The sequence below is a fragment of the Poromitra crassiceps genome (genome assembly GCF_964638095.1).
Source record: "Poromitra crassiceps genome assembly, chromosome: 1".
Lineage (NCBI taxonomy): Eukaryota > Metazoa > Chordata > Actinopteri > Beryciformes > Melamphaidae > Poromitra > Poromitra crassiceps.
In genome coordinates, this window is record NC_139623.1 from 95,465,126 (window position 1) to 95,596,267 (window position 131,142).

At 43.6% G+C, this 131,142-nt stretch overlaps 4 protein-coding genes across 4 annotated transcripts; 3 read left to right on the forward strand and 1 right to left on the reverse strand.

Annotated features, from left to right (window-relative positions):
* Positions 1-4,385: 4,385 nt before the first annotated feature.
* LOC310777675 (dixin-A-like) lies at positions 4,386-17,295 on the forward strand. Its single transcript, XM_083638054.1, has 16 exons — positions 4,386-4,479; positions 4,635-4,735; positions 6,465-6,548; positions 7,008-7,061; positions 7,251-7,301; positions 7,470-7,574; positions 10,631-10,684; positions 10,809-10,880; positions 11,594-11,665; positions 11,927-11,992; positions 13,739-13,885; positions 14,777-14,840; positions 14,964-15,060; positions 15,241-15,349; positions 15,487-15,566; positions 15,711-17,295. Exons 2-16 carry the CDS (start codon positions 4,700-4,702, stop codon positions 15,718-15,720), a joined length of 1,101 nt encoding a protein of 366 aa, XP_083494180.1. The 5' UTR covers positions 4,386-4,479; positions 4,635-4,699; the 3' UTR covers positions 15,721-17,295.
* Positions 17,296-19,256: 1,961 nt separating this feature from the next.
* Positions 19,257-37,763, forward strand: LOC310773805 (dihydrolipoyllysine-residue acetyltransferase component of pyruvate dehydrogenase complex, mitochondrial-like). The gene is made up of 14 exons (XM_083633756.1): positions 19,257-19,693; positions 20,418-20,519; positions 20,627-20,751; positions 21,802-21,937; positions 27,130-27,256; positions 31,081-31,262; positions 31,385-31,532; positions 32,811-32,878; positions 33,224-33,331; positions 33,696-33,803; positions 34,320-34,438; positions 36,173-36,335; positions 36,492-36,628; positions 36,747-37,763. The coding sequence occupies exons 1-14, from the start codon at positions 19,424-19,426 to the stop codon at positions 36,874-36,876; spliced, it is 1,923 nt and encodes a 640-aa protein (XP_083489882.1). The 5' UTR covers positions 19,257-19,423; the 3' UTR covers positions 36,877-37,763.
* Positions 37,764-44,861: 7,098 nt separating this feature from the next.
* Positions 44,862-51,519, forward strand: LOC310774984 (immunoglobulin superfamily member 11; the record flags this gene model as incomplete). Its single annotated transcript, XM_083635068.1, has 7 exons — positions 44,862-44,963; positions 46,119-46,273; positions 46,694-46,760; positions 47,381-47,512; positions 47,881-48,030; positions 51,069-51,191; positions 51,311-51,519. Exons 1-7 carry the CDS (start codon positions 44,897-44,899, stop codon positions 51,517-51,519), a joined length of 903 nt encoding a protein of 300 aa, XP_083491194.1. The 5' UTR covers positions 44,862-44,896.
* Positions 51,520-55,647: 4,128 nt separating this feature from the next.
* Positions 55,648-108,690, reverse strand: LOC310782040 (pecanex-like protein 3; the record flags this gene model as incomplete). Its single annotated transcript, XM_083642689.1, has 35 exons — positions 55,648-56,851; positions 56,987-57,369; positions 69,105-69,274; positions 69,400-69,674; positions 69,887-70,117; positions 70,898-71,045; positions 72,458-72,561; positions 73,298-73,528; positions 75,527-75,780; positions 76,722-76,937; positions 77,445-77,503; positions 77,600-77,729; positions 78,493-78,601; positions 78,812-78,989; positions 81,122-81,266; positions 81,604-81,754; positions 81,868-81,960; positions 82,092-82,197; positions 82,448-82,557; positions 82,654-82,745; positions 82,880-82,990; positions 86,491-86,662; positions 88,253-88,285; positions 90,936-91,089; positions 91,708-91,865; positions 92,024-92,165; positions 92,260-92,317; positions 92,544-92,713; positions 96,385-96,514; positions 98,245-99,987; positions 100,319-100,426; positions 100,648-100,687; positions 102,459-102,564; positions 102,671-102,879; positions 108,538-108,690. The coding sequence occupies 35 exons, from the start codon at positions 108,688-108,690 to the stop codon at positions 56,702-56,704; spliced, it is 6,822 nt and encodes a 2,273-aa protein (XP_083498815.1). The 3' UTR covers positions 55,648-56,701.
* Between the last annotated feature and the right edge of the window lie 22,452 nt (positions 108,691-131,142).

Here is a 131,142-nt window from a genome sequence, read left to right on the forward strand (position 1 = left end):
AACCAATGCACTGAAATCTGCTTCACTCTGTGCAGAAACAAAACAGTTCCTGGAAACAGCGTGTTGGACTTTTTTTTTATGATGCACATTGCACATACATAGGGTGCAACTTAGCCCTGAAACATATCATTTGTTTTACCCACGTTACTTTCTGTGCATTTGAAATGGAAGCTCACATTTGCACAGGTTTCATATGTACATGGTCGTATGCCAGGCTCATGGATGAACTGCGTGTACTGTAGCACTGTGCACCCTAACATTTACAAATTGCAACCTGAAGGACAATGATAGGTACAAGCCCCCCTTCAGTTTCAGAACCCCCAAGTGGTTGTAAAATCTGTTGCGCAAGAGTGGATGTATGTGGTTCTCTCACTGCCTGACAAAGCATGTGATTCAGGCTTTTCAGTACCCCAACGTATAATACCCCACTGTGTGTGTGTGTGTGTGGGTGTGTGTGTGTGTGTGTGTGTGTGTGTGTGTGTGTGTGGGGGGGGGGGGGGTGTAGTTGAAATACTTCAGGGCAATAGAGAAAACATCATAGCAGAGAGAAATAATCACACCATTGTTGCTCCAATTATATCTCTTCCAATCACATGTTTGGTTTGAGGTCTGTTCTGTTCTTGACCGTGACGTGTGTGTGTGTGTGTGTGTGTGTGTGTGTGTGTGTGTGTGTGTGTGTGTGTGTGTGCGTGTGTGTGTGTGTGTGTGAGAGAGAGAATGAGCAGCGTGACGATATATCTTAGTTTGGAGAAAAGGGATAGTAGGATAGGTTTAGTTGAGATGTACCATTGGAAACTTGGACACACTGTGAAGCAACAGTGAGATGAGATAGCAACATGATGTGAGAGATGCTAAGCGATGTGCAGTGCTGTGCTGTGTAGTTGTCATGGTAACAGTCTGTAGCTTAAGGGGGGGACTGGGTGTGTCACTCAGTTTGTTGAGATGCTGATACCAAAGATCCACATGCAGGGAGGAACTTAGACTCCAGTCCTGGGAAGCCGTATGCACAGGTTAAGCCAACTGTAACTCACTATGGGGGGAACGCAGATTAAATGGTAAGACCAGACAATTTTAGTGAGTGAGTGAGTGAGTGAGTGAGTGAGTGAGTGAGTGTTATGCTGCTTTTACTGTAACTGTATTCCACATTGCTAAGTGGAAATTAGATGGGAAATGAGAGGAAAATCAGGTGTAGCGCTTGTGCACAATTTGTAAATGCTTAGATTTGCAATGGCAGGCGAGGATTTGGGGGAAGAGCTTTTCACGGCAAATTAGGATTTGAGAAAGTATGTTTTTGTCTTTCTTTTCCTCTCTCACAAGACGTCCTCTCTGTTGTTGAAATTCAAATTGGAATTTAAACAAAAGAAACGGTCACGTCTCAAGCCCTCTGCCCAAATAGGACACTGTACAGTATGTTTAGAACAGTTTCAATTTGTACACAGTTTCTGAAAACAAGGTCACTTTGACTTTCACAGATGTCCGATTGTCCGTGCTCTCTGTCACAATGGAGACCACAAAGAGAGCTCCAAAGGGAAATACATTCAGAGCGATTCAGAGTTCAATGTTTACTACCTACTACACATGTTTACCTCTATACATTTATGTACTACCTGTAAATTAATGTCAGGTTTATCACCCTGTCTATAGCGTTTCAAGTAGTTATTATATATGCTGAGCATGTAGCACTGTGTGCAGTGTTGTGCAAGCTCACACTTCACAAGAGCTAGCTCAAGGTTCAGCTCATGCAGATTAAAATGAACTAGTTCACGTTCATAGCTCATATTTTGAACTTTGAGCTATAGCTCACAGTCCCAAAAAATGAGCAGCTCAGTTCATTTCAAGCTCTCTTCTTGTTTACCCAGAGAAAAGGCACAGCACTGAAAACGTAACACACACTAGCTTTTAACACGCAATAGCTTTTTAAACACATCTTTATTTTAAAAGATGAATGTAAAATTCAGGGTATTTTAGCCCAAGCTTCAACAAGAGCAGACATATTTTATCTAGCTCTAAAGTAAAAAAAATATACAATTAAAAATACAATACAGTAGCCTACATAGCTATTCATCCCCCCCAGTCCAGTTATTCACAGGCAGCTGTTCTATAAATTATAGATCCTATAGAGCAGGGGTGTCCAAACTTTTTGGAATGGTGGCCAGATTAGATAATGTGAAATTACCGGGGGGCCGGCCAGCTGCTTCTCGTATCATATGGGTTATAAAAAATAAAAATAATAATCACATACAATACAATTGTACTTTTGTTTACCATCTGAAAACACTAGTTCTGCCTGTGTTGTTCCTACTTGGTGCTTGTCTACAAACTGTATGATAGTGCTGTCATCATTAGGTGAATGGAAAAAATGCTAAATGAACTTGCTTGATTAACCAATACTGTGTGGAGGGCCACATATAGTCTATTTATACTGTGTGGAGGGCCACATATAGTCTATTTATACTGTGTGGAGGGCCACATATAGTCTATTTATACTGTGTGGAGGGCCACATATAGTCTATTTATACTGTGTGGAGGGCCACATATAGTCTATTTTGAGAGACAAGCCGAGGGCCACTCAAGATTGGTCAAAGGGCCGCATCTGGCCCCCGGGCCGGACTTTGGACATGCCTGCTATAGATCTATGATTCTTGTATTGTATCTTATATGGTATTGATTTGGTACTTATGGTACGCTATATCTTGTATTGTATCTTGTAATGAATTATATTATTATTCTATATTATACATCTATATATCATTATAGTATACTCATCACTATAAGCGGATTCCACTGTATAAACATGCAACTGTTGGAATCAAGTGAATCGGTTGGGTGCTCAGTGGTTGGGAGGGTGTACTGCACTGTTTACAATTTTGAGTTTCGGCTCTGGCATGTGGCTCTTGTAAACCACGCAATATTTGGGAATACCATGGGACCCAAATCTTGGATAACAACATTGTGTCGGAGGTGGGTACAGTTTTATTGTGATTGATAACGTGTATGTCGCTTGCAGCCATTTTAGCCAAGCCTGCAGTGGAATGAGGGGTTGCTAAGTCGAGACTCAGAATGAAGACTGAAGGCGGAGTCTTGCGTCGAGGCTACTGTACAACTCAACCGATCGCCTCACTCGCTATATACTCCAGAATGAAACACCCTCCTCTTTTATGTATAAGACGCAGAGAATCAGTTGATTGATTGAGAGAGAGCGATACAGGTTAGAACTAGCTATGTGCAGCCTGAATTTGTAGGTGGGAGGGAAGAGAGCAGCAGAGGGAAGCAGCCTGGAGAAATGAAAACGGGTTTTATAACTATGGAAATTACCACACGCATGTACACAATGGGCAGTTATCGAGGTAAGAGAGTGAGAAAAAGAAGGATAGTAATATCTAGGGCTGTGGCGATTCACTTATCTCCCGATTCGATACTATCACGATTCTTGGGTGCCGATTCGATTTATATTGCGATTCTTAAGTATTGCGATTCTACGATTATTGCGATTCGATATTACGATTTATTGCGATTTTTGATTATTTTTTTATTTTATTTTTTCAGTTTGTTTGCTTTTTTACACTAGATTAGAACATGGGAAAAGTTGAATCATACACTAGAGACTGTATATTATATATCATGAGTAGGGCTGGGCGATATAGTTAAAAACAGGGGCGGACTGGGATCATAATTCAGGCCGGGCATTAGATACCAAGCAGGCCAGGCCGATATGGGCCAACGCGCGTGAAATTTGGGCCGTTTGAAGCCAGATTTGGGCCGTTTGAAGTCCAATTTTACAATGAGATGCACCCACTTTAACCCTGAAGTGTAATTATTACTTCAGACTAACTAATAAAGTAATAAAACCACTAGTAAACCAGTAGGCGGCGCCTGGCCTGCTGTTCAGTGAGTGGCCTGACTGCAAGCACAATTTTTTTTTTTTTTTTTTTTTTTTTTTTTTTTTTTTGCGATTATCGATTCTGGAATAAAAGATCGATCCAAAAAATCGTGACATTAAAAATCGCGATACTTAGGTGAATCGATTTTTCCCCCCACCCCTAGTAATATCCTATATATAATAATATAGGTATATATAATATATATATAATAATTGGCCCAGGTTGCAAAAAGGTGCTCAGCTCACCGCTCATGAGAATAATGAGCTTACTCAGTGAGCGGCGCTCTATTAGCGAGCTCATGCACAACACTGACTGTGTGTGTGTGTGTGTTGATCTGAAAATAGGTGAGTGTACACTTGCACAAAGTGCCTAATTTCAAAGAGGTGGGTAAACTGTGTTTGCTTGCGTTTACCCTCCACTACGCCCCTGGTGTGTGTGTGTATGTGTGTCCCATGCTTCTCCGGGATAATGTCATTAACCAGTGTTTTGTCCCGCCAAAGCCTCAGCTCCATCAGCCCTCTTTCATCCCCAAGAGCACCCCCTAGCAGCCACTCAGGGGAGAGACAGCAGGAAGAAGACCAGCAACAGCAGAGCAATGGTTAGTTCAGTCCACTCACAAACCAACATCAGGTTTGATTGGAGAAAAACTACACGTTTAATGATTGACATGTATAAGATTAAAAGTGTGTGTGTGTGTGTGTGTGTGTGTGTGTGTGTGTGTGTGTGTGTGTGTGTGTGTGTGTGTGTGTGTAGAGTCATCTCATGTTGTAGTGAAGACCGTGTGGGAGGATTCTCTCAGTGAAGATTTGCAGCAGGAGATGCAGGAAACACGTAAAATGGTGTCTGCTTTACAGGTACACGCTGCACGCAGCTTGACACGCTGTATGAGATAATACAGACTGTAAACCTCCAGGCTTTCCCACCGAGCAAAATGACTTCCCATTGACTTCTAGATTAAAATTAGCCCAACCAGTGAGTGCATCTGTATTTTCTCATAAAGTTGCATGGAATTAGAAATTAGAAGTCCTTTATTATCATTGTACATGTCATTGTCCCGATCGCGACTCTTCTCGTAGACTCGTACCTGGTGCCACAATGGTCGAACAAACCCCCCCCTTCAGTCACGATGGCCGAATCACTGCTCATCTTTCAGCGGAGACTAATAACTCACCTTTTCAGGCTCCACCTGGGCCCCTCTTGATCTAACATCTTTCCATTAAAAAAAATAAAAAAAACACGTTCAGTACAAACTACTTCCCACATGGTGCTACTCTAGTCCATCAAAATGTCTTGGCTGTCATTGATTGTGTTGCATAGTTGTTTTCTGTACTGTTGACAAAATGTGATATTGTAAAGTGTTATGTAATGTAATGTACATGATGCAACGGTAGGGGTGTCACGATACACTCAGTTCACGATACGATACGTATCACGATACTGGGTTCACGATAACGATACGATACGATACGATTTTAACAATATTTTTTTAAACTTGAATAATGACAATATATGACTGGAAAAGTAGTATTTTATTTGAAATGCACAAATACAAAACATGCTGTTGTGGGAAATTGTTATTACAATAACAACTAGAAAAAACATGAGATTGGAGATAAGGCTTATCTTGAAATAGAATGAGTTACACCGTCACTTAGATTTACTTTGAACTAAAAGGTTTCTCAGCAGTATAAATTCTCATTATGCATCTTCAGTTTTTCTTCAAACTCAAACAACAAGACTTTTCTTAGTCTATTTTTTATGCATCTTCAGTTTTTCCTGTCAAGTAAACAGTTTTGCCAGAAACTCAATTGAATGGTTTCTCTCCTGTATAACTTCTCATGTGTCTCTTCAGAGACTTGTTCAACTGAACTACTTTCCACACATTGAACTTCAACAAACAAAGACGTTTCTTTGTCTATTTTTGGAAAAAAAAAAAAAAAAAATTGCGATATGAGATTTCATCTCAACGATACATATCGTGACGTTTTACTATCGCAAAATTTCGTGGGACGATATATTGTGACACCCCTATGCAACGGTGATGCAAATTCGGAGTGCTACTCCTCATCAGTGCAGCAAAGACAAGATCAAACATAGCAGCAATATCACAGACAAAAGTTTAAAAAAAAGTAAATAGAGAGTAAGTAGAATAGAACAAATATATAGAAATAGATACAGTGGAGGTTTGTACCAGTATAAGTGTGCTATATTTACACTAGTAGAGATTTATTTTTTCCTTTGTGACTTGAGGAAAACTTGTGAGCAGTTCTCAATAGCATGCAATGAAAAGAAAAAAAGAAAAAGATTAGCCCAAATGTAGCCCGAAATAAAATAAGGGGACTGAATACATGAGACTTTTGTCATTATTAAAGTATAAACGATAAACTATAAAATAGACAAAAAGAGATGGTAGAATACACAAATGCCATGCTCATTAAACGTGACGCACACCCACAGTACATAGCCTAGATCAGATAAGGCTACAGACGTCTGTTTAGAGCAGAGAACAGAGCTTTCTGAACAGAACTTCTTCACTCCAAATGACAAACTCCTGTCACATGTTCTGCCCTGTGTGTTCTCAAGGCTCTGCTGCTGCACGGCTCGCTGCCTGAGGACGAGCAGGACCCCACTCTGAGTCTGGAGGAGGGCAATGCTGAGCAGCAACTGGTACTCCTATTCTCTCCTTTCTATTTTATCTTTCTTTCAGTTTTTCCCTCAATCCATGTGTCATTTCCTGTCTTTCTCTGCCTGCTCTCTCTCTCTCTCTCTCTCTCTCTCCATCACTCTGTTTCACCAGCTCTTTGTCTTCGGTGGCAGATCACATTTCTTTTTCTCAGCTCCGTGTGTGTATGTGTGTGTGTGTGTGTGTGTGTGTGTGTGTGTGTGTGTGTGTGTGTGTGTGTGTGTGTGCACATGTGTGCGTGTGCGTGTGTGTGTGTGTGTGTGTGTGTGTGTGTGTGTGTGTGTGTGTGTGTGTGTGTGTGTGTGTGTGTGTGTGTGTGTGATCACATGCTTATGTGTGTAGCAGAGGGCGACACGGATATCAGTTTCTCTTCTTTTATTCTGTCAGTCTACTGTGTTTCTCACACACATCCCTCGTTTCTCTCGTTGTTTTCCTTCTTCCAGATAGTCATTCGCAGTCGGTTAGACCAGAGTATGGAGGAGGCTCAGGAGCTGAGGGTAAATATGTGTGTGGCTTATTGTTTCAAATGATCAGTATCTCTTGTGTTACGCTTCATTTGGTGGTATAAAGGACACTACTACAATTTCATGTGGTGTACAGAGGGTGCATGTTGCTGAGAGAGTAAGCTTTTGGGATATGCTCTGTGATTAATATTGAATTTGTGTATTGTCTGCTGGTTGCTTTAGAGGGAACTGTTGCGCTGTAAGCAGGAGATGAGAAACCTGCAGGGAGTCAAGGTAAGATGCACAAACAGATTCAGACAATTCATATTTTTACATACAAACCTATTTTATTATTCAGTTGAATAGAAAACAGCTTCTTGGCTAAAATATGAACAAGCAGAATATTAAAGGTCTGTCTGCCTGCATGTCTGCCTGTCTGTGTGTCTGTCTGTGTATGTGCAGGAGGCCCAGCAGCAGAGGCTTTGTACCCAGGAGACCTCCATACTGCAGATTAAGCAAGAGCTGCTCAGAGCCGGCATGACCAAGGATGAACTCAACAACCAGAACGTATGAAACAAACTGTACCGCGGCCACTAACAAACTCAACAACCAGAACGTATGAAACAAACTGTACCGCGGCCACTAACAAACTCAACAACCAGAACGTATGAAACAAACTGTACCGCGGCCACTAACAAACTCAACAACCAGAACGTATGAAACAAACTGTACCGCGGCCACTAACAAACTCAACAACCAGAACGTATGAAACAAACTGTACCGCGGCCACTAACAAACTCAACAACCAGAACGTATGAAACAAACTGTACCGCGGCCACTAACAAACTCAACAACCAGAACGTATGAAACAAACTGTACAGCGGACACTAACAAACTCAACAACCAGAACGTATGAAACAAACTGTACCGCGGCCACTAACAAACTCAACAACCAGAACGTATGAAACAAACTGTACAGCGGACACTAACAAACTCAACAACCAGAACGTATGAAACAAACTGTACCGCGGCCACTAACAAACTCAACAACCAGAACGTATGAAACAAACTGTACAGCGGACACTAACAAACTCAACAACCAGAACATATGAAACAAACTGTACAGCGGCCACTAACAAACTCAACAACCAGAACGTATGAAACAAACTGTACAGTAGACACTAACAAACTCAACAACCAGAACGTATGAAACAAACTGTACAGTAGACACTAACAAACTCAACAACCAGAACGTATGAAACAAACTGTACAGTAGACACTAACAAACTCAACAACCAGAACGTATGAAACAAACTGTACCGGGGACACTAACAAACTCAACAACCAGAACGTATGAACCAAACTGTACAGTAGACACTAACAAACTCAACAACCAGAACGTATGAAACAAACTGTACCGCGGCCACTAACAAACTCAACAACCAGAACGTATGAAACAAACTGTACAGCGGACACTAACAAACTCAACAACCAGAACGTATGAAACAAACTGTACCGGGGACACTAACAAACTCAACAACCAGAATGTATGAAACAAACTGTACAGCGGACACTAACAAACTCAACAACCAGAACGTATGAAACAAACTGTACCGGGGACACTAACAAACTCAACAATCAGAACGTATGAAACAAACTGTACAGCGGACACTAACAAACTCAACAACCAGAACGTATGAAACAAACTGTACCGCGGACACTAACAAACTCAACAACCAGAACGTATTAAACAAACTGTAGAGCAGACACTAACAAATTCAACAACCAGAACGTATGAAAAAAAGTGGACAGTGGACAGTAACAACCAGAACGTACATGTATGAAACAAAGTGTACAGCGGACAGTAACAACCAGAACGTATGAAACAAAGTGTACAACGAACAGTAACAATCAGAACGTATGAAACAAAGTGTACAGCGGACAGTAACAACCAGAACGTATGAAACAAAGTGTACAGTGGACAGTAACAACCAGAACGTATGAAACAAAGTGTACAGTGGACAGTAACAACCAGAACGTATGAAACAAAGTGTACAGTGAACAGTAACAACCAGAACGTATGAAACAAAGTGTACAGTGAACAGTAACAACCAGAACGTATGAAACAAAGTGTACAGTGGACAGTAACAACCAGAATGTATGAAACAAAGTGTACAGTGAACAGTAACAACCAGAACGTATGAAACAAAGTGTACAGTGAACAGTAACAACCAGAACGTATGAAACAAAGTGTACAGTGAACAGTAACAACCAGAACGTACATGTATGAAACAAAGTGTACAGCGGACAGTAACAACCAGAACGTATGAAACAAAGTGTACAGTGAACAGTAACAACCAGAACGTATGAAACAAAGTGTACAGTGAACAGTAACAACCAGAACGTACATGTATGAAACAAAGTGTACAGCGGACAGTAACAACCAGAACGTACATGTATGAAACAAAGTGTACAGCGGACAGTAACAACCAGAACGTATGAAACAAAGTGTACAGTGGACAGTAACAACCAGAACGTATGAAACAAAGTGTACAGTGAACAGTAACAAGCAGAACGTATGAAACAAAGTGTACAGTGAACAGTAACAACCAGAACTTATGAAACAAAGTGTACAGTGAACAGTAACAATCAGAACGTATGAAACAAAGTGTACAGCGGACAGTAACAACCAGAACGTATGAAACAAAGTGTACAGTGAACAGTAACAATCAGAACTTATGAAACAAAGTGTACAGTGAACAGTAACAACCAGAACATATGAAACAAAGTGTACAGCGGACAGTAACAACCAGAACGTATGAAACAAAGTGTACAGTGGACAGTAACAACCAGAATGTATGAAACAAAGTGTACAGTGAACAGTAACAACCAGAACGTATGAAACTAAGTGTACAGTGGACAGTAACAACCAGAACTTATGAAACAAAGTGTACAGCGGACAGTAACAACCAGAACGTATGAAACAAAGTGTACAGTGGACAGTAACAACCAGAATGTATGAAACAAAGTGTACAGTGAACAGTAACAACCAGAACGTATGAAACTAAGTGTACAGTGGACAGTAACAACCAGAATGTATGAAACAAAGTGTACAGTGAACAGTAACAACCAGAACGTATGAAACTAAGTGTACAGTGAACAGTAACAACCAGAACTTATGAAACAAAGTGTACAGCGGACAGTAACTACCAGAACATATGAAACAAAGTGTACAGCGGACAGTAACAACCAGAACATATGAAACAAAGTGTACAGTGGACAGTAACACTACAAATAGATGCAGAGTCTAGTCTGTTTCTAATAACGTGAAAGCAAACATGTCATATTTCAGTGAATAAGTGCTGGTCTCTAATAATAATAAATAATAATAATACATTTTATTTATAGAGCGCTTTTAAAGGTACTCAAAGACGCTTTACATGGGGGCTAAAAAAAGTTTGAGAAAGCAACACAATACACAATAAAAACACAATACATAATACAAAATAATACACACAAAAAAGGTTTCAACAGTACATGCAGAAACTTGATTATATTTTGTTTCACACATATTTTGAATGGAGTCAATGAAAGTCTTGAAATATGATTTTTCTTTATTGCAGGCAGAGCTGCAGTGGAAGCTGGAGGAATGCAATAGGCTGTGGGGCGAATGCAAGGTGAGACACTTTAATGAGGTGTTTACAGTATGTTAAATAGCAGCTTGAAATCAGCAAATAGATTTGGTACTAAATCATACGACCTCATTGACTTCATCCTCTACCTTTCCCCTTTCGGTTGCAGAAGGAGATGGGACAGAAGGAGCGACTACTGCAGCAACACAAACACAAACTTGAAGACAGCCAAAGGCAGCAGGTACTATATGTCAGTTAAGCGCCCAGCATGGTTTTGCGCAGCCACGACTTGGAGCCTTGCCGCCGACGAGCGGCGACAGCGAGACTGTGCATACTCGAACGTAACTTGTCCAAAACGTTATCGTGTCGTTTACCAATAACTTGCAATCATGTCGGTGGGGGAACATTTTATTGTCCCTCCATTTCAAAACTCATTCCGGTGAGCCTGCAGAAGGCTTTGCTAGATGAGGGACAAGCATGTTAAATGAGGAAATGGCATTTCCTCATTCCTCACAACAATGAATTGACGGCGCAGAGTCACATTTTCGACGTGCTGCACGCCCCCTACGCCGAGCTGCGCCGAGAGGACGCCCAGCCGCCTCGATCCCCTCGGCGCAGTCAGCGCCGTCGATTTCGCTCGAGCATAATTTGCGCTTAAGTTTTATGATTTTTATGAACAAGTTAAACATACGCACACATCTGAAATGCCCTTTACAGATTATTTGTGGTATTGATACTTCTGCTTGTGTCAACACAGCCACTCTCATTCAGTAGAACATTTTAGCATAGCTGCAAGTCCTGCTCTTTATCCCCTTCGCTCATTCCATACCATAGCAAACAGTTAAAAGGTCTGAACACTGCATAAGCCATGTTGTAATATCCTGTAAAGCATGTCTTTGGATCTAGGGAGCTGATCACTGTGTATTTTGATGGCTGTTTGTGTCTCTGTGTCAGGCTGAATTGAAAAGACAGTTAGAGCATAAGAACAGCATGCTACAGGAGCTGATGGCTCAGGATCTGCAGCAGGTAATGTGGCACTTCTCTACCGACTCTCCTCTGCTCTACATTCCTGTCTGCAACAGGCAGTCATGAATGCAAAACAACATTATACAATACGTTAACAAAGTGACATGCCTCATGCTGTGTGTGTGTGTGTGTGTGTGTGTGTGTGTGTGTGTGTGTGTGTGTGTGTGTGTGTGTGTGTGTGTGTGTGTGTGTGTGTGTGTGTGTGTGTGTGTGTGTGTGTGTGTGTGTGTGTGTGTGTGTGTGTGTGTGTGTGTTTTCCAGATTCCTACCAACACTGAAAACAATGGATATTCTCACTCTGGACATGCAGCTCCCTCAGTATCAGGGGTAAGTGCTGTCTGTGCTGAACTCATTGGGCCTGGCTCTAGCAGGAACACAATGCTGTGTTTGTGTATGTATTAGTGTACTCACTCAAAGCATCACACATTTTTTCTCTTGCACGCCATAATATAGCATGTAAGTGCTCATTGAAATCAGGAAAATAACAGATTAAATATGGTAAGCTTGTTGAAGGTGCAGAGATGATAATACACTTTTAACTATATTTTAAACAATGAAATCAAGTCACATTAGCCATTACACTAATACATCTGTAGATTAACTGTTCTTAAGATCGGACAAGTGCAACATACTTCTTCATCCTTATTCATACTTCATCTGTGGGATTTAGGGCATTCACCACTACTGCATTTTAGTAGTCATCCACTACTCCCAAAAAGTAGTTGACTAGTCACGGGAGGTATATCAGATTTTTTTTCACCCACTACAAATGATCATATCCACACACACAAAAAAGTCTCAAAAACAGCCAGTAATGTGTTAACTATATGTGAAATAGTAGATCTATAGCTCGATTGGCTGGCTGCTTACAAATGAGCCTCTAAACTCCAGCAGCTTGTCTGAGCTGGAGATAGCCACTGTTTGACTGCAGTAACAACATAGACAGAGGCCTTTCCATCTCTAAATACCTTAAATTCTGTTTCTTTAACATGGCATGATGTAGACAATTATTGTTCAAATTATGTTCTATTTATTTATTTATTTATTTATTTATTTATTTATTTATTTATTTATTTATTTATTTATTTATTTATTTATTTATATTGTTTATTCCGAAAACCACAGATGAATGATTAGTCGACAGATGCAGTGTCTACTAGTGGTTTTGATACTCGACTAGTCTGTGAAAACCCTAGTGTGGGATATATGCTTACTCATCCTTAACATACACACAACATACAAGAAAACGCTGTTAAGGGTTTTGGCAAGAACACTGGTCCTGTTTGATTTTGTTTGCTTTGTGTGTTTTCTATGCTCTGTTAGCAGGCAGAGGATGTGCAGCTGCTCAGAGATTCACTCAGGAGTTTTATATGCTCTGTTAGCAAGTAGAGGAGTGGCAGCTGCTCAGAGATTCACTCAGGAGTTTTATATGCTCTGTTAGCAAGTAGAGGAGTGGCAGCTGCTCAGAGATTCACTCAGGAGTTTTCTATGCTCTGTTAGCAAGTAGAGGAGTGGCAGCTGCTCAGAGATTCACTCTGGTGTTTTCTATGCAATGTTAGCAAGTAGAGGAGGTGCATCTGCTTAGAGATTCACTCAGTAGTTTTCTATGCTCTATTAGCAGGTAGAGGAGGTGCATCTGCTCAGAGATTCACTCAGGTGTTGTCTATGCTCTGTTAAGATTTTTATTGTCACTCCGTAGTACAAGTATCACGTGTGAAATTCTTGTGCTGTAGACTCTGTTACAACATAGTGCAAAAATAAAATAAAAAATAATTAAAAACAAGAGGCAACAAGCAATAAAGCAGTAAGACACGCCACAGACAGTGGCACATATGTCCAAATAGCATGAACATACTTTAAACATAATTAAACATAATTAAACATAATTAAACATAGTAACATTCTGTTAGGTGCAAATAGCATATGCCTAATTAACATACTATTGAACATTAGCAGCAGTGCGGTACAGTACGGCTACTACACTATTTGTATATGTTAGCAGGTATGTTAGCAGGTAGAGGTGGTGCAGCTGCTCAGAGATTCACTCAGGTGTTGTCTATGCTCTGTTAGCAGGCAGAGGAGGTGCAGCTGCTCAGAGATTCACTCAGGAGTTTGAGGAACAACTTCAGAGAGCACGACCCTCAGCACCACACGGTGGACACCCTGGAGCAGGGCATAGCCTCGCTCATAGACCGGCTGCATGTTCTCCATACACACCGGGTACACACACAAGAATTCACACACCTCACTCAAACCAGACAGTTGTTTCTCCATTGTAAAGTGGAGATCAGCATATACCAGTGTCTCTGGTTCAAACTGAAACAAGCTGTGTAAAAGATAGGAACTCTCTGTGGGTCAGCGTTCTGGGGCCAAAACTACATGGGCTTACAAGTCCTACCCTCCCCATTGCTCTATATTACTGGCTAATAAAGAGAAAATACCCCAAATATTCCCAAAGTGGAGTCAGGGAACTTCCAGCACGTGTTGAGGGTGTTTCAGGTCGTCCCTGGCAAAATGAGGAATAGTTAATTTCACGTTACATTGATTAAGACAATGGGCACAGTGAGAGAATGCATAAGGATAATTGTTTTGGTCACATAGACATAATTACATAATACTACATTAAATCATAACTCCTACAAAATTACTCTCTCAAGCCAGTCTATCTCTAACTCAATCTTTGAATGCACCAGAGACAGTCTGTACTGTACTTCCGCCCATCAAAGTTTGGACAGAGGAAGTTATCATCTTCCAAAGAAAAAAACACTTCCAGAAGGAAGATTGATGGTATTCGACCAATCACAAGTGGGGAAATGAGCGGATACCTACCTTCAATGGTATTCGACCAATCACAAGTGGGGAAATGAGCAGATATCCTGCCTTATTTTGACTGGATATCTTGCCTTATTTTCTTTTACAAACTTTGAGAACCCCGAAGTACAGATGGGTAGGCGGGAGTCAACGTGTCCGTCATGAGAGACGTGGCGTTCCTTAAGGACACTTTATCAAATGAGGGGCCGTGGTCTAATTCATACCTTCCTTGACATGAAAAAGTTTGGGAACCTCAACCTAACATAAAGATCAAACTAACCATTTATTCAAATACTGCAGGGACGGGGGAAGTCGCCAAGACGCAAAGCCACACACACAGACCCCGACTCCTGGCCTCGCACAAGTAAGATTTTCCTGTCTCTCACACACACACACACACACACACACACACACACACACACACACACACTGTACACAATGTACACACTTTGTGGTTTTACTGACCCTTTCCTGTTGTTTATTACAGAGGTTTCTCATTCCCATAGCAGTCCTTCTGCCGCTACTAAAATCCTTTATTTCACCGGCCAATCCCCAATGCCTTCCATGGTCAACATACCAAAGAGGTGCGTGGGTGTCTGTGTGTGCAAGTATGCGTGTGTGTGTCTTTGTTCTTTCCGAAATGTACATTATGTTTCTGTTTATTCTTAGGGTAGTTGAAGACCAAATGTTGAAATGTTGAAAGAAAGAAAAAAAATACCAGAATTCCAAATCTCAAAGTATCTGTTTGACGTGATGTTGCACAGGCTGGGTGAGGTGACTCTGAAGGATGTTAAGGCAGCTGTTGATCGAGATGGAAACTACAGGTACCACTTCAAGGCCCTGGACCCTGAGTTTGGCACTGTGAAAGAAGAGGTAAGAGGAGGCTGTGAAAAAAACACCAAATCAAACTTGAATTCTGGCCTTTTTTTAGAGTGCATTTTAATTGCCTTGCATCCAGTGTGACAGAATAGACCTGTCATGCCAGTGTGTGACTTTATGCCTGTGAGCAGGTGTTCTTGGACGGGGCAATCGTTCCTGGTTGGGAAGGAAAGATTGTGGCCTGGGTGGAAGAGGACCATGGTGAGGAAAGGTAACAACAAATACAATATCTCTCTCTCTCTCTCTCTCTCTCTCTCTCTCTCTCTCTCTCTCTTCTATCTCTCTCTTTCTTCTCTTTCTCTTTTACTGTCCCTTTCACTCTGTGTTCAGCAACTCATGATCCTTTTTGTCCCAGACCATTGTAGGTTCAAGCTGAGGAGCCTTGACAGCCTTGTTTATTTTGTCCCTGGTTACTCCGAGCCCAGAGGGACACCGGGCCCAACTACTGAGAAAGAGTGATGTGGACAGAAGGAAAAGTGGACGCTTTTTGAGATTTGACTTCTTAGCAAGATAAGACTTGTCAGCAATAGATTTGGGGTTGATCGGCTGGTACTACACCCTGCAGTTAGCCCTACTCACTGTGAAGACAGTGTTGATCTATGCCTGATGTCTAGAATATCTCAGTGCCTTACTAAGGAAATTATCTTTCCATGCGTGTAGAGTCCTTGTACCCTAAAACCAGGATTACAATCAGTGACTGCATGTATATGCAGGCTATAACTTGATGATCAAAAGCTGGACTGAGAGGTAGCTAGAACTGTTACTTTTGATTAACTGTTTAGAAAACCACCACAGGTTTGTAGTTTCAGTCAGACTGGGGCAAATTGGGCTACTCTAGTGGTCCAGGCCAAAGGTTTTTATGAGCCACTGGAAGTTAATAAGTCTTATTGATGGTTTATTAGTCAGCTTTCAACATTCAGTGTGAATATTCACTGTCCATGCAGCAATCCTGCTCCTATTTCATTGTATTTTTAAAGAGAAAAGAATACTACTGAATTTCAACATTGAAATTGTGTTATTTTGCCCTGGTACATGTTTATACATCTGTATTACAGTAGTATCTCCAATAGAAAGGAAAGATAAAAGGAAGGAAAGTTTACTATAGGCACAAAGCCATATACGGTAGTCACATTGATTAATTAATAGGACACCCCCACACACAAACACTAATTCATTTCCCCCTCAAAGGCACACAAGACCATGCATTTGAATTAAAAGTGTTACAAACTGCTGAACAAGTTCAGTAGTTGATGTAATTATTTTTGAATGATATCCTACAGAAAAGTATTTCACAAAACAGAGCTTGTCGCATTTATGCAAAAAGAGTCAGACTCCGGCACTGACAGCTATATTCTAACACAGATACTGCCCTGAAAAACTAGTGTCACCGCAGGCCAGCTGAACAGTGACACGGTCTGTTTGTACTGCATATTTGTATTTTTAGAGTGTCTGTGCCACAGCATTCAAGAAATGCTCCCAAACCATTGCAAGTAAGTGGACTGGCAGAGCTGTATGTCTGTAAGTGTATCAGTTGTAAACGAATACAGCTAAATAAATGTTAGGCAAAATGGAGGCTGTAAATTCCAGCAAGGTGGAGCACAGCTGGCCACTTGTCTGTCATGAGGGATGTAATGTATGCAACACAGTCTAATAATATAATAATAAAATTGATAGTCTTTATTTATTTAGCTCTTTTCAAAGGAAAGTTAGAAAGTGTGCAATGACAAAATAAAAATAAAAGAACAATGATGTAAAAACATGAAAACTAACTAACTAAATAAATAAGCCATAAATAACAGATACGGTAATGGTAAGGATAGAATGAAAGGCCTTGCTGTGTGTCTCGTCTCCACACTTTGTTTTGGTTTTTACCACATTCCTGACAAATAATTTATATTGACAAAATCCAGCTGTCTTGGTATGTATGATAGAGATTTTTTTTTAAGGGGGGGGGGGGGTTAAGATTTATAGGATTTATTGGTTAAGATTTGTTTGACTGAAAAACAATGTTCTTCACCTCTGCCTAAGTAGCACACTAGTACTGTGTCAACTGTGCTCCTTATGGCTAGCTACTGAAGAAAGTCAAATGTCAACAGAAAAACAAAAGAAAAAACTGAATGTATATCAAACTGAGCAATTTAATCCAATTCAACTATATGCATCATATTTGGTTGTTAATGTCAAGCTGTAGCGCGCACGCACATACACACACACACACACACACACACACACAATCCACTGACTGAACTGCTGTCATTGCATATATTTGATGCTAAAATGTTGTGGTTAATGTAGAGATAGATGTGGATTATCAGTACTGTTCTTTTGTTTTCTTCATTAAATTGTTTTGTACATACGATACCTGTTAAATAGTTTCACAATGTGCTGTAAGATGTAAGAGAGAAGTTTGATAAAGACAGATTTGTTTTAATATGAAGTATGCTATAGATATGAATTTGGCACCAGAGATTTAAAAGATGACAGTAAGGATGTGAGACTCCTGGAATTACAGGGCACTCCCAATGTTCATGGATATTTTAGTTTGGAAGTCAGGTAGGCTATATAAGGCAGATGTGTCATTTAAGATGGACGTTTCTCAAACGCCAGGAGAACAGAACTATTACTGTTATTATTAAAGCTGATCTACTTAATGCAGTAAACAGCTGTCAGTATTAATTCTACAGACCCCTGATATTTGTACAGAAGAGAGAGACTCAAAGTGATGGTCACACTGTGGAGTCTAACCCAAAATGTTTGCCTTCACTCACACAAGCCAACAGAAAAATGTGCTTTACATCAACACACATAAAATGCCATAATGTATGTATAGAATTTACCATTTGCTTGTGAGATGGTTATTTACATTTGTTTTGTTCACTGAAATTTCTACAAAAATGTAGCCTACTGTTTAGTGGGTGGCTCAAATCTAAAGACGTGATTGAATGTCTATTGAATGTTGGAAATACTTTGATATTGTGAAATAAAAACTTGACTTGTTTATATATAAATAGCCTACCGTATGTATAAAATGTCAATGTCAAATTTGTATGGTGGTTTGTTAGGAGCAGTGGAATTATAGTAGAGCCAGCCTGCCATTGCAGACCAATTATTGCACTGCATTGCATTTGCAAGCGGCACAGCAATTGAAAATGAGCTAGCTTGTAGCTAGCGTCAGGCAGCTTCCCAGGCTAAGTGACAGCTGTTGTGAAGAAGCTTAAGAGGGTTTCAGGTTAACTGAGTATCCTTTAATTAATCATAAATGACGATGAATAATAAGACGATTTATCTCAATTTAACACTTCAAATTGTCTTTGAATGTCTTTTACAATTCACATGCATTTTAATCTAGATTTTTCTCAAATGGTATTTACACTCATAGATTGGACCTTCAATGTGTGTGTGTGTGTGTGTGTGTGTGTGTGTGTGTGTGAGAGAGAGAGAGAGAGAAATACAGGGAATATTCTAGGCTGGTGTACTATGTTCATTGTTCTCACACACATTTCGTCCATGACAATCATTAGGCCAAGACCCTTGCACCTCATATGGGGTGGTGTGTGTTCATGAACACTATTTAAATTGCTCTAGCGTCCGGTAATCAATAATGCTAATAGCAAGTATTTTACTGCCCCCATGTGGTTGTTTATATATTTGCATTCAAACCGACATTTACGACATTTGCCAGTTTGTAGAGCTTTAACCGGCTTTAACGATGGTGCTCTAAAATAAATATATCAATAATTTGATATGTTTAATTTCCTGGTGGACATTTCATTGATTAGAATTGTAGCCTACTCCTTAGATTGGTACAATTCTAGAGCTAAATATATGACTTCCTTGATTGTAGACGAGCGCCTCATTTGCGACACTCACTGACAAGCGACGGCAGGACTTGGAGGAGAGCCGCAAAGCGTTGTGTTTTGGACTGGGGGAGGTCATTAGAAAGTGAGCAGCACGGGTCCGTTTGGTTCTGGTGACAGTGACTCACGGTACCAGCAGAGCTGTCTGATGCCGTCCGGTGTGACTCATACATAATTCAATAGATTTGTGTAGTGTTTCAATTGCTGCGAAATGCTTCGTCTGCTCCTGCGGCTCAGGCCGAGCGCCGCGGCCGGGTTCCCTGCCTGTCCCCGTGTCCTCTCCGGGCCTGCTGCGCTCAGACCCGGGACAACTGGCCGTTTGAGGCGGCTTCACTCCGGAGCAGCGTCCCGGGGCAGGGCTGCATGCGGAGGGGTTAACGGCGTCGTCTTCACGGGCCACAGGATAGGTTTCCCGCGGTGTCCTCAGCCTGCCAGCAGCTGTCAGACGAAGCGCTTCTACAGCCTGCCCCCTCACCAGAAGGTAGGTTAACTTACCCTGCCTGCCTACCCGTTTAGGTTGCTAATGGCAACGTTAGCTAGCATTGTTTGGCTATTGATAGCTGTGGCTAGACGAGTGAGGTTCCATTTTGAGAGTTTGATGGTTTCCTAGCACAGCTAGGTCCAGGGAGGTCCAAGGGGTCCCCAGCAAAAGGACAAACAGACCACGACCTTAGAAAATCTATACGAATGAATGTTCTGCAGTGGTGGAAGAAGTATTCAGATGTTTGACTTGATCTAAGTAAAAGTAGAAATACCACTGTAAAAAATACTTTGTTACAAGTTGAACTTGAAAGTTTGGGGACCCCATGTATCTGGCTGGTACCTGTAGCACTTAGCTAAATGTTACCAGATGTTTATCTGACCTTGAAGCCAAAACGACACAAAAACATGGAGAAACTCATGGTTGATGATCCACTTGTCCCCCCAAAGGGATCAGGTAATGGTGATGGAGCAACTGTTGTTACAAAACTGACCCTTCCTAACATTTACATTGCCCTTATATGAAGCTCCAGTCAGGATGCTGTAAACTGACAGAGTGCCACCCAGGGTTATTTTTTAATTGAATAGGAGGAAAAGCTTGCCGATGGTGCCAGAGAGTGAGGGACTGTCTGTGATTGCTTTGATATTTGGCTCTCCACTTGGCTATGTGATGATTTTTCTCACTTGTCACTAACTGTCGTCCTGCCGTTGCTTGTGTGTGACAGGTCGAGCTGCCTGCACTCTCTCCCACCATGCAGACAGGAACTATCGCTCGCTGGGAGAAGAAGGAGGGAGAAAAGATCAACGAGGGCGAACTTATAGCAGAGGTTAGGAGCCGTGTGTGTGTGTGTGTGTGTGTGTGTGTGTGTGTGTGTGTCTATAGAGTATCATCAACACTACGCATTATTTATTTTCAATGTTTCTGTCTGTGTAGGTGGAGACTGACAAGGCCACAGTGGGGTTTGAGATGATGGAGGAATGCTATCTGGCCAAGATCCTGGTTCCTGAAGGGACCCAGAACGTCGCTATAGGAGCAGTGATCTGCATCACAGTTGACAGGTAAGTGTCTGTATATATCGGTCCCTGTAGGATGTGAACTAAGGATGTGAACTAACCACTTTACTAGTGGTTTTGGAGTTAAACAGCTGACTGACTCAACTGAAAGACTTCCAACGGGCTCTGCTGAAAGGTCTAGCTGTAAATGCTCTCTAAAATTGAAACCTGTTACGAGAGACCTGTATGCACTTGGGGCAATTGTATATATTTTTCATGCTTCTCCTTTTCTTCATAATGAGTAATTTCCAACTGCGTTTAAAATCATCTTGATGAGACAAGAATGTGCTATAGGCTCTCCATGGCTTGATATAAATATACTGTATATCATGTTCTCAAATTATTTTCATTCATTAGCATCATACGTGGGACACCTCCACTCTTGTCTTCACACCGCTTTTGTAGTTGGTTCACATGTCTTTGCTCATTAGCTGAAAATCCTTCAAAAGTCTCTTTTCAAATTAATGGTAAACTTCATTTGTGTTTTAACCCATTGATACCTGATGCAGCATTTGTGTGTGTATCCCTTTAAGACCGCAAACCGCGAATACACGCAAATGCTGCATCAGGTATCAATGGGTTAACGGTTCATGGATTGAATCATTGGGATGTTTTCCTTTTTTAAAGTGAAAATAACTGCATGCACTGGTCAAGAATGGTGCAGTGGCTCTAGGTGTTTGTCACAATGGTGACACCACTCAATCAGGATATTGCTTAATAAGACTTTGCTATGCTACATTAGGGTTATGGCATAGAAGGTAGATTCTCCCATGTTAAAGCTGATAAATTGCCATTCAGAGTCACATGTGTGTCATACTATGGTGTATCCATTTTGTGTCCCACTTAACTGTAATGACTGTACATTACATACATCTGTATGGCTGCTTCTTTGTCAAATTAACAAGTTGTTTGGACAGAATTCTGACAGTAAGTTGTTTTCATTATATTTTCATTCCATATCAAAACTCAAGTAGTTTTCATTCAGCATGTCTCTACTTGATGTGTTAATCGTTTGATTGTGTTTATGTCTAATATCTGTATATATTTCTCTGGTAGTCCTGACCTCATCCCAGCCTTTAAGGATGTCACATTGGACTCACTAAAAGCAGCTGGTGCCACGCCTTCATCAGCAGCCGCTCCTCCTCCTCCTCCTCCTGCAGCCCCAGGCAGCTCTTACCCCACACACTTGAAGGTAGATATGCCCTCATATTAACAAAGTAGTCCGTTACCAATACCAACGTGATTACTGATCAATAGAATTGGGGTGCAGTGGCAATGTCTTCAAATTTGAATCATAACTTTTCATGAGGAAAAACAAAATGCTAAATCTATATTTCTTGTTTATTGGGATTCAAGAGATTGCTGAAGAAGCTTTGCATCCTTCGATTTACAAAAACAGATTTTTAAACCACACTATGAAGCCAAAAAAATAATGAAGAAACTGGAGTTGTCATTATTAATTTCACAATTGAAATTGTATCCCTAACATAAACTTAAAACCACGTAAAACCCCCCTTAACTGTTGTAAAATTACTTATTGCTTTTATAGAACGGTTACTCTTAGGGATGCACACAATTAATCGAATTCGATTAATTGCTTGTTAAGGATTTACTCGAGCAAAGAAAAATTACTCGATCAAAACAAAACATAAAAGCAACGCATTAAATTGTGTTTTCAAATCATTTTTCAATGATCTCCAGAGGGCGCAATTATATCACTGTAACAGACTGTGTTCAGCGTGTATGCGAGGCTCTGTGTTTGTCCCCTCAAGAGTTGCCGTACAATAGGAAGTGAGGGACTTTGTTGTTGACCAGAGAGCTGGTGTGTGCTAACGCTAGGAGCTAACTGAGAATGAATGTGGGAAACGTGTTATAACGTTACAGCCTGACTCTCATTTATTGTTTTAACAAAGTGTAAGTAATAGGCGGACCCGGACACTCGGCTACATCACTATAGCCCTTTTCAGACAAGTCATAAGATGCTGTTCAAGTAGAACAGTGTTCATTCGGATAAATTGGCTCACCTGGAGTAACCCCGCGTCACAATCTGCGTGGGTAAGTGAGCCCCTGCGGCCGTGACGGGGATTCTGGGCAAATGTTGACATGTCTAAAAAGTTATGCCTCCACGTTTTTATGTGTTTCATAGCGTAGGCTATGCTATGCAATGCTGTGAGAAATATACAATATGTTGCTGCTGCATAAATAAAAGTTTTATTGACGAAAAAACGCATTTGGTATGGTTTGGAAAGTTTTGTATTTTTAATTACAATTACCGGTAATCGATTGATTGATTGATTGTTAACGTTAGCAATGATCGAGTTTGGAATTTGCGGAAAATGTGCATCCCTAGTTACTCTATATACGTAGCCTACCTGATGGCAATTGGCAAGGTTTCATAAAATAAACACACAGACAAACAAAAAAAAGCAATATTGATAATAAATACCGTTCTTCCGCCAGGCAATGTAGTCATTCAGCAGCGATTTTAGCAGAATGGTTGTCAAGCAACACCGCAGACTGATGCAGTGATACTGTGATGCAGATGAGACGCAGCAACACAGACTGACACAGTAATACTGTGATGCAGATGAGACGCAGCAACATAGACTGACACAGTAATACTGTGATGCAGATGAGACGCAGCAACACAGACTGACACAGTAATACTGTGATGCAGATGAGACGCAGCAACACAGACTGACACAGTAATACTGTGATGCAGATGAGACGCAGCAACACAGACTGACACAGTAATACTGTGATGCAGATGAGATGCAGCAACACAGACTGACACAGTAATACTGTGATGCAGATGAGATGCAGCAACACAGACTGACACAGTAATACTGTGATGCAGATGAGACGCAGCAACACAGAATGACACAGTAATACTGTGATGCAGATGAGACGCAGCAACACAGACTGACGCAGTAATACTGTGATGCAGATGAGACGCAGCAACACAGACTGACACAGTAATACTGTGATGCAGATGAGACGCAGCAACACAGACTGACGCAGTAATACTGTGATGCAGATGAGACGCAGCAACACAGACTGACGCAGTAATACTGTGATGCAGATGAGACGCAGCAACACAGACTGACACAGTAATACTGTGATGCAGATGAGATGCAGCAACACAGACTGACACAGTAATACTGTGATGCAGATGAGATGCAGCAACACAGACTGACACAGTAATACTGTGATGCAGATGAGATGCAGCAACACAGACTGACACAGTAATACTGTGATGCAGATGAGATGCAGCAACACAGACTGACACAGTAATACTGTGATGCAGATGAGATGCAGCAACACAGACTGACACAGTAATACTGTGATGCAGATGAGACGCAGCAACACAGACTGACGCAGTAATACTGTGATGCAGATGAGATGCAGCAACACAGACTGACACAGTAATACTGTGATGCAGATGAGACGCAGCAACACAGACTGACACAGTAATACTGTGATGCAGATGAGACGCAGCAACACAGACTGACGCAGTAATACTGTGATGCAGATGAGACGCAGCAACACAGACTGACACAGTAATACTGTGATGCAGATGAGACGCAGCAACATAGACTGACACAGTAATACTGTGATGCAGATGAGACGCAGCAACACAGACTGACACAGTAATACTGTGATGCAGATGAGACGCAGCAACATAGACTGACACAGTAATACTGTGATGCAGATGAGACGCAGCAACACAGACTGACACAGTAATACTGTGATGCAGATGAGACGCAGCAACACAGACTGACACAGTAATACTGTGATGCAGATGAGACGCAGCAACACAGACTGACACAGTAATACTGTGATGCAGATGAGACGCAGCAACACAGACTGACACAGTAATACTGTGATGCAGATGAGACGCAGCAACACAGACTGACACAGTAATACTGTGATGCAGATGAGACGCAGCAACACAGACTGACACAGTAATACTGTGATGCAGATGAGACGCAGCAACACAGACTGACACAGTAATACTGTGATGCAGATGAGACGCAGCAACACAGACTGACACAGTAATACTGTGATGCAGATGAGACGCAGCAACACAGACTGACGCAGTAATACTGTGATGCAGGTGAGACGCAGCAACATAGACTGACACAGTAATACTGTGATGCAGATGAGACGCAGCAACATAGACTGACACAGTAATACTGTGATGCAGATGAGACGCAGCAACACAGACTGACACAGTAATACTGTGATGCAGATGAGACGCAGCAACATAGACTGACACAGTAATACTGTGATGCAGATGAGATGCAGCAACACAGACTGACACAGTAATACTGTGATGCAGATGAGACGCAGCAACACAGACTGACACAGTAATACTGTGATGCAGATGAGACGCAGCAACACAGACTGACACAGTAATACTGTGATGCAGATGAGACGCAGCAACACAGACTGACACAGTAATACTGTGATGCAGATGAGACGCAGCAACACAGACTGACACAGTAATACTGTGATGCAGATGAGATGCAGCAACACAGACTGATGCAGTAATACTGTGATGCAGATGAGACGCAGCAACACAGACTGACACAGTAATACTGTGATGCAGATGAGACGCAGCAACACAGACTGACACAGTAATACTGTGATGCAGATGAGACGCAGCAACATAGACTGACACAGTAATACTGTGATGCAGATGAGATGCAGCAACACAGACTGACACAGTAATACTGTGATGCAGATGAGATGCAGCAACACAGACTGACACAGTAATACTGTGATGCAGATGAGACGCAGCAACACAGACTGACACAGTAATACTGTGATGCAGATGAGACGCAGCAACACAGACTGACACAGTAATACTGTGATGCAGATGAGATGCAGCAACACAGACTGATGCAGTAATACTGTGATGCAGATGAGACGCAGCAACACAGACTGACACAGTAATACTGTGATGCAGATGAGACGCAGCAACACAGACTGACACAGTAATACTGTGATGCAGATGAGACGCAGCAACATAGACTGACACAGTAATACTGTGATGCAGATGAGATGCAGCAACACAGACTGACACAGTAATACTGTGATGCAGATGAGACGCAGCAACACAGACTGACACAGTAATACTGTGATGCAGATGAGACGCAGCAACACAGACTGTTTGATGCAGTAATACTGTGATGCAGATACAACATACTGTAGAGACGCAGCAACACACTGTTTGACGCAGTAATACTGTGGTCCCAGGTGTGTGTTTTGCAATGGCTTGGAATACAGCTCAGCCAATCACAATCAAGGAGCGGAACTATCCGTTTTATAAATGTTTGTATTGTATGTATGGTAAGTGTTGCATTGGCACATGATAGGTAAATATTTAGAAACTCTCAACAACATGGTACCTAACCCTCACTGTTGTATCTTTAACAAAAGGATAACTATTCATTGGGGGGGAAGTTACAAAAAAACATACAGTTGTAAATATGGCACACTGTAGATATTTACTAACCATGAAGCGTATAGACCTTATTCGATAACCCCGGACGGCACCATATTGTTGACAAACCGCAGCCGTAACGTAGTCCGGCAGAGTGTATAACAACAGTTATGGCTTCGTCAAAGAGTTTAATAATAAGTTTGGTCGGAGGTGCGGACACCTATAAAAAAACTGACTTAGAGTACCGGTAAATATAACTCATTATATTGCCAGGTATAACGTACCGGACATTGTGAATACAGTATTGGCATAGGCTACACGTCTCAGGAGCTGAAGGCTTTCAAATCCCTTGAGTCCTACGTTATAACTATTTCATCTGTGGCAATTGGTCTGACATTTTTACTTTTGTGCCACCAACGACATCATCATCATCATCATCAAACATTGTCGTGACAGCAAAGGTAAATAACCGTAACGTTCAATGTTTGTTTGATATGACGCTTGCTTGGATGAGCCCAATGTTTGCTACAAAAGTTAGCCTCTAGTCTCTTTCCCTTCCCGTTTGTGGACAGTAGCTAGTAGCTAACACCTGGGCTTTTATTGCTGCTATTACTACAGCCATGTATTATTACACAGCACACTATCGCTGTTGTGAAATAGCTCCTGACACAGTAAAAACGGCATTAAATAGGCTAGTAAGTAACGTTGGCTAGCGTCCTAAGCTATGACAGCTGTCAGTCACTTTTAAACAGCGCGCTGCGGAATGTCAACAAAATGGCGGCGGTGGGCGTGTCTGTACCTGAGTTACTTCATTTGAATAAGGTCTATTGTCTGTAATAGAAATGTATGTGTGTGTGTGTGTGTGTGTGTGTGTGTGTGTGTGTGTGTGTGTGTGTGTGTGTGTGTGCCTGCCTGTGCGTGCGCGTGCGTTACAGATTCTGCTTCCTGCCCTCTCTCCCACCATGACGATGGGTACAGTGCAGCGCTGGGAGAAGAAGGTTGGAGAGAAGCTGAGTGAAGGAGATCTGCTGGCTGAGATCGAGACTGACAAGGCAACCATTGGTAAAGCCACTAATGCTAATGTATAGCACAACTCTATCCACCAATACCTCTTTTTCACACACAATACTGATTCAGAGTATTAAACTGTTGGTATAATTCGTTACTTATTACTAGGGATGGGCAGTTTAAGTAATTAAAATATTTTAGTATTCTCATTAAATAATGAACTGTAATAGCAAAAAAAAGCGCGACAGCCCTAGATATCGCCCTTGATGGACTCTATGCCTTTTACATCACATCGCTTATATTTTGACATTCTGAGTGAGAGCAGAATTAGCTCAAGAGTTTGATGTATAATATCGTCGCTGTCGTTCCAGGACCTCGAATCTCCAAAACAGCAACTTTTCAGGAAGTTAAAAAAACCTGTTTGCTCTTGACATACTGAACCAAACGTCGTCAAAGTTGGCACATGTCTTAATTATAGTTAGTTTCCCGCTGAATGTGTCATTACTTTATTATCTTACCTGGATAAGCTCAAATGATGTTGTTTATATTATCAGTCCGAGTTGGAAGCACTCTGTCCCGGCCAGTCAGGCGGGAGAGAGTCGTATGCTCATGCACGAGCCCCAAGCTCCGGGCCGCGGGGGCGTGCGCAGCAGCCCTCCTCGGCTCTCATGCCGGGGGCTTGGGCATGGGGTGAGAACAGTCTGACATAACGTAGCGTTAACGTTACTTTATTCTCCTCAGAAAACACTCCAATTTGCATGTTAAAACAAGTTTGCAGCCTAGGAATAACTGGAAAACATTTGATTGATCTATTAACGTCAGAGGAAGCCAGGATTAGTCAAAACGATATCAGAAATCCATGGCACGTCTGCCGTGTGACTTTTCCGGGTTTAGTGTCCTGCGTCGGGGGGTACAGACGGAGGTAGGGGAGGAATTTCGAGGTTTGACTGACAGATTGAGGGCGAATGGCGTTACGAGATTTACTCACAAGCTCGTTTTAATGCTTTTCCATTGGTTGCATTTGGTAAAAACCACACCGAGACGTGAAGGGTGACCAATGGCACTGATTTATGTAAAGTAAAAAAGTGAAAAAAGGGACATTCGAGGTCCTGGCACAACAGCGACGATATATGCATGTCGTGTTAAAGTTGTGTGAACTGTTGCAGTTTTTAAAATGTAAACGGAGTCAGTCGGCTAGAGTCAGACACTCAAGCCTCCCAAAGCTCACGCTCCATAGGGTTCCATTGCCGTTGCCACCCAGTGACGCAGTTTGTTTACAAAATGCTGCTCGGCTGATCCCTCATATACTAGGCATGAGTCGATTTCTGGTTTTGCCGGTCCGGTCCGGTGTACGAGCTTAAACCAGTTTGATTTCCTGGTAACCATCAACTGACATGTTTCATTATGCCAGGAACTGGTCAATTAAAACGCAAATTAAAAGGCAGCCTCAGCAGTCTATGATACAGGGTTAAATCCAACTTGTATTGCATTAGTAATGAGCAACATGACAACTTGATTCATCTAATGTTTATTAGTTATAGTTACTTTGTTTATAAACTGACATACACAGACACAATCCGACGCTCGCATTGGCCCCCCGCGGTACGTGGGTATTAATGTTACTAACAACAGGTAACGTAACGTTACGTGTTATTACTCACCGGCTGTGTTGTGTTTACTAACGTGAAGTCAGACTTGCTGCTCGGTCAAGCCAGCCTGACAGAATGAAACGAAGGCTCATAAGGGAGTCTCTAGCTGTGTTTCCATTACAGTTTTTCGCAAAATAATTGCGATATTTCTACAACTTCGACAATGTACAATTGCGACTTGTAGGCGTTTCCATTGAAGTTGAGTTTGGTCTGACGGCGCGCACACCTGAACGCAATTCCCGTTACCAGCAGCTGCCACAGTGATTATGCACGGGGATCTGCCCCATATCCCGTCCCCTGCATGCATGCTCAAATCCAACCAATGGTCAATTCAAATCACAACATGAATTTACAACGCATATAAACAGCCTGATTATCAATTCAAAAGAAAATGAGTCGCAAAATGTTGCTGGCTGCGGTGAATGGAGTGAGCGCGACAGGCAGAGGAAAAAAGGTAGCCTAATAGCCTACAACTGGTCCGATTTAGAGATGGAGGGGAAAAGGCTGATTTGGTGCAATAATCGGAATGTCGTGTATTATAATTATAACATTGCACCTGAAACGTGTGTAATGTATTACTCCGTCTATTCACTTTAGTCACCGCACCGGTGTGTGCTTTTCATCCCCTCATCTCGGCGCTGTGCTTAATGCGCGCACACAGGCAGCCTGTCACCGTCACACGTCTTTCTGCTAGGTAGCGTTGCTTCAAAGTTTTCCACTTGCTGCGGAGGTTTTGCCACAGCTTATAGAAACCCTTTCTCCCTCATTTTCCAAAGGAGAAGATGGGTCACATGACGTGCAAATGCGGAAAAAGTGTTCCACTTTTGCGATAAACTGCTATATCGACACGTCTGAAAAACCACCTCATGAGAGCGCAAAAACTTTTTGCGATATTTGGGAGGTTTTTCGAAATTTACGTGTTTCCATTACCCAATTTCTATTGCGATATTTAGATTTTGCGCATTTCTGAGGGTAATGGAAACACGACTACTGAGAGCCGTACTGCTTAGGCGATCGCAGCAACATCAACGTAGATGAGATCAAATTTCACACAGAGCACCGTTTGATTGATTGATTGATATCTTTATTGATTCAATAAATGCAGAATTGTGCAAGACAATACAACAAAACAATATTGATCAAAAGGAGTAAAACACAATAAAGCCAGAGGGCTTGTTTCCATTGTGGTCCTTTCACCGTGAGTTTTCTGGTGAAGATGCAAATATAACGCTAAACGGGACAGTGCTACAGTGTAGGAAGTCGTGCAGCAATCACCACTCACCTGGTTAAAGATATGGTGCTCTTCAAAACTGTGAAAAAGGAGTCTTAAATCCATGCTTCTGATGATCGACCAATAATCCACCACGTTAAAAGTATTTCTCTAAAGTTGGCATCATCCAACAAGCTAGGTTAAAATTTTGATCTCAGAGGGCCATAACTTCACGCTGACAGACATGTGGTCAAATATGATCATTCATTCATTACACTATATCTCGCAGAGGGTCATTTAATAATTCGGTATACTGGTTAGATTCGGTATAAAGAGCAATATCGAACCGGTTTTAAAAGTTTCACACCGACCCATGCCTACTCTATACACTATCCCTAAGGTTTTAGGAGGCTGTTTGAAATTATACTTATACACTATCCCTAAGGTTTTAGTAGGCTGTTTGAAATGATACTTTATACACTATCCCTAAGGTTTTAGGAGGCTGTTTGAAATGCGCCTTAGCTTTTAGAATGCTTTTCTAGAGGGCGCCATAGGTCTTAATGGGATAAATACTAACTTCTATCCCTTTATATGCAACGCAGAAACACACACACACACACACACACACACACACACACACACACACACACACACACACACACACACACACACACACACACACACACACACATTTTAATACCCTTATTTGTGTTCACATTTAGACAAAAAATCCTTGAACACAAACATTAATAGATGCACAATCAATGGGAAAGCTTATAGTGACAGATGTATCTAGTCTGAATCTATGGATAAAGGAAACAGCGCCTCCTCCAAATGTGGCGACTGCCAATTATTGCAGAAATAGAACAGACACACACACACACACACACACACACACACACACACACACACACACACACACACACACACACACACACACACACACACACACAATTGTCTTACATCCTTAATGAAATGGCCTGAAAGTAAAAGGTAATTTGGTTATTGTTTGTATCTAGGGTTTGAGGTGCAGGAGGAGGGGTATTTGGCAAAAATCATGGTGCCAGAGGGCACTCGGGACGTCCCGCTGGGGATGCCACTCTGCATTATTGTAGAGAAGGAGAGTGATATCGCTGCCTTCAACAATTATGTAGAGACTGGCGTGGCAGAGGTCGCCACACCTCCTCCAGCCCCAGCACCGGTGAGACACACACACACACGCACACACACATACACATTCTTACTTTCAAATAAAAGTAAACATACACATACAATCCTCGAGATTGAACGCCTGATTTGTGAATGTTTGTGTTTACATTCTAGGCTGCAGCACCAGCTGTTGCAGCACCCACCCCTGCTCCTGTGGCTGCGGCCGCTGCCCCAGCGGCAGCCAGGAAAGGACGTGTGTTCGCCAGCCCCCTCGCCAAGAAACTGGCAGCTGAGAAAGGAATCGACCTGGCACAGGTCAGCGGTGAGTACGGCCTGACACAAGTCGTCACCAAGGCATATTTTGTGAGAATACTAGGGCCCCCAAAAAAATCTTAAATTAGTAGGGATGTCACGATATTTCGTCCCACGAAATTTCGCGATATCAAAACGTGATGATATCGTGGAGATGAAAAACTATATCCTGAGAAAAAGAACCTCTGAACATTGCTTTGCTTGAAATGGGGACTAAACCGACGCTCATTAAATAACCGACAAGATTAAATGCGCTATTTATAGATTAATGCATTGCTGGTGAAGTTTGCGCAACACTTATTCACGTTTCCCCGTGCAGTTATCCTCATGCGGACCCCGTGTTTCAGTGGATGACCGCAGCGCACTGACTGTGTGTGTCTGCCTCTGCCTGCACTGGCAGAGGCACGGACGGACACTCTGACAGGGAGACCCCGCCGGTCCAAGTGGCAGGCGAGATGTCTCCCCTTATCTCTAAAGACTAGACCTACAGTAGTCTGAAATTAACTAGTTCGTGCCATTGTTTCCACGGGAACAACATGTTGGGTAAGCAGTTAATAGTATAGCCTACAAATGAATCTCGCTCTGAATGCGTCTAATGTGCGCATAATAGGCTATCTGTCATTAGGCGATCATGCAGCTCTGTACTCCCGAAACAATTTCTAATTGCACGTTACGATTACCATGTCTAATTGTACGAGTAACTTTAACTTGATATGTTTCAATCGCCAATTAACGCTGCGCAATGCTCAACATACAGTGCAGTCAGAGAATTCATTGAAGAGGAATCATCCTCTTAAGAGGATGACAATTAAATATAAAGATAGTACTAGCCTACAATACACAGCTCGTTGCCTGCATAAGTTATTTGAGATATAGATTGTATAGTTTATTTTTCTTTTAGGCCTACCATGCAACAAACGTTTAGTTTGTGACAGTGTGACACATTATATTGCAAGATAAGCCTTATCTTCCATGTTGTTTTCTAATTTCCAACAACAGCATTTGTTTTGCATTTTGTGTATTTCAAATAAGACTATTTTTCCAGTCATATATTTTCATTATTCAAGTTTTGTAAAAAAAATAATAATATATATTGTATCGTATCGTTATCGTGAACCCTGTATCGTATCGTATCGTGAACTGAGGGTATCGTGACACCCCTATAAATTAGTGATCAATCTATTTGTATGGCTTTTTGTAGGTACAGGCAACAAGTAGAGTGAACGTAGTATAGGGAGACCTAAAATGAGCTATGATCAGGTTTTTTTACACGCATTTTGCTGTGTAGGTTCTGGCCCTGATGGACGCGTCACCAGGAAAGACATTGAGAGCTTTGTGCCACCCAAGGCTGCCCCTGTAAGTGAAGCACCTGCCATCTTCTGCATCCCTGTCTCTGTTAGGTTTCATTCTGTGTAATTATAAGTAACGATTCCAATTTCCACAATAAATAATCACAGAAATGCTGGCAATATAGAAATTTTTTATTTCATCTAGTATGTATGCAGTAGTTGAAAATAGGCAAAATGTTGATAGAATTTGTTCAAACTAAAATAGTAATCGTGATCACAACAACTGGCAAAATAATTAGGATTATTATTTTAGCCATAATCATGCAGTACTGTTAGAAAAACACAAACAATTTGGATGTTTGGATGCCTTACACACTGAAAGTAATCTTTGATGTATAATTTGCATTGGCAGGCTGTAGCTGCTACTACAGCTGCAGCTCCAGCTGCTCCTGCACCTGTTGTACCTATAGCTGCACCTACTGGCACCTTCACAGATATCCCTATCAGCAATATCCGCAAGGTGAGGACACAAATACACACACATACACATACAGAGGATTTATGGTCGTCCATTGTATTCGATAATGACTTCTTCTGCTCTAACTCCTTTGACAGTAGTCAGCTCCAAGTGGTTTGTACTGGGTTTGGTGTTGGATTGAGCACTGCAAAACAAACTCCCTGGGGTTTACACAGTGTAGCTCCGTTATCTTTGTCCTGCATTTCCACATTTCGCAGTAGCCTCTTTCCATAGTTTTGCCCTCCAGATAGGCACACAACAATTTCACTCACACTCAATTTATCAAAACAGACTCGACTAACACATCTCGTTCCTCTCCATGATGAATTCTGTACCAAAGCTGAAGTCTGAACTCTCTCTCCTCCAGGTTATTGCTCAGAGGTTGATGCAGTCTAAACAAACCATCCCCCACTACTATCTGTCTGTAGACATCAACATGGACCAAGTGCTGGAGCTTAGGAAGGATCTCAATGCTGTGAGTCTGTGGTTGGGAATAGAGTACCGCAGGGATGACATCTTTTTTTAGGCCAACCCGGAAGTTAGCATCACACTGGGATTTTGGTTAGATCCCTGAAATAAGGTCTGTGGTTTATGAGAAATGTATGAAACGGCGACCTTTGTATTCAGCACGATAATCTTCACAACTGAACACCATTCTTATGATTTTTGAAGCATAAATGCGATCGCGAAAAATCGCGATTTTCAGAAAATGTTTCAAAAATCACACATCATTTGTGAAGATGATCTTGCTGAGCACAAAGGTCTCAGTTTCATAAACCTTTGTTAACCACAGACCTTATTTCAGGCATTGAACCAAAAATCCCATTGACTTCCAGAAGAGGGAAGCAGGCGATGCCAACTTGCGGGTTTTAGGACTCATTCCTCTATCGGAGTGTGCAGACAGAATCAGGACAGAGGGGGAAATAGTTGTGTCATACCATACAACCATAGCTGACATAAGTCATTTCCTGTGTTTGTTCAACCCTTTCAGGAGGTTAAAGCCCAGAATATCAAACTCAGTGTGAATGACTTCATCATCAAAGCCAGTGCTCTGGCCTGTCTCAAGGTTCCTGAGGCCAACTCCTCCTGGATGGACACAGTCATTCGGGAGTGAGTAAACACACACACACACACACACCTCACTTTTTCTTCACCATTCTTACAGTTTGGAAAATATCAAAATATACAGCAAATTAATTAAATCCTTTCGAGGTTCCTAGTTTTGAGTTCCATTGCGCATAGGAATACATGTTTTCTTTGTATTAATTTGGATGATATTGACCAACCATCTTCACCTACCAAAATCTTAAAATCTAGTCAAGAAATGGAAAAGTCTGGGTTTTGGATGTTTTCTTTTTTTACACTGCAGGGGTCACCTTCTTGTTGTAAATGGTCTCTGTCACCACCAGACCACCTGTAAAACCTGTGTAGCTTGAACTGTTTCTTTGTTTGGACACATGGGTCAAATGTAGCAACAGCAGTTTAAACGAGGATTAATAGCCATATGCTATTCACCTTATGTTCAGACCTTACAGTGGGCCAAATTCTTCCGGGTCCTGTTAACACTTCCGGCGGTCATGGCGCAAAATAAGAGAGTTGTTTTTGGAGTGGACAGTGCAGGGGGTAAAATAAAGAATGTAGCCTACTACTTTGAGCTCGGTACACAGCAAGCAAGCGAGTATCCACTGTTAGCCAGGTCAGATAACGTTATCGTCGACAATGATGAGCACTTTCTTGTAAAACATACCTGGACTCCAACAAAGAAAGCTTCAGATAGTTTTCTCTCCTCCGAGCGCTCGAGCCACTTACGTCAATAAGACCCGCAGACGTTAACGTAATTCCCTGGAATGCAAGACTTAATGAGCCAGTTACATGGCGTTGCATTCTTAGACATTGCCGTTTGCTTTTATTTGGTATGTTACATACAATTGGCCAGATTATTAGTTAATTCAGAGTTAGATGATATTGGAGCAGCCAGCCATTTTCTTTTCTTTTCTTTTTTTAGCCGGAAGTCGTGACACGACCACACAACCGGGTCAAATGGGCGTGGCTACATAAGGTGAATAGGCTGGGGCTATACTGAATTGATATGAGCCCCTATAAAGAGTTATGAAGCAAGGATTATCAGCCATATGCTATAGGCTGGGGGGGGGGCTATACTGATATGAGCCCCTATAAAGAGTTATGAAGCGAGGATTATCAGCTATCAACCTTATTTCTAGCGGCCATGATGCCTATGCGTTTTTCTTCCGGTGTGATCCTCCCAGCCTTGTTGCTGACAGCTTGACACCCATCTGGGCGAACGGAGCAAATCACTAATCAGGTCCAGCTTGGCAAAAATCTCGTCGATAAATATCCCTTTAAGAGCGCAGTGTGCAGCCTACTGTGGCTAATGTTAGCGGCTAGCTAGCTATGTTACATGGCAGTAAACCACCACTAAATGACCAAATTGATTTCACTTTTAACCATTTCGAGTAACACTGTTTCCATACGGACCCCCAGCGTGGGTTAGTTGTTTATAACGTGACTATATTTATAACTTTTATAACATACTCCAGTTTCCGGTTTATAATTCGGGTCTGCAGCCAAAGAGTATAACAAAGAAAATGGCAAGCTGCAACAATAAGTCACATTAAACTGGAACTTGTACCCACAATTATTTGTACAGTGGGGCATTCAAAAATAAGGTGGATAGGCTGGGGCTATACTGATATGAGCTATAGGCTGGGGCTATACTGATATGAGCCATATGCTATAGGCTGTGGCTATACTGATATGAGCCCCTATAAAGAGTTATGGTTGCATTTGTGTGTGTCTGTCTGTTTTGTTTTTTGTTTTGTGCAGAAATCATGTTGTGGATGTGAGTGTAGCAGTGAGCACAGCCAATGGTCTGATCACACCCATAGTGTTCAACGCCCACACCAAAGGTTTGGCTGCCATCAGCTCTGATGTGTCTGCTCTCGCTGCCAAGGCAAGAGACGGCAAACTGCAGCCGCATGAGTTCCAGGTACAACATGCGGAATCCCACACACATGAACATTATCTGTCTACGGGTATTTGCAATTTGACTGCCTCTTCTAAAAAATAATAAACAGGGGTCCTCACTTGTCAACCAGCAAATCATTGTAACTTTGTTCTTCAATGTTTGTGTTTTCCCCCCCAGGGAGGTACATTCACTATCTCTAATTTAGGGATGTTTGGCATCAAGAACTTCTCAGCGATCATCAACCCTCCTCAGGCCTGTATCCTGGCTGTCGGAGGCTCAGAGAAACGGCTGCTGCCTGCCGATAATGAAAAAGGGTTGGTGTCGTGACTAGTAATGCTATGCATGCACTATACTAGCACAAGTAGAAGAGATGTCAGAACTTGAAGATTTGGCTTGTGCAGCACAGTGATGCATCAATTTAATCTTTTGCAGGTTCGATGTAGCCAGTGTGATGTCGGTGACGTTGAGCTGCGACCACCGGGTTGTGGACGGGGCGGTCGGCGCCCAGTGGCTCGCGGAGTTCCGCAAGTTCCTGGAGAAACCTGTCACCATGCTGCTGTGATTGGACAATTACGGTCACGAAACTGCTGTGACAGGTTGAGACCTCTCACCGAAGTGATCTGATTGGTGTAAACTGGTCTCGATCCTCCTGTGATTGGCAAGCCTACCACCCAGGTCACTTCCAGTCTCCCTGAAAGGGAAGAGGCAGAACTCACTCCACTTCTGTCTTGCTGTATCTCTCATCTCTCTCTCTCTCCCTCTCTCTCTCTCTCTCTCTCTCTCATATTCTATTTATTGAGGCCCAATTTCTCATGTGAGACCAGAATTAGGTAAAATTTTGCCTTTGTGTAGAGACTGGCTATATGTCCCTGAAACATTGCAAATGTTTTATGAAGGGAAGGTGTTACAGGTCCAACCAGTGGGCGTATTTATCCAGAAGTCTATATGTGTGTGTGTCTCTACACAGTTTATCTGTGATGTTATGTGAATGTGATAAAGATCACAGGAACAGCAGCTATATCTTGGTTCCACTGTCTTTTGAGTGGAGGGTACTGGCTCGTCTTGTCTGCAGAGGGCGCTGCAAGCAAGAAGCTGGGGAGAAATGTAAGTTAACATTGCTGAACATAGAGCTCAGAACTAAAGAGACACACACTCAAGCCTGTCCCCATTCACTGCTCATCAATACACATTTGTGCTGCCTAAATTCGTTCTATGTAACATTTTGTGTGTTTTCTCATCTGTGGGTGTGGACTGAATGCAGTGCTGTATATATGGCGGTGAGCTTTGTAGCTGCATGGGACAATCAGGGAGGTTGTCATAAGCAGCTATAGTGTATTGTAGCTGTTTGGTTGAATTAACCTAGCTTTCATGAGGCTTCACCATATTATTTCATATATGTTCAGTCTTTAATGATTTCAGACAACATTCTTAAAGGAAGCACTTAACGGTTTTGCCAACTCGCTCTCTCTTCAGTGTGAATGTTTATTTTCTAAACCTGGGATAACTTTGACACTTACCTTTTGAAACTGTATCTGAGAATGGAAATGCACAAAGCTGGTGCTGGATGTATTCCTGTTATTTGAATAAATGGGGGAGAAGTCAACCTTCTGACATAGGCTCTTTGGTTTGGGTTTTTATACCTACACTTTGAATAAAAACCCAAATTAAAGCCTTTATGAACACTTCAACAATGTGATCACAAAATCATAAGACTAATATTTCTATTAAATTAAAGAAATATAAATATTTAACATTAAACTTGGAACCAGAAGTTGGAGTCCTGGGTAAATTCCTACTGCATCAGCTAATGGGTTTGATAAAAACGAAATGACTAAATAATAGAAATATTAATACTAGAAAAAATTATTTATAGTAATTTGTGTTTGTGACCCAAAGCTGTTAACAGTGGTTCTCTTGACTTTCTGGCCCTGAAAACGGGTCAGCTACAGTAGTTGCGTCTACTCTTCAGTGTGTGAAGTGTAGCACCCACAATGCCAGAGTTAGGGCTTTGTTTCCCACTATGGTACCCATGCTAATGTTAATGTATGCACTCTGTAGTACAAGGCTGTGTAAAGGTTTACACCAAATGGTGTCTGTAAAGCTCTAGGCTAATGTCCATCTCTCTTTAATTTTCCAACACAGTTGTTTGTCTAAGGAACATCCTTGAATGCCCAAGAACAATAAAAGATCCACAACACCCCAGCTAGCAGATCATGGGCAAGCCGGAAACCAATTCGGCGGGCCCCCGTCGGCAGCCGCAGCGGCCCCACTGCGTTCTTGCTCATCGGTTATACAGCGGGCCGCCGGGTGGCATGCCGCTGGTATTGCAACTCCCAGCCCCACTATACATTGTTATGCTAATATCCCAGTGGTTCTCAACCTGTGGTAGGGGTACCGGGTACCACTGATGGTACATGAGGCCCCCTATGGTGGTAATTTCTGCAGTGGTACTTGATGTAAAAAGGTTGAGAAGCACCAATGCATGCAATAATGCATAATAATTGAAAGAACAAATGCAATTAATTGAAACCTTTTATTTATGGCCATAAGAAATGTATCAAGTACAAATAGCAAGACTTGACATTTGTGCAAAAAAATATCAACCCAAAAATAAAAAGTGTAAACATTAAATCACATCTAATGGTGCAATATTCAAAACAAATACAAAATACTATAAAAAAACAGCAGCACAAAAATAACCAAATCCAAATAGTATATTTTCTTAAAAAGGGATACACCAACTTTTTGGGAGTTTCTCCATTTGCCATATCGCCCACACAACAAATCGCCCAATAAGATACACAATAGGACGAATCAGCGTGACGTCACTTGTCACCCAGAAATGCAGAACCCCATGGCAGTTAACTAGTATGAGTTGTGCCAAACAAACATTAATATCTCAAAAACTATACATCACATCGCTTATATGTTGACATTCTGAGTGAGCAGAATTAGCTCAGGAGTTTGATGTATATGTGACCAGGTCAATATACTTGACAACGCCACCTGGGGAGTTGCACCCCAGGAATACCACTGACTTAAAACCAAATAGCACAGATTCAGTTACCAGGGAAGACAGACGTGTTTCTCCATAAAACCAAGAATTTATTTGATCAGAAATAAAAGGAGCTGCGGAAAAAGAGTTATGCATGTAATAACAGTCATAAACTGATTATAGAACGTTATATTTATTACAGCACAAACTCTTTTTAATCATTTCCCAACGTGGGATTAACAATGGACAATGCATAAATAAAATAGTGTAACGTTGCAGTGGGTGAGGGCCAATGTAGTTAAGAGGTAGATAAATAGGCAGAGCCCAGGGGGTGCAATTCTCACACTAGGGAACACAGCAAACACAGCAACCCACGGCAAACTTACTTCAACCACGGCAGAGAAAACTAGGGTGTTCAGCATGCAGTGAGGGGAAAGCTAACCCCTAACTTGTTGGCACTCACTCCACACTGTAGGTCACTAGAGGAAGAGCTCCTAAAAGACAAACACCAGTTGGTTTACAACAAGGCCACAACAAGGAAATGCAATGATATAGTAACCATGATAATTTCTAATATAGGCAAAACAGCAGCATGGCAGAACCTACAAAGTATAAGAGGACGATGTTAAGTTCCATGTTTGATCGAAAGTAGGAAACTTACTTCGAGATACTTAATCACCCTGCTTACCAGATATAACTGAGCTGACCACAGTCATACGCACAGGGAGTGGCAACCGCCAAACGAGCAGAGGGCCACCGGCCAAGGACTACAACAAATTAACAAAATACAAGCATTGTAGCATGACTAAGTCACAGTTGCACTTGCATTACAGATTGATATTGAGATTAAATAGTACCTCACTGCAACGGATGTACTACCAACGAGGCAGGAGCATGGGCATAATCAGCAGGAGGCTGCAGAAACAACAAGCATTAAAACACCAATAAAACACATCAAACATGAACTGTCAGTTGTAGCAGTCTACATACCAAGGGTAACGACCAAGTGCAGCCAGGAGAATGGGGGTTCTGTGAGAACTCCTATTTATAGCACCTGGTGCCCATCAAATTGGATGGTTGGTGTTACATGATTGGTGTTGCCATATAAGGGCTTTCCTATTACCATATATGGCACGCAGTGCAGAGAAGTGGAGGCTGCCATATAAGGGCTTTCCTGTTACCATATATGGCACGCAGTGCAGAGAAGTGGAGGCTGCCTCTCCCTGTCACATATAATATATGCATGTCGTGTTAAAGTTGTGTGAACTGTCGGTTTTTAAAATGTAAACAGGGTCAGCCGGCTAGACTCAGACACTGAAGCCTCCCAAAGCTCACGCTCCATATGGTTCCTTTGCCACCCAGTGATGTTCACAGCCACCAAAGAAGAAAAAAATAAGCAACTCAAAACCAGCAGGGGAGCCACTAATATAAAAATTGTCTGTCCAATCAGTGGCCATTGTACATCTCTGGCTGCAACCTAGGCCAGCCTGTGCATCGATGCAGCAAAAAAAAAAAAACGGGAGGGGGGCAGACTTCTTCAGGACACATCACTGTTTGTCCTTCGAACGTTGTTTACGTCCCCCGTCGCGATCTGAAGCCCCTTTCAGGTAGGATCGGACTTGTGCCTCCACCTGCTTGTCAGTCACATCCTTCAAGTTGGCTGTTCTTCAAATGGCTCCTAGAATGATAATTAAAACAATGTCAGTAATACAATAAAATAAGATACAATTCAACATTGTGTAAGTATTAGTAGTCATCATCATCATCATCACTTTATTGTCAGACACAAGGTCCATTAAAAAACACACACAATACATATAAAACAGGTAACAACACAATAAGAGCACTTAACATTTCTACAGTAAGGCACTGTATCAGTGTTTCCAGATGGAAGACTTGTATCTAGTGTCACTGAGATTGGGTTGAGAGAGCAACATAATGAGCATATTCTGAGACATATTCAGATGACAGATAAACCTATACATCAGGTTTCTCAACAGGGCATGAAAGGTGCTCACTCCTGCTCCACAAAACATTTCACTGGCGCTGCTACACCTTGGCTTCCTAAGAAGGATCCTCAGGCAGTCATTATAAGCAACCTGGAGCTTTTGAATGCTAGCCTGCTTAAACTTGACCCACAGGGGGGCAGTATACAGAGGAGTACAGTTTACATCATCTGAGCAAAAATAACACTTCTTCCTCAGCATGTTAGCTTGAGCATACAGTACACGCCTCTGTCTGCACATGTCATCATCATCACTCATTTGATCAGTTATAATATGACCCAAATATTTAGTTCGACAGCAAACTGCCAGCACCTGCCCAGACAAATAAAAAGAAGGAAAGGAGAGATCCTTATCATCTCTTGTTCTGCAGATCATAGTGACACTCTTTTTAGCATTATATTTCACATCAAAACGACCTCCATAGTCAGAACAGATATTCAGCAACTGTTGGAAACCAGTACTGCTTGGAGACAGGATAAACAAATCATCGGCATACATAAAGTCCTCATCATGAGTACTTACTCTGCAAAATGTCCCTGAGTTTGAGGGTTTTGAATGCCGTTTTTGCCATCGTTCCAGTCCAGTTCACCTCTTTGGCCAGAATGTTTGTCATTAGGGACGCCATCATCCGCCATACAGCATCTTTAACATTTCTGCCGCCCTTAGCAGATAGATGCTTCACCTAGAAAGACAAGACAATATCTTACATCAGACAAGTACTTTTCATACATAGTTTGGCTCTTATGCTGTAATTTAGTCAGTGTGAAGTTTGCTCATGATTGGTGAAGAGAGATGGGTGCAACACTTAAAAGCTTGTAACTCAGTTTGGATGAATGCACTGAAACTTGGCAGGCAGATAAACCTTTTTGAGGCATGCATATGTATCAAATCAAAGGGAAGTTATAGCAACACTTTGTTTAGCCCATAGGTCATGATTGGATGTATGTCCTTAGCGGGTTCCTACGCAAGTATGGCATTTGATTTAAGTATTTTCCAGGTATGGAAAAAGGAAAAGAGTAGCCTACTCATTTTTCTAAATAATAAACTTTCTGAATTAAGACAAAATAAATTGATAATACAAACAATTGTTTTTATGTAACGTAGGCTACATATTAACAGTTGGATTAAAAAAAAACATTTAAATTAGTTCCATAATAAACATCTAGCTGTATTCCCAACTCGGTCTCACTCCCGGCGAGTCAAAATACACCAGATTTGTCACGTCCCCTCTGCGTCATTGCTAACTCGAAAGGTAATATGCCGAAGGACCGTCTGGAGGTCCTGTCGCTGTGGCCCCCAGTGGTCTTGACATAACAGTCTGAGGTTTAAGTATGTCAAAGTTGCACTAGGGCAGGGGTCAGCAACCTTTTTCATATGAAGTGCCATTTTCAATTTTGCTTGTCAATCAGTGTGCCACACCAACATTAAAGACTTGCACATCAAAATGTAATGTTATTCCTTCCAAAATCTGCTGCTACCATGGAAGGCAACCAATCAGAGGCAGAGAGTGAGTCACTACCGTAAATATCCTATATACATGGGCAGCAGAAAGCAGATGAAAAATGCCAGAGCGGAAGACAATAACATTTCACAATTCACTCGGACCAAAACGTAAAAAAATCACGGATTTAAAGAAAATATTTTTTCTGTGTTGTCTTTTTTAAGTTTTGGTCAGAGTGAAATGTTCTATGGTCTCTCCCGATTCTAAATATAGCTGAACCGTTTGGTTTGACGAAGTAAAACTATTTTTATAAGCATTTTACGAAATGGAAAATAAATGGCAGAAGAAAAAATCTGGTACAGTGCTGAAGCGGAAGTAGGCAGTCACTTTGCCTCTCTATGGCTTTCCAGCAGACTGGATGCCTTGCGGCACATTGCTGCCTCTCACAGTTATGTTGTCTCACTCTAGACCTGGTTCTTCTTCTTTCAAGTTTCTAGTTTTTCTCACACCTCCTCAATCTTGGCTGTTGCGCCACATCTCCTCATCCCTCTTGAGCAACGCGCCTTCGCCTTGTGATGTCATCAGTGATGTCACTTGAGCAGTTGTGATGTCATCACTGATGTCACTTGAGCAACTGTGATTTAGTATGAGCCGATGGCGCACAGTTGCACGATGGCGCCTAGGTGGGTGGGCGGTGTCTGTCTGTCTGTCAGTCATGATTTTGGATGATTTTGCAACATAAGTGCAGCCATGGCGCATCATCTCCAGAGTCTCCACCCTAGGAATCGAGCGTGCATAGCGCGCAAGATTATATATTTGTATAAACTAAAACAGCTTAGTTAAGGGTTTATTTTGTTTAAATTATGCTTTTTTGTGTGTGTTTTATTTTAAGATGGGGGGAGACCAGGCTGTCGCTGTTCAAACTGACTGAGGCTTGACCCCACAACCTCAATACTGCCAGCCAGCAATCAAACTCTCTGAGCCACTAGGTCACACTTATTTTTCTTCTTCTGATTTTCCCCCATTTTCTCCCCAATTATACTTGGCCAATTTATCCCCATGCTGCCCTATTGGCTGCCCCGGTCGCTGCTCCACCCTCTGACGATCTGGGGAGAGCCGAGACTAGCACCATGCTTCCTCCGACACATGCGCAGTTGCCAGCCAGTAGCCTACTGCTGGGCAGTTATCCTCTGAGCCACTGGTTCACACCTTTTAAGACACGTTTTCTCCGAGTTTTTCAGTCTTTCGTCTGGTTGTAGCCATTTAAAACTTACTGAGGCTCGAACCCATGACCTCAAAACTGATAGAGGCTCGACCCCCACAAGCTCAATACTGCTGGGCAATAATGCAACTCTGTGAGCCACTACAGTATGTCACACTTCTTAGGACAGGTTTTTTCAGAGCTTTTCAGTCTTTCATCCGGGTGTCCATTTCCATAAGTCTCTAACTGACTGAGGCTCGAACCCTCAACCTCAAAAGTGTCATGCAGCTGTCAAACTCTGTGAGCCACTGAGTCTCAACAAGGTCAAGCAATTTCTGTCAGAGCTTAGAGTAAACTGACACAAATTAGACCACGGACTCCTATTGATGAGATTGTCCCAGGGAGTTTTGAGCTTTTGTGATGACCCTCCCACTATCCTGGCCCTGTGTTGCAGGAGCCTGAGCCTGGTGTTGGGGTCATTAGGCTGATTTGGTGCACTTGGGCCCGGTGCACTCATTGGTCTTGAGAATTTCGGTATTTTTCAACCTGGACCCTATTTTCTTTTTTCTTTTATGTATAAGTAATGTGAACAGAAATAGTTTAAATTGATGCAGTATTGACCAAGATCGCATCAGTTATAGATATACAGTATAGTGTCTAAGCTCTAAATCTAGGCTTTTCAATAGCCGTACTTGATAATTAGTTTGAGAGAACAAAGTGGGAGTGAACGGGAGGGTAGGGCTGCCTGCATGCATGGCTCAACAGATTAATTATGCATTCCTAGCTTTTGGCCACCAGCTGGTACACAGAGGAGAGGGGGCTGTCTGTCCATACAAACAGAGGAGAGAGGGCTGTCTGTCCATACAAACAGAGGAGAGAGGGCTGTCTGTCCATACAAACAGAGGAGAGAGGGCTGTCTCCCCATACTCCTTCCCAGCTATGGACAGCTCTGGAAGATGGAGGATGCTCTGGACCCTGTGTGTGTGTTTCATCCCGCTGGAGAATGGTGAGTAGGCCTGACTGCTGCCTGAAGCTTTGAAATGATACACGGAGACACCAGCTGCGCCTTGACATGACATTGGCATTTTAGTACAGCCTGGAGTATTTGGGGGAATCTACACAGTAAGAATTGGTACATGTCCTTGCTCTACAAGTCTGCATGCATTTCAGTTCAAAATCCCCATGTTGTCAGGAATTCTAGTGTACATGAAGGAAGACAAACCCTGTAATTTATAGTGTAGACCCACAGATTATGCCAATACAGAATTTGATCTATCTATTGATTTGTATTTGTGTGATGATATGTGTGATTGTTTGACTCTATTCCCTGTATGTCTTTGGATGTGAAATGATCCCATGTCTATGAGGTTAAAGCTATAGTGGATGAACAGTTAAATTAGTGTTTTTTTTTAATATCATGGTTACGACATCATTACAACGTGGGAAGTCATGTACACAGCATTTTCTCATCTGAGCCCTTATGTCCCCACCACTTTGCAACACAAAGTGAGAGCCTTGATCCACCTGATAGGTGTGGCAGATCAAGATGCTGATGAAACTGTGTAGGTGTACTCAGAGCCATGTAGATAGAAGAGTCCCAACATCTCCATTCACTCCAATGGACCAGTTTTTTTTACTCTCAAGAGTTCCAGGAAGTAAGGTCCTGTATTAAGCAGCACTGTCGAGTTGCAGCAAAATGGACAGTTTGTGTTGAAAAGTGGTTCTATGAAAACACCACAAATGAATTAATGAAAAGATGATGTCAGTGAATTGGGCTGTTGAACTACTCTGTGTCCAGGCCGTCTGTGAGAAGTTTGGCTTAACTCTCAGAACTGTCAAGTGTAATTAACAACCACTATGCATGGTGATTTCCCACACATACAAAAGGGCTGGGGAGGACCCAGAGGAGGGGGAAGGGTTCATTATCTCTGTAATGAGTGAGGCAAACGAGGACACAGGACCCCGGGGAAGCTACAACTCCAACAATAATACATAATACATCTTAGGCACAGACCAGGTTTTGACATTCATTCCTGCTATTCCTGACCTGCGGTACCTATCTTACACTACAGTATGGCTACTGACAGCTACTTATGACTTGTTGCTTCTTTACATTTTTTATGGACCATTAATGCCTTATCTTGTTCTTCCTGGTCAGTAGCTGCACTGAGGGTGACCATGAGGGATTCCAATCTGGAGGTGATCCAGGGGGATTTGGTCATTCTGCCCTGCTCCTTCTTCACCATGACCCCCCTGTCCAGACTCAACATCATCTGGACCCTGGCACCCTTCTCCAGCCCAGAGTCCCCTATGCAGGTCTGCAGCAGCCACAAAAATGCATCCTGAAAAATAGAATTGGCTGCAATGTGAAAAGTTAACGGGGGCAAGCGCAGCAGTACCGCAGAAAAGTGTCTGAATGAAATGAGAAACAATTGTAGCATGGGTACTTTGCTGATCCCAATGCAAACCTCTGCTTTGGGATGCTTTTATTTAGCTTTTATTTATTTATTTCTACACTACCTTCAGTTGGGTGTTCCTTGCTGTGGAGCACTTTGTAACTTTGGTTTTGAAAAAGTGCTCAAATTAAAGTGTATTAATATTATTGTACCCATTATCACAGTAAAGGACGCCCGCTCCTTCTGGGTAGCCTATGTATGTGCTATGTTAACACATAAACAAGTGCATAAATGTTGTTGGAATTTGAAAAGATGTATCAATGCCTGCTCTTGCTGCCAGGTGATTGTGTATGACCATGGACAGGTGATTGAAGACCCCTCCCTCACTGGCAGGGTGGGTTTTGCAGGTATGAATGAAATCCAATGAAATCCCTCCATCTACAGTGTCCACTTCCACTCGGTTTCACTTCTTTTAAGTTTATTTTTCACCTCAAGGGAATTAGATTAGAATATAGCAGCAGATAGTTTCCATTAATAGCAGATAGTTCCAGTAATACCGATACCAATAGAGTACTTCATTCGATACCTTTATTTGTCTAATTCATTCATTCAACTCCGTCACGGGCAACTTCATCCCCACAGACTGTATGGGTTGTAGCTGCTGCGCCAATAACATTAAAACGAAGAATGCTTGCGGTGATTGGCTGTGAGCAAAACCATAAATAGTTCTCTCTCTAAGGAGTAGAGCCTGGTATCTGTCACTGCAGTGTTTTTCCCAGTGTAAATGATTGATGTTTTACTTTCTTATATTTTATGTGTGTGTGTTATTTTAAGATGGCTTTTAAGGGTTTGTCTCTCTTTAAAGATAGTTAAAGATAGTTCTAGTGGCTAGTTCTTCGTAACATCCACAAAATGTTGACTTTTTCAACTAGAGCTCAGTGGATTTTTACAATGCCTAATCTATAAAATTATGATGACCAAGGATAAAAAATATGATTGATTCACGTAAACTAACTTCATCACATAGGTATTCCCTGGAGTGCGGATATAATCCTGAATGACACACGCATATCAGATGCTGGGACTTACCGCTGCATGGTGAACAACCCACCGGAGACGGGAGATCCTGGCATAGGAGAGCTTGTCCTCAATGTCCTGGGTAGGGGTCTCACACATTTGTCCAAACCTATAAGCATAATCCAGACATGAGCAGCACTGGGCATTATTTTGCTTTTTGTTCATAACAAACACTGATAGACATTCACATCCACATAAAGTATATAGTAAGTAACACAATGACTATCTATGTTGGTTATGGGTTTCATACACTTTCTGTAATAAAACATCTAAAAGCAAAAATCTCAGATGGGGGATCCTGGGGCAAAATCTTAACAAATGGCAGTCTGTGGTCTACTTTGTGTCAGTTAAGGGGTCCTTGATGTGAGAATGTTTGAGAATCACTGGGTTAGAAGATTTAACTTAACCTAAGAGGTCACGTACATTCTCCTGTGCTGGTTATGTTGGCAGCGCCGCCGTCGCTGCCTGTGTGCCAGTGGGACGGAGACATTGAGATGGGGGGCAGTGTGACGCTGTCCTGTACGGTGGCCCAGGGCATCCCGGCTCCACAGATACACTGGGACAAGCTGGAGGAAGTCTCTCTCCCCATCGACATTGAGGGTCAGTGCTGTCATGGGGGTTCATCCCCGACCAATGAGCTTACATCATGTTTAAACTGTGTCAGTACCTGGTACAATACCAAATACAGAAAGTGGTATACCCATAAAAACCCACTTTTATAGTTTTACCACTTTTATAGTTTTAATTGTTGTTGTTGTTGTTGTTGTTGTTGTTGTTGTTGTTGTTGTTGTTGTTGTTGTTGTTGTTGTTGTTATTTTTAAAGTGGTTGTAGGCTATGGGTATTTTCCGGTTATGATTTTATGTATGTATTTTTTTATATAGGTTTTAGCCTCTATCGTAATGTGGTTTGTAAATGATTGATGTTTTACTTTCTTATATTTTATGTGTGTGTGTTATTTTAAGATGGCTTTTAAGGGTTTGTCTCTCTTTAAAGATGCTTTGTTACCATGGGTCCCTATCTGTTTTGTGATCCTCTCTTTGTGAAGTGCTTTCTAAACTGTGGCTATAAAAAGAAAATAAGTTTTGCTCACTTAGTTACATCTGGCCTGTAGAAGTCTAACATTGATACTTAGTTACATCTGGCTTGTATGAATGAATGAATGAAATTTATTTGGTGATAAAAAAGAACACAACAGTACATATAGTAAAAAAAGAACAGACAATATATCAATCACCGAGTATAAAAACACAAAAAAGCCCGCAGGCTTATTTCCATTGTGGTCCTCACATAAAACATATAGTAAGACGAGGCATAATAAAACATAAAACACTTAAAACAATTAAAAAACATAAAACAACGGAGAGCGAAGAAGAAGTAAGAAGTAAACATTGACAGTATCACATCTGGCCTGTAAGAAGTCTAACATTGATACTTAGTTACATCTGGCCTGTAAGAGGTCTAACATTGATACTTAGTTACATCTGGCCTGTAGAAGTCTAACATTGATACTTAGGCCATGTTCACATTCCAGGCAAATCCGATTTGGTGCTAAAGTCATTAATCATCATTATCTTGATTGATTTCCCAAATCTGATTTGGGAGTGTGTCCGCACTACCACAAATCTGATTTGGGCAAGTGTTCAAGTCGGATCTGTGTGTCCAGACCTATGTGGTTTGGGACAAGTGACACAAATCAGACTTGAAGCGTCCAGACCTGGTCCAGACTCATAAAACCAATCTGGATAGAATCATTAATAGGTCACTAAAGTTCACAAATCAGATTTGGCCTCCTAGTCTGAACATGGCCTTAGTTACATCTGGCCTGCAAGAAGTCTAACATTGATACTTAGTTACATCTGGCTTGTAAGAAGTCAACATTCACATCTGGCCTGTAAGAAGTCTAACATTGATACTTAGTTACATCTAAAGCATAGTACCCATTCTACTCCAAAGCATGGCACCCATTCTATCCCCTCCCACTATTCCACCACTATTTTAAAGCATGGCACCCATTCTACCCTAAAGCTACCCATAAGCTCTATATGTGAACATGTGTTTATTTGGCAAAGGGAGTCACTACTAAAGGCTTGCAGCAAATTAAGTTAAGCACAGTTTGGTTGCTAAGAAATCGACATATGTCCGTTTGCAAAATGTGTGTCTATATTTCTCTATCATATGATTGTTCGATGTGTTATTATTACTACTGTAATTTGTTACTGTTGTGTCAGCTAGCCCTCCTTTCCCTGTTCTCTCCATATAGTCTCTCATACTCCCCCTGCCCCCCCCCCCCCCCACCTCCTCCCGTTCCCGAACCCCCCCCCCCCCCCCCTCCACTTTTCTAAAGCATGGCATCCATTCCATTTTAAAGCATGGCACCCATTCTCTTTCTTTCCCCCTTCCCCTGCTACTTTCCCCACCTCTCCTCCGTTCTCTCCTCCCCCACATTTCCCATTCTCTCCCCACCTCCTCCCTCTCCCTGCTCTCTTCTCCCCCACATCCCCTCGCTCTCCCTCTCCCCTCCCCTCTCCTGCTCTCTCCTCTTTCCCCCTTCCCCTGCTCCTTCCCCACCTCCTATACTCTCCAACTTTTCCCATTCCCTCCCCACCCCATCACTCTCTCACATTCCCCCTGCTCTCCTCCCTTCTCCTGCTCTATCCTATATTTCTATATTTTCTATATTTCTCTATCAATTGTTCAATGTGTTATCTTTATTCTGTAATTTGCTACTGTTGCGTCAGCTAGAATTAGCTAGACATATTCTCTGTGAAGCCCTCTGGGACATGCTTGTGAATTAGGGCTATACAAATAAACTTGACTTGACTTGACTTGACTTGACATCTGGCCTGTAGAAGTCTAACATTGATACTTAGTTAAATCTGGCTTGTAAGAAGTCAACATTGACAGTACCACATTTGGCCTGTAAGAAGTCTAACATTGATACTTAGTTACATCTGGCCTTGGCCTGTAAGAAGTCTAACATTGAGACTTAGTTACATCTGGCCTGCAAGAAGTCTAACATTGATACTTAGTTACATCTGGCCTATAGAAGTCTAACATTGATACTTAGTTACATCTGGCCTATAGAAGTCTAACATTGATACTTAGTTACATCTGGCCTGCAAGAAGTCTAGCATTGATACTTAGTTCCATCTGGCATGTAAGAATTCTAACATTGACACTTAGGCCATGTTCAGACTAGGAGGCCAAATCTGATTTGTGAACTTTAGTGACCTCTTAATGATTCTATCCAGATTGGTTTTATGAGTCTGGATGCTCCAAGTCTGATTTGTGTCACTTGTCCCAAACCACATATGGAGGTCTGGACACACAGATCCGACTTGAACACTTGCCCAAATCAGATTTGTGGCAGTGTGGACACTCTCCCAAATCAGATTTGGGAAACCAATCAAGATAATGATGATTAATGACTTTAGCAGCAAATCGGATTTGCCTGTAATGTGAACATGGCCTTAGTTACATCTGGCCTGTAAGAAGTCTAACATTGACAGTATCACATCTGGCATGTAAGAAGCCTAACATTGACACTTAGTTACATCTGGCTTGTAAGAAGTCAACATTGATACTTAGTTCCATGCTGTATTAACAGGGTCATCTCTACTCTCTCTCTCTGTTGCAGGGGATTTGTCGGGATCGGTCCAAATTGTGAATGTGTCATCTCAGACTTCTGGACTGTACCGCTGCTCTGCCACTAATTTCCTGGGAACAGAGAACTGCTATGTCAATTTGTCCATATACAGTAGTAAGTAGCCCCCCCTCTCTCGCTCTGTCCCACTCTGCCGCCTTTCACTGCATACGCCACAATTGATTTCCTTTTCTTTCCGTCAGATAATAGCTGTTTTGTCTCCCTCTGCTCTGTAGCTGCAGAACACTCCTCAGGGGTGCTGCAGGGGGTGCTGCTGAGCCTGAGCATGAGCCTGGTGCTGCTGGCCCTGCTGGTGCTCGTGCTGTGGCTCCACCGCAGCGGGCTGGGCGGGCCGCGCAGGGAGGCCAAAGAAGAAGAGGAGGAAGAGGAGTGTTATAACGAGATACACTACACTCCCTCTCTGATGAAGCGTTCCTTTGTTTGATTTCTCAAGACAAAAGAAGCGCTAACAAACCCAGGCATCAAACAAGACTTCCTGGACTCTGTGTATTTGTTTCAACTAGATAATGAAACTTTGTACTGTATCCTGTGAGAAACATATTTTTTTTTTTACAATAAATGGCCAAGATCTGACAGGGATAGTTTTTTATTTATTTGGAGCTTCCCCACAGTTCACCCACTAAAAGTTGCAAAATATATCTCCACAGAAAGTGAGTTGACTCTGTCCACAGGAATATGAGAATCTTCTCTGGAGGCAGGGTGGGGGGGGGGGGGATCTCCACAGAGATATGAGCAGGGGTTTATGAGAGATAAAAATCAGTCAGCTGAACTAGGTTTGAGTCTTCAAAGACATGCTGAATGTGGAATGTGACCGCCAGGCAGAAAACCAAAAACATCTATACTCTGTATGGGACCTGTCTAATATCTGTTTATCAGTTTGGGCTTTGGCATCTCATTTGAAAGCTGTAGAGTGAGACAGGTAGGATTTGCACCAGCGAACAACATGCCAAGCAGCTGTTTATCTCACTGAGCTAGAGCCAGGGACGTTGTCCAGGCTCCTTCATCAGCTTATTTCTAGCAGTGTTCAAACTATTGATGATAAAAGATACATCACTGCTGGTACAGTCACCAGTTTATCTGAAGCTAGAGTCTGATGCAAGGATTGAAACAACAAACCTCTGCCCCACATGCATAGTTTATCTGGGTGAGCTATAGCCCACTTACTCTGGCATAGGCTGGGTTATAGGGACCAAAAATCATATCTCAGTATTTTTAGGCTGAATGACGCAATAGAATTTATATCTCGGCCGCCTGCTCCAAATGGCATGAAAAACACTCTGCTTGTAGATCACTTTTTATTTTAGAAATTCTGAATTTTATGTTTTAGAAAACAGAATAGGGGCACTAGTCTGGAAACAAAAATATTTGTCCATACATTTTCTTTTTTCCATACTTATCTAGACCTATAAATTACTAACATCTAATTCCATATACTGCGTAGGAACGCTGTATTTGTCTTGGTAGTGTACATGCAGTCTACTCTGCATACTCTCCATATATTGAGCCAATGCACGAGCTTGTAATGTTATATAGATTCCGAGCTATAGTGATATGATAGTGTTAGATTTCTAGTCACTTGTGTAGGTGTGCGACCACGTCTACCAACATGTTCATTCCTGTGACCCAGAGAACTTTGTGGCAAGCCTTCAATGTTTAGCTGAGATAATGAAAATCTATGATTAATTCCCAACAAAGGAATTTGTGATATTTTGCTGTTTTGTTGAGTCTGGATTGATGGAAGTTATTTAATTCACGTAGATTAACTACTGAACATATTCAAATTATATTTTATGCATGACAGTGGAACAAGTTGAGAGTCTATAATCTGGAGGATCAGCACCCTCTGCTGCTTCCATTTTGCAAATATCAGTGTAAATGAGATCACAGAACCTTTAACAAAGCCAAATCCATGTGTATCAGGTTTGATCAACAGACCTTAATCATTACCCTCTGTTACCTTATCTTGCAAAATTACCAAATTAGACACTCTTCTCTTATAATTTAGGCACTAATTCATACAATATTTTCTTTTCTGTTTAGTAGTTAACCTAAACACGTATGTGTTCCCTGTACAGAGCTGGATTGTTGGACGTATATTAGAAATGATTTTGAAAGGTTCAATGCAAAGCCTAAGTCTCTCTAGATACAAGATATCCCAGCAGCCCCAAAAACATAGAAACCAGCGAGAAAGAAAAGTCAAATGAAAGCACTCACAGCATTTAATTTGCAAACGAAGACACAAAAGCTTTAATTTAAATAGAAGAAAGAAAAATCACATAAAAAAAGCTGTACAGAACTTTGAACATGTCTTAAAGTTCTTAAATAAAAGGCCCCCCTGCCCATATAACTAAAACAAACAATTACAACGTGGGATGATGTACGTCCGATACAGCTGTGCAAAAGAAGTATTAACTGATTTCCCCCAAACTGCACATTTGGCTGTGAAGAGTGCCTCTCTGCACTCAGGAGCCAGCTCTCTCCTCTGTCTGATGGCTGAACAAGAGATCCACCCCTAAGCCTCAACATCGCGTCTTTTAATGTGAAATAACCCAACATCGAATCATAATAAAATAAAATATTTAGATTTTAAATATATATTTATATACAAAACATGCTGTACATAAATTGCAGAGATTAAGTAATCCCTTTTTATTGACACCCAGGTCTGTCCAGTAACTTGTGCTTTCCTCACTCCCAGTAACAAAACAAAACAAAAAACAAAAAAACAAACAAAATGACTCCCCGTTGCTTTGGATGCAAGATGAATGAGGGAGAAAAGGTAAAACAGAAAACAGCCCTGATCAGAAAGTCTGTTTTTCCTGAGTCGAGGGATTTGTTTGTGTACGTGTGAGCATTGTATACTGACGCCCTTTCTGCCTGTTGTGTCTTCACAGCTGAGATTGGAAGAAATCTTAGGGGGGGTAAACAAATTGGGGCCACCATTTCAATAGCCAGGACAATCCTGAATATGGTAACAATGTAATTCTGTGACAAAGAAACAGGCTGGCTTCGTACAGTATGTGTCCCTTGTTCAAATATCCTAAAGATGTGTTGCTAGTCTATGGAGGGGGGCAGATAATCTGTGGAGGGGGCAGCGCTGCAAAGATTGAGCCATTCAATAAACACATGTGGTTTATAACTAACAGCATGCAGTTTGTGTGTGTTGGGGGGGGCATCTTCGTAACTAGAACGTGACCTGATACTCAATCTGACTCATCATTTTGACAGCTTGGCCACTTATGACTCCTCCCCTTTCAATTTTCCCCCTTTGGACAAAAAGCCTTCCTGCAGAAGACGGCAAGTCAATTTCTTTCCCATTATAGACCCTGAGAACACTGGCTTCTGTTCAATTTTCCTACAGTGGAACACAGTTTAGAGGGGATTATTTGGTGTGAAAACTAGTGCACAAGGCAGTGTTCTGGTAGAACGATTTACACTATGGCACAAGGTTATCCCAGAACTGCTCAGCTCCCCCCCCTTCCAAAAAAAAAGACAAAACAAAACAAAACAACAGAACTGGGCATAGTGGATTTGCACTGGCCAGAAAATGCTGGGGACCCAGGAGGGGAACAATTGGGGCAGAATTTGACATGACTGCCAGCTTCTTTTGTGTTATGTGATCTACTTCGACCCATTAAAACCATCAATCAGTGTTTTAATCAATTTTTCACAGTGGTGGAGCAAAGAGTGCAAGAGTGGGAAAGAAACCAACTTTAAAGTGACTTCTCAGGAATACTTCCAGTTATATTACACACTTAAAAAAAGACAGCCGTTGGTGAGATGATACAAATGTAATGATACCAAACAATGTGGACGAGGGAGGGAGGGGGTTGGGCGGGTTACAGTTGACAGAAGGCAGAATCTTATCTCCAATTTGATATATCAGCACACCATATAGACAAACCCCTTTAAAGATATCTTTAAGACGACATTAATCAAATAAATATTCCACCTTTGCTTTCAGTATTTATTCAACATTGTTTATTTCCAACTAAAACGCTGGATGTAACTGTTGTAAGAACAGCAGTAGTAGTGGGTATATTAGTAGTTAGCAGGAGATGCAGAAGCAGTAGTATAGTAACAGGAGGGGCCGTACTGAAGGCAAAGAAAACAGAGGGGCCTCTGGGTGGCGGCTGGGTCCCTCCCGACACAAAGCAGCCTGGGTCTCTCCTGACACAAAGCAGCCTGGGTCTCTCCTGACACAAAGCAGCCTGGGTCTCTCCTGACACAAAGCAGCCTGGGTCTCTCCTGACACAAAGCAGCCTGGGTCTCTCCTGACACAAAGCAGCCTGGGTCTCTCCTGACACAAAGCAGCCTGGGTCTCTCCTGACACAAAGCAGCCTGGGTCTCTCCTGACACAAAGCAGCCTGGGTCCCTGCTACTGAGACAAGTCTAGAGCTGACGATCTGGTCAGAGAGGGAGTTAATGATCGCTCATCCTAGGAAAATTAACTCAGGGCCTTAGACACTGAGGAATTTGTGATTCTTCAAGTAAAGTAAAGTTATAAAAAAAAAAAAAAAAAAAAAAAAAAAAAAAAGACATTCCACTCACCAAAACAAAAAACGCTTTAGTTTATAATACTCCCAGTTTGTAGTCTTGTGATCAACACAATGTCACTGGTAAGCATCACCCTCCGTTCCATCCTGATCCATGGGCGCTCCGTCTGGAGTCATCCCACATCTCTGTGTTGCTAGCCAAATTCAGGACTGGCATGCAGGCCTAGATAGACTGTAAACTCGGTGGCAAAAGCACCACATGTTGGCCAGGACATGTTGGCGGGTATTTTTCCCTGACAGAACTGTTGAGTGTTGATGTTGTCAGGCACCTCTGTTAAAGACAAATAGGCCAGAGGACAAGAAGCTGACGGTTTTGTTGTTGAATGTGTGTGATGTGCAGGGGGCAGAGGCTGAGAATTGGTCATATAGTATGTACTTAATAAATATCATTTGACACACAACTGTAGGTCCGGCAACTTAAAGGGGGAAAACAAAACAAGGCTTATCATGGTAGTCTATATCCTTCACCTGCACATATAGCAACTTCCTTTTTTTGATTGGTTATGCAAACACTGCTGCTGCAGATGTCAAGTGAGAGAAAGTCAGTATAGAAAAATAAACAATACTCAAGCAAAATATCCCTTACAATTGCACTGGCCTTTTTGGCCTGTCCTTACTGTTACAACCCAGAGGTTGTCCATAGAGACGCAGTGTGTCCTTTTTTTTCTCCAGAAAAACCTTTTAGATTGAGTCTTATGAGACATGGTGAAAGCTGACTTTGGAATAAACTGGTTGGTTGAACTGGTTTTGCATTCTGACGTGCATCAGCTCTACATGCCATCAGGTGTGAACTCCTTTGGCTGAGAAGGAGAGCGGTAATGTCAACCAAATCTATCCAGTATTGCAGTGGGTTGAAAACATGTGCAATGGAAAAAAAAGTTGATTTTTCCATTGGAGGATTTACAAATCTTGGATGTATCAAGTTAGTTGTCTTTGAACAAGGATCAATGGAATGAGTCCAGAAGGCTGGAATGAGTCCGGTCCCGGTGGGCAAGGCCCGATCCAGAGGCGAGCGCGGGTGTGCTTTCGCTGCAGTCACCCGGTACAGACTCAGTGCAGGTGCTCAAGTAAAGGCAGCTCTGTGGATTCCTCTCGGGGGGTGGCAGGGTCCCCTGCACTCAGGATTGTATCCATTGTTTGGGTGGCTCCCAGAGGATCTTGTGTGGGACTGGCCTCAGGTGGGGGCGCAGGAGGAATAGGCTGCAGAACAATAAGAGATCAAAATGATATTCACCTCAGCGAATCAGCACTACTATTGTAAGCCAAAACTCTAGTTGTTTGTCAGAAATATATATGTAATAAAAGCCATTGTGGAAGTTTTTTTTGCTGCCTTACCTGTGTGCGTATGGTCTGTAATGTTCCTCCGTCCCCCTCCACTGCAGCCGGTCCGTTAAAGCCCTTCCTGCCTGATAGACTCCACTTCGCGAAGTGGCTGTCCCTCAGTCCCAGGCCAGCCCGCTGGCCTGCTCTGTGCCCTGAGCTCTCCAGGAGGCAGAAGCGCTCTGGGCCCGGCAGGGGGGGAGGAGCCAAGGAGCTGCTGAAGGAGAGCTGGGAGCTGGACAGCTGGTGGCCCAGCAGCCCCTGGATGGAGGAAGTGCGTTGGAGGGAGGTGAGCAGCCCCATCTCCATCCGGCCCTCTGATTGGCTGAGCAGTGCGAGAGGGAGTGGCTGGGGGTGGTGAGGCCAGCTTGGGGTGGGACCCACAGGGTTGTCCGTTCCTGAAGTGAAGCAAAGGGTATTTCGAATTTGATTTGACCTTAAAGACAGGTCCATATCACAAATACTGGGCTTGTCTTGTAGCGCCTGTAGCTCGGCTGCTGCATGGCCTCGCCTGCCCTATTGGCGCGTGCGGGTGTGTGTGTTGCTCACTAAATGTTATTGCATCAATGTCACAATGCCTCCTTGTGTGTGTGTACCCCATTATATCACATCACTGATGACATCATCGAACGACATCACCCCCTACGACATCACTGATCAGTCTTGTCACAATGCCTCCTTGTGTGCGTGTGTGTGTGTGTGTGTGTGCACTTATGACATCACTTTTGACATCATCACCGATGACATCACATCATTAGCTAATTAGCCTAATTAAAAAATCCCGGCTCCATCAGGTCACCCGCACATGTGCCCTTTACACACCTTCATAAATCCCATGGCCGAGCTGCAGGGCCAGCTTGGCGAACTGTAGGGGCAGCTCGGCGAGCTGCATGGTACTAGCGGACCCGTGGGGACCCCCCTGTGAGTTAGGCCCCCCTGGTCTGGAACATGACACCATCACTGATGACATAGTCACTGAACTAATTAGCCTCAGCAAGGAGAAGAATGACATCACTGATGACATCACATCATTAGGTAATCAGGGCAATTCATTAATTAAAAAATCCGGCTCCGTCAGGTCACCAGGGTGCTCTTACAACCCCTGAAAGTTTCAGCCTGATCACACGTAAAACGGCACGGCCGGACAAAATTCTGCTCACTCACACACACACACTGCTCTAAACATAATAAGATATAGATTACAATATTTGTATTATAATATTACACTTAAGCAATACACCAACATGGCATGAACCAATATGGCATGAATTCCCTCCTCTAATAAATATACAGGTTCCAGTGGTGTAAGCTAGTTACGGCGGGCCCTAGTGCACTCTAGTTACTAGTTATAGAGCACACACAAACACAATTTCAATCATGAGACCGGTTGGTAGGTTTAACAAGAATACTTTATTTATCAAATGGCATGCATGGCAAGTACTTTGGGGTATGACTCCATTGTAAGACGGCGCTCCTCTTGAGGCGAGAGAGGGGCTTCTGTATGAGCTAGGATATAGAATCAGGAGTCAAGACCCGTTTGTTGGTGGACTGGGAAGGTGGGTGGGGCGAAACAACAGCTTTTGAGTATGGCTCTGGTAACAGCTTTTGAGTATGCTCTGGTAACAGCTTTTGAGTATGGCTCTGGTAACAGCTTTTGAGTATGCTCTGGTAACAGCTTTTGAGTATGCTCTGGTAACAGCTTTTGAGTATGGCTCTGGTAACAGCTTTTGAGTATGCTCTGGGGGGAACGGGCAGCCGTGATGCCAACTGCTGCTATGATCCCTCAGAGGAGGGGGTGATGTGGAACCCTTGCTATATGTACTAGGATGGACTGGCGACAAATGATGTCATACTGGACAGGATCAACTGACGTCACGCTTGGGCTTGACTGACGTCACAGGCTGATCAGGTAACATGAATATGGCGGCCTTCCTGATTGAAATTGAAATAAGAATTATATTCTTCTTTCTGCTCCTTTTCAGTCATGAAAAGCATTGATTTCAAACATGTATTGTGATGTATTGTGTAACCAAATGTGTACTGTATAATTGTGCATTTTCATGACAGGAAAAAAAAATGAAATTTGTTTGAAACCTCATTACGTGTTTACATATTTTACCAACAATGTGTTGGATTTTACAGTCGAATGACTTATTTAGGCTATTGTATTGGGAAAGTGGATAGGTCAAAGAGAAAGCTATCAGAAGCATGGAATGGATAGGTCTTGACACGTGGTAACGTAAAGAGTCAAAGTGCTGAAACGTGAAAACAAGCATCAGCGCCTGAGAGCAGAGGAAAGGTCTATTTCTCCATGGTGCTGAAATGACCGCTGCCTTCAACAAAAGGCAATTTTGGTGCAATAACCTCACAAGTGCGCTCATTTGATATAAAGGCAAGAGATGATAGTAATATGAAACCTATAGCACGAGAGCTGCAATATTCAACGCTGCAAAAAACATCATACCCCATCAAATGATGATTTTAGTGCCCAACAAACAGCCTTATTTATTTCTGCCATATATCTAAAAATCAACTCCACATTAAGAACATCTATGACTATAGCCTGCCATACATTGTGTGTAGGGCCTAGACACCAGAATGAAAAAAAATCACCTTAATATCTTCTTCTTATTCTTTTCTAAACCGTGTTTTAGTACCGTTGTGGGCCTGTGGATTGTGAACAACAGGGCCTGGACATGCTGCTCTAACATTATACTCCCTGTAGTCTACCTATACAATTTACAAGCACCAAGCAAAATAATTAATTATACTATGTTAATAGTAATAGTAATAATAATAACAATCATAAATAAAAAGTGTAGCTGATATTCTTAAAAAACACTGATGAAAGGCATGGTTTGGTACGGCGGCACATGCAGAGGCTTTATCCACATCTGAAAAACACATACACATGGCCGCTCGGCAGCGACCTTACTCTGAAATGATAACGCCCTGTTACTAGGAATAGCCTACCTAGCATCTACTAACTAGGCTATTAGCTAGCATACCATAATAATTTATAGGCTGGCTATCCACCTGGTAGCGACCATAATTTACCCAACTTGTAGCCTACGGTAGTAAGCCTTAGCCTACCATAATGTACGGTATGTATACTAGTTTGTCTTGAAAATTATATCTAACACAATAGCCTAAAGGTTATGATTATTTAAGACTAACGTCATATCTAGCTTTCTATCCTAACGTTACCTGCTGCATGGTTGCTGACACACCACTGAGGGCAGCGATGTAGCTTGTCAGTTTTATCGTCTCGTAACATCAAATAGAGACATGACAATGGACCAAGGCTGTAGCCACCGACTCAACATTGGGGGGGCCACTTTGTCGCCAGATTAGAGGAATATTAACATTACGATTAGACTGTTGTGATGTCATTATTCACCTTTTATCACTCACCACCATGTCACCTCTCCCTCCCTGCCCGGGTTGTAGCGGGCTCATTTCTAAAGCTAGAGCGAAGCTACTGATATCATATGAAACTAGAAGATCTAAGGCATCTATTGATACCAACCAGGACATGCTAGCTTGTCAGCGAGGGGGGTAAATACCGCTCCAAACTTAGACAAAACTTTGGAAAGGGAAAAACGGACATGCCATGGCCATATTCAAAGGGGTCCCTTGACCTGTCACCTCAAGATATCTGAATAATAATGGGTTCTATTGGTACCCCAGTCTCCCTTTACAGACATGCCCACTTTATGCTAATCCATTTTATTCTTCCAAAAAAAATGCATGCATTATAAATGTGTTATTTTTTGCCTATTCTGAATATTCCTGCATATAGGACCCCTAAACAATATTGGAATTGCAGAAATTGAGTGTGACTGGAAAGCTGAGAGTCTTGTAAATTCAATTAGCCCAATTGTATTCATGTGTGATGATGTTAGTCCACATCATCTACATTGTGTCTTGTGTCTGGTATGTGTGTGTTGAGGCTCTACTTTAGCAATACAGTCATGTAAATCGGTGGTATTTATTGCCATAGTAAATTTCACTTTGTATGCGTGTGTGGTGGGGGGGGGGGTCACCTTGGGGCATCACACTGTGTTAATCCGGCCCTGATGATGAGCGCATCTGAAATAGCTAGTCAGCAACTAACAAATCAACACAAGGTAGCAGCTTACATATCAATAAGGATAGAACAATAGCCATCAAGAAATGGCAGGACCTCCAAAGAAGTTCTGACAGAGAGCAATGTCATTGGACCACATTGGACAAATACATTTGCATATTTCTCCCAGGATGCCGCTTGTTCCTTCCAAACTTTTTACATGAAAGTAACTAACCAAATTAAATGAGTGGTGGGTGGAAATAATAATTAGCCTATTCTTATTTAAACATGCTGTTTTGAAACATTCAATAAAGACAAATTAAAAATGGACTATGACTCGACACCCTAAAGCCGTTTTCCCACATGCGTACCGGAAAATTACCTGTAAGTCAATATCGGACATTTCCCTTCACACCTCTCCTCTCGCATATGAGAATCTAGCAGCTAAATTGCCTGTATGTTGGGGGGCGGGGCGGCACTGCAGAGCGGGTGGGGAGTGACGTGTCGGCAAAACTCTGAATGGTGAAATAACTAAGTTTGCTTGTTTATCCGTTCACCTGCGTCGCGTTGAAGCACTTTTTACAGACTGGCTTGCCTTCGCTGTCGGCAACGTAAGCAAAATACTTACACAATTCGCTTCGTGCATTTGCTTAGTCCCTGTCGGGCTGTGCCTGTGACTGGAGGAGGAGGACGGACTGTGGCCAGAGAGCGAGCAGAGAGGAGAGGGGAAAATCAGCACACCCACACATGAAGCTGACATAGGCTACTGCTCTTATTATCACAAGATCATTTCGCCAGTTTGCTTTAATGTGCGCGAATGATTAGATTATGCCCGCTGGAACATTAAGCAACGTGTGTACACCTCGCCCATGAGAGTGTCGTGGAAAATGACTGCACCCGTTTCTCACTAGTATCCGCTAAAGCGCATACCGCTCTTCTGACTGGGTCGAAAGTGGTGAAATGTCGGGGACGACGGGGTCGCGCTTATACCGGCACGGTGCCTTTCTCACATGCAGGCATTAGACCACGTTCCGGTCATTTTGCGGTACAAAGCGCATGTGGGAAAAGGGCTCAAGTGATACACACATGTTATGGGAGTGGTATATATACCCATTACATCAATTTCCGTGTTAGTAGAATGGTTAGTTCCTTGCTCTGCTCTCCCCTAGGAGCGCTGGCTCCGCGGTAATGCCACGAACAGCTGTATCACGCAGTAAATCTCTGTTTTCTTATTTTCTTTACATCAATTTATTGGGGGGGGGGGGGGGGGGTTTGTCGTTCTCAATGTATATTGCCGCTACGGCCCTGCATTGGACAACAACATAGATACTGTATTACCCAGCATTATGCATTTCATTGGTTATATATACACATATACACACACACATATATATATAAACGCCACTTTCGTCATATCAGCGATAGGGGTGTAAATCACAGGTTTCATCATGATACGATATTATATAGATTCTTTGGACAATGACACGATATTTGCTGATATCACAAAGTCTGACTGCCAGTGCCACAATACGATTTTGATTCAATTCAGGGGTCTGTGATCAATATGAGACGATATATGCCCATTTAATACAATCAGTTACAGAATTTAATACCTCATCAACTGGCAATTAAGACTTTTTAGTTTTTATAGCTATAAGCATATACTTTTGTTATAGTTTGCTACTGGCTATTTTTCTCACACACACACACTAGTCCGGGAGCCATGGGGTTGAACCTCGCTTCGTCGGATAAAGTTTTTTTCTCTGCTGATTCTTGTAGTTTGGGGGTACCTATTCAAAATACAGGAGGGTGCCCGGTGAGTACCCTTGAGCATTTTCAGATATTAACCCCTTAATTGCCAAAATTCTAGAAAAATAGGGATTTATGGGATTTCATGCAAAATGCTCAAATCAAATGCATCCAATTTGTTGTCTCCAATGTCTATTCATAAAGGAGGTCATGTACAATGTATTTCATTCCACACTACATAATATTAACCCTTGTAGGCCGTGCCAGCAAAACAAATGTTTTATGACAATAGGGGTTGTGCTGGATGAGAACATCCATTGAGCCTTTGCTCATTGGCATGTAGAGATTCAGAGTAGATGATACACACTGGGAGGTGTGAAGGCACATTTTGCTGATGGTCTTCACGGTAGTTAAGCCTATTTGGATCTTGTGCATCCTACCCTGAAACATGCACAGCACATTGTGCATGGCAAACCAGGCACTTCACAGTTGCACTTATTGGAGTTAAAAGGGTTTTGCAGCCACACCTGATCATCTCCAAAATGTAGTCTGGGACAAGTTTGCAATCTTCCGGTAGAGTGGTTGGGCTCAGTGACCTGTTGCATGTGTCTTTTTTTCCATCAAAATTCCTCAGTGTTCAATGCTAGTGGCAGATTTACATTTATATTTCAATATATTGCTTGAAAGTGGGCCCTCTTAACATTCTCAATGAATGCTTCATTCGCTGGCGGTAGAGCAGCTAAGTTTGGAGCAGACGTGTCCTTTCCCATTATTTTCCTCCCAGACAAGTAGCCTTGTGTGTGTCTGTGCTCTATACCGAACAGACTGAGATGAAGGCAGTGGCTTGGTCGGGGACCTGCTGGAATGGTACAAACACATAATGGCAGATAGTTCGTACAGTTTTGAGAACTTTGATGACAGAGCCTTTTCCCAACCCATAGTAAGACGCTACAGTGGCACATCCCAATATGGCATGGGCTGGTAAAAGGTTCTTCACAATTTGTGAATGCTTGGTCAGTGTTGACTTGATCCACTATTGCCCTTTCCTTGTGGGGCGATTCCATGATGTGTGGTACATCCAGTCCTTCCTGATGGTAATGGTGAAGGAGTAGGATGAACACATCTATGCCATCAGAAACCACCCATATTTGATGGGCTTCTCCAGCACACCTCAGGACCTTTTGGACAATGATGGTGTCAGTTTCTTCCTGCTGATTTTCTAGATCATATTGGCTCCTTCTTTCTTCCAAGTGATCTCAATGGGGCATGGCTCCTCCCCTGTCACCTCTCCTGTCACATGGCTCCTCCCCTGTCATGTCCCCTGTCACATGGCTCCTCCCCTGTCACCACCAACTTGTGTTTCCTTGTGCTCTGTAGATGGAAAAGCTGATCCTTCCTGGGTCAGTTCCTCACATAAGAGCTAAGAGATGGTGTTTATAGGTGATCCCTGTCTCTCTCTCTCTCCCTGTGACATCTCAGGTGATGGACTTGATACAGTACTGTAATCAGAGTACCTGCCGAAGATGAGGTAGGCATCACTGTCTGATAGCTATGAATTCAGCCGTGTCTTAACATTTTTGATTAAATCAGCTATGGTGCCATCAGCTGGCCAGTCCTGCCATCAGCTGGTCAGTCCATTACCCTTGAATCGATGGCATTTAGGTCATAAATTGTGGAGTTGTCAACTTGGATTGATTTGGTTGTGTCATTGTCTTTACTTTGTTTGAGATGGTGTTGTAAAATCCCTCTGGCCAGGTCTTCTCAAAATCTTCTAACATTGTCTCCCCCCCCCCCCCCCCCCCATCTTTACGGCACTGTCACTGGTGGGGTGATCTTGATGTTCACTATGCTTTCCCCTGGATGTTCGTTGGGATCCAATGGATGGAGGCAGGTTTCCAGTTTCTGCGTCAGTGCCTCTGGCTTCATGGTTATTCCAATGATCCCTCCATCACTGTGGCCGTACCTCATGAATGTGGTTAGGAACTGGTTGATCCACAGGCCATTCCATATTCCACTAATGTGTCACATCACATGCTGCCCCTGGAGAAAATTATTTTGTGGAGGAAGCTTATCCATGGAACGAAGATAGTAGAGGCCATACCAGACATGGTTGACATGGCCAGCTGCAAAGTAGTAGGTAAGCATCTTCTGGAATGTGGTCAGATGAAGAAGCAAGTCACCCTCACTTTCAGCCCAGATGTATGACATCAGCATCAGCATCATTGGTTTCACCAAGACCTAAACCCAAAGTTTGTCTGTTCTGATCCTCTGAAGGCTCTCATCAGGTCATTTGCTTTCTGGAAATGTCTTACCGGAACTCCAGAGAGCCCACTATCAGCCATCAGTGAACATAAAGCCCCAACAAAACTCATCAATGCGTGCATACCCCCAAGACGCTTTAAGCAGCGCAGCCACATCTATAAGTGACATGTGTGTCTGTTTGAGGCGAGATGTGTCTGAGCCGAGATGCAGTGTCCCAGCCATTTTGAGTGGGGTGGCCCAGGTGGGGCACAGACTCAAGCAAGGGTGGCACTGATTGCGGCATTTAGGAAGGATGTAGAATGGTTTTCCCTCACCAAAATGTAGCCTAACATCACTCTAGCTTAGCTTAACAATTAGCCCGCTACAGCCTCTGAGAGACAGTATTGTTGGCCATAGATGCCAGCACCCTCAGGATTTTGGGGTGGCCAATTAGATTTAAGGGGTGGCCTGTGCCACCCCAGGCCACTCCCTAGAAACTCCCCTGCCGAGATGTGTGCACAGGATTTAAACAGTGCACGTAGACCCCTCCCCCCCGGCTGTACAAGGAATTGAGAGTGGAGACAGAAAGTGCCACGGCTCAAAGCCAGTGAAACATGCACACACGTGCACATGCACGCACACACACATGCACGCACACACACAGTGCCAGACAGAGGGGAGTGGGGGAGAAGGGTCTGACTTGCGCAAACCTGCACCACTTCAACACCTAGGAGTGATTTATCAGACTAAAAGTCCTCTGCTAATTTCATGTTTTTATTGGGGGTGGGGGGCACATGGCGCGGGAATCAAATAGGCTACATTATACATGACCTCGTTGCTCCTTTATGAATAAACATTGGAGAAAGCAAATTTGATGCATTTGATTAGAGTATTTTGCATGAAATCTCATAAATCCCTATTTGTATGGGATTTTGGCACTTAAGGGGTTAATATCTAAAAATGCTCAAGGGTGCTAACCGGGCACCCTCCTGTATTTTGAATAGGTAACCCCAAACTACAAGAATCAGCAGAGAAAAAAACTTTATCAGCCGAAACAAGGTTCATCAAAAAAACAGCCTTTGGCTCCCGGACTATATGACATCATCAGCATCATTGGTTTCACCAAGACCTAAACCCAAAGTCTGGCTGTTCTGGTCTGACTTGTAATCTGATCCAAGGCTCTCATCAGGTCATCTGCTTTCTGGAAATGTCTTACCTGAACTCCAGAGAGCCCACTATCAGCCATCAGTGAACATAGCCCCAACAAAACTCATCAATGTGTGCATACCCAACCCGTTCTCACTCTGAGCGCGTCGCATATTGACGCTTTGTCCTGTCCCTTGTGCGTCGCTTGTTACTAACATGGTACCCTTGAGCGACACATGAAACGACTTGGGCTTTCCGACTAAACTCAATGCAAACCCATGGAAGTCATCTTTGACGCTTATGGCAACTGCTCCCCTATTAGCCTAACTGCTCCACCATTAGTCAACTGCTCGCCCATTAGGGTCTGGAGGAGCTAACCTCTCCCAGACCCTAACCCTAAACCTAACCTCTCCCACCCCATGCCTAAACCTAACCTCTCCCAGACCCTAACCCTAACCCTAACCTCTCCCACCCCATGCCTAAACCTAACCTCCCCCAGACCCTAAACCTAACCTCTCCCACCTCCCACGCCTAAACCTAACCTCCCCCCAGACGCTAATGGTGAGCAGTTGACTAATGGGCGAGCAGTTAGGCTGATGGGGGAGCAGTTGCCATAAGCGTCAAAGTTGACTTCTATGGGTTTGCATTGAGTTTAGTCGGAAAGCCCAAGTCGTTTCATGGGTCGCTCAAGGGTACCATGTTAGTAACAAGTGGCGCATAAGGGACGGGACAAAGCGTCAATATGCTACGTGGTCGGAGTGAGAACGTGTTGGCATACCCCCAAGTAGGGATGTAACGATAACCGGTTTAATGATAACCGTGATAAAATTCCTTACAATAACGGTACAGTTTAAAATTTTCATTATCATTCAAACCGTGGTACCGTGATTACCGTGGTACTGTGATTACAGTGCTTTGAAAAACATGGTAAATACTGTCCATCATCAACCAAAGTTGGCAACAGTCTCCCAGATGCAAACGTGCAGCCTTTGAGAAATGATTTCAGTGAGTGTATCAACCCTTTTTCGATCTGAGTTTTCAATATAAAATGTTGTAAAATGATTTCAGTGAGTCTCTCAGTACTTTTTGAAAATTTTCAGCATTTTCTTTACGAATACAGTGATAATACAATAATCGTGATAATTTTGGTCACGATAATCATGATGTGAAATTTTCATACCGTTATATCTCTCCCCCCAAGACTTTTAAGCAGCACAGCCGCATCTATAAGTGACGTGTGTCTGTTTGAGGCGAGATGTGTGTGAGGCGAGATGCAGTGTCCCAGCCATCTTGACTGGGGTGGCCCAAGTGGGGCACAGACTCAAGCAAGGGTAGCACTGATTGTGGCATTTAGGAAGGATGTAGAAAGTTGTCCCTCACCAAAATTTAGCCTAACTTCACTCTAGCTTAAAAATAAGCCCGCTACAGCCTCTGAAAGACAGTATTGTTGGCCACAGATGCCAGCATCCTCAGGATTTTGGGGTGGCCAATTAGATTTCAGGGGTGGCCAGTGCCACCCCTGGCCACTCCCTAACTCCCCTGCCGAGATGTGCACACAGGATTTGAGCAGTGCACCTAGACCCCTCCCCCCGGCTGTACAAGGAATTGAGAGTGGAGACAGAAAGTGTCGCAGCTCAAAGCCGCAGTGAAACATGCGCACATGCACACACACGTACACACACACACACACACACACACACACACACACACACACACACACACACACACACACACACACACACACACACACACACTTGCACAAACATTCACCGTTTCAACACCTGGGATTTATCAGACTAAAAGTCCTCTGCTTATTTCATGTTTTTATTGGGGGTGGGGGGCACATGGCGTGGGAATCAAATAGGCTACATTATACATGACCTCGTTGCTCCTTTATGAATAAACATTGGAGAAAGCAAATTTGATGCATTTGATTTTGCATGAAATCTCATAAATCCCGATTTTTATGGGATTTTGGCACTTAAGGGGTTAATATCTAAAAATGCTCAAGGGTGCTCACCGGGCACCCTCCTGTATTTTGAATAGGTACCCCCAAGGTACAAGAATCAGCAGAGAAAAAAACTTTATCAGACGAAACAAGGTTCATCAAAAAAACAGCCTTTGGCTCCCGGACTACACAGGACAGAGAGGAGTTTGCCCTTTCAAGGGCATATACAGCAAATGGCACTTTTATTTTAAAGCAAGTTTTCCCGAGGTGGCAATCCGAATCACTTGCATTGGCCTGTTATACCCCTGACTTAATTGCAGGGTTTGGTTTTTGTAGATGGCATCTCACAGATATAGTAATGGCCAAAATACTACTTGCAACTTGTGCAATGATTTACTCTAGTCATAGTCATCTAGTCTGAATAGATGTCTTCCCAAAAGTATTGATCAATACTATAAGAGGTTGGACTGTAGCTATTTGTGGTGGAGCATAATATAAGCTAGTCGAAACAACTGAATAGGCCAGTGATATTCAACTGGCGGCCCGCGATGGAATTGCAATTTTCTTTTCTTTTTTTACAGTGCACCTGAACGCAACATGCAAGATACCCGCTGAATAAGTGTCCAAATGTTCATGTAATTCTGGCCAATACTCACACTTCTGTTATAGCATTTCAGTCTGGAATATGGAATATCTTTCAATAATCTATGATTTAGCTGCTAAATTGTCAAATACCGCCGTCTGCTCGCTACACAGGCACTTATGTATGTACTTAACCTAAGTAACTATCCGGTGTGCACAACATTGTCAGACTAAACTCCGTCTGACACCTACAATCCGCTACAGAAAAATGTATATTGTTTATTAACTGGCCCCTGGCCTTCTATCATTTCACGAAAGTGGCCCCCGGGCAAAGCAAGTTGAGTATCGCTGGAATAGGCAATATTGCTGTAGGAAGAGGCAGCTGGTTTTGGGCTTACCCATGGAGGGCTGGACAGTGGTGATGTGGGGCTGAGGGAGGCTGGAGGCTGGCGTGCTCTGAGTGGTGTGGGCAGCCGGATTGGTGGAGATGGAGGTGGATCCGCCGCCGCAATCAGAGTCCTCGATGTTTCCTCCGCTGTTACAGCCAGCGCCACAACCCTTCTGTAACCTGCAAAGAGAGACAGAGGTAAGCTCTTTGAATAATATCCACATTAACAGCAGTGTTTGTCAAGTTTAAAAAAGTGTAAATGTGGTTGTACATGCTGTATATCACAAGAGGTTCAAGCGATGTACCTGTCCCAGCTACTGATGAGCCAAGTATAAATGTTGTGTGGGCTGACAGGTCCCCCCCAGACAGAGCGGAGCTGGCTGTGACCCCCGGCGTAGGAGGTGGTGAGGGGCGACACGTAGATGGGATAGCCAATGGGCTGGTCACACGATGAGTTAATCATATTCCTCAGGGCCTGCTTGGCATTTTGAATGCTGCCACGCTCTGGGTTACGATTGCGCAGGAAGACCAGCTCCTGCTGCTGCCCCGCCCACAGCCCACGCACACACTCCCTGTTCACCTGTAGAGGGCGGCACAAAGATGGTGGCATGGTGATCCTTGTCCATAATTCAAAATAAGTGTGGACCGAAAATGATGTTCAGATAACAAAATAGACATTTTATCATTGTTAGGTACAGTCTGCAGAATGCAAGTAATGTCTACCATTATTACCTATAAACTGGCCTACAGTTATAACAAGGCAGTCTGTGGCTAATGAGGAACAATAATGACCTTGATAACGCGAAAGCTGAGGAACCTCTTGTTGAGCATGATGATCTTGTACTCATCGCTGCCGTCATCCATGATGTGGCGCAGGGCCAGCAGTGAAGGCATATTTGCCAGGATGGCGCTGCGCCACACCGGGTCACCCTCATGTGATATCAGCATCTTCTCCTCATTGGCTGTGATGGCGTCATAGAGAACCATGGGATCTTCGTACTCATCTGGAGATGTGAAGTGATCCTGGAGGAGACAGAGATTACAGCGTTGATCTCACTTCATTACCGGTACTTTCAATAACAAACTCAGACAGTCATGCATGGCTAAACGGAAACACTGGCCCCGCCCCGGGCCCCGACACATTTGGAATCATCTAGACTGCCTAATGAGGAATTTCAGTAGCCTGGTGAGTCAGTAGATTTTGTAGGTCACACTGCTAAAACAAAGCTATATTTCACTTTACATCATATTTTGCCTTCGAATAACTTATGAGCTGAAAAATAAAATCTGGTTTTGACCAAATTTACATTACTGTCTGTTGTTGTTTCACTGTAAATAAATGTGGGTAATGTTACTAATGAATAGTCTAACACAACTTTATAGCGTACTGCTGTTCCCACATGATTTTTATTAACTGCCCTTGTATTTTCTATTTCTATATATAGAACAATGTCTATCAAAATATTCGGCAGGGAGTGAATATTGCAGATTTATTGTGCAGGGAGTAGTTTCCACTAATAGCAAAGTTTGTCGTATTTGTTGAGCATTGTTGTGACAAATGTCACACAGTTGCATCATATTTAAGTGATATTTTGCCTGGTTACAAACATACACATAATTCACACGTAATTCAGTGATGAGACACATATCCCACAAGGCAAGTGCAGGTCTACAGTGAAAAATCAGAAAAATACATTTTTCTATCCCCATGTGGATTTTCTTGGGCAATTTACTAACTTGATTTCGTGAGCCCTGGGTATTGAAATGCCTACTGAATGCCCGTGGCTGTGAGATAAATCTTACCTGATGCAATTTGAGTGACATCCGCACTCCTGGAGCCACCACTCTATTCAGCAGGTCCATATCTGCAAACACCCATTCGTCCCTGGGGGAGGTGATGCGGAAGTCTCCCTTGAAGAGGGCATGGAGGCCATAAAGGAATGGCTCCAAGCTGTCAAAAGCAGAAACCCAGTCTATCAACTCCTGCCACACCACCATTAGCGCATGCAGGGGTTAAAATTCACTTTGCAAACTAGGGGGGAAATTCCCCCCTTATGTTCTTCAGATGGGGGCGATTTAAAGATTGGGGGGGGGGGGGGGAATCTATAGACTTTGGGGGGGGGGGGGGGGGGTTTCAGGTGATAACCGACAGGCTATAACCGACAAATACCTGCTTCTCCTGTCCAATAGGCGATAATACTGTAATTTCACATTTTTGTATTTAAAAAAGGAAGTAGTTTATGCATACCTGAGTCTAAATTACTATGGCAGGGGTACTCAAATAAAATTCAAAGATGTCCAGATAGAGAAAATGTCCTCAAGTGAAGGTCCGGAACATTGTAACGTAGCTTGCGTTATGATTCAGTGCCATTGAATTTAGGCTACTTCAATGATTGCAGTAGCCTAATGGTACAATGTCTGAACAACTGACTGTTAAATAAAAATAAAAATCAACAATGTTTATTTAGTTTTCATATTTAACTGGATTAATTATAAATAACTAGCCTATTATAATAATAAATACATGTTCTTTTCTCATTTCAAGTAAAATAATGGCTGCATTTAAAAAATAGCATACAACAGAGTGCTTTGGAAAAATGTGCATCTTAAAATGAAGTGCTTTCTCAGCCAACAAACCTCCTTTTCTCTTGATAGAAGTGAGCTCCCACTCTGTCTGTCTATTTGCCTGCCTGCCTGTCTTTCGATCGATTGTTCGCAATGCAAACTTCGCATGTCGTTGGGCAGTTAATCGCATGTCGTTGGGCAGTGAATGTGTGTGCCCTCAGTCTGGATTTGAGTGTGTGCATTTGCTCATGTGTGGCACTTCCATAGACAGCTGGTCAGGATCGCATCACACTTTACGAGACATACTGGTTTTGAACTGCTCTGGATTAAAACTAAAGCTTTGTTTTCGCGGTCTACTCGTTTCTTTTGAGCACTCTTGCATTTCTCTGAGTCTCGCCTCTCCGTCCGTGTGCCACTCTCCCATAGGCGATATTTTTTCCCCCATGATGGCGTAGGCTAGGTAAAGGCATGACCCACCCCTCTCTGCCTCTGATTGGCCTAGTGTCAAACGTTCATCCAATCACATTCGCTTGGTTAATCTGCATCTCTTTCTACAATCTGTGCTCAGTGGGTCAGACAGACAGCCGTTTCGCTTGCTAAGCACCGTTCCGCACAAACATAGATCGGCCTGCGCAAACCATTGCGGGATTACTCCCCCTTTATAAATTGAAAATATGTGTGAATTTGGGAAAATGTGCGCGATTCCCGCAATCCCGCGCCAAATTTTAAGCCCTGGCATGTAAGGGATGACGAGTGATATAAATATAAAGATACGGTAGATTGGTGTGGTAGTCTTACCTTGCAGACATGCTGTGGGACGCCGTGCCCAGGGCCCTTCTTCCCAGGATACACAGCCCGAAACACAGGTTGACAAGCGGAGAATCCCTTTCACTGCTCACCGGCTACAACAAAATGACAAAGCAAAAAGTTGATGTGGTGGATATTGTAAGTATTTGTGTCAAATAATATACAAAAAAGTAGACACACAAGTACTATGAGCACAAACTTTCTGTAATTGGCAGCCTGCACATGGGAAAATGATTATTCAACTACTGTAGATTAGAGATGATAGAATAGAATGAGCCGATGAAATATGTTTGGTCCCAGACTGGTATTAGCGGTCATATCAAGTTATAATTAAATGATGAGCAGAGCAACATACCTGGACAAAACAATACTGCTGCCTCCATTTAGCAATATTTCATCAGCAGATGGAGAGAAACACACTTCACTGACTCATACGTAGCAGCTCCATCCCCTTATTTCCCCAAATGTTTCTTCCTCGCTATTTTCTCCTATATCCCCTTTCCTTTATTCAGCTACAAAATATTCTAAATCCATTTTCCTGATTTACATAATAATGGTTATGCTACTGAATTATACAAAGCTTTTGTTTCTGGTTATTATGCTTTCCACTCCTACAAAAATATTGTTCCTTGATCGTCTTTTGTTAGAGAACATTTGAACAGTACAGAAGTCTGTCTGAACACATAATTTAACTAATGGTTCAAAATGAGGCGAGTTGTAGTTTCAAATGTCGTTTTGGACAAATGAAAAGGCTACAGTTCAGCCTCAGAAAAACAACAAACACAAACACAAACCATGCGGGACTGTAGTGTCAATATACAAGAGCCTAACCGTTTGACGCCTGCTGTTGCAGTACTGGATCCAATCCAGGTAAATCATGCAGAAGGCAGAGGGGGTAATGCCAGAGGCCCTGTGGTCGTAGTCCTCATCAATGTTCAAGTTGAAGGTGGGGTCACTGTCTACATAGGTAGGACCGAGGCAAGGCCGCAGAGCCTCCTGAACTGTCTCGTTAGTCAGCCATTCTTCCAATTTTGGAGAGCGACTCACATAGTAGATGATACTCTGTTGAAGGAAAGAAATGCATGATCCAAATTATTCAACCATTGAGCCCAATGCTACCAGTAAGATTGTCGTTTCAATACGATTTATGATCTGGTCAGTCACATCAGTAGGCTATACCATGAATGTTGGGTAAGCAGATCCAGGATCTGTCCCTTGATCTGGTTTGATAATTGCCATCTAGCTGGATTCTAGTTAAGTCATACCACGAATGTAGTTATCAACTCGTTAAGTGGATCCAGGTTTTTCTAATCAAGCTGAGAGCACGTGCACATGAAAATGTCCGTGCACAGGAGCTCGTGCCCGCAAAAGAGGCGTGGTTTTTAACAACTAGCCAATCACAATGCAATATGGACTGCTCCAGCTTTTACAGCGCCAGACACGCCTATTTCCTCATTCATTCAAGGCACAAATCGTGAAGCTTTATGTATGTCAGAATCAAAATCCGTGTTGGATATTATTAGTCTGTTCCCGAATGACTGTCTAAAGTTACCACTTTTATTCACATCAGTAATTTCTTTGAAGAGCGGTTTCTGCCTCCACGTAGGCTATCTACAGCAGCTCAATTCACCCTCTCAATAAAACCTGCATGTATTTTTTGCGAGTGGAAGTAATGTGTAATCTACCTCAGTCTAAATTTCCAAAATCCGTAGGCGTTTTTAGACCATTTAGGCTCAATGAATAATAATGATCTCATGATGTGTTTGGTCGCACTGATGGAATAATTCCTATAGGCTATCAATAAAAAAATAATGATAATAAAATTAAAAAAGGCTGCTGAACTGAATCGACACGGTACGTGTGGGCATAGATTTCATTTATAAAAAATATACTATTTTGTGGTCACATATAGGCTATTTGCAGCAGAGTCGCAAATCTCCATATTTCATACAAGGACTATGCTGGAAATAATATGAAGTTCAATCACATCATATAGGCCAAAAGCAACACAGGTGCAGCTGCAAAATGCAGAAGTAGCCTAGATATGAATAATCTGTGTGCAGGCGATCCCATATTAAATTGCTTAGATAGTAGTAGGCTATTCTGGCATGTACTATGACCATGTCCAACCCAACGTCAGCCTCAACTCCATTGCGCACACGGCACCGTGCGCTTTGGAGACGTTTATGTAACCTTTTTATGCCGGTTTAGTGATATTTCTCCACTCACGTTCAGCTGCAATCGATCGGCGGGGTCAAACAGCGTATCTAGCCTACTTGAGAGCACAAAAATTAATATATAAAAACATATTCTTAATTTAAATGTAGCATGCAACAAGTGCAAGGCTTCAGTCCTCGATTAATTCAACAGGAGCCATGTTTTTCTTTTTCATTTGAATGCAAAGTATTTTTCATATGGGGACCATATGAATGGCGACTCGCTGTTTCCAGAGAGCTGATTGGTAAGCAGGTGGGTCTTTCATGGGTTTTGATCTTATCCTCTGAACTTAACCTGCTACAAAGCAGGTTAGCCGTAGAGCATAAATTGCTATGGTAATCTATCTCGGTAAGAAGTTAACTAGCGTTGTGGTACGGCAAACCCTAGGGTTAAACCTGAAGTTACCTTGCTAAGCCACTAATCTTGCTTCGTGGTACAGGCCACTGGACACATTATGTGAAATGTACACAGCAGATTTTGCTCACATTGCTATTGGATATTCAAAACTAATTTCATACTAATTTAAAAATAGAATTAAATAGTCAAAACCAACCCCATTCTGATTGGTCATAGTCTGAATGCAATCTAGCCATACTGCACATACAGCAAGTAATGTGAAGAGATGGAGAATGGGAAAAAGCAATGCAGACACAGATTTAAATAAATACATCCATGGGAAATGTAAAGAGGCATTTCTGTGTCCAAGTGTGGAGACACAGAAAAGTGATCTAATAAAATTAAATCGTTAGTCAGATAGAAGTAAACTGGAAAAGCAAAGAACCACGATGAAAGAATGTTTGCAGAACTAAACTGCTTAAATCTCCTTTAGTTCAAACAACTCACCTTGACATAGTAGGTGATGAGGATCTTGCGAAGGTCAAATACTTGCAACATGGAGGCGGCGTTGTTGTCGCTGATGCTGTAGCCCTCCAGTACATACTTGGTGGCTGCCACCTCCCATGCAAGCCAGCGCTGTCCAAAGGCTGCATTGAACGACAGCATGTGTGGCAGGTGTCCAGGCTCACAGCAGCAGCAGCCCTCATCCTCCTCCACTCCCTCGGTGATGGCCTCCACCTCCCTCTGCTGACAGTAGGTACCTATGGAGAGAGACAGGTATAGTAGGCAGATGAGGATCAGTGGCAAGCAATAGCAGCTCAATACAGAATGTTATAATCCTTTCTACATCTTACTATATGAATCATAGTTTGCTCCAGCCCTTTGTGTAATTGATACTCCAAAACATTTTTATTTGCGCCAGTCAGACTGCATAATGCTTTGTTTTGAATGTCTAAAAAAAGAAAAACAAAACGAATCATATGCTGTAGTACTAAGAAAAAAAACGACTAAACTTGAAAGCTATACTGTTTTTAGCATCCATTTGAGAGGCTCTCTAGGCCAAATAAGTGAATATTAATATTAATTAAAGTAATCATCAGATCATCATAGTGAGTTGAACAAAACACTACAATAGATTTCCTCTGTATAACATCATGTGTGCGACAAATTCAAACTCACTAACTCCAAGACTAGTTTTGAGATTAGTTTCAGAATTAAGATAATGCAATGGATTTGCTTTGTTGTCATTCAAGTAACTTCTTTGGAGTGATGCACAGCACATATCCATACTAGTCTAACAAAAGGGACAGCTCACCCTAAAATCCAAAATACAGATTTTTCCTCTCACCTGTAGTGTTATTTATCCATCTACGTAGATCGTTTTGTGCTAGTTGCCTGAGTTTTTGAGATGTGGCTTAACTTTGTCAGTTAACATTTTTCTCTCTCTATGCTACTGACAGTTATGACAATCCGACCTATAGTTTTATGGGAATAAACTACAATAGTTTTCAAACTGAAATTAAATTAGATTTTTAGAGCATGCAATACTAAAATATTGTTATAAAATATTAAATATATTACATAAATGCTTGTGTGTGTGGACACTCCACAAATACACAAGTTAACAAAAAGTGCAGACACTCAGTTTGCTCCACAGGCCTCCAACACCCTCAAGCCTAATTGGCTGCATCATGCTGCCGACCTCTGAACTCCAGCCCCCTCAGCTGGAAGGTGACCAGTCCATTGCCAATCTCGATGATGTGCACCAGAGCGTTGAGGTAGTCTGAGGCGAGGATGAAGCAGTCGCCTGTGCTGTAGTTGCCCCAGCGGCCCAGCAACAGGTCCCCACACAGGCTATGCTGCAGGGAGCGTGTCAGGTGCTCGTAGAAAATCGAGTTCAGATTGTTGTCATCAGCACCTTTAAAAGAGGAAATATCCATGTCATAACTTAAGAACACAGGTGACTACAGGTTAAATAGGGGGGACAGTGTTTCCCCTACCATTCTACAGGCCTGACACGCCCGCCAGGCCAATAAACCTTTATGGCATATTATTACAATACAACAATACTGTTGTTGACAGTGTTGACAGTAATAGAAGATGGCAAATCATTCAAAACAATTTTGCTTTTAGGAGCATTTTGCCAGCATGCAGCGCTGTTCCAAAACATGTCAACGTGTGTCGTTGCCTGGGAAACGCACATCCCATAATACAACTGTGCGCATCGCATCCCATAATAGTATGATGATATTTGGGATGCCATTGCGAACATAGATGCGAACAGGTTAGCTAAAAGTTTAGCGTCGCCAGTGAGGGCCCCCACCATTGCGGTCGAGTTACATTTCGAAATCCCTCCAGGCCTGAAAAATCTTCTAGGGGAAACACTGGGGGGATGATTACATGGTGAGAGGCTGCTGTAGCCTACCTGGGTTGCGGTCTAACTGGGTGACGAGTCTTGTGTTGGAATGATCGACCCGCTTGGTGCTGCAAAGGTGAGATCATTGAGTCAAATTCAATGGAATCACTTTTAGACAGATTACAAGATGCGATTTCCCACTTCAAACAGAATCTGAAGCCTACTTGTAGTCTTTCTCCCAGAACTTGACAGGCCTGGTGTATGAGGTGACGAACACAGCACTGCCCAGGACAGGATTGAGAGGGGTGGAGAAGATAGCAGAGAACACAGCCTGGACAAAAAGTACGGCAGAGTCTGAAGTGACAAAGGAGTTAAGGACATCTCCAACAACATAGTAACTGTTCAGGGTCCTTCAATGCTCATAACATACAGCATCCTGGTGGAATAATATGGATAGGCACATACTGTATGTACCTTTTCATTCCATCCATTTCAAGTACCTGGAAACAAAACCTTTTCTCAGGTTCAAGCCGCTGTGACAGCAAGCATCCACCCTGCTGAAGGGCCCTTGAGCAAGACACTGCAGTGTTTCCCACAGGTTGTCAGTTTACTTCAGCAGCAGCGGGAAGGGGGGGCTATTTATGACTTGTTATTTACATTTCATTTAGCAAGCTCAGTATCTCATTTCATTCTTTAGGTCAGTTATACTTTCATCTGATTATTGAGGCTCGATTTCAAAGTTTGTCGACACAGACACACTGCGACTCGGCGGAGCACAGATCTCACAGGTGCAATGAATCACGGTCACAGTAGTTCACAAACAAGCTTTTGCCGTTCAAATCCTTCAAGACACCCAAAAAGAATCCAAAACAAAAATGTACTTAATTTCCTGGAAGGGTCGCCCATATATTAACATTGTATGGTATGGTAAACACTGTAAGCACTGAAACCCCAAACAGGTTGAGGGACGCTGTTCTATCACTGACCCTACGCTCCAACCTCTCTGTTGAGTGAAATAGGCAAAATGCATGAATTTTCAACAAAGTATCACAAACACAGATGGGCCAACAGACACTTTCAGTATTGACTGTGGGAGTACGTCTGATCTGAAGGATACGGGGCACAGCAAAGGGTTGAGCGAAGGCATGGAAGGCTGAGCCCCAGGTGATTTGCCAGGGGGCAATGTAAGTCAACACAAAGCGCAGCTTGTACAGCAGATCCCACATCTGAGAAATCAGCAAATATAGGAAGAAAAAATAAATTAAAAACATATCAGCAATTGTAACCATACCACTACATAGCTACTACAGCAGAAGTTAACATACATAATGTCCATTTAACAGAATAATGCGGGGGGGGGGGGGGGGGGTATTGGTATTGTGAAGTAATCATATTCATGTGATGAATAAGTCCTGTGTGATGATAGGGGCTCTAACCTTGCTGAAGAGAATGGACATGAAGTAGTAGTCGACTAGGAAGGTCTCAGAGAAGTGCGGATAGTCAAAGTGGAAGAAGAGCGTGGTGAAGCACAGCGTGATGTACTGCTGTGACGGGGCACAGAAGGATGAACGCAGCAGCTTCATTCCCGCCAAGGAGATGAAGAAAGCTCGGCTGCTGGAGGGGCAGAGCAAGAGAAGCAGGGAGAGAAAAAGAGATACATGTTGACAAGGCTAAAACCAAAAGTTATCCAAATCCAGAAACCAAGTGGCTACCTGCATGTGTGCTACAATTTTACTGAAATGACTGCCCTTTCATTCCCTATTCAGGTGAATTCGTACAACATTTAAATAACCCTAACCCTAACCCTAACCCTAACTGAAATTGCCATCTGTTATTGGCTGATCTTTTGGTGCCAGGTGATGTCGATGCCATCTTTATTCAAATATGCAGCTGCAAATTTTGTTCATTTTAAAGTAAAAATGGATCAATCTGGTGCACTTTGAGATCAAAATGAAGAGACTAGATCTATGAAGAACTACACACATCACATTAATATCCTCTTTACTGTTCTGTGGCTTTAAAATGATGAAAAAGTAAGTCTCCCTATATATATTCTGCATACAGGGTACTATGGTAGAATTCTGCTTGCGTGATCCATATACCAAAATCACTTCCAGGGGAGAACTCAACTGAAGTAATATTTGCTTTGAAAACAGTCAAATGAAATCAAAACGGAACTTCCTAACTTATTGGCTGGAATAATATTCACACAAGATAATAATATACTGTAAGCCCTAAAGCAGGAGTTTGCAGTCAACTATAGTTGAAATTAATATGTGGCAGTATTTGTGGGGGTCAAAATCTATTTGGGGTGTACCACCACAAATAGATCAGTGTATGGGAAACACTGACTATTAAATTCTCAGGGAGCAGGGACTGAGGAGTGTATTCATTAATACACCCGACAATATGTTACTATCCGTTGTGCCAAAATCAAGCTAACAAACAAGCTAACAGCAAGCTAACAAGCAAACAAACATACAAATCACCAGTTACCTACTCTAGCTAGTATGAAGCATGTCATTGGGGTTTTCAAGTGGGCACCTTCCTTCACCGATGTTTCGTTGAATTAGGCCAACGACACCTCAAGAAGGCTTAACGGTGTAATCCAGCGTCCTGGAAACACCGCCCTCCATGCTACCACCGCACAACTCCATTTTACCTCACCATCTAATGCAGGGATGTCAGAGATACGGCCCGCGGGCCGGATGAAACCTGCATCCCGCGAGATGTTTTGGAATAAAAAAAAATATATATATTATTATTATTATTATTATTAAATTCGCACCCCATTATCATGAACTACGTGTGGCTAATAAGCAAGCTAAGAGTTCATTCATAAGTAAATTAACCTGCACTACAAGGAAGTATGTCAGTAGGTCATCAGGTGTAAACAAAGCCGCCATGATGCCATGCTGGAATTGAATCGCGCATTCAGCTACCTACCAAAAAAACAAAAGAATCAACAAGATCAGGCGCGGACTGCATAATCGGGCACGTCGGGCAAATGCCCGGTGGCCTGGCCTGGCATGGCCTGCAAAAAAAAAAAAAAAAAATGTGCCCGCAGTCAGGCCACTCACTGAACAGCAGGCCAGGCGCCGCCTACTGGTTTACTAGTGGTTTTATTACTTTATTCAGGGTTAAAGTGGGTGCATCTCATTGTAAAATTGGACTTGGCCCAAATTGGGCTTCAAACGGCCCAAATTGGGCTTCAAACGGCCCAAATCTGGCTTTAAACGACCCAAATTGGGCTTCAAACGGCCCAAATCTGGCTTCAAACGGCCCAAATTGAGCTTTAAACGGCCCAAATTTTTCGGACGCCGGCACGCGCGTCGGCCCGTATCGGCCTGGCCTGCTTGGTATCTAATGCCCGGCCTGAATTATGATCCCAGTCTGCCCCTGAACAAGATGCTGTCGAAAAAGAGAAAGGTTGACACGGAATGCAGGCAGTTTCAAGAGAAATGGAAAGAGCAGTATTTCTTTTGTGAAGTAAATGGGTAAATGAGTCGAATTGATTTTAGTAAAAAAAAAAATCCGGCCCCCATGAGGTCTCAGTTGAACAAATCCGGCCCTCTACCTAATATGAGTCTGACACCCCTGATCTAATGCCTTCCATCAACCTAGTATTAACCTAGTCTTAGCCTTGCAATTCATGGCGGTTCCGTATGACATTCTTAACTACACCACCAGTACCACTGCCAATGATTCAGCGAAGTAGTAGTCGACAGGATGGAGGAACTGCTTACTAGATGTCCAGCTCTTTATGGTTCTGGCCCACAGCCCGAGCCTCTGTTGTTAGGGAGTTGAGCACTACAGCTGGGTAGATGAAATATTTCTCCACACACTGGAGCCACGCGTACAGCTTCTCAAACCACATCAACTGAGCAGCATCTGGGGTGAAGAGAAGGTGAAACAATGTCACACACTCACCTTGAAAAAGAGTACGGTACATTTCAATTGAGATGTATATTTATCCCATGGTGGCCATGGCTTAATGCTAACAATTTGTTCTGAACTATTTCTATAACCATGTAGGAGCCTGTGTTTTTCACCCCTTATTGAAATGCTAGCTTTTCACTTCCCCCATGTCAACATTCACAGCTGGGATACTAGTAGTCAATTATTTGCTGCTCAACCTTTTAACGTACTACCAGCTGCTATGTATGTATGTATGCATGTAGGCAAGTGTGCTGACATGGAAGAGCAAACAAGACAGCCAGACACTCACCTCGAACCTCAAACTGGCTGTACTCTCTGGATCGGAGCACAGGGTGGGCCAGGCAGAACCAGGGCAGCTGTTTGCGAAGCTGAGGCAGGAGATAGTGTGTAAGGAAGCCTACCACACCTGCCAGGATGTACAGGACAAAACTAAGGGCAGGCTGTGGATCAAGAGAAAAGAGGAGAGAAATTAGTGTTAAAGATGTGTGGACACTGCTCATTGAAAACCTGGGAGAAATGTACTGTTAGGATCATAATCCCTGCTCCAACTGACTTGCAGAGCGATGAAGACTGTGCTGGCACTAATGGCAAAGGTAATCACAGCCATGAGGGGGCACATGACAAGGTCTGAATGAAGAATCTCTTTCTGCAAAGAGACAGAGACAGGACACAGGAAGATGTGTTTCAAATTAATGACCAAGAAATGCCTGAATTCTACAAAAATGTGAAACTGTACCACTGCAGTCTTGGTACAGGTAATTGGAGGGCGATCTTTACCACAGAGTTACGTAGCTTCTCAGGAAGAGGGTCCTTGATCTCCACTGTGGGTTCCTCTGGTGTTCGGTTCTCCAGCTCTGGGAATAACTTAGACCGGACCAGAGACCTGGGGGAGGTAAAAACATACACAAAGGAATTGTGAGAGCTACACAAACAGAAGGGTTTTTATTATTGGTTGGATAAAACAACTACAGACTATGAAATGCCAGGTGAGACACAACTTAAAAAGGAAGGGGGGGGGGGGGGGACCCCATTGCATTACACGTTTCACATTATGGCTTCATCAGGTGCGCTCATTGCCAAATCATTGTTAGATGAAACAGAAACAGAATAGAATATATACAGAATATACTGACCACAGGATGGTGGGATCGCTGCTTTGGCGGCTGAGGTGGTAGGATAAGGCCAGGAGTAGGCCACAAAACACAGAGAACAGTACTGGCACATGAGCATCCCCCCACGGTGCCTACAATCAAGGATATAATAATCAACTCAGTCTGCTCAGAAAATGAATAAAAATACATCTCTACTCATGTGTTCACTCTGCATCTCTGACACTCACATTGATAGCACCCAGGCAAAATCCATACAGCAGTGCAGCCACCAACACACTGCGCACTAGGCTGAACAGAGACGCTGTGGTGCCGGTAGTGGCTGAGGAAAGAGAGATATGAGGAAGAACCTAATCAGAACTGATAATGGGCCTTCGCCCACCAAGACTTGTAGCATATTTGTGCCTGCCAGTGTAGCACTGTTGATCCTCCTCCTCCATGCAGCTATGTTCTTACCAGTTCCTCCAAAGATGTGCATGTCGATCTGCTCCAGCAGACACATGACAAAGGTATTGACCTGAGGTAAGAGCCCAAACAGGAAAATGACCGGAAAACACAAGGCAAACACTGTTGGACAAAAAAAGAAAGAAAAAGAGAGCATGTGATGCTGGGGCAAACATAACACACAAACCATTTGCATGCTCACATTTCTGTCACATTATTTTATCCACCTTATTTTTGAATGCCCCACTGTACAAATAATTGTGGGTACAAGTTCCGGTTTAACGTGACTTATTGTTGCAGCTTGCCATTTCCTTTGTTATACCCTGGCTGCAGACCCGAATTATAAACCGGAAACTGGAGTACGTTATAAAAGTTATAAATATAGTCACGTTATAAACAACTAACCAACGCTGGGGGTCCGTATGGAAACAGTGTTACTCGAAATGGTTAAAAGTTAAATCAATTTGGTCATTTAGTGGCGTTTTACTGCCATGTAACATAGCTGCCTAGCCGCTAACATTAGCCACAGTAGGCTGCGCACTGCGCTCTTAAAGGGATATTTATCGACAAGATTTCTGCCAAGCTGGAGCTGATTAGTGATTTTCTCCGTTCGCCCAGACGGGTGTCAAGCTGTCAGCAACAAGGCTGGGAGGATCACACCGGAAGAAAAACGCATAGGCATCATGGCCGCTAGAAATAAGGTGGATAGGGCTGGGTATTGGCAAGGACCTCACGATATGATACGTATCACGATACATGGGTCACGATACAATTGTATCACGATACATTTCGATACAATACATATTGCAATACTCTACATAATTTACTGAAAATTAAAAAATAGAGCTGAAAATACAACTCGTTGTGTACCACCCAGGTAGTGTAATAATATGTACATCACTTTATATTGATAATTTAGTGCACAAATTGAGTCAAAACTACTGAGTGTCGAGTGTGTTACTGAACGCACTGAAATAAAAAGTATTCTTTTTGTGTCACTGAACAGACAGCTGTGCAAAAAATCAATATGGTGATATATCACGATATTTTTCTGAGATATCGATACAGTATTGCGGGGAAAAATATCACGATATATTGCCGTATCGCTATTATTCTGCAAAGCAGACGAGCCAATCAGCGACCCGCCTCATAGTTGACAATGACATCGTAACCGGCCAATCAGGAACGTCGCTAGCAAAACAGTAATGGCCGCCTCCTTGCCTGTCCTCATCGAGGAGTAATGTCAACGTTGGACTAGTTTAAACAGCCATAAAGTGCAGTTATTGCAGAAATAGGCTCAATAACAACAATTAAATAAGTACAGGAGTATGCAACAGCAGAGTTTCTGGGTGGAAAATATATTTTTGCCGTTCTCCCGAGTAGATTTGGGTTTGACTGGATCCAACGCTGATTGGCTGAAGGAGTTGTCTGTCACGGCTAGTATACCCGCCCAACTTCCGCCCACTGCAAAGACGGGTGAAGGCTTCAGGCCAGACGGAAACAAAGAACGAAATGAAAAGACAATGTGAGTTCACGTGACCGGCTCGTTTACCAGGCTATGTGAATCGGCCCTAAAATTAATTCATGCCCAGGGCTCAACAATAAGGCTTACCTGAGGCAAGTAAAATCCCACAATGGTTAAGTAAATCTAGCAACTCACTTGCCCGACCAGGCAAGTGGTGGGACAAAAATAAGTACCGTAATACTCTTCTGCACTTTCATTATTTTGCTTTGTTTAGGCAATGAGAGCTAATTGTACTAATGGCCACTCGACAACACAAATGTATGCATTAACCAATAACATAAGCTTGTTTGTATTTTTATCCAGTCATATCTGCTTTGTTTACAAAAGCACAAAATTGACTACCCCCTCCCCCCCACACACACCCCAATAATTTCATACAGTATATACATTACCAGAGGTCGAGTGCTGTTACATGCTGAATCTTACTAAGAATCAAGTGTGGGCAACAGTAGCATAATAGGAATGCCGATCCGAGGCCTATACCACGAAGCAAGATTAGTGACGAGGTAATTTCAGGTTTAACCCTGGGTTTGCCATGTTACAACGCTAGTTCACTTCTTACCGAGATAGATTTCCATGGCAACTTATGCTGAACGGCTAACCTGGTCCGGAGCAGGTTAAGTTGCAAGGATAAGATCAAAAGCGCATGAAAGACCCACCTTCTGACCAATCAGCTCTCTGGAAACAGCGTGTCACCATTCATATAGGATCCCATATGAAATATCACCGGTGTAAAAAGGTTACTTAAACGTCTCCAAAGCGCACTAAGTGTGCGCAACGGAGCTGAGGCGGACATTGAGTTGGACATTGTCATACACGCCAGAATAGCCTACTACATCTAAGCAATTTAATGCGACGATAGCCTACACACAGATGTAATTTAATTCATATCTAGGCTACTCCTGCATTTTGCAGCTGCAATGTGTTGCTTTTGGGCTGTATGATGTTATTGAAATCTTCATATTTTTCCAGCATAGTCCTGTATGAAATATGTCACTCTGCTGCCAATATGTGACCAAATAGGCTATTTTTATCAATGAAATCTATGTCTGCACCGTATCGATCAGTTCAGCAACTTTTTTTTAAATCATTATTTCTTTAGGAATTATTCCATCAATGCGAGCAAACACATCAGTGTTTCGCCTAGAATTTTTTTCAGGCCTGGAGGGATTTCGAAACGTACCCCGACTGCAATGGTGGGGGGCCTCGCTGGCGACGCTAAACTTTTCGCTAACCTGTCCTGTTCGCAATGGCATCCCAAGTATCATCATACGATTATGGGATGCGATGCGAACAGTTGTATTATGGGATGCGCGTTTCCCAGGGAACAACACACGTTGACACGTTTTGGAACAGCACCGCACGCTGGCACGATGCTCCTAAAAGCAAAATGCTTATTGTTTTGAATGATTTGGCATCTTCTATTACTGTCACCAGTATTGTTGTCTTGTAATAATATGCCATGAAGGTTTATTGAAATTTTGGGAAGAGCAGAAAAAAACAAATAAAAAAAAAAGAAAAGAAAAAAGAAATGTCTGGCCTGGTGGGCACACCAGGCCTGTAGAATGGAAACACTGCACATCATGGTAAGGGAAACACTGCACATCATGAGTGATAAGAGATAATTATTCATTGAGTCTACATTTCTATACGGTCTATAAAATAGGCATATTTGGATTCAGACTCATATCCAACATGGATTTTGCCTCTGCTAGAATTAATACGCTTTGATGTGTGCTGCGCTTTGAATGAAAGAGGAAATAGGCGTGTCTGGCGCTGCAAAAGCTGGAGCTGTCCATATTGCATTGTGATTGGCTAGTTGTTACAAACCATGCCTCTTTCGTGGGCACAAGCTCCTGTGCACGAGCGTTTTCACGTGCACGAGCTCGATAGGGAAATCCTAAATTGACAGACCCAGATGATAACCACCTTCGTGGTATCGTTTAGCTCGATTGCGATTTTCTGGTTCAGTCAAATCAGATCAAGGGGACAGATCCTGGATCTGTTTATCTTCCATTCGTGGTATGGGCCTCCGGACACCTAGTTCGATATGTAGATGTAAAAATCATGTGTGTACACACACACATGCACGACTAACCAATGAGCATATCCCTGGCACAGAGCAGGAAGTGTGCAGAAAAGAAGGTGACACCATACAGGGAGAAGGGTTGCAGGCTGCTGGAGCGCCCAGATAGGTCAAAGATCCAGATCAACACACAGCACAGGCAGAAGTAGACCGGCCGGCTGTATACAATGATCCAGTTATGGCCCTGTTAGGTAACAGACAAAGAGTTATTTCTTTGAGACAGTTTTTTCTGTTTTTTTACAGAACCCCCTTTCCCCACGTTTTCTCCCCAATTGTTATTTGCTAATTCCCCCTGATGTCCAGGTCATTGCTCCACCCCCTCTGCCGATCTGGGGAGAGTTGTAGACTAGCACTAACACATTCCTCCGATACATGTGCAGTCACCAGCCGCTTCTTTTCACCTGACAGCGAGGGGTTTCACAGGCAGGATGTAGGGCGTGGGACGACCACACTATTCCCCCCAGTTCCCCTCCCCCCAAAGAGGCACCCCGACCGACCAGAAGACGCACTAGTGCAAGGACCAGGACACACCACTTAATCCGGCTTCCCACCCGCAGACAGTCAAATGTGTCTGTATGGACACCCGACCAAGCCGGAGGTTAGGGCTGGGCGATAAATCAATAGCAAAATATATCGGCGATAGACATTTCATCAATACAATAAAAAAATTGTTCAATATATATCGATATGTCCCTTGATAATGGAGCGTGCTACGAGTGACACTCAAACAGCCAATCAAATCCTAAAGTTCCCAACAGAGCATATCTATTACACAGCTTCAACACTCAACAAAAACAATTTGTGTGTTTTTAATTGTTGTGTTAACCTTAAAATGATTACCTGTGTGCCTTGATAAATAAGGTGGTTCAAAATAAAGTTGTTAAATTCATCCTTTTTTCTCATGGTCTTCATTAAAAATAGGTAATAAAAAATTATCAATAATTATCGATATCAACTGATATGAAATATTTGGGGCACAGTGGCGCATTGGTAGCGCTGTCGCCTCACAGCTAGAAGGTCCTGGGTTCGATTCTCACCTGGGACGGTGTGAGCGCTTAAGGAATGCGTGCCCGTCCGCATATCCTCGAGTGCCCACCGCCCGGGTGTGGCCGTCAAAAGGGCCTTTCTGTGTGGAGTTTGCATGTTCTCCCCGTGCCCCCTGGGGGTTTCCTTCATATAGGAACCCCTCACCAAAACATGCAATATCCTGGTCGCTGAAGTGGTGCCTCCTCTGGTCTTTGGGGCGCCTGTTCGGAGGGAGGGGAACTCATTGGAATATCGAGATCCTCCCATGCGCTATGTCCTACCCGTGAAACTTCCCCTGTCAGGTGAAAAGAAGCGGCTGGCTACTGCCCATGTCTCGGAGGAAGCATGGAGCCAGTTTCGGCTCTCCCCAGATCAGCAGAGGGTGGCAACCAGGATAAACAAATTAAAATTAGCACTAATAGAGGATAAAAATCGGACCAAAAAATCTGGGAAAGAATGAAATATTTTACATCGATAATTTTTTTGGGCTATATCGCCCAGCCCTACCGGAGGTGACATCGGAGCTTGAACCTGAGACCCTCGTGTTGGTAGGCAGGCAACCTACCTAACCGCTACACTACCCGGATAGCTGTCTTTGAGACAGTTGACTTAAACAAAATAATATTGATGACAGGATGATTGGCTATAAAGGTTAAATATTTTATATTTGGGCACTAGTGCACGGCAACATTTTCAATGTTAAAGTTTTTGCTGTGATTAAATTGAAGCATGTAAAAACAACACTCACGTGCATTGGAGAAGCTGCATCTGGTTGTACACTCTAAGACAGCATAGACAGAGGGAGTGTTAGCTTCATAAGTTAAACAAAGAGAAGCCACAATGAAAGAAGACAGGAGTGAAGAGATCATATAGGACGCTCAAGATAATTCTGATGCAGATATTGTTGCACTGTATAACATACACAAGATAAAAACTGTCTGCAAGTTTGGTCAAGATACATTTAACAGATAGGAGAATGCACACACATCCAACCAAAGAGGACAGGTGCTGAGCCGAAAGTAAGTAAAACATGAAAAAAAACGAATAAAGAACTCACACTAGGGGTGTCACCGTGTACACGGATAACCGGATAGTAAATCATTATCCGCTTAGAAAAATCAATAACCGATTACACATATTTCCCCGCCCCCCTTTTAAATAAAGTTTTGACAATGATTTTACTGTGTTTTGGACTTGCAATCATTCATCACTCATCAAACTAGAATGACCGCAATGCGGACTTATGCCTCCGCCATTAGTTAATTCTTGAGTCCAAATCGCCATTTGAGGCAAATTGGAAGAAATTCCGTCAAGGCGCTCCTGTGATGTTGCGTTACAGAGCTTGGAAATTGGGTGTGTGAGAGGTCACAGTGACCTTGACCTTTGACCACCAAAATGTAATCAGTTCATCCTTGAGTCGAAGTCGATGTTTGAGACAAGTTAGATTAAATTGCGTCAAGGCATTCCTGAGATATCGCGTTAACAAGCTTGAAAATGGCGTTTGAGAGCTCACCTTGACCTTTGACCTTTGACCACCAAACTCTAATCAGATCATCCTTGAGTCTAAGGCGATGTTTGAGGCAAATTTGATGAAATTCCGTCAAGGCATTCGTGAGATATCGCATTAACAAGCAGGAAAATGGCGTTTGAGAGGTCACAGTGACCTTGACCTTTGACCTTGGACCACCAAAATGTAATCAGATCATCCTTGGGCCTAAGTGAATGTTTAAGGCGAATCTGATGAAATTTCGTCAAGTTGTTCCTCAGATATCGCGTTAACAAGCTTGAAAATGGCGTTCGAGAGGTCACAGTGACCTTGACCTTTGACCTTGGACCACCAAAATCTAATCAGATCATCCTTGAGCCTAAGTGAATGTTTAAGGCGAATCTGATGAAATTCCGTCAAGGCGTTCCTCAGATATGGCGTTAACAAACATCCGTACGGACGGACATCCGTACGGACGGCCGTACGTACGGACGGACAACCCGGATCCATAATGCCTTCGGCCTGGCTTCGCCGGCGGAGGCATAAAAATAAACTGTTTAGAGGTGATAATGCTGCCTGTAAGCTACAGATGATAACTTTAACGTTACACTAAAGTGTGCACACACAGGAAAAATACGTTTGACCAATGAAATCCAAGTTTGTTTACAGCTGTCATACCTCCATGAGCTTGCGTAGCTTGCTGCTAAAATGGGGGAACCGCCGGCTCATCAATTTGGTTTCTCAACATCCAATTTTGTATGACAAACACCGCGAGGACTAGCCTACCTCAACAATGAAATTAAGGACAATATATAGCTTCAGATCGCCCAGCAGCTGGGATTCGCTGAAGATGGTCATGTAGCTGTTATGTAAGGTAATTTACTTGCTAACGTTGTAGTGAAAACCACTGTTGTAAACGGATGGATCTAATGTTAGCTACTTGTATCCAAATGCTGCTGTATCCTAATGCTGCTTTCTTACCATCAAGGGTACGTTTCCTCAGGCAGAGAAAATGTGCAGTCTCCATTAAAAACTAGCGTTCGGCGCAGTCGTTAAAACCACATGAATCCATGATCTACCTGGTACCAACTATGAATCTATGGGAGGTATTTGAATGGCGACAATGCCCTCTAGCGGTTATATAGCGCAAATGCAGTAAAAAAACAACAACGGTTAAACGCTGGCAGAAGGTCCTGAGTACACGTTTAGAAAATGTAACCATTGACACCCCTAGCTCACACACTGCAGGGTTCCAATGTCCGATTATTTATTGCGCCAATGTGACGTTTCGCGCACCACTGCTCTGCATCAGACTGAGTCTGAGCACCACTGTTCTGCATCAGACTCAGTCTGAGCACCACTGCTCTGCATCAGACTCAGTCTGAGCACCACTGTTCTGCATCAGACTCAGTCCGAGCACCACTGCTCTGCATCACTCAGTCTGAGCACCACTGCTCTGCATCAGACTCAGTCCGAGCACCACTGCTCTGCAACAGACTCAGTCTGAGCACCACTGCTCTGCATCACTCAGTCTGAGCACCACTGTTCTGCATCAGACTCAGTCCGAGCACCACTGCTCTGCATCAGACTCAGTCTGAGCACCACTGCTCTGCATCAGACTCAGTCCGAGCACCACTGCTCTGCATCACTCAGTCTGAGCACCACTGCTCTGCATCAGACTCAGTCTGAGCACCACTGTTCTGCATCAGACTCAGTCCGAGCACCACTGCTCTGCATCACTCAGTCTGAGCACCACTGCTCTGCATCAGACTCAGTCCGAGCACCACTGCTCAACATCAGAGCAGTGGTGCTTGAAACATCACATTGGTGCAATAGATAATTGGACATTGGTGCCCTGCAAGTTGTTTTTGTTCTTTTCGAGATAAATTTAAAACATTTTTTTAACAAAGACAAACTTCATACTTGAAATCCATAGGTAAAGTACCTTCAGTAAAGAGTACTGGCAGCTCGCGATGACCAGGCAGAACTGAAAGACCCAGATGTCCCTGAAAAAGCCCTGGTGCAGCAGCAGGAAGCCGAGGAAGGCCACTAGGCTGGCCAACACCACAGCAAACACATTCTCCCCCACACGCCGGTTCCTGATAACGGGGTACAGAGGGATCAATCCACAGCTAGATTGGCTCCATAGGTATTTGGACAGCTAAACATTGACGGTTGGGCCCCACTGTCCGCATGCTTTTCGCATGAAGTTATTTGATAAGGATATAATCAATTAGGTCACCTCGGTTTTGGGGTGGGTCATTGTGCACCTGTTTCACAGAAAATGCATTGCCTTGCTTTAAAAATTGGTTGCACAATTAATACAGAGTTGTAGGTTAATCATTAGGAGTGAGTAAGGTAGGTGCGTTCATGCCGTTTATAGTTCCCTTCCTAGACTGGTATTTTCTTTTTACATGTTTCCAAAACAAAATGGAAGATAGAAGATAGAATTTCTCTCAACAAATATACACAAATGCATGTATACATCTATGATTGCTTTTGGCAGTCAAATCTGGATTTTGTAGTGTATTTTGCAGCCAGAGAATACTTTAATTTTACTTTCAAAGTCAGAAATGCCAAAATAGGATTAAACTATGACTTCTAAATGTGCTTCTAGTATAACTGATCACATGCGCTTGGTATTAGAGAAGTGCAAAATGCTTTGCTTTGTTTTTGAAAACAAGGGACCATGTATGGAATGTACAGTCTTGTCTTACCTGTCCAACAAGGCCAGAAGGGCCAGTCGATCATATCGAACCCTCAGCCACTTCCCCGGCAGCACCCAAAAGCGATAGTACTGTTTGGGTTTGGCCTTCTCCTCAATCATCAGTGTGTTTTCCTGAGACTCTTGAAGAGACTCGTGATCCAGATCAAACTAGCGAGAGATGAGGTGAAAAATGGGTGATGAATGCAGAATAGCAAACACAAGAACAACCTTGCTATAGTTTCCTCTGAGGTAGAGAAGCTTCTGGCTTATTTTGCATGAGATTCTACATAGAATAATCTGACACTGAAGTATCAAAGATTGCTAACCTCAGGCATTTCCAAAGGCACCCTGCGCACCTGCATGCCCTGTAAGACCACAGGTCTGGGCTGGAGCATGGACAGGACTGCTGCCCCTTCCTGGACCTCCGTAGAGGTGAAGCTGGAGGACTGGGATTGCCTCTCCCTCTCTCTGCAAGACAAGAGTGACATTTCACAATATATTTTTCTATGACAAATTAAATTCATGCAGTGTTCAACTTATTCAGAATCACTTGATAACTTACTGTACTGGGTCCTCGTAACCACCTCCAGCAGGCCCAAATGTGTATGACCTCTTCACTCCTGTTACAAAATAACACAAGGCAAACTTAAATGTAGGTCAATCAACAGGGAATAAACCTAGGACACTACAATGTTCAGTATGAATAGAAAATACATGAATGTGTTGCATCGTTAGTACAAGCCTTTTATCAATTTGGCTTTATTAGAACAGGTTCTTCATATCCATTATTGTTTATAATTAACACCATGCCAATTAAAGCATGGCCACTTGTTGGTGTTCACTCACCACTTTCATCATAGAAGTAGTGCACTGCCCCCTCTGATGTATCGTCAAAGGTGGAGGCTTCGTGGATGCCACCGCGGGGCAGCAGCAATGAGGAGGCAAACTGTAAGGCTGAGGGAAGGGTACGGGTCCGTGAATGGGAGGAGGTTCGAGTCCGCTGGAGGTCCTGGAGGCTACAGGAACAGTACAAACAAGAGAGTGATGTGTAAAAAATACATATACCTATGTAGGGATAAATGGATATGGATTTTTTTCAACCGATACGATAACCGATAAATATCGGCTTCTCCTGGCCGATAACCGATACAATATTCCGATAATTATTATAATAAAAAAATATAAATAATTTTTAATAATTTTTTTAAGTTCTTAACCTGTATTTTATGCACACCTGGGGTTAAAAAAAAAGGCAGATGTAGTGAGCATAGCTCTGACCTAACCTAATTTAAATGACATCACTGTGAACACAAATCAAAGAACACTTCTGATATAATATGATTGTTTTGATGTTTGTTTTTTCAATTATTTATTTGTGCATTTTCCTCAATTTTTACAATATAAGGAAAATACAAAAAAGTGGGACAAGAAAGCTCAGCAGGCCAAATAGAATACAAAATAGAAAAAGGAGCTTCTTGGATATTAGGATCACGTTTTAATTAAGAAGTAATGTGTAAAGCGTACTCACTGCAAAAGTTTACTAACAATGTACATTTTCAAACAAAATCAGGGGCAACAAAACGCAACACGTTTCAACCTCGATGCTGAAGGTTGAAACACGCTGTGTTTTGTTGCCCGTGAAATCTGAAATCAAATCAGCACTATTTGGGCATTGCTTTAAATAAGGGCCCTCTGCCTGTAGCTGGCTCCTACTAAGATACATTATTACTTAGTGTTTTGTAATCTATTCTCTCATAACATTAGTTGGTTCATAATATCCCACAATAATTCATTAGATATTTCCAAAACAATTTGAATTGATTTGTGAAAAGCAATATATATAGCCTACATTTATTTGCCAAGATATGTCTTGTGTGTCTTTATTTTTACTGAAATGTTTTGTGCAAATGAGTAACCACGAGTGTGTCGCTATGTATGTGAGGCTACCGCATTAACGTTACAATACTGCTATGATCGGATGCTGACATCAGAGAGTGCGAGAGAGAGAGAGCAAACGCAAACACAGCCAGGGCAACACGGACAGCTTCATGGTAATCCCTTTGGCCTTAGTGTTGTCTTGTGGAAGTTTGTTCTGCTTCTGGAATGTACTCTCGAAACACCAAAAAGCAAGACAGCAATGTATGTTTGCAAAACTGTCGTTCCGAGGGGTGGACGCTCCGTTGCGTTGTCTGAAAGAAGCAGCCAAAGAGACAGACAACACAAGCCGAAAGGAGACACTCGAGGAGTGACTCCGGGATGCGGAGTGGGCTTCCGGCAGTCAACACGAGGGCTGGATGGATTAGTGTTCGGATAAGTTGTCCGACGTGTCCGTGTATCTACTATTTCATATGTCGACGCCACGGGCATATTAACTGTCAAACTAGATGAATGATGAATAGTTTGACAGTTATTGAGAGTTGATTTGAGTTAATGAGTTATTAATTTGAGTTAGTGTGGACCAGTGATGTCACTGGTCCACACTTTAACACTCAATAACTGTCAAATTAAATGACAGACTTCAAAACCGTTTACAGTTTTCTGATATACTACTGATGTTCTAATGATACAAAGCTGGTTGAAAATGGGCGGAGTGTTCCTTTAACCGATATGGGGTCTAGTGTCCTGTCGAGATCCGTACCGAAAAGGTATCTTATAGGTGTAATTTCCAAAGATAATATGATTGTTTTAATAAAGTGTATCACTCAATTATAGTCAATAGAAAAATAAAGGCCTTTATAGAACCGAAAGCCAATGTCTGCAGATAAAACACAATGACAAAAGGCATAGTAATTTAGACTCTTATTGTCATGTTACTGATCTGTTCGAATTTTGCATTGGTGGCAGTTCTCAGTCAAGTCAAATCAAGTCAACTTTATTTATAGAGCATGTTTACAATGACTAAAAGCCGACCAAAGTGCTTCACAGATAAAAACACTAAAATATGGAAAACAACAAGTACAAATACAACTGCTACAGAGCAAGGTGCAATACAAGGTGCAACAGATACAAGTAATAAAATAAACCAAAATAAACCTACCAGTGAATGGTAGCTTGGGTCCAGTGAAAGGGGCACGCACTATAAACCATCTGTCGTTTCACTTTTTACTGAAAAATGCTGCCACCAGATTAAAGAAAAGACTATGTGATGTTGACGGATGCTTTTTATGTAATGTGCACATTTGTTTTACTTATTATTGGTCTCCAAAAACATGGCTCAACTCCAAAGTCCCTTTGGTATATAGTGGGACTCCCGGCTAGTGCGGTTATCTTAACGTTAGCGGGTTGTTTTATACACAATCCCTGGACGTTTCATTTCGGGTAAAGGGGTTTCCATTAGTTCCTATTAGGTTTCTATATGTTTACGCCAGCTATGTGAGTATGAAGTGCTTTTGCGGGGGTGTTTGATCACAAGCAGTTTGTCTGCCAAGCGGGGGAGCCTGGAGGGTAGGCCGTGCTACGTGAGCTAACACTCGCTAACGACTAGGGTTGCCAACATTTCATCCCAGCAATACGGGGCGGGGTCATGATATTACATTTTTTTTTACATTCAACTCTAAAAAATGTGTTATGTTATTCCCTTTACAGTGTTTATTTTCTGTTTTCTTTCATGCTCACGTCGTGCGCTCATTTTTCCACGAGTGATTGTGGCACACCACACACTGCCAGATAATATAGCCGCGCTCACCTGAGAGTCTCACACACACACACACACACACACACACACGCTCTGTGCAGCTGTGCCTGCCCCCTGTCATCAACTGAGCGGCTGCGGCACGCCGGCACCCCCAGGGTCCTAGCGCCCTTCGTGTTATCTCATACAGCACACAAACACACAGGCAAGCAGACAGACAGGTCACAATATATATGCCTCTTCCCTTAAACCCGGGACAAGTGGCGTCCCGTACGCGACACGTCTCTTTTGACCCAAATACGGGATGTCCCGGCTAATACGGGACTGTTGGCAACCCTACTAACGACAACAGCTAACGTAAACAACAAACAAATCCCCTGCATCATCGCCAGGTTTGGTTTAACGTAATGCCAAAGCTTAGATGTTTCCCCTCCTCTCGGAACCAGTGCGGGACATGGATTGCAAATTGCAATTGCAATAGCGTGATCATCTGAAACTGAAAAACAGCAACTGCCAGCAGCCATGTTTGGCCAGGCAGCACTGCAGTCGCAGCTGTGACGTCACGAGCGTGCGACAACAATAAAAGGCCATTATCGGAATAATGAAAATAACGCAAAATGGCCATATCGGCAGATAATTTATCGGTCCGAAAATTATCGTGCATTCCTATACCTATGACATTAACTTTAAAATGCAGTTTAAGTGGTGCCACGTTCCATCAGACACACAGTGGCAATTTACAGAGTAAGGACAGTTTAATTAATTTTCCTAATAAGTATATAACTTTGATATGGTGTACTCCTAAAATAGCATGCTGTGCAAATATTTTCCCTAATAAACAGTGGCAATTCTAATTGGGATTAATAATTACTATGTCGTTAATACTGTAATTTGCCGACAGTTTTGACAAGGTTGTAAAATACAACAGACTTGGTTGAGATTGTAGGAAATAAAAGCATGTGATATGAGCCAGCCAGCCACAGCACAGCTGAAGCAGAGCCAACTGAGACCAGGCATGAGCCATAAGCCAGGCTCAGGTATGCTGAGTGGACTAACCTGGGAGGGGATCCCATGGTGGACGGGGGCGGTGTAGGGTTGCTCCCTGCATTGTGTCTCCTACGGATGGCCTGGGTCCTCTTGACACTGCTCACCGAGTCCCGTTTGCCCCCATCCTCTGGAGCCATAGCTGCAGGAAGGTGATCAGTTACATCAATGCAAGGGCTTACATTACAGTGTCAGTGCACATTTTGCAAGTCGCCATTTACATTTGAGAGGGAATAATATTAAAGAATTATTCTCTCCAAATAATGCTGGATGTTAAGTATGACATGGTAACAACTGCATGTAGAATTGAGTTGGGCAGATCAGATATCGTCAAACAATATGGCAATATATTGAAAGAAAAATTAAGTTTGTCCATGGCTGCACCCTTGTAATTAACATAAGTTTGCCTGAACTGAACAGGATAGAATGATTCTAAAATTAATCAAAATAGCTGGTAAAAATGGGTTATAGATGGATGGGAGCTATTAAATACATAAAAGCAAAGAGTTCAGTGAAAATGTGGCATCAATGGTCAGCAGTTTGGAAACTGCACTGTGCCCTGTACACTGATGTGAAGAAGCAATACAGAAATCCAGGTCCTCACAGAGAACTTCTTCAAAACTGGACTAAGGCCCTCTTTATAAGGGGAGAGAGAGAGAACGCTCTCTGCATAAAACGGCAATTTTGTTGTGTTTTGATCCACATTAGTACAACTATACAAACGTTGTTTGTATTTAAATGGCTTTGATATCTTTTGATTTGTTAAGAGGAATGGTTGTTGTGTTTTTAACCCAGTCCAAATAGCTTTTATATCTTGAATAAATCATTTTCAAACATGGATGAAGTCATTCACTGTCAATCATTCCATAGTAACAGCAACATTTTCCTGTATCCTGGCTTTAGGAATGCTAAGAGAGAGCATATAACTCCCACTTTAGCAAATTAGAACTGGCATGGTGGATTTCAGAATTGTTACTTGAATTTCAAGAGTTCATTGATTATTTTTAAAGCAGTGACTGGCTGACCTCCTCCTCCCATATCAAGGAACATTTATCCCTTTATGTACAAGAGTGCAGTCTTAGATCAGCTGACAAAGCTCTGGACTGTCAGCAGGTCCAGGCTGAAGTCAAGAGGTGACTTTTTCTGAGGTGTTGAAATAAGTTTGTTGCGCTGCTGTCTTTAGTAGCCAGGAGCCACAGCCTTCAGAGAGACTTTACAGCAGGCCGGGCAGAAGGGACGAGAAGGGAGAAAGAGAGCCGCTGTACTATAATTACCATAGTTAAAGGGAAAATCCATTTGACGATTTTTTCCAATTCTTCTGCTTGTCGGCTCGTACTTGCGCTCGCCATGATGATGCCTGTCTGTGTCTGGCTGCGCTGGAGGCGTTCTCATACACTAGCGTTAAACGTTAAATGCAACGAAAAAGGGGGGGAGGGGTCCACGGACCACGGACGTTCCGAATGGGGGCTGATCCATGCCAGCCCTACTAGCTTTACATGTTTTATGGCTTATTTAAAAAATTATATTCATTTGACCAACTTGGAAGCATACATTGTTTATTATTATACTCAGCATAACCTCCTCATGGTACACTCACTGTTCAAATACTACAGGTCACTTGCTATACACTTTCCTCAATGACTGCAACCATAGCATATGATGACATTGATATGTATATTGTCCATAGATGTCCTGCACCATTTATTTGTGCTCTATGTGAGGTCCTACAGTTGTCAATGTGTCTATGAAAATGTACTGGGTACATGTATTAAATGTGCACTCCTAAACACTACATAGAACATTAGTATGACAAATCATGCAAAACATGGAAGGACAATGTGATACTCTAATATGTAGGTACTTTGGACTCACCTCCCCCCACAGCTCCCTCTTCAACCAGCTCTCCTACCCTCCAGACCATCTGGTTTCCAGTCCAGGAGCCTCCCAGTGAATCCAGGCGGTGGTGATGAGTCCCTGGGAAGCTGTCAGTATGGATGGTGCGGGCCTCCAGATCTGACTTGGAGATGGTCAGGGTGCGAGGGGCAGGGGTGGAGGAGGAGGGCATAGTAAGCAGAGTGGAGGGCAGGGCTGCTGTGTTGCTCTGGCCTCCACCTGCCCCATCCATACTTAGCACTCTCGCATGAGTCTTAGCGCTAGCTGTGCTAGCAGAGCGCTGAGCAGCACGAGAATGTGAGGGGCCAGCAGTCTCTGTGATGTCCCCCTCCCTCGGAGTGGGCAGTTGAGAGGCGGAGGGGAGTGGGGACGTAATGCCAGTGTTAGCGAGGTCTGGGGAGTAGCAGGAGGTAGAGGAACTTGAGTCATCATCATCATCATCATCGTCGTCATCATCCGAGCTATATCGCCGCTGAGAGCCCAGGCTGGAGCCAGCACTCATGTCGCTACCGTCATCCTCGTCGCTCGAATCCTCAAACAGGCTTTCACTGTAAGCCTTGGTGCCCAGCCGGTTGCGCACCGGGATGTAGTCTCTGTGTTGCCTGTGATTGTGGTGACGCCTGTAAGAGCCGCAGTCAAAACTGCTGCTTCCTGCCCCGGCCCGCTTGCGAGGAGCTTTCCGTCGGCCTGGCCTGTGCCCCACACTACTGCCGCTGGCCCGCAGCAGCTTCAAGTCTTTAGGGCGTACCACCTGTTGGGTCTGCAGAGTGGGCTGGTCAGACAGTAGGAAGGGGGTGGAGGAAATAGGCAGAGCAGGCTCAGAACACACAAGACCCAGGGCCAGCCCTGAGGGCACCGAGTTGGCCTGCCGTGGCGGAGGCAGTGGGGGAACTGGGACAATTCTGTCTAAATCACAAACATCTGAGTGGCCACTACTTGAGGGGGAAGAGTTCTGGAGGGGAAGGGGCTGTGCAATATCAGAGGGTAGAGAGGGCAAGTCCTCTCCTTCAACAAGTGTTCTGTCTAGCCCCTGGCCCAGGGAGAAGTCTTTGGAAGGGGAGCGCAATAGGACACTGTCTGACAGGTTGTCAGTGTCGCTGCCACTCAGTCCTGCTGGATCCTCTGTGGATCCTGGGAGGCTGGAGCCCACCGCTGGTGCTGAGGCAGACACCCGTGCATCTGCAGGCCGTGGCTGGCTGAACGAAGGGCTCTCCAGCTGGGTGGAATCTGTCTTCTCACTGCGGTAGCTGCTAACAGTGCTAAGGGTCTCGCGGTCTGTGGTGGCTCCACCCGTGCTGAAACAGCTATCTGTGGATCCAGCTGCTAGAGCCACCCCGCTGCGGCTGCCTGGGTGCTCAGTCCCCGGCGCAAATGCCACGGTGTCAAGGCCCAAACCCAGAAGATTCTCACTCAGCTCCTCACTTAAGCTGCTCTTTATAAGGGGGCTAAGAGGAGTGTCCCCCAGGCTCTCAGATTCAGCAGAGGGACCCAGGGGAGAATAGGCCCTCATCCCATTTTCCTCAGGACTCTGCTGAGACAGTTGCTCTGGCAACCCATCCACCTCCTGCAACTGTTCTTTCTCTCCTCCATCTTCCTGGCTGGAGGGTGAGGGGGGGATAGATAGGCAATCTCCAGGCTCTCCAAACCCAATTGACACTCCATGCACTCCCATTAGACGTGGGAATTCAGCAGCAAAGCAGGACTGGACCCCACTGGCAGCCCCTGTAAAGTGAGAGACAGAAATCAGAATATACACAAACCACAACATGGACTTGGAATGGCTATAATGTAGCAGTTCTAAATCCTTTTTCATTACAGCCATTTAATCAGGGACTGGTTTATACCTGAGGCATTCACCTGGGTGAATGTAATTAACTAGATGATAAGATAGAAAACCAGCAGTGCTCTGGGTTGCAGGGATCAGGATCGAGAACCACTGCTAATGGCTATATTTGTATGCTTATAGCCTGTGCTCCTGAACATGATGTTTGGGTTAGACTGTGTGTGTACAGTGTATATCATACTATTTCCGGTGGCTGAACAGCAGACTTACTAATGGTGTCCTGGGAGCTCTGGCGTAGGATCTCGCGGTGAGCTGAAGTCACAATTACATTATTGCTGCCTTGTTCCCGCTGCCGCATTAGCTCCTTGATAATATAATCTGAGGTGAAATGAAATAAGTGAAGCTAGAATCAAACCAACAGTGCATATTCAACAGATTTCAAATGAAATGCTGCTTTATGACTTGTGCTACTTTTACACTGACTCTGTTGCAAGGACAGTGTACAGACAAATAAATTAGTTTATGCATATACATTATATATCACTGGTAAAACCTAACTCAACCTAGTATGCATTATGGCTACATAAACAGATACACACCGTGAGTGCCCCCGGTGTCCTCCAACTGGGGCAAGAACTCCTGAGGATTCAAATAAATGAATTAGGGCTGGGACTTTTAACGCGTAATTTAGATTAATTAATTACAGAAAAAATAATGCATATAGCTCATTTTAATCGCATTTTATTTTTGCACTACAGAGGCGGAACGTTTCTCAGTGGACGAATTCCAGGCATACCAATCATACGATCATGTGACATCAGAAAACAAAGCCCCACATGTGGGAAGTGCGCTGTAATGACAAACATTTGCATATCAGCACTTCACTTCAAGCCTCCGTTATCACCTAAATGCTAAACATGTTGCAGCTGTGTGGAAGCCAGAGGTACATGTAACGTTAACTTATCCGCTGATCATGCTAACGTTAAGCAGAGTCGCCAACCCACACTCGACCAGATGACGGGGTTCAGACAGAGCCAAGATTAGTAAGTTCACGTCTGATAAGTGCAAATACAGCAATATGTATTGTCTGTTCTAACTGAACAATCCCCTCAGAAAAACACGTCGCCATCAGAACTCTCCCATAGAGAGAGTTACAAAATCCCTACCATACCTTACAAGACTCCTGAACCTCCTCCATACCCCATAACATGTCCTGTTGGTCTGGTCTCCTTTTGTTTATGACTGAAAGTTCTATTTTATTTAGTGAAGCTACTATGATGTCTGCATTTTAACCTGTGCTCACATTTGCTTTTTAACCTGTAAATTGGTCATTAATTCAGTCTACTGACTGCTATGTGCCAAATAAAGTATTACTACTACTACCTATTCACTGATTCAATCATATACCAAAATCCATTTGAATTGAAAAATGTTGCTTCTTGTGTCAAATATTGTCGATATGTAGGGATGTCCGATATTATCGGCCTACCGATATTATCGGCCGATATTAGCATAAAAAAAACGATATCGGAAAATATCGGTATCGGTTTTCATGCCGATATTTTTTTTTTTTTTTTTTTAAATACAGGGGGAGTCTCACTGAGAGCAATGCTCTCTTTTTCAGGAGTGCCCTGTTCACATTCACACACACATTCATACCTGGAAGCTGACCAGTACAACCACAGTCTGATCTGTTGGCCACTGAGCAGCTCCACTGGAGCGGTTGGGGTTAAGGGCCTTGCTCAAGGGCACCTCAGTGGTGGTAATGAGGTAGCCTAGGTAAACCCAGCCCCCACGTGACCTGCTCTCTCGGTTCCCAGTCACTAGTCTGTCACATAGTGACTGAGAACAGGTCTGAGAGCAGGTCACGTGGGGGATGGGTTTACCCAGGCTAGTAATGAGGGAGGGGCAAGCGCTGCCTTTTCACTTTCCCCACCCAGATTTATCCTGCCGGTCCCGGGGATTGAACCGACGACCTTCTGGTCACAAGCTCGCTTCTCTAACACTTACAACTTTAACACAACATGCATATTATATATTAAACTCTTCAGCTACATTAAGCTACATTATGTAACTTGTTACGTGAAATTTTGGTGGAAAAAAAGCCCGCTTATATCGGTATCGGTTGATATCGGTTGATATAGGTATCGGAAATTAAGAGTTGGACATTATCGGATATCGGATATCGGTAAAAAAGCCAATATCGAACATCCCCATCGATATGCGATTAAAATGCGATTAATTTAGATTAATTAATTACAAAGCCTCCAATTAATTAGTCCCACCACTCAAATGAATACATAAATAAGCCACACAATTAGTCCAACAAAATGGGTAGCCCATAATATAAGATGATATGATAATAGGCTAGGATAACGGCACACTATTGTAAAGCATGGCAAATCCTCACCGACACCTGGTTCAGTCCAAACAGAGAATGTTGGGAGCTGCAGCGCACAGGGGGTGTTGAGTTGACCTTCCGAAACACAGTCATCTCCACACCAACATGACTGTCCCTGTGAGAACGTTACACAATGGGGCACATGCATGAAATCAAAAGGCTGCAGTACATGAATAAAATGTGATTTCACAGATTTTCTCTCAGATCTTTATCCTTGTTACCTGTGCTGATTCCCATCATGGGCACATGACCCTTCTTCTCCTTCTTCCATCCTTGGTGCATCAACTGTGAGTGAGGCCTGCTTCTTCTCTACAATCTCCCCAAGGTCGAACATAGCGTGAAGCCGGTAGTTCACCACCTTGACGGCTGTGAAGAAGACCGCCACCACAGCACAGTACCCGCCTGCTACCACCAAGCTGGGAGGAAGAGCCTAAGAGGCAGTGAAAAGATGATGACAGCAATTGAGAGTGAGAGACTACATATCGTCGCTGTCGTTCCAGGACCTCGAATTTCCAAAACAGAAACTTTTCAGGAAGTAAAAAAAACCTGTTTGCTCTTAAACTACTGAACCAAATGTCGTCCAAGTTGGCACATGTCTTAATTATAGTTAGTTTCCCGCTGAATGTGTCGTTACTTTATTAATATCTTACCTGGATAAGCTCAAATGATGTTGTTTATATTATCAGTCCGACTTGGAAGCGCTTTCTCATGGCCAGTCAAGCGGGAGGCAGTCGCATGCTCATGCACGAGCCCCCAAGCTCCAGGCCGCGGGGGCGCGCGCAGGAGCAGCAGCATTGCCCCTCGCCTCTCATGTCCAAAGCGGGGGCTTTGGCATGGGGTGAGAAATAGACTGACATAACGTAGCGTTAACGTTACTTTATTCTCGCCAGAAAACACTCCGATTTGCATGTTAAAACAAGTTTGCAGCCTAGGAATAACTGGAAAACATTTGATTGATATATTAACGTCAGAGGAAGCCAGGATTAGTCAAAACGATATGAGAAATACACAGCACGTCTGCCGTGTGTCTTTTCCGGGTTTATTGTCCTGCGTGGGGGGGTACACACGGAGGTAGGGGGGGAATTTCGAGGTTTGACTGACAGATTGAGGGCGAATGGCGTTACGAGATTTACTCACACGCTCGTTTTAATGCTTTTCCATTGGTTGCATTTGTTAAAAACCACACAGAGACGTGAAGGGTGACCAATGGCATTGATTCATGACAAAAAATAAAAAAGTGAAAAAAGGCACATTCGAGGTCGTGGAACGACAGCGACGATATGGAAATAAGATAATGCTGGTCTACCTCAAGGGATGAGTGACAGGCACTTTTCAATAACAGCTGGCAAACAGTGAGACCAAGAAACACACCAACAATGTCCTAAGAAGTTAAGATGGTGCCATTGGTGGTTATCATAAAGATGCTCTTTGGTACTATAAAGAAAAGCATGGCAAAGAAAATAGTAATGAGGCAGTCACTGCATTTTTACATGTAGATAAACAGACTTGTTCAAGTCAGTTTATCTACATGTAAAAATTTGGTCTAATGTTGCCAGTACACTCGAACACCAATATGAGGTTATGTTACAGTCATGTTGCATCATACTGTGTAAATGTAATGTGTTCAAGGGATACACCAATATGGGAGATTCACCTATTTGCCATATTGCCGACAGTACGGTAAATGGAGGATGTGGATTTCTTTATTGTCACTGTGAGTGCCCTACAAAGAGCGGTACAGCCCTCACTGCTACTTAGCTAGCGCTACAATGGTAGTTAACGGTACGGCTGCCTACTCCCGTTCAGTCGACCAAAATACACATTGCAACAGCGCCAGAAACACTCACATGTACATGTTGTGACTTGTGTACTCACCACGTGATCAAATAATGATCCAAAGTTACTGGACACAGCGCATGCGCTTGTGTACAGCGCATGTGTTGTGTACGGTGCCTCATGGCAAACGAGGAAGCAACTTCACTAATGGCCCATTTCCACCGCTGGTATCAGCGCGGCCCCGCCCAGCTCGTCTCGCTTTTTTGTCTCATTCCACCGATCAAAAACGTGGACAACCCAGGTTGAGTCGTGCTAGTTTTGGTCCCTGCTCTGTTGAGGTTCCAGCGCGGTGAACCCGGTACCATACCGTGACGTGAAAACACTGCAGACGACTGATTGGTCAGGCAGAATCATGGTTACTGTATCTACTGACTGTCAATGCTGGATACCAGCATTGACAGTCAATGCTGGATACCAGCATTGACAGTTAATGTTATTTCCATCAGTCTTTTGTGTTGCTGCCTTCGACTCTGGTGAAATGAAATCGATCTCCTTGCTCAGCTTTAACATGGCGGTGGTTTTCAATTGTTTTGAGAGAGAAAAAGTCCGCTCCTCGGGAAGCCCTTTGTTGTTGTGTAACGTTGGCTCCGCTAGGCCGGAGGCGGGGGTTTAGTGAAGCCGCGGTCTTGCCTGGTGAGTTGCCGGCGGGGTAGAGGCTTCCCTTCTCCCCGTCGCGCAACTCCCGTCCCCCGCGCAGTTGCATGCATGTGAGTTTGAGTAACAACAAAGTGATATCCATTCTCGTGGCCGATTATCACATTTGAAAGTAGAGCGCGCACATCCACTCAAAATGCAGGTGCAGGATTATCACATTTGCCCATGTACACTGTAGGTCATTTAGAGGCACCAGGCACAATGGACGATGGCATCGACCATCGTGATGGGCTGACCCCCCATCGACCTCTGAGCCTTCTACATCGGATCATCGTAATTAATTATCTGTTCGAATTAAAATGTTGGCGTTTTGATCATAAAAAATACCAAGTCCACTTACCGTGACGCATGGGGGATGCGCCGGCTTTATTAAACAAGCGCACCCAGTTCAGACTCAGAGAAGCCTCCCCTCCCCCTCCCCCCCCCCTCCGCTCTACTGCTTCTCTGGACTGGGTGCGCTTGTTTAATGTCGCCAGGGCTTCCCCCGCGCGTGAGAGAAGTCAGTTGTTTTGTTGTGAAAACTTTAAAGACAAAGAAGAAACTTCACATTCTTTCCTGTTTTCAACCCAAAGTGAGTACAAGTCTTAACTGTGAATTTAACTCGCCTGTTTCCAAAGTGAAAGTTGAAGTCGCTCCATTATAGGGATGGGCATTTTAAGCAATTTAAATAGTCGAGTACTCTCCTTCTATTATGAACGAGTGCTCGAGTACTCGCACGGGGGGCGCGGGCTGTGTGATTACTATGGTAATGACTGAGCAGGGGTAATTTGCTGTGTATGGGGCTGTTCACACATAACGTTTGCATTTTTGCATGGAAAAAGCGCTACCTGGAGCATTTTTTGTCAGGAGAGGGACTGACTGTGATATTAGGTGACGCTAAGCTAACATCTAAAGCCTACCTTTAGACAGTATCTCCGATGGTTGGATTAGCGCTTTGGAGCAGACAAGTTGTGAAACAAGCGAAGGCATTTGATTTCCAATACATGTCCATTGTTGCTGAATAGTGATCGCCATGATGCGATTGTCTCCCAAAAAGTGATTCTTTCTCCACATTTCTTGTGACTAACGTTATGGGAAACGACAGTGTAGTCAGTAAACTAGTGCAACGTTTTGAATGAGTTTTATCGGGCGTGCGCTATGAAGAAGCGTGCTTCTCATTTGGGAGAATATCTCCAGGCACCATTTTCGGGAAGAGTTGGAAAACTTCCGGTTAAAACGTTCAAAATAATGTTACTTAAACCAAAGTAAATAGCTTATTGATGCACGTTGGAGGAGAAAAGGTATTTCAACGAAGGAAGCAGCATCCTTGTATCAAAATACTCGTTGTGATGTTATATGGCATGAAACTGTGGCTGTAACGCATTACTCAAAATAAATAAGGTTACAATAAGCGTTTTATTTTGAAAGCAACAAAGCGGATGACGTACTTGTACATTCTGGCTGACATGACGCCCGGCCATGCAGTTGCTGCTGGTTGCTGCCAGATCCACATGACGATGCGTGCGTAGATCTTCTATACCATTTTTAAAGGGGTGGGGAGTGGGGCGAGTACCCGAACAGCAGAAACGTTACTCGAATACTGACGTTATGAACGAGTGCTCGAGTACCCGAGTACTCGTGCCCATCCCTACTCCATTACATACGATATAGCACTACCAGCAATATTGAACGGCGCAAAACAAATAACGTTAACGTTATAGATCCTGACCAACAACGTGTGTGTGTGTTGAATTTAACTAGCTGGCAGAAAACTGACAGAATTACTGGCGGATATAACGTTAGATTCGCGTGGGCGTTTGAACCTAATCAGAGAGAGTTGAGAGAGAAATACAAAAGCAGCAGCTAGCAGTAGCTGCTGCTACTGCTTCAGTCACCTGGCTCTGCGCAGTAGTAGCCTGCCTGTCGGTCTCATGTAGAGCTCAGCTGTCCTGCTGTTAACGTGCATTGCAGCGGCAGAGCCAAACGCATTAAGGCACCGCAGCGACTTCATAAATCATGAATTAATCCCCCCCATCAATGACGATGCCATCGTCCATCACGATGTTTCACTGTGGAACCATCACGATAGCTATTTATTGGTTGACATCGCACAACCCTATCCAGCACTATGAAGCATCAAACTCCAGTAGGTGGCGGGAATGCACAAAAAACTGTTTGCCAACCGCCATAAAACAATAGAAGAAGAAGAAGAACGTGCATCCAGACTTTATGAGGGACCCTGAAGGCGTCTTGTGACTGGCTAGCTCGACTAGGAGCCTGGAAGTGCTGCTGCAGGCATCTGCGACAGTGTTTTCTCTGCCATCAGTAAGGGTTAATGCAAGACCATTCATTTATATTTTCATGCGTTTTGCAATCAAAATCTAGTTTTCATAACCTTGGATATGAGTTGAGAAGCGGAGACAAATTTAGTCCCCTCGGCTGCTCGAGATTTTCATAGGAGAAAATGGCCGCTGCCCAGCAGAATTTCTAGCCCATAAACTAATGTTGGTCTCGACCTAGTTTCAAGATGAAGACCAGTCACGTTACCTCACATCACAATAGGCATCAGCTCCCAGCCTAAGTCAAGTGTGTGTTCGTTGTGTCCTAAACTCTAGTGCACGCGACTGCAGGGGAAAACAAAACGAAGCACACAAAAAATGCTCTGTGCGCTGTGTTTTGTGCACAATGGAAGCGCTCTCAACATGATTTCCATAGCGTTCTTACTGAAAAAAGCGCTTTGGGTGTGAACGCCGCCGTAACATGTGTTCCATATAACATTACCGTTACGAGCCCGCAGTCTTGTGCGACCAGGACATTAACGTTAATGTTACAAACCAATTTCACAAATGCGGACGTCTCCAACGTTATTTTGTGGAATGCGGGGCAGCTCATTCACTGAATGTTAACGTTAAACAACCCTGAAATCGCTAGGCTATGTCATCAAAATAAAACGTCATGTCACCATGTCTGTAAATTACTGCTTGGACTCAGAGCGTGTATGTGTGAGTGTTAGCATTACAATTATTACCTGTGTGCCTTGAAAATGAGGTGGTTCAAAATAAAGTGATTAACTGCAAACCTTCTTTTCTTCTAGTTTTTTTTTATTACTAAAAACAGGTCATTAAAAAGTATCAATAATTATCGATATCGACTGATATGAAATATTTTATATCGATACACTTTCGCCCAGCCCTATCTCGGTGTGTGGATTTACTTCTGAAAATTACTGTTTCCATTAACTTTGGATTATTATTTCATTGTGCGGTCAGTACACAAGTCACAACATGTACATACATGCGAGTGTTTCTGGTGCTGTTGCAATGTGTATTTTGGGCGACTGAACGAGATTAGACAGCAGCTGTACCATTAACTACCATTCTAGTAGTAGCAGCGATGGCTGTACCGCTATTTGTAGGGCATGCACAGTGACGATAATGGCATCCACATCCTCCATTTACTGTCGGCAATATCGCAAATCGAATCTCCCAAAATGTTGGCGTATACCTTTAAATTCCTTGTGCAACAGTTGTACCTGTTAAAAGCAATTCTGGTTTATAAAAACGAATTTGACTGAATTGAATAAATTGGCAATAAGCTTCCCGTACAAAATTGTGCTCACCATGTACAGCAGGAAAGGGAAGGCCAGGAGGAATATCCAAAGGTAGAGGTGGAAGCAGTTGGAGAATGTACTCTGATGGGGGTCCACATACCAGCCTCCTGTGAGTGATGCCCACACACCCTGCCGCAATATTTGAAGAGCTTGGGAACCCATCTCCACCTTCAGGTTAGATCAACCCAAAGTTGCGATGCTTCCTCTAAGGCTGTCGCTCAAAAAATTGGGCAGCAGTTGGAGCCACAGTGTCTTGCTTCTACAATGGCACTTCCATTGGTGATGGCAGGTTAACCAAGACCTTTTCATCAAGCATGATAGTTCTGTATCTCCGATTTGTATTCTTCAGTTGAGCTCAAGAGTTCATGCATATTCTTGTGACAGAATGTGCTTCCTCCCTGCACCAGCGTTGCCAAAATATAGCCTAATCCTTGTTGGGTAATCCGGAGACTGACTTTTTGGCACATTGGTAGCCCACTGAATGTATGAAAAAACATTCATCTGTAAGAAAAATCAAAACTGGTTTGCTTCCTAATATATTGTCAGAATGTTTATGTTCTATTCAGTGAGAAAACCTACTTTGTGAGATTACAGTGAGAATTATTGTGATTCACCTGTTGTCGTAACGTACAGCTTTGGACTGTCCTATCTACAAAAACACATCAGTTGCAGAGATGACACTTTATACTGGCCTGTTTATTTTACTTATAGAATTTGGTAAAATTGCACTACGATTGTGTATACGTTATACAGAGGTACCTATTGAATTCAGCTTGCCTTGGTTTCATTTAGCAAAAGATCACAAGCTTAGCTAAACGTAACTGCCCCAGAGTGTTAGTTTGTTCATGATTTGACATGTAATTTTAACGTTGAGAACTTGCATTTTTAGTTCACAGTAATACTTTCACTAGCTATAACGCTAGAGTACGTAATGTTAACTTGTCGCTTAATAAGTAAACGTTACACTTTTTACATTTCAAGTGGGATGACTGTGAGCAGCAAATAATCACTATATTCATATCCAGGCCAATATCCCAGCTAACGTTAGATTAAGTTTGCCGATTTACACTATCATAACGTTATAGCAAACCGTTTAGGCTAACGTTAGCTAAGTAATATCAGTAACCTTATAGCCTATTTCACAGTTTAGGCTAACGTTAGCTAAGTAATATCAGTAACGTTATAGCCTATTTCAGATGGTCAGTCTAAAATTTGAGCCGTTGAACCACCAACGCCTTCAATCATCTCAGTGAATATGAAAACCTACCAGACATCGGTTAGCTTTAACGTTAGCATCCTTGCTGACTATCATGGTTAGCCATCGTTAACTAGCTAATGTTACATTAGATTGTTTAACGCTAGTTGCAGGCTAATGTTAGGCCGCATCAGCATTTAACGCTAACGTTAGCTGGTTAATGTCGCTAACATTAGCTACTAGTTAAATGTAGGGTAACGTTAGCCTACGACGTCAAGTTAATCGTTCGCTGTTTCTCGGTGCACGTTAACAGTTCCCTCATTAGCTAACGTTAGCTTCGTTTTACGTGATACGTTTGATAATTGTGCTCACTGTGAAATAACGGCTATGTTTCCCTGGGATTCCAGTAACAGTATTGCCCAGCTTGCCTCATATCTTCCTTCCGCGTTCAGTCCTTGCAAAATCTCAGATCTTTCCTTCCCAGGATGCTAGCGTCGCGAGCTAGATAGTCGCTTGGCCAAAAGCTTTTAGCAACAATAGCTTAACGTTGACGTTAGCTAACTTATTGTTTTTTTGTGCAGCTGGTCTCTCATCCTCTTTGGTATGGAAGCTTTAGACATCCAGTGGCAGCGGAGGTCTTCTCTCATGTCGGAGCGACAGCTGTTTCTTGGCATAAACGTTGCCAGTGAATCATGAAATGCGATGTATCAAAATGCTAGCTAGGTAGCACTAGCTTACGTTAGTAGCTAACTAGTTGACACCATGGTTGACACACACACACACACACACACACACACGCACGCAGAGAGAGCGAGCGAGAGAGAGAGAGAGAGAGAGAGCTGATAGGGCGTTTGCAAGCGCGTCATAGAGTGCCTAGTCACGCCCTCTTCCGGGTTCGGCATAGGACACACATTTCCAAGCATGGTATTATGCTGCCTTCCAAACAACTGGGACCTTTGGATTTTCTGGCCTCCTATTAGGAAAAGTGCGCTGGAACGGCACTCAAAGTGGGAGCTCCGACTTGAAAACTGGGAGAAAAAAATCTACCCCGACTAGGCTTCGAACTGACGTCACACAACAATGCCTGGCCGCAACATGGAGTATGTAGTCCAAAGTATTAAGTGCCTAAATAAAATGTATTGTAGCGACGGGCTGCGCTCTCAAAAGGGCTGCGCTCTCAAAGTGGGACTGATGGGGGCAGTGTAGCAACGGCTGCACTCTAAAAGTGGGACTTCCTGTTTGTCTTGTGGTGGTGGTTTTGCTCTGCTGTTGTTGAGTGAAAAAGCCGGCTGTAAAAGCGCCGAGTTGTTGTTGTGCTTTAGTTAAATAAAGAGCGGTAAAAGAGAGAAGCCTCTAGCGTGTTGTGTTCCAACGCTACATTGGTGTCAGAAGTGGGATCCACTGCAAAAAGAAAATAAAACCCACGTCAGTATGGCTTCTCCAGGAAATAATTACGAGGAAAATCTACGAGATGTTGAAGAGCAATTGCAGCGACTGGAAACAAGAATCACCCAGCAATCTAGCCGCAAGCGGGGGAAGAAAAACGAAGACAGTGAGTACGATTCCAGCGCTCCCCAGAGGCGCTCGTTAGCCGCGGAAGCTAGCAGAGCCGGTGGCTTTGTTGTCGAAAGGCCGCCGCCCGGCGCCAGCCCTTTGTCGAGCGTCATCGCGCCGCTACGGGCCGCCTCCACTATCATTCCTCTGCCGCCGGCCGCCACCACCGTCACCCAACCACCGCCAGCGGCAGCAGCTGCTGTGCCCCTGCTGCCTGCAACCATGGCAGTCACCCCGCCGCCGGTGGCCGCCACTCGGTCACCCAGGACCACCTTCAAGCTGCCGCGTTATGGCGGTAGCACACCTCTAGAGCCATACCTGGTGCAAGTAAGACTGGCGGCGTTGAACAACAACTGGAGTACCCAGGAAACTGCTGTTCACGTTGCCCTAGCGCTAGAAGGTAATGCGCTGCAGGTGTTACTCGACCTAACGCCAACGGAGCAGCTGGACTACCAGACGTTAGCTGCGGCACTAGAACGGAGATTTGGTAAACAAGTTTCCACGGACAGCATGCGAGAGCAGATGAACCGCCGACGTCGCCAAGAAGGGGAGACGTTGGGGAATTACGCAGCGTGCGCCTATTCGCACACCGCGGTTACCCGCGTGAGGACCGCAATGGAAATAAGCCAATGGCTTTATTGTGTTTTTATCCTCGGTGATTGTCTGTGATTTCCCTGTATTGTTGACATTCACCCAATAAATCAATCAATCAACAAAAAAAAAACACCTTCGATCCAGTGGCACGTGAGGAGTTAGCCTTAAGTGCCTTCATCCAGGGGGTCACACCAGAGAGAGTGAGAGAGCACCTACGCATCATGGCACCGATAAATTTCAGTGCTGCACTGAAGGAGGCAGAAAGAGTGGAGGCGGTGATGGCACCACGCTATCAGCCAAGCCCTCGGGTGCGCCAAGCTGACGTCAGTGATGACGAAGGAGAGGGTGAGAGAAGGGCCGTCCGCCAAGCCCGTCCGTCCCCAGCTCAACCAGACCGCCCACGACCGCCTTTCAGGCCCCGGACGCGCCGGTCCGACGAGCCATGCTACCGCTGTGGAGAAGCGGGGCACATAGCTCGTTACTGCCCTGCTCCTACACCGCAACACCCTAGCGCCCCACCGCAGGAAAACTAGGGTGTGGTGGCAACGTGGGGAGATTGCCACCCAACCTGACAATTTTTTCCCTTATTGAGAGACATCAGATTGGCAGAGTGGGCTGCGCACATGGCCTCTACCTCCTCTGCTCCATCGGAGGCCGTTCCTGCTGGGCTCTTGTGGACACTGGGTCCACCATCTCCATTGTGCGCCCTGGGCTTCTCCCAGGGACAGGGTGGACACCCACTGCCAGTAAGATCAGGACTGTGACGGGGGAACTTGCTGATATGCAGGGGAAGAGAGTACTGCCAGTAAAGGCAGGGAACACCACCACCACCCAAGAGTTCTGGTTGGCCGACATTCAGGATCCCTGTATCATCGGACTGGACCTACTGACTCGCTGGGGAGCTCTGGTAGATGTGTCAAGGAATGTCGTCCACCTCGGCACAGAGACCCTGGCCCTCCAGCGCCGTCGGGGGAAGAAGGTAGGGCGCATCCATGCCCAGCCGTCTCTCAGCCAGCTGCCAGGGGGTCCGCCACGCCGCAGCCAGCCGCCAGGGGGTCCGCCACGTCCACCACGCCACAGCCAGCCGCCAGGGGGTCCGCCACGCCGCAGCCAGCCGCCAGGGGGTCTGCCACGCCGCAGCCAGCCGCCATGGGGTCCGTCACGCCGCAGCCAACCGTCATGGGGTCCACCATGCCGCAGCCAACCGCCATGGGGTCCGTCACGCCGCAGCCAACCGCCATGGGGTCCGCCATGCCGCAGCCAGCCATCAGGGGGTCCGCCACGTCGCAGCCAACCATCAGGGGGTCTGCCACGCCACAGCCAGCCGCGATGGGGTCCGCCACGCCGCAGTCAGCCATCAGGGGATCCGCCACGTCGCAGCCAACCATCAGGGGGTCCGTCACGCCGCAGCCAACCGCCATGGGGTCCGCCACGCCGCAGCCAGCCATCAGGGGGTCCGCCACGTCGCAGCCAGCCAACAGGGGGTCCGCCACGCCGCAGCCAGCCGCGATGAGGTCCGCCACGTCACAGCCAGCCGCGATGGGGTCCGTCTGGGCTGCAGCCAGCCTCCGTGTTGACACCATCAACAGACACGGTCATCGCAATCCAGAGCCTATACCAGCGGAGCATTGAAGGGCTGGAGGCCCAGCAGAGCCAACAGTTGGGAGAGCTGCTCCAGCGGTTCACAGACATTTTCGCTGCACGTGATGATGAGTGTGTACGGACCAACCTGGTACAACACACTATCGACACCGGCACAGCCAGGCCCATTCGGCTGCGACCCTACCGCTTGGCACTTGCCAAGCGCCAAGCGGCCGAGCAAATGGTTTCAGAGATGGCTGCAGCGGGGGTGATTGAGCCGTCTAACAGCCCCTGGGCTGCTCCTGCCCTTCTTGTAAAAAAGAAAGACGGCACTTGGAGGTTCTGTGTGGATTATCGCCAACTTAATGACATCACGTGCAAAGACTCCTATCCCATGCCACGCATTGACGACGCCCTAGATCACATCGCTGGTTCACAGTGGTTCAGCTCACTTGACCTACGGAGCAGTTACTGGCAAGTGGAGCTGGCGTCAGAGGCCAGGCCGAAGACGGCCTTTACCATCGGCCAAGGACTCTGGCAGTTCCGCGTAATGCCCTTCGGCCTCTGCAACGCCCCCGCCACATTCGAGCGATTGATGGACAGGGTGCTGGCCCGCATTCCCCGAAACCAGTGCGTGGTTTACCTAGATGACCTGTTGGTACACACCACTGACTTTGAGCTGGCTTTGGAGAACCTCAGCCAAGTCTTCCAAGCCGTCCGGGGGGCGGGCCTGCGCCTACACCCAAAGAAATGCCACCTGCTCCGGCGTGTGACAAAGTTCTTGGGCCACGTAGTGAGCGCAGAGGGCGTGTTGACCGACCCAGACAAGGTGGAGACGGTCAGGAGTTGGCCAGTCCCCCGGAATGTCAGCGAGGTGCGCAGTTTTGTAGGGCTCGCTTCCTACTACCGGCGTTTGTCCAAAGCTTCGCCTCCATCGCCAGCCCCCTACATCGTCTCAATGACAAGGGACGGGAGTTCATTTGGAACGACAACTGTGCAGCCGCCTTTGCCCGGTCGCGTTGACGACCACGCCCATCCTGGCCCTTCCAGAACCTGGACGCCGGTTCATAGTAGACACGGACGCCAGCAACGTGGGAGTGGGGGCAGTCCTGTCGCAGGAGGGGCCCGAGGGAGAGAGAGTGGTGGCCTATTACAGTCGTGCCTTAAACCGCTCCGAACGCAATTACTGCATAACACGAAGAGAACTCCTGGCGGTGGTTAAGGCTTTCCGTCACTTTCGCCCCTACCTCTATGGCCAGTCCTTCCTCCTGCGAACAGACCATGCTTCCCTGACTTGGCTGCTCAGCTTTAAGGAGCCAGAGGACCAGGTGGCCAGATGGATAGAGAAGCTTCAGAATTACGACTTCGAGATACAGCACCGCGCAGGGAGCCTCCACAGCAACGCAGACGCCCTCTCCCGACGTCCTTGCAAGGATTGCAAATATTGCCGGCGCCAAGAGGAGCGAGATGGGTGGAGTCACCACGTGGCCGCCACAAGAGACATTGAGCCGGGGGAGGATTGTTTGGTGGCAGTGGAAGAGCAGGAGTGGCAGGCAGCGCAGGAGAGTGATTCCACTCTGGCCAGGGTTGGAGAGTGGGTGGACGCTGGAACACGCCCCCCCTGGCAAGCTGTGTCCGCTTTGCCGGCGGAGGACAAGGCCTACTTTTCGCAGTGGGCCACCTTGGCTCGACGTAATGGACTGCTGTATCGGGTCTGGCGGGCTCCGGGCCGGGCGAGTTGCTGGTGCCTAAGGAGTGGCGCCAACGGGTGCTACAGGCTGTCCACGGTGCGGTGGGGGCAGGGCATTACGGGTTGGCAAAGACCCTAAACAAGCTGCGCCAGCGCTTCTACTGGGCCGGATGTCGAAAAGACACTGAACTGTTCGTGCACTGCTATGACGCCTGCACTGCCAAGAAGGGGCCGACCGGGCGCTCCCATGCCCCTCTACAGCAGTATCAGGTGGGGGCACCTATGGAGCGGGTCGGTGTGGACATTCTCGGGCCATTCCCCACCACAGACAGCGGGAACCGCTACGTCCTCGTCGCCATGGATTATTTCACTAAATGGCCGGAGGCGTATGCGGTTCCTGACCAGAGCGCTGTTACCACCGCGGAACGGCTGGTGTGCGAGATGTTCTGTCGATTCGGTGCGCCTGAAGAACTCCACAGCGACCAGGGGCGGAACTTTGAGGCACAGGTGTTCGCTGAGGTGTGCCGGCTTATGGGGGTGAAGAAGACTAGAACCACACCTCTCCACCCCCAGAGTGACGGATTAGTTGAGCGCTTTAACCGGACCCTCGCTACGCAACTGGCCATTGTCACCTCGCGGCACCAAAAAGATTGGGACTGCCACCTACCCCTGGTCTTGTGGGCATACCGGTCGGCTGTACAGGAAACAGGTTGCACACCGGCCGCTCTCATGTTCGGGAGGGAGCTGCGAACCCCTGTGGACTTAGCTTTCGGCACCCCCCCCGAGACTGACCTTCCCAGGGTCCCTGGGTTTGAGTACCTGCGGGACATTCAACACCGCTTGGCCGAGGCGCACGAGTTTGCCCGGCAACACCAGGAACAGGCAGGGGCAAAGCAAAAGCGAGCCTATGACACACGCCAGCAGGGACGCTCCTTTACGTCTGGAGAAAAGGTGTGGGTCTATGAGGGATACTTTCTTCAATTAGCCCTAAATACACAACCTGTGGTTCTTTTGGAAAGTCGTATCCCAACACCTTCTGTATGATCTGTGTAATATTCTCCCAAAATGGTTGAATTTTCAAACATGCCCAGAAAACATGAGAGTGATTGGCATCCACCTGGCCACATTTTCTCCAGCATAATTGCTGTTCACGTATCTGTTTGCTTTTGATTTGAGGTGTAATAAAATAGCGAATTATGTTCTTCCAACCAAATTCTCTCCAGCCCCTGGAGTATGTAGATTTCTGTTGTGTTTCACACATGGAGTACCAATCACCCTCTGAGATGTCAATGCCTAATTCACGTTTCCATTTTTCCATAATATACAGTGTGTTATCCCCAGTCCTATTCTGAAAACTTCTATATAACCTGGAAACAATCTTGGTAGGTGTGTGTTTGTATGCTCTCATCAATAGTTCCACCACCTCGTTGCTTTCTGCTGAAACATCTTTCTTAATTTCGTGTTCATAGAAATGCCTCAACTGTAAATATCTAAACATGTCTTCCTCTCCCAGGTCAAACTCCCTCTTGAAGCTCTCAAAGGACCCAAACTCATGCCCATCTAAAAGTGTGCAAATGGCGGTCATACCTCTTTCCCTCCATCTCGTAAATGTACTATCTAGTCTACCAGGCCCAAAGCTTGGAGATTGTGAAGGCCAAATCAAAAGTTTAATATCTCCCTCCAGTTTGTATCTCTTGACCACCTCTCTCCATATGTGTAGGGTATGCTCTAGTACGATGTTATCTCCCCTCTGACTCGCTTTCTCTTTTTCACCCAGTCTAGCCTGGGGCCGGCCCTCCCCCAAAGTCGTCTCAATATCTTTCCATCTGGCTTCGTACGCCGAGGCGCACCAGTATACTACGTACCTCAATTGAGCAGCATAATAATACCCTTTCAGTTCCGGCAGTGCCAGGCCTCCCTTTTCTTTGCTAATCTGGAGTGTTTTGAATTTCAGATTCAGATTCAGATTCATTTATTTAAAGAGTGGGACATTACACGTTAATGAACAGTACAGCCGTACAGTAAACATGTCAGGTTATAGCCCAAGGGCTAGTTTCCACCTGTAGTCCCATGGCAGGTTGATGTAATCATGAAGGAGAAAAAAGATTAATAGTACAAAAAAGATTAATAATACGGAAGATTAGTAAAACCAAAAATAATTAAAACACACACAATTAATAGAACCAAAAAATTAATAGTACAAAAGGTTAGTAAAACCTAAAATGAATAAAACACACAGAGCATGCAGCGAAACATGACAGATGTTAAGTGTGGTCACATTGTTGTTTTGATCTGAGCCATAATTTCAACTGGCCTTTGAAAGTGGCGAGACTAGGGCATTCTCTAATAGAGGGAGGTAGATTATTCCAGAGGGTGCTTCCCGTAAAGGATAAGGTCTTCTGGCTAAAATAAGTTTTTCTAAAGGGGACCTCGCAGACCTTGTTCGTGATGGCCCGAGTGACACGGGTCGAGTTGGCGGTCGAACGATATTTAATGAAGTCAGCAAGAGGAGGCGGCGCCAGTCCATGTAGAACCTTGTACCGTAAATTCCGCACTATAAGCCGCACCGGAGTATAAGCCGCACCTGCAAAATTGCCTGTTTGTTACATATATAAGCCGCACCGGACTATAAGCCGCGGGTGTTTTAATGGGTTTTTTTTTTTTTTTTTTTTTTTTTTAATGTTTAATTACCATATGTAAGGGTTCATGCACAGAGGGGATTGTCGGGAAAGAGATGGCTGTTTGAGGAAGCTCCCATTTATTAACATTTCAACAAAACAACATAACACAACACCACCTGTGTTTTTTTTACAGTGCACACAGTGTCCGCGGTGTGGTGAAAAGAGGGCAAGAGAGGAAATTAAAACAGAAGTGGATTTATAGTTAGAAAGAGTGCTAAAAAAGAGAGATTTTTTTTTTTTTTTTTTGAAAAAATCCATAGATAAGCCGCACCGGACTATAAGCCGCAGGGGCCAAAAAAGCCCAAAAAACGGGGAAAAAGCCGCGGCTTTTAGTCCGGAATTTACGGTATATTAGACAGGCAGAGGTGAAATTTCTAAAGTTCACAAAACTTAGCATGTCATATTTACGTATGACATGACAGTGGTGATGAGAGAAGGGTTTTTTATCTAGTATTTTCAGGGCTTTTTTATAAAGTAGAATTTGTGGAATTTAATTTTTTTGGAGATCATTTTAATGTGGTTGCTGAACGTTAGGTTGGAGTCCAACATCACGCCTAAGTATTTAAACTCGTTAACCACAGATAATTCCTCTGACCCCAAGAAGACATTGGAGCGCGGAGGTGCAGTGTTTCTTTTAGAAAAGAACATACAAACTGTTTTTTTTGCATTCAGCACGAGACAAGATTTAGTTAGCCATGCCTGGATATGAGAGAGAGCTGAAGATAAGACACGTGCCGCCTCCCCTGGGTTTTTAGCCCTTGTGAAGATAACTGTGTCGTCAGCATAAAGCTGGACATCTACATTAAAACAGTAATCAGGAAGATCATTAATGTACAAAGAAAAGAAAATTGGCCCCAAAATTGACCCTTGGGGGACCCCTACTGGACAGCTCAGGTAAGGGGAGCTGACTCCGCCAACCACAGTGCACTGCTCCCGGTGAGACAGATATGATTCAACCCATTTAATGGCCGCAACAGAAAAATTGAAGCTGGACAATTTAGAGAGGAGCACACTGTGGTTGACGGTGTCAAACGCCCTCCTAAGATCGAGGAACACAGCTCCCACACAACCATCCCTGTCCAAGGAGCCTTTTATTTTCTCCAAGAGCAGGACCAAAGCAGAGTCAGTTGAGTGATGTGGACGAAAACCAAACTGCATGGGGTGCAAGGGGGTCTGGCTCGTCTCAAGAAATTCTATAAGTTGTTTAGCAACCCATTTTTCAATGATTTTAGAGATTATTGGTCAAATACTAATGGGTCTAAAGTTGTTCATGTCAGATTTATCACCAGCTTTGTAGATTGGGGTAACTGAGGCCAGTTTCCATGCCTTTGGGACGGTTGAGTGCTTGATGGATAAATTAACTAAGTGCATAATAGGTGGCGCTAATGTCTCTTTATTTAACTTCAAGAAGCTGGTGTTAAGACCATAAACATCTTTAGCCTTAGAGCTGTTCAGAGCACTAATTATATCAATGACCTCAGGTACAGAAATTTCCTGGATGGTAAAAATTGGTACTCCATTGACTGTAGGGTTATTCACCATATTTACAGGGCATGTGGATACGCCAAACTGTTTCGAGATGTCATCAATAGATTTTATGAAGAAGGTGTTGAGTTTTTCTGCCAAGGTGACAGGGTTGCTCACCAGCTGGTTGTCAACCTTTAATTCCATAGCTTTAGTGTCCTGTTTCAGTTGTTTACCTGTCAGTTTATTAATATTTTGCCAGATTTTTTTGCTGTTCCCCCTTGCACTTTCCATAACAGTGATAAAAAAGTTGGCTTTCACCTTATTTCGAGCTGAAACAAACAATTGTCGGTCAGTACCTAGCCCAGTTGTAATTGACTTTTTAAGCAGCAGGTCCCTGACTTTCATCAGTTTCAAACACGACGAGTTGAGCCAGGGGAGGGAGGTGGATTTCCTCCTCCTGTGGCTCCCTCGTCTGGAGAAACTGAGGATTACATCCTTCAACCTAGAGTGAAACATATCGCTACTGATGTCTGCATCATCATACGTGGTGAGATTATCCCACTCAATATCTTTTAGAGCTCTTGCCAGATTTTGTTCTTCGTTTTTAGGGACAGTCAAAGTGTTTGTACGGTTATCAGAAGTACTAGAGAATGGGTTTTGGAAGCGGGATTTATTAAGTTTTCTGGAAAAGAAAATCGCATTATGGTCCGAGATTCCTGTTAACAGGTTGTGTATTTTAGTAACACTTCTAGGTTTGTTCGAGAAAATTAAGTCAATTTTTGATTGAGATCGATGAGTGATTCTAGTGGGTTGGTCAATTAACTGAGTAAAATTAAAATAATCCATAATTGATTTCAGGCTTTTTCTATCTTTTTTCACGTCCCAATTTATATTCCAGTCTCCAATCAAAATAATTTCTTTTTTGTGGTCACATGAATTAAGGAGCGTCTTGAGATGATCATAAAAATCAATTTTAGCCGAAGGCTTGCGATAGATGCAGACAATCACCAGCGACATTTCATCGGACAGAGAGATATTTACACCAACACATTCTAGACTAAAATCATTGGGCCATATAATCTGGTTGCATTTCAGATGTTCCCTAACATACAAAATTACCCCCCCACCCCTCCCCTGACCCCCCCTATCCCTTCTAAAACTAGTATATCCAGGTAGTGAGATAGCAGCTTCTGGTGAGGAGCTAGTTAGCCAAGTTTCAGATATCCCCAGAAAATCAATGTTAGAGTTACATAGCAGGTGTTCTAATTGCTCCCGTTTAGGTAGCATGCTACGGGCATTTAGATGCCCCCCGAACAACCCCCCCTTTTTACATACAGGGTCCCAAATTGTCCTTGCTTGATTTAGTGTACGAAATATTTTTAAGGATCGATGTCTTTTGATTACAGGGTTTCTATACTTAGCTAGCTTAGAGGAAAAAGGCAGCCCAGTTCGATGGGCCGCTGCTATGGACCTCTGGGATGCAGGCCCTAGGCCCGTTTGATGGATCATCTCCGCTGCGCTGTTGGTAGCCAGGGGCCTGGTACCCGCCCATATAAATCGCGATATCTGCTTGTCCCAGGCTCTCAATTGAGAGTCCGGCACCCTAACCGGTAGAGACAGGAAGAGATACAATAGCCTCGGTAGTACATTCATTTTGACCACTTCGATTCTGGAGCTGAAATCAAGCACTAGTGTAAACCACCTAGACCAGTCATTCTGTAACCTATCATTGATTATATTGAAATTTACTTCATATAGTCTGGATAGGTCATGAGTAATTACCACCCCCAGGTACTTTATTGACTCGTTCCTCCCACTGTCTGAGTTTTAAGTTTTAAGTCGATCAGATGAATGGCTATGGAGATAAAGCGCTTTTTGTCTTGCCAGTAGGTGGCGCTATGCCAAATTGCACATAATTCAGCTCCCATGCACCTCCTTGAGTCCCCCTAAGCGAACTCCTCGAGTTTGAAGTCGATCGGACGAACGGTTCTCAAGATAAACCACTTTTTGTGTGGCCAATAGGTGGCGCTGTGCCGAATTGCACGAAATTAGGCACTGCACTGTGTCGAGTTCCCCTCAGCACACTCCCCAAAGTTGAAGTCGATCTGACGAATGGTTCTTGAGATAAACCACATTTTCTATGTTGCCAGTAGGTGGCGCTATGCCGAATTGCACAAAACAGGGCACTGCACTGTACAATAGGTCACACTCCCAAAGTTTGAAGTCGATCCGACCAACGGTTCTCGATGGCATGCAGCAGATGATGCTCATCCATAAGCAGTGGTGGAAATGGCCAGGTTTTACTCTGGGAACCCTACTTACACAGGATGCGGGTTCCCGGAAGTGGTGTTGCCCTAGAGCAGAGGTTCTCAAATGTTTTTCAGCCAAGGACCCCTTATAAGATAGAAAATATACCAGGGACCCCCTCATTCTGATTTGTGATTTTGGGCTCAGCTTGTTTCCACGGTAACGTGCTTGACATTTAAATTGATAGGTTTATCAGATTAGAATGTAATCCATGAACCATTTTAGATTTAAAGCATAACATATTTTTGTTGAACTATGAAGCTTTTGCACACACAAAAAAGCCCCCCCCCCCCCCCCCCCCCCCCCCAAAAAAAACCTTTTTGCAGACCCCCTGGCAAAGTGCCATGGACCCCTGGGGACCCCCATTTGAGAACCACTGCCCTAGAGGATATTATTTCTGAATGCGTGACTCATTATAGCCTACCATTATAGCCACATAAAAACCTCTTAGAAATCTCACTTAACTAATATCACTGAGCTCTTTTCATACTGCCCTCTTAACACCCCCCCCCCCCCATTCAATCTCAAGGACTCGATGTTGACTTAGTTAACGACCCTGTGTTTACTTTCTCACCTCCTGTCAATGACTCTACGCCCAGATCAGTTGGAGCTTGAAGGAGCACAGAACTGAACACAAATGCTCAGTCAAATATCGAATGTGTTTCGTGTCCGAATCGCACAGAAACAGGGCACTGCACTCCGTCGGGTCGCCATCAGCGCACTCCCCGAGTTTCAAGTCGATCCGACCAACGGTTCTCGAGATACGCGAAGGACAGAGAGAGAGAGACAGAGACAGAGAGACAGAGACAGACAGACAGACAGACGCTATCGTCATTTCTTATCTATGATTTTATATTATTGCATGTTTTTGTAGATTGTTGGGACTACTTCACTGGCCTGGAACAAACAGCTGGACTGGGGGGGGGGGGGAAGCTAGGCCTATGTGCTGTAGCCTATTGTATTTTTAATTTTATATTTTTTATATTTTTCATTTGCAGGTTAAACTGTCAGCTGAGCTCTGTTATTGAAGCTTTGGCTAAAGGACTGAATTTTACAATGATGTTTTGAAATAAATGTTTAAAAATCGATTGTGTGTTAAAAGCTTGTGTTACGTTTTCATTGGCGTTATTACAGTAATTTATTTTCAATGTCCGCTATCAAGAGCAATTTGGTTAATAAAATCGCTGGGCTGGGCACAGTGTTTGTGGTGTGTGGGAAATGTGTTAAAAGCTTGTGTGTTACGTTTTCATTAGCGTTAATACACTAATAATTCATTTCAATGTCCGCTATCAAGAGCAGTTCAGTTGGTTCATGAAATCGCTGGGCTGCCTGCCGTGCAGTGTTTGTGGTGTGGGAGATTCCAGCTATCAAAAGAAGATAAAAGACTTGGTCCTGGCCAATCCCGGCGCTTGACTGCTGCGTAGGCGGGCACAGGGCGTGGTTTTGGCGTAACCTATGTGGGATTCGAAATAACGCCACACAGACCAACACAGACAGACAGACAGACAGACAGATAGATAGACATATAGACAGATAGACAGACAGACAGACATAGGACGATTCACAATCGCAGTTTGATCCCAGTTTTTAAAATGTAATTGTGTAATGTAGGCTAAACACAGCCGGGCTAGAGTGAGCACTCAAGGCTGGCTGCCTGGCTCCATAGGGTCCCATTGCCGTTTTCCCCCAGTGATGCAGTTTGTTTACCAAAATTGCTGATCCCTCCTATGTCGGCGTGTGTGTGTGAACGCCCACAAAATGGCTGGCGCGCGAGTGGGGTAAAACTGTTCATATCTCAATGGGCTGACTCACCAATGGAAGGTGCTGCGGCTCTAATACCCCGTTCAAGAGACAACTCGGACCGCCGACCTGTAAAAAGTGAATTGAACGGTCGTTCAGGCTGGAATTACAGCTCGGAAATTCGGGTATCATCCAGCGCTCCAGTTTCTCAGAGTTGATGTCATAACCACATCAAAATGGCAACTTCCATTGTTAATGATAATCACAGAATTATTATAAAGACGTTTGTTGACGTTTTAACACAGAATTCGAGGTCTTAATTATGTAATGTTAACATTTAATATGTGTTTGTGTCATCTAGCTGTGTTCCGCTCCGTGTGAAATTCAGCAGTCAGCATGTTCGGTTAGCATTGTTTGCTGGTAGCTACCATTCTAAAGCTGGTTGTTATAGCAACAGTTTGGTTTCCCTGGAGGTGCAGCGTGAACGCAAATCTGTCCGGCCGGAGGTTCCGTGTTGAAACTTACGGCTGTCCGAGTTGTCTTGAATGCGGTATTACCACAGTTTTGGGGATTCTAGACATGGGCGGAGTTAATGGGGGGGGACAGAGGGGCCTGGCGCCCCCAGTCGTTTTTTTTTGTTTTTTTTTGCTCACCATTGTAAATCTCCATCTCACTGTCTGGCTGAATATGATCATACAATTTATATCCACTTTGACAAGAATCACAGGTATCTCTTTGCTAAAGCTGTGACAAGGGGGCCTCTGGCAGGGCCTTGCTGCGGCCGCCCCCTCCCTCTGGAATGCCCTCCCCAGTTACATCTGACAGGCCAAAACCCATTGTCTTTCATACTCATTATGTCATCTTTCCAAAAAAGCCAATTTCACTGTTGCTTTTGACCTATAATATTTCTCTCTCCCCCTCTCTCTCATCTATTAATATTTTCTCTCTTTATTAAAGTTGTTTTATGTATTTGTAAAGTGTCTTTGAGCACGCTCAAAAGCAACAGTGAACAGTGAAGCACTATATAATATACATTACATTACTAAACATACAATGAGTATTAATGTTCTGTAATTCTACTCATATTCCAGTATTTCTTATATTTCCATTCTTATACTTATTAAACAATAATTAGAGAGAGACCATGATGATGCCAGCCTTAAAATGAAATATTCCTCTAAATCTGACTTCAAATGGGCAAAATTTCAAATGTAAAACGGCCAAATGTGTGTCTAATGCAGAAGTGGCCCCCCCCAGAGCTAAAAGTCAAACTCTGCCTATGATTCTAGAGCAGAACACCAGACGTCTATTCAGATGTGCGTTTACTGCGGTGGTTGAATCCCTGATCGTGTCTGCCTGGGCTGGGCTAGCAGCTAAATTCTAACTTTGCTGAATGGATAGAATGGGGAATTTACCCCACCCTGCCACGCCCCCAGTCAGGCTGAGCCAGCTAACCCAGCGTCTATAGAGAGTTTTTTTGTACTCTTGAGCAAAACAAGGAAGCCATTGAGAATTGGCGAGAAGAAAAATGTGGATCTAGCTGTCAAGGAAGTAAGTTGGAGTGTTCATCTTCCGTGTATACGATCTTTTTGTGCAACACGCAACCATGCATGCGACATAGGAGAACGCCAGGATTGGAGGGGGGGGGGTTCTGTTTTCCCCCGTCTTGGGCGTGGCTTCTGAATGATGACGCGTTACTCAGTGTCTCTATGACGAGACATCGCCTCAACCTATAGGACGAATCAGCGTGAGGTCACTTGCCACCCAGAAATGAGTGAGAAATGAGTGAGAGCAGAATTAGCTCAAGAGTTTGATGTATAATAAGCATGTCTTGTTAAAGTTGTGTGAACTGTCGCAGTTTTTAACATGTAAACAGGGTCAGGTGGCTAGAGTCAGACACTCAAGCCTCCCAAAGCTCACACTCCATAGGGTTCCATTGTTGTTGCCACCCAGTGACGCGATTTTTGTTTTGTTTCGTTTTGTTTTGTTTTGCTCCGAGTGAAATGTTCTTAACCAATGTTCTATGGTCTCTCCTGATTCGGAATATAGCTGAATCGCTTCGTTTGACCAAGTAAAACTATTTTTATAGTTGTTGTTTTTAACACGTTGAGTGCCAAGGACGAGATATCTCGGCTTACATAATCCAACCGTTGAGTGCCAAGGACGAGATATCTCGGCTTACATAAACATTTTTTTTTTTTGACGGTGGGACATCGATCAACCCCTTTTACGTCTCCTATACCAATATTGGAGGAAGAGAATGTGTATAATCTATTTTACCGACCAGCTGGTGGCGACAGTGCTCTCCAGACAGAGAGAAAGCCACAGCCGCGGGTCCGCGGGAGAAAGCCATTCTAATTTTCAAGGAAATAGCTGGGCGAAAACGCTTTCGATTTCACACACACACACACACATACACACACACACACACACACACACACACACACACACACACACGCGCGCACACACACACACTCGAGTACCTTTGAGCATAAATAAGACCAGAATCGCAAAAGCTTCTTCAAAGCTCTCAGCCGACACCTCAAGAAACGAACGAGCCCGTTTTACAGTAATCCAGACTGCCCGAGAGCGGCTGCGGAGCCAGCAGGAGCCAGCAGCAGCAGCACAGACGGAGGGAGGAGTTTGGAGACACACACACACACACACACACACACACACACACACACACACACACACACACACACACACACACACACACACACACAATACAGTATACAGACTTGCCCAAGGGCACCCATAATCACAGGCACGTGAGGTGGTTCTAAAAATCCATTTATCTCAAAACTCTCTGAAAATCTCTGAAACCATGCTGTACTCAACGGCTAATATCTACATAACTACTAACTCTACAAACTAACTCTTTTAGACAGAGAAAGCACACATTCTATTAGTTCTTTTTAGATGATTGGTGTTCACGAAGTCTTAACAGAAAATAATCCTCGGCTCTTGTAAAATGAGCCAGAATCCTCAAAAAAAAAACTGGCAGAACCTACCTACAGCATTGAAAAAAGGGCTGGCAGTCAATGTGTTAATGTCTATGGGAAATCCCTTAGGTATCATGCCGAACTAGGAAGAGGGCATGACTTACACACTCACTTGCACTCTGGGCAAAGGTAGACAGTGGGCAACTGAAGTTGAGTATTTCTTCATTTCCCCCGGTAGACTTTAAGCCTCATTTACAAAACCGTGTGCAGGCTCCACAATAAAAAGTACAATACAAAAAAGACAAAAGGGGGAAACAGACTTGAGTAACAGACCCAATATTATACTAATACTAAGAAGACCACATGGCTAACAACAGTTATATAGCCTATAGGCATGTATAGGTGTGGTACCTGTGCCTGCTGCAACAATACAACAAATGCCAAATCATTCAACCATCCTCACACTGGGAGGAAAATCCCTATCCGGGAATTTATAAACTGTAAATCGACTCATGTGATTTACATGTTAATATGTCCCTGTGGTCTGGCATATTACGTAGGACAAACCAAACGGCCCCTCAAACAACGAATATCTGAGCACAAAACCTGCGATCCATACAGGCAACATGGACTATGCAATTGCAAAACATTAGGCTGAAGCAAACCATGGTTCACCCTCTTCACTAAAATTCTGTGGGATTGAAAAGGTCATGATGCCTACAAGAGGAGGTGACGTCCTGGAAAAAAAGGTTTAGCCCAGAGAAAAAATTTCTGGATAGACACATTCAATACTATGACACCAAACTGACTCAATGATGACTACAGTTTAAAATGCTTTTTGGGTTAAAACAGTTTAGTTTGTCCCCCCCCCCCCACACACACACACTCCCCCCCCCCCCCCCCCCTTTGTGTCATCCAGAGTATAATGACAAGAAACCATGTTCTGATGCTTCATGCTGTGATTTGTCGTTGTATAGATCCATGGGTGAAGGTGATTGGCTCCTAAACAATTGGGTCCAACTTCCAGCTGTGTGTAATGTCTGCCCTTGTTATATTAACAGACTGATCTGTACTATTCAAATGCTGTGAAACACGATTAAACACGATTTCAGACAGCAGCCCGTCTTTATTGTCACACGAACACACTACAACACATGCATGCGGCCACTACACACACTCATGCTGACGGTGGCCGGTGAAATAGGCCTCTGCATTTGACCCATCCAGGCTTGTCCTTTCCTCCAGGGGGCAGGCCAGGAGCAGTGGTCGCTATTTCTTTCCAGTGTCCGGGGACCTTCATTGGACCATCATTGGACCAACTTCAGATGTTGTTGTCACTGGTCGGATGGCCATCTTCTGCATGTTTTTAGTGGGGGGTTATGTACGGAGGAACCCCCTGGGGGGTACGGGGAGAACATGCAAACTCTACACAGAAAGGCCCTTTCGACGAGATAGCCCACCTGGGCAGTAGGCACTGAAGATATGGGGGGGTCACAACTCCAGCGCCCACAGCGTCCCAGGTGAGAATCGAACCCAGGACCTTCAAGCTGTGAGGCGACAGCGCTTACCACTGGACCACCGTACCCCTAGAAGAAGGCTATTTGCCGAAACACCTAAGCGTTTTGTTTTTGTGATGTGAGCCAAATAAATCAGGTGAAATGTGAGTATTTTGTCCTCCTTGACTTGTAAAACTGGGATGTGCTACCCTTTCATCTTTTTTGAACATGTTTTGGATTTTGGGTTTAGCACTCCACTGAGAAGCCCATTGTTGAAGTGCAACCTTCTTTTTCTAAACAGAGCCAATACTATCTTTGTCATTTCCTGGCTCAGGTTATCAGATGGTGGTGAAGAGGCGCCCCGGCCCAATGCGCCCCTGTTCACCACAAAGCAGCCATATTAACGCATCATTATAGTCAGAGTACGCCCTTTAGTAACCTATGACATTGCTTAACACTTTGAATTTGTAACAGAAAAGAGGATACACCTTAATTTGTTCACATTGCTTTTGTGCACTACAGTAGATAATGGAAGAACTACAATTTACCACCTTGCCCTTATTATTACTGACATTGTTATTAAATAAAATTTTCTAGAATATACTGAACCCCACAGATGTGAAATGAAGGCAGGATGAAGGAATGTAGTGCATGAGCTGCCATATGGCCTCATGGGCAGTGTTGGGGGTAACTCTTTACAAAAGTAACATATTACATGTAATATATTGCTTTTAGCAGTAACTCAGTAATATAACTTATTACTAACTGCGACTTACTTACTGTGATCAAACTTATTACTAACTTATTTCAGTAATATTATACCAGTTACTTTGTCAAGTAACACAAGTTACAAATTGAGTTACTTTTTTTTTTTTTAATCAAGCACATTATTTGAATAAAGATACAATCATTTCCTAATCAAACTGTGTGTTTTTATGCAAATTACCACTATAGATGATAATAACAAAGGAAAAGGATAACATTTAGAATTTTGGATTGTTTACACTGACTTCAATGTGGTTGAAATTATAACTTAAGGGGACAATATCATTTCAAAACTCTCAGTATATGTACAACTATGGAAAGTTTTTGTGTTTCAACTTCTGGTGTGAAATTATGGAACCGTTTGAGTGAGGAACTGAAGCAATGTCCAAACAAAAACCATTTTAGAATATTGTACAAAAATATGATTTTCACAAGGTACAAGGAGGAGAGGAATGCAGTAGTACACTGATTTTCACATGGTGGTGGTGGTGTTAGATTACATGTTTTATGTATGTAAGTATGTACTGTATGTATGTACGTATGTATGTCTGTCTGACTGTATGTTTGTATGTATGAATAACTACATTTAAAAATTGATAACTATATAGTTATGTTATTGTATACTATGTATGGGATAGTGTATATATGACAACAATTATTGTCATATATATACTGTACATAATTGTTATGTATTACTATAGTGTATATGACTAGTGTTTTATGTGTGTATGTGTGTATGTATGTGTGTGTATATATATATATATATATATATATATATATATATATGTGTGTATGTATATATATATATATATATATATATATGTGTAAATATATATACACACATATATATATGTGTATATTTCTATAGTATGTGTTGTTATACAAGTATATATATAATAATGTAGTATTGTGGAAAAGGGGTGGGAGTTAATAAGTTATACTTCTTCTCACTCCTTTTCGAATATGTCTACGTTTCTTACCCCTTCATCTTTATTTCATAATACTATTTCAATCGACTTGTTAATGTGTAATTTTGAAGGCCCCGTATATTGTCTCTGTTTTGTTTACATATATATTCGAAATAAACATGACAAACAAACAAACAAACAAAAAGTAGGGCAAATGAGAAAATTAGGGCAAGCACTTACATAGAAACCTGGCTTGGCTGTTAGAAGATTATGGCCATCTTATTAAGAACTTCCAACCTCCCCTTCAGTCTCAACATAAACAAGCGACGTTTGACCCCATTATTTTGATACACAGTCACTGTCTCTAACTTCTCTTCTTTCATGGTAGATTTCTCATCATTAAGGGCTGCATTAGCAGCAGTAGACATCATGTCACTCTGGTGTTCGCTGTGCAGCGGACACAAAGCTGCCAGGAAGGATTTGTCTCAAATGTGCTCTGCTTTGTCACCTCTCTGTCGAGTCCTGAGACGAGAGCCTGGTCCATCACAAGCCAGATAACCACTCTCACGTTTAAACTATTACTACTCATTTGGAGGCTCCAGTCCACCTGATTTTCATGTCTTTGTGAACATAATGAGATCCATAGGGCAACAGACCCTCACTTGACCCAAACCTGAGAATATTTTGTTAGATATGATATCGTCCAAAATTCTATGACTGTATTGTAGGTAGAGAGATAACAGCGAAACAATGATCAAAATAATCTTTTCTTCTACATTCTCCATTTGTGTTGATGTATACTAAATGAAATAATGGCAATTGATCAGTTTACTGGGGACCACCTGGAACCACTTCAAGGACCTCTAGTGGTCCCTGGACCCCATGTTAAAAATCAGCTGCATTAAAGGACATGCAAACTCCACAGAGAAGGGACCAGGGCCAGGAATCAAATCTGGGTCCTTCTTGCTGTGAGGCGACAGCTGCTAACTACTGAGCCACCATGCTGCCCCTTAAATAACAGGCAGCCAGAAACAAGCAGTGTCACGGCCCTGTTCCTTAGGCAAACAGTCCTCCAGCCCCGTATAAAATATGTTAGACAATTCTCATCTTGATTTCAAACATCTCAATTTAGTGAATGGTAGAAACCTTTCCTAAAGCAAGGTGCATACTTAAACCAATTCCCCTGTTTCCTACAGTTCTTTCTGCTCTCAGCAGGGGGTAGCCTAGTCATACAAGATCAAAACTTCTACCATTGTCAAATTTACAACGGATTATCATCCTAAAAAAGAGATGGTTGAGCATGTTATGTTTAGATGTTGCAAAAAAGGGGATGGAGAGGAGGGAGTCGATGAAATCAAGACTGAGAGAGTTGGAGATAGCTTACTGCAGCTATACTTATCAGTGTCAGTAAGCTGCAGCATCCAGGACGAATGAATCATATGAATACTTGAGAACATTTAGCACAGAATCTCGATACAACACATCCTGATACTGATAATGTAATATAAATTGGGCAACACATCACTGTGGTAGGAAGCTGAAATCCCTTTAATTACCAATTACCTTGTGGTTTCCTGTGCTATATACGGTAGAATAGAATTTTTAAATACTAATTGTCAACATCATTATTCTTATGGAAGTGTTAAGGTTGCTCTGCAGCTTGTGATGATTGACACGCAGGTTTAAATGAA

What these genes read in the sequence shown, in the direction of transcription:
- LOC310777675 (XM_083638054.1), top strand. Translation starts at nt 4,700, where the DNA reads ATGCAGGAAACACGTAAAATGGTGTCTGCTTTACAG. An exon ending in AGGAGGCTCAGGAGCTGAGG is followed by an intron (nt 7,062 to 7,250) that starts GTAAATATGTGT and finishes TGGTTGCTTTAG; the next exon opens with AGGGAACTGTTGCGCTGTAA. An exon ending in AAGACAGCCAAAGGCAGCAG is followed by an intron (nt 10,881 to 11,593) that starts GTACTATATGTC and finishes TCTCTGTGTCAG; the next exon opens with GCTGAATTGAAAAGACAGTT.
- LOC310773805 (XM_083633756.1), top strand. Translation starts at nt 19,424, where the DNA reads ATGCTTCGTCTGCTCCTGCGGCTCAGGCCGAGCGCCGCGGCCGGGTTC. An exon ending in CTATCAGCAATATCCGCAAG is followed by an intron (nt 33,332 to 33,695) that starts GTGAGGACACAA and finishes TCTCTCCTCCAG; the next exon opens with GTTATTGCTCAGAGGTTGAT. An exon ending in TTAGGAAGGATCTCAATGCT is followed by an intron (nt 33,804 to 34,319) that starts GTGAGTCTGTGG and finishes CAACCCTTTCAG; the next exon opens with GAGGTTAAAGCCCAGAATAT.